The sequence below is a fragment of the Quercus robur genome, chromosome 9, assembly GCF_932294415.1.
Source record: "Quercus robur chromosome 9, dhQueRobu3.1, whole genome shotgun sequence".
NCBI classification, from domain to species: Eukaryota; Viridiplantae; Streptophyta; class Magnoliopsida; order Fagales; family Fagaceae; genus Quercus; species Quercus robur.
In genome coordinates this window covers 9,219,574-9,363,752 of record NC_065542.1, presented here as the reverse complement: position 1 = coordinate 9,363,752, position 144,179 = coordinate 9,219,574, and the positions used below count along the sequence as shown (strand labels likewise).

The 144,179-nt window shown below is 36.3% G+C and overlaps 3 protein-coding genes, 2 long non-coding RNA genes and 3 pseudogenes across 29 annotated transcripts; 3 read left to right on the top strand and 5 right to left on the bottom strand.

The window, feature by feature from the left end:
- Positions 1–7,356: 7,356 nt before the first annotated feature.
- LOC126699461 (uncharacterized) lies at positions 7,357–11,304 on the bottom strand. Of its 2 annotated transcripts, none has more exons than XM_050397295.1 (2): positions 11,127–11,304; positions 7,357–8,078 (listed from the first exon to the last, which is right to left on the bottom strand). In XM_050397295.1, exon 2 carries the CDS (start codon positions 8,055–8,057, stop codon positions 7,674–7,676), a length of 384 nt encoding a protein of 127 aa, XP_050253252.1. In that variant the 5' UTR covers positions 8,058–8,078; positions 11,127–11,304; the 3' UTR covers positions 7,357–7,673. The 2 variants fall into 2 exon arrangements, with proteins under 2 accessions (XP_050253252.1, XP_050253251.1); XM_050397294.1 differs by having other exon boundaries at positions 7,357–8,075; positions 11,127–11,295.
- A 9,120-nt stretch (positions 11,305–20,424) lies between these two features.
- On the bottom strand, positions 20,425–24,045 carry LOC126700680 (protein DEFECTIVE IN MERISTEM SILENCING 3-like; annotated as a pseudogene).
- Positions 24,046–31,939: 7,894 nt separating this feature from the next.
- Positions 31,940–127,729, top strand: LOC126700320 (kinesin-like protein KIN-14C). Of its 24 annotated transcripts, none has more exons than XR_007647108.1 (15): positions 31,940–32,227; positions 32,307–32,459; positions 32,595–32,618; positions 40,772–40,943; positions 41,115–41,189; positions 41,294–41,326; positions 43,030–43,092; positions 43,166–43,304; positions 43,706–43,816; positions 46,755–46,915; positions 46,998–47,141; positions 47,720–47,840; positions 47,957–48,064; positions 48,278–49,896; positions 50,499–51,087. XR_007647108.1 is itself a non-coding variant. In XM_050398406.1 (11 exons), exons 2-8 carry the CDS (start codon positions 32,333–32,335, stop codon positions 43,744–43,746), a joined length of 534 nt encoding a protein of 177 aa, XP_050254363.1. In that variant the 5' UTR covers positions 31,940–32,227; positions 32,307–32,332; the 3' UTR covers positions 43,747–43,816; positions 123,573–123,733; positions 126,465–126,560; positions 127,163–127,729. The 24 variants fall into 24 exon arrangements, 12 of the variants coding, with proteins under 12 accessions (XP_050254363.1, XP_050254362.1, XP_050254365.1 ...); XR_007647106.1 differs by having other exon boundaries at positions 32,563–32,618; positions 43,176–43,304; XR_007647102.1 differs by having other exon boundaries at positions 32,563–32,618.
- Positions 68,912–69,814, top strand: LOC126700679 (uncharacterized). Its single transcript, XM_050398888.1, has one exon. The coding sequence runs from the start codon at positions 68,912–68,914 to the stop codon at positions 69,812–69,814; it is 903 nt and encodes a 300-aa protein (XP_050254845.1).
- Positions 73,000–75,871, bottom strand: LOC126700322 (uncharacterized). The gene is made up of 3 exons (XR_007647113.1): positions 75,567–75,871; positions 74,432–74,493; positions 73,000–73,220 (listed from the first exon to the last, which is right to left on the bottom strand). It is a non-coding gene; the product is annotated as an uncharacterized LOC126700322 (long non-coding RNA).
- LOC126700318 (pentatricopeptide repeat-containing protein At3g49170, chloroplastic-like) lies at positions 77,476–84,967 on the top strand (annotated as a pseudogene).
- LOC126700678 (protein DEFECTIVE IN MERISTEM SILENCING 3-like) lies at positions 107,622–110,820 on the bottom strand (annotated as a pseudogene).
- On the bottom strand, positions 118,443–119,411 carry LOC126700323 (uncharacterized). The gene is made up of 3 exons (XR_007647114.1): positions 119,167–119,411; positions 118,955–119,093; positions 118,443–118,554 (listed from the first exon to the last, which is right to left on the bottom strand). It is a non-coding gene; the product is annotated as an uncharacterized LOC126700323 (long non-coding RNA).
- Positions 127,730–144,179: the final 16,450 nt, after the last annotated feature.

Here is a 144,179-nt window from a genome sequence, read left to right as displayed (position 1 = left end):
GTCCTCTAATGGTATGGTATTATCTCCAGTAGTAGGGTAATTTCAGGTTAATATGTGTGTTTACATGGTAAAAAATCATATTTTTATTATTATTATTAAGTCAACATGAGGGAGAACTTCAATAGTTTCCAAAACATTATAGCCTTCATCATAATAATAATAAATAAGGATTAAAGACTCCATAGTTACAAATAAAAGAGGAAAAATATAATGGAATGAAGGGAGAGAAAGATCCCCAGCTTAGTGCAACAAGTATTAAACTAAGATTTTGGTGAGTATGTGTGCATAAGGCATGAATGAGGTGAATGTGGGCTGTTTTGAGTGAGTGAGATAAGATTAATACTGAGATTGAATCTTTTTGTGAGTAATGGGCTGTTTGTGACTAATTGGAGGACATTTTTAAGCTGTGATTGTGTAAAGAGGGGGAGAAGAATATCTGAGATTAGATGAGTGTAGGTTAAAGATGATGAGTGGTGAGCTTAAGGAGAGCTAAACCACCAGCAAAAATAGCAAACGAACCCCAAAATCTCAGAAGGGGGTAGCTGTTCCTTTGTGGGCTGAGGTCCTTATGCTTTTATAATGGAGTTTAGAGAAGCATTAATTAATAAGCATCCAAAAAAACGTAGGTCTGATTCAGGGGAGCAGGTCAGCTGAATTAATAACCTGGATTTGCCCTAAAAGTTGGAGATTTGCTTTTGGGGCTATTTTGCTTCTTTGGGGAAGGTAGTATTTTGAGTAATCTTGCATTAAATGCTAAGATTGCTAAGATTATGTTTAGCCAATGAGATTAAGGCAAGTATTAAAGAAAAATCCTAATACTGCAACTAAGATTTGGATCGTAGGAAGTAGGATTAAACACCCTAAGTCAGGTGTCAAAGTTTAAGCCCACTTGAGAGGGTTCCGCTGGAAATCCCTTTATGCTTTCCAAACCATATGTTCCCAATTTTTTCCCCTTTAAGATTCATGGGCTTGGCATATGAATCACGTCTTGAACGTTTTTTAACATTTATAGCATCAATTTGTTGAAGTTTGGATAATTTGGTTTTAGCTCCCCTTTCGCTAGAGGTGCAGTCCTGAGGAAGATGATGGAATCCCTTCATCCTTTTGACTTTAGCTGATATGACAGCCATTGGGTACTGTTCACGTTAGGTAGAGGGTGGCAGAAAACTGATGGGACAGCCCCTAGTTCATCCTCAAAGGCTTGGTCCTCTTGTAAGGGGCTCTATTTGTTTCTTTGGTTAGGGATGAACAAGGGTTGGTTGCCCACTTTCAACCCTCTTGCTGGGACCTTTTTGGGCTGGAACTTTGCTTCATTTCAACACCTTTAGTTGGGCCTACAAAATGGACATTAAAGACATGCTTTGCAATGAGTTTTTTACTCCTCATGGGCTTTAAATAACTTCTCATAATTTTTACTATGGATTATTTTGTAAATGATATTTTCCTAGAGGCTTTTTTAAATAATGGCCTCCAATATTTTTCTTGAGAATAATATTTATCATGGGTTTTAAATAAATATGGTAACAATCACTATAATGGAATAATGTGATGTTTTCATGAGTTTCTCTATAGATAATCATAATGGACATGTAGGATAAATATTATGAATGTTGTGATGTAAGATGGATATTGAACATGAGTTTATAATATGAAATAAATAAATGTCATGGGTCTAATAATCATATCTTTCCATGGACTTTTATAAGATGATCGCCATGAGTTTTGAGAGTAGATAATTCATAAATTCCATGAGCTTGTAATATTATGGTAATAGGTTTAAGGATCTAAAGTATTGTTCATTATTGGACTTTTAAGTGAAATAATTATGATATAGTATTTTGCCAAGTATTGATGACCTTGGGCTTTTGATAAATAGTGCCGATAAGAATTGAGTTTTGATGTTGCCAATGTGAATTGGGTTTTGATGTTGCCAATGTGAATTGGGTTTTGGATAAATAAATCGCCATGGGTTCAAACCATGGGATTTGATCAGGGATTTGAATCCCATTGATAAAATTGTTTTGCCATGGATTTGAATCATGGGCTCTTCAAATATTGTCAAGTATAAGTATTATTAGGCTTTAAATAGAATAAGATGTGTGTATTGGATTCATAAGACCGGTTTTGGGCTTAGCTAAATAATGATAATAGATTTGGATAAAATAGGAGTTTTTTGAGTTTTTTGTGATAGTTTATATCATGACCCAATTTAGATAATGAGATATGAAATATTTGTGATTAACATAATAATAGAGCCAAAAAGTTATTGGGAAAACCCAATAACTTATAGTGATATAAATAGGTGATACTCAAATAAAGTTAGGTGTAAAAAAAGTACCTTAACACCTATATATATAGGGTTGGGTTCAAATTACACATGATGTAACTCTAAGCAATATTACATCACCTATTAACTTATTATTGAATTTGTTTAAAATCTCACTATTGGATTACATATTCTATATATATTCTTAACATGCATGCCAATTTTCATGCTAATCAGATATAATTTACAATTTGATCCATAAACTCATATTTTATGTATTATTTTAAACTACAAAAGTTTGAATTTAAATAATTGAATGATGTCATAACTATTGATCTTTGACTACCTTAAAATTTTGCAAGCATGTAGAATATACGAAGATAATGTAATCCTTTTACCCAAAAAAAAGATAATGTAATCCAACAGTGAATTTGTCAATATTCCAATTCAATTAAAAAATATTGAATGGTATAATATTACGTATCATTCTTTGAATTTATTTATTAACTTTTTTTAAAAAAATTAAACACCAAAATCACATTGGGTTTTTTAGATACTTAATGGCAACCTACCTAATGAAAGTAGAAGGAATGACTGAATCGAGAACAAATGAAAAAGATTTATTTATTTATTTTTTTTTTTTAAGAAAAAGAGAAGAAGAAGTAAAGTTTGGGGGAAAAGAAAAAGACCAAAATTAGAGAGCATCAAAATTAATATATAATTTAGCCTTAATATATACACACATATATATATATATATATATATATATGTATATATATATATATATATATATATTTTTTTTTTTCATCAAAAAAGAAGAAGTCAAACGATCAAATAAATATAACCCATAATCCGTATAAACTCTCTCTCAACCTAACAGTCAACAAGAAGGAAAGAGGGGATGATGAAGAACGGTTTGGGTGAGAAGTAATAGTTTTTTTGGTGTATAGAATTTAATCTATCAACAAATAAAAATTATTAAGTGTTAGTATTATTATTATTATTTTTTTGAGGGGGATTAATTAGTATTATTTTTTATGAGCTTCTTCTTTTTGTTTATTATGAACGCATGGTATGATCACCTTATTATTGTTAATGCTACATACAAAATTAATAATTTCCCTAGAAAAATATGGATCCACACTTAAGGAACAACCTAACATGAATTTCACTCTAATTAATCAAGTCAATTGAACTTTTCAATGGTTTAACCAATATAATATCTAAGATCTTCGGTACTCACAATATATTAACAAGAGTCCTTAATCAATTTAATTATATATAAATAAATTATTAATTGAATTTGATCTAAACAAATTATGAGATGAAAAATATTTTGAATTTAACTATTATAATATTTAATATAAATATCCCAGTCAATACACACTACAAACATGTACTCATTTTTTGTCAAACAATGAAATAAATAAATATAGCCTTCTCTCTCTCTCTCTCTCTCTCTCTCAACCTTACAACAAGGGATGGGAAAAGAGAAGAAGATAGATGGAAAGGAATTTGGATAATAGTAATATAGAAAGTGGTATTTTGTTTTGGAGACCACAATTAAGAGTAGCAAATAATTAAAAAAATGTTTTTTTTTTATTATAAATTTATTAAGATTTCTGGACCACATACAGAAAATGCATACTCTTTATATGGTAACTTATCCAATGAAATAACATAGTATTAGCGAATTATTTAATGCTATAAAAATAATCAATAATACCTTCAAAATATGGATCCATACTCCCCTTCTTGAAATGATAATGTGAATTTTACACTATAACAAAGTCAACTAAGTAACCTTATCAATAATTAATCAATATAACATCTAAAGGAAAATTCTTAGGTAGTCATTCCTCTTACATTCATGGTAGACCCCACCATAAATTTACATAGAAATTATTATTTTTACATTTTTATATATTTTAGATCAATTTATTTTTGACCTTTTTTGTACCAACTTAATTTAAAAAAAAAAACAAATATAGGCTTGTTTGCAAGATTGAGCTTAACTTGTTTTGAGCCAGTATTTAGGTTAAATTTGGCTTGATTAAAAACATAATCCGAGCTCAAAATTACTTGAATTTTTAATACATTTGAGTTCAAAAAACTATAATTAAGCTAGAAATAGGCCCAAGTCAAGCTTGATCATTGTATTAATCTTGCCTAACTGAATTCAAACCTTCAATATTCAACTTGACTAAGTTAATTAAAACTATGCATTGATTTTAGAGAGAGAGAGAGAGAGAGAGAGAGAGAGAGAGAGAGAGTTATAATTTTGAAAAATAAATAATATTTCAATAAAATGTAGTGTAAAATAGATAATCTGATATTAGTGTTTTTGAAAAATGATTATGTAAAATAGAAAAAAATAGGTTCTTAGGTTAGAATAAATTTGACGACAAATTTTGTTGAAACTTAAATTATAACTCTACTCGATATATATATATATATATATATATATATATATATATTATTGGATTTGAATTTTGACAAATCCACCATTGGATTACATTTTCTTTTTATATCCTCAATACTTACAAAATTTCCATAATATCAAAAGTTAATAACTATGTTATCAATCAAATATTTAAATTTCAAATTTTTGTAGTTTAAAATTATGCATAAAAAATAATTTTATAAATCAAATAGTAAATAATATCCAATCAGCACAAAATTTAATATACATGTTAAAAATCTAAAGAACATGTAATTTGATGGTTTAATTCTCTTTGGCTTGTTCTTTAAATCCAATAATGAGGAAATGGTCGTAACACCCTAGCCTTCTGCCACTAAATATCGATCGACCTTCTTTTTAGATTCTCATGTAGATATGATGATCAGGTATGTTTATACATCTTTCTGCTATAACAACAATCTACATTGGCTAGTATATTATTGACTATGGTTGAATCGAATTCTTGTTGAATATAATTTAATTGATAGTTGTACCCAAGGTTATCGATTATGTACCGTACCGGCCGGTATGGCCGAAATATACCGTATCGACCAGCAATCTGGTACGCTCAACCCCCTTGTTTCGTACCGGAAAAAATACCGGCCGTACCAGCCAATTTCGGGCAATACCGGTCGGTACCGGGCATACCGGCCAGTACAGAAAAAAGTTTTTTTATTTATTTTTTTTATTTTAAGTTTTGTAATTTTTGAATTTTTGTTAAGACAGAATGGTAACTTATTAGTATTATTTGTTTTCTTAGTATGCAATGGTAACTTTTAAGCTTTCTATTTTATTTTTTTATATTTTTTTTCCCTTTTAATTGATATTAAAATCTAAAACCATGAATAATTAGTTATTAATTAAGGAAATGTTTTATGATAAACTTTTATATTTATTATAATATATATATATATACACAGACACATACATATATATATATATATATTTATTTATTTATTTATAAATATAAAAAATAGCGGTAAACCTGAAACGGTACATCGGTATTGACCGGTATCCGAAATATATCGTACCGGTGGCCAAACCGGTACGGCCTCCGGTACGGTATTGACATCCTTGGTTGTACCATGCCTTGTTTTTCTTTTTAGTTTCTATGCTTCTTGATGAATATCTTGTGAATCTTATGACTTTGAAATTCTCAATGTGGGTATACTTGGGAGCATGTTGGCCAGTTCAACACATTTTATGTCCTTAGGCAACAACTTAAAGTGAGGCCTTTTATGAAGAGTTATTAGTTTTTTCCAATATCCCAATAATGTTACTTATTGAACTCTTTTTGCAAAAAGTTATCAGTTTGATTTTTTTTTTTTAAACAACTTCATACTCGATTGAATTGGTTTCTTTGTACTAATACAACTATGATCATGCCAAAATCATGAAATATTAACTATGTTATTAGCATGTTAAATGTCTTTCATGTAAAATATAGCCACATTTTTATGAAGATTTTTTATATGTGTAAATTATTTTAAATATAAAATAAAAGTTTTAAAACCTGCAAATTTTAAATGGCGTCGTTTATATTGAATACCTCAATTAAACTTTAAATAGATTCTTTTCATCCCTCAAATTTATGGTCTAGAAAAATATGTCTAGTCTAGGGTGTCTAAATACATTTTATACTTCCTTCATATATAAATGAATTAATCAATTAACATCTAAAAGAAATTCGCAGGTGCTCTCTCCTCTCATATCCATTGTGGATCCCACCATGAATTTAATAAGTTGATTCATCATGAATATGAGAGGAGAGAACATCATTCATTATACTTCAGTATACTTAAGAATTACTCACATCTATGATCATTGTTATTCAAAAAATATTTATAAAATTCCTTTGTAAGTTTCAAAGTTCTAAAATATATTATTAATTGAAATTGAACACCATGGAAGACAAACTTTAGATCATTAAATCGAGGTTTGGGGATATCAAAAACCCTCCCTCTCTTATTAGAAAAATACTTTGGACTTGGCAAAGCAGAACATATCGAGAGGTGAAGTATTTGGGCTCGACAGGGCACACAACTAGGAGTAGGAGTAAGCCCAAAAATAGACCAGATGGTTATGAATAGTACAACCTCCTTTTAAGTAATTGGTACATATAATTTCATCCTTTTAAGGTCTTAAAGCAATCTCAAGTAGAGCTTGATTTTATGATTTCATCCCTCTAAAAGCGCGACCCCTAAAGTTGTGATGGTTGAGAGTAATACCTTATCATGAGGCCACTGTGACTGATCAACAAAACATGTTGGGTGGCGGAAAAATGCTGGGCTTTCAAGTGGGGGAGCTTTTGTTAAGGCAAGGCAGTCTTTGATACGATGGATGAAGGCAGGTGTGGCTACTGCTTCCCAGAGTTTTGGGTTTGGATTAACGTTTTGTTGATTTGCTAATTTGCTGATTTTTTTGAAAAATCAGTAAAAGTACAATTGTACTTAAAAAAAAATAGTAAGGCTTAAAAAGTTATACATAAACAAACTAAAAGAAAAAGGAAAAAAAAGAGTGAGCCACTGATCCATTTGCATGACTCAGTCAGGTGTACAGTGTACTGACGCAAGCTTTGATTTACCAAGGTCCTTTAGCTTATCTCTTTGATATTTTGCAAGATTCAATATTAAAAAAACACAGAAAAAGAGTATCCCATGACATTTTGAATTTCTTGAGGAATAACAATTTCAAGCAGCTAATCAATTTTCTGGAGGAAACATAATGTGCATTTGTGCACTCTAGTGCATAAGATATTTCTCCAGGAAATTCTTTCAAGAACATACACAAAAATGATGTAGAGTGTATGCATATTAAGCCAAGTCCATTAAGCTTTAATAAGAAGAAATTTCTACCGTTTATTCATGAAAAAGAATAAGGAAAAAAGAAGAAAGACCTTATCAAAAAGAAACGTCATAAGAAAAGGAAAGATCAAGAGGGAACCATTCACTTGCTCTTGTCTTCTTCCTTCATCTTCTTCTCCCACTTGCGCTTCTTGTAATCCAGCAACATTTGTGGCATCTCTTGCATCAACCTTGCAGTGTTTGCCCGTTTTTCTGCAGCAATCCTATCACATTTGTGCCCTTTCCTCTTGGTTCTCATCTCTTTCCTCTCTGGATCATATGACCAGTCTTCCCCAGCAAGTAGGACTTCTTTGCGAAGTCTAGCTCTATGACGAGCACTAATGCCAAGGGGTTTCCAGGCCCCTAGCTCCCAGTAACCCCATACACCCTTGGATAGCTCATTCTTGTACTTAACCAACTTCTCCCGCCATGGGTACTGGTAGTCCCCAACTGCCTTCACCACAGATTTTGCCGCCTTGCCTGCCATCAACCTCCCAAAGGTTCTCTGCTAGACAACAGACCAACAAAGTGACAAGGTGCACAACATGTTAATAAATCTAAGTAAGAAAAATGGGGAAGTGGAAAAGAAGAACAAGTGGTCTGAAAAGAAAACTTGATTGAGAAACAATTAAGGCAACATCCATAACAGAATAGAAGTCACTCTTTTTCCATAAATCAATAATAATAAAAATTGATATTACTTCTTCAGCATTCCAGGAGCCTATAATGGATTGCATTAAGCTTTCCATAAGCATTCAACAAATTAGATTGAGGCAACAATAATTTTTTTTTTTTTTTTAAATCACATGGGCTCAGATGAGAAATTTGGCATTGTTTATAGTATCACTGTCATCACACTGCAGATTAGAGAAGCATAAAATTAAGATGGACTGCATAAACTAGTTTAAAGCAGGTATTTGACTCAACTTAAAAAGGAACAACTTAAAAACAAATACCATGTTCAATATGTGTAAACTATAAGCGATTAAATGATACCCATTTAATAAAAAAATTCACCGAAACTTATAAACACTTTTCCATATGTATCCTTTAAAAAGTATACTATGGTTTCCATCAAACCTTGTTCTATTTCATTTTCAAACAGAGCAAATAGGGATCAGTGTCACAATACACCATATATTTTGATATGTTTAACGCCATTGAATAAGAAAGCACCAGATACGTTATATGGGTCAGATAAAGTTCCAAATGTTGACATGGTAGATCAAGAAAAATGAGGGCACAAATATAATTATATTTATTTTATAATACCTTTATATGTAAATGAATTACACATATAGCCCAAATTCCAAAAAAGTATGTAAAACAAACAGAGATAAAGTCATACTTTACATTTAAATCATAAATCAATATAAAAGATTAACTAAATGACTCACACAAGATTTCTAAGTAAAAAAGTTACAAAAGTGCTAAATTACACATGACTTGGGGTCCATAACTTGAAATCTGATCAAACAAATACAAAGTTTAGCATAATTCAGCAGATATTATTCTTTTAAAAGAAGTTTTTTGGAGGAGTGCAACTGCTCTGTCTGTGTCTGTGGGGTGTTTCTGTCTCTCTGATTCTAGGATGAGCACGGGTCCTCTCACTCGTCTTAAAATTTAGGAAATCCATTTTTTATTAACACAGAAAACATTTTTTTTGGTCACCACACAGCACTTTTAAGATTAGGAAATGTACACGTTCAGAATATCAAAAAGTACACTTAAACAAACACATTTGGAGCATTTCCTACCAACTTGGAAAGGAAAAATAACATTGATTCTTTTTTTTTTTTTTTGACATAAATGAAAAATAACATTGATTCTTGACATAAATGAAATGTGTCTGCTGCACATCAGATGCGTCTTGCAGGGATTTCAGTTCCTCAAGCTGTCTGACACTGTTAGGTGTCAGTGCATAAAACTTGTTGAGTTACTGGCATTTATAGGTTTCGAAATGTGGATTGGAAGTGGATATTTTGAATTGGAATATTAATACGAAATTTCGATGAATATAAGCAATGTAGGTGAGCACAATAATTTGATAATAAAATAAACAAAAATTATTGAAGTGCTTCACTTTTGTTGGGCTTATGCATACAGAAGAACTAACTTTAGATGATGGCAATATTAGATAGCAAAAGCAACAACTACAATTATAAAATTCCTCCACCCATGTTGTACACATTATACTATTATAGTGAAGTACCGACTACCATTTAATAGAAACTTTCCCCTGAGGGAATCATGGACATATTATGGGAAATTAAGTCATGAATTGGCTTTTATATTGTAAGCTAAACCCTAGGGAAGACTAGAAGAGAAATTTCAGCTAGGAGATGATGTTTTTACTAAGTAAAAGAGCTTCACATCTTCCATCTAGGGTTCTGAATTATAGTACTGAATATCAAATAATAATAATAATAATAATAAAAAAGACACTGTTCCAATGCAATTGCTGAGATAAGTATCATTGCAGAGATACACAATTGAATGCCCAATGGTAGGAGTAAATGAAGCACACCCATTTCAAGTGCAAGCAAACAAAGCCAACTGAAGTTTTGTAAGATACAAACTAACACCCGATAATCTTCAATTTGGATTATATCCGAATAGAGAAAGGTAGCTTTGTAAGGTTGGAAAGGATGCAATTTCTAAGCAGCACATTTTTGAATATCAACAATGTTATGCACAACAAATTTGAAAGGCCAAACAGACATTCTATATACCATATTCAGTTTAAAAGTTAGAACTATAACATTGTCAAAAAAGCGTAGAAAGTCAAAAAATACTAAAGTATAAGCAGAAATGAGTATTTTGAATCCAAATCATCCAACAAACATCATCAATACCATTTCCAATTCATGCAAGGAACACCCGTATGAGATCTTTTGTATCATGTATGTAAAACTAGACAACCTTGCCAATGAGCTATAGCTCAGCTTGGCACTTTCTCCTCCCATAATAACGGAGTAAAGGGCGAGATTGTGGGTTCAAGACCCATTGGGTGCGAGTGAAAGTTCCCCACCCCCCCCCCCCCCCCCCCAAAAAAAAAAAGATAATCCAGTTCATACCCCAGTTAAGTAATCAAACTGAATGTAAGCTTATTGGGTTCAAGATCAACAAAATGTAGTTAATAATACAGCATACAACTCTGAATCTCAGCAATACCAATTCTAAATATAAAAAATTTGGACTATTAAGTAATTTTATTCATTACCAATTCAAGTAACAGTTCAGAAATCAATTGGGTATTAGTCATTTCAGGTACTTAACTAAATAAACCCTAACTGATACACAAGCAAAGCAATCACACTGATTCTGTAACCTAATCAAAAACCCAATTTTCTTAAGGGTATATCTTATCTTCAAAGATTAAGATTCCATCGGGCAGAGATTTTTCATGGGGGAAGTAGCAAGAGTATGGAAAACTTATAGAACTACGAACTTTGAAACCATAAACCCTAAACCTCCCTTTAGGTTTATGAGAAAGTAAAAAGCTTTCCACATTTTCTCGGCAACCAAACAATTACGAGAGAGAGAGAGATTATACCTAAATCAGCTTCACCGTCGGGACTCGCCACCGCCGGTCTTCACCTTCAGGCGTCACTGCCGTTCCTTCCTCACTCACCCAACTCTGTCCACTGAAATCAGCTCAGTACTCACTTATGAGGTTTTGTTTTTGAAAAATGTTAAACTTTTACCGCGACTGTCACATACGGACTTTTAGCGGTAGATATTTGATGGTAGGTCTATGTACGAATCTCCATGCAGTCACGACTAGTTTCGTGCAAAAAAATATATATCAACATTTTTTTATCTATTACTTTAGGCCATTTTGATATTATACTAAAAGATTTAAACGCTAATTTGACACATTTATAATGTTAAAGATTAAATTAATATACAAGATTACAAAATTACAGACTAAATATGTAATTTATCCTTAGGTTAATTATCATTTTTTAGGGAGAACCTATTAATTCTTAATTGTCAATTATCAATTGGTTCCTTCATGAGTATTATTAATTTTCAAACATAAAACAAATAAATAAATAAATAGTGTAAGGACACAAAATCTTTAACGGCCCAACAACGATGTTGGGCTCGCACATGGAAAGTCCCTCACAATAATATTTGTAGAGAGTGGGGTTGAAAGGCCAGCGTTGGATTTCAGGGCGACATTTCGGGCCGGACTATAGATGAACTAATATGAGAAAGAGCTTTGGGCCGGATATTCAGGCCCTTCAATCTTGTATCCAGGAGGATTTGGCTCCTCGGATCATGTCCGAGGAGAGGTGGTGCTATCCCCGGTTACCCGTCGGTGGGTTTTTATGCGGTGTCCGGCGTATATTATCCAGGCATTCTCTTTCATCAAGTCTTTCGCCAGAAGCCAAATGGAGAGCCCCCTTTTTGGTCACATAACACTCTCTTTTATACTAGCCTCCGTTCGTTGTCCTTCGTCCACGTGTAGGGTCGATCTTCCCGGGACAGATATCTGTCCCATCAGTCTAATCCCAAAAATTGCTGGAGATGATCCATAAAGCCTAAGATCCCGGCTCTGTTAGGGGCAGTGTCATGTCAGGGAAGGGTATTAAAGACAACTTCCCCAGGATATTTTCTGATCTTTCTAATTTACTCGTGTTCCGTTTCTATCCATGAGGTTTTGGACCTGCCGAGGACGAAATCGTCCTCGGCTGTGTTTTCGGGCCACTTTTTATGTTTCCTAGTTTCGAACTTGGGCCTTGGCCTCCTTCAGTTTAGGACCGGTGGGCTTCCCATAAGCGCGTGGGCCGGACCCATAAACTATTGGACCCCACAAATAGTTTTACGTATTAGATTATAACTTTGTCCCCCTCGGAAAAAAAAAAAAAAAAAAAAGACAGAAAAAGATTATAACTTTGTAAGTTTTTTTTTTAATTAATTTTTTAAAGTAAAATTGTTAATAGTCTTTACGTTTTCCTTAAACAATATTTTGTAATAAAATATTCTCAAAAAAAAAAATGGTAATATAGCTAATAGTTATTCTTTAGAAGTTGTATGTATTTTTTTTTTTTTTTTTTTTTTTTGAGAAAGTATTAATTTAAATATAGATAGCTTTCCTTTATGAGAAGAATCAAAATTCAAACTCATAATCTAGTAATATTACTAGCTTTCCTTTATGAGAAGAATTCAAATTCAAACCCCTCCATGGACTTATTATAACTACATTAAAATAAGTAACACAATTGATTGTTGCCAAGGTTTCAAATTAAAAAAAAATAATAATACAAATACAAATCCAATTATAATTTTACTATTAAAATTTTTTAGAAATTTTAAAAGTTATTTTAATAATATTTAATTCTTATTTCTTAATACTAATAGAAGTTTTATTGTAAATAGTACTTGCACTGTGTGACTTACTAACTATTACAAATTGTACCACATAATTTCACTACTCCAATTAAAACTCAATTATCAAACACCTCAACCCCCCACACCAATGAAGAACGAGATATCACCAGCTTTAAACCTATTTAGATGTTTAACGTTTGGAAAATAAGGAATTTGGTTCAATTTGAAACTGATCAATTCAACTTTGAACTGTTAGATTTATATGCAATTATGCTAAACAATAATCTTGTTTAGGTGGTTGACAAACAAAAAAATTGGATATCAAACTAGCAACTGATTTACAATTGACTCAGCTTTTGTGGTTCATCAGATATCAAATTATACTTATGTTTGATTCTTAATAGGGACGTGCATTCTAAATAGAAACAACATTCATCCAAGAAAATAAAAAATATAAAGCAAAATTAATGAATTAACAAAATTATTCATGTGGGTTCTAGTTAGCTTAATTGGTAATATCTTTAATGGTTGAATAAGAGATCTGAGATTCAATCCCCGTCTATACCAAAAATCGATTGATGTCTTGGTCTGGTAATAAAGAGCTATCATTAACAGTGGACGCCATAGTTTGAAACTCTAAAAAAACAAAAAAACAAAACTATTCACGTTACATCAGTTATAAAACCCAAGTCATTTCTGAACCCATCCAAGATGGTAGCCTTTTGCTTTCTATGCCCACATAGAACCAACATCACTCCTTGTCTACTCACGTAAGTTGACTTGACTTGATCCCCATTGGCATCGCAAAGAGTAGTTCATATAATTATCAATTGAGAAAACAAAATTTTAAGCATCCAACATAAAACTTAATGGGAGTTTAAAAAATTACTAAATATTATTAAAAATAAATTATTAGAGAGCCAGCAATATTAAGAAAACCTTGGATCATTATGAAAACAATCTTAACAACCTCTAATTATGCATGAAGACACTAATTATGCAAATTGACATAATGCATGAATATATCCAGTGATGATTACATTTTAATGCAAGATTAGATTATTGAAGATGCAACTTCATTTCCTTCTCATCTACCTCTGGATATATTCATGCATTATGTGGACCATTGTGCATAATCTGGTCAATTTGCATAATTATGCATGAAGACACTAGAGGCTGTTAATATTGCATAGTAGTGTCTTCATGCATAATTCAAACTAGATAACCTTGCCAATGAGCTATAGTTCAGTTGGCACTTCCTCCTCCCATAATAACGGGATAAAGGGCTAGATTGCGGGTTCAAGACCCATTGGGTGCGTGTGTAAGTTTCCCTAAAAAATAAACAAGATAACCTCAATCCAGTTCATACCCCAATTAAGTAATCAAATTGAATGTAAGTTAATTGGGTTCAAGATCAACAAAATGTAGTTAATAATACAGCACACAACTTTGAATCTCAGCAATACCAATTTTAAACCTTAAAAAGAATTGGACTAAAAGTGCAATCAGTGGCTCCAATCCAAAGGGCCAATAAACAAATAATAAAATAAAATAAAATAATTTTATGCATTTCCAATTCAAGTAACAGTTCAGAATTCAATTGGGTATTAGTCATTTCAAGTACTTAACTAGATAAACCCAAACTAATACACAAGTAAAGCAATCACACTAAATCTGTAGCCTCAAAATCCAATTTTCTTTAGGGTATAGCTTCAAAGATTAAGAATTAATAGGGCAGGGATTTTGATGGGGGAACTATCAAGAGTATGCAGGTTTTATAATACAAAAAAAAACTTAGAACCATAAACCCTAAACTTCCCTTTGGTTGATGAGAAAGTAATGCAAGAGAAGGGGAATAAAAACAAGCTTTCGTAAAGATTAGTTAAATTAGGGTTATGTAATCCTTTTCCATATTTTCTCAGGAACAAAACAGTTACGAGAGAGAGAGAGAGAGAGAGAGAGAGAGAGAGAGAGAGAGAGAGAGAGGCTTATTGTGTTGGAATGCGCAGTGGAAGTGGCTCGAAGCTTAACCACGCAGTACTGTGAAGGAGAGGTCAGAGGAGAACCAAAATGTCTTCGAGACGCACCATTTTTTCTTCTTTTTTTTAACTTAAATCAAATAAATAATTAAATAGTTTTATGTATTAAATTCCTTAGGTGAGTGGGTCACTGAGGATGAGGAAGTAAAGAACCTTATCCTTTTGGGGTTCAAAGAGCTACTCCAGACAAATCTCTTGTTCTCCACCCGTTCCTTTGATATTGAGAATTTCTCCTGCTGCTTTCTATCTAAAGAAGAAAAGGAAAATCTCTCTGTCCAAGTTATGGAGGAAGAAATTAAACAGGGGCTCTTGGCCTTGGAGCTGTTCAAAGCACCAGGAGTAGATAGGCTTCACACAGGCTTCTTCCAATACTGCTGGGCTGATGTTAAGGATTTGGTATGCCAAGAGGTCAAAAAAATATCTTTGAAACAAGGGCCATGCCAAAATACTTAAATGAAACTTTGATTTCACTGATTCCAAATTGCCAAAGCCCTGAAAGCCTTAGTAATTATAGGCCTATTATTCTTTGTAATTCCATTTATAAAGTGGTTACCAAGATCATAGTAGGTCGTATCAGACCTCTCCTTGATAGACTTATCTCTCATGTCCAGTCTGCATCTGTCCCGGGGAGGAGAGGATTGGATAATATTATCATTGCCTAAGAACTAATTCATTCCTTGGACAGTAAAAAAGGGAGAGACGGATTCTTGGTGATTAAAGTGGATCTTGCGAAGGCCTATGATTGTCTTGAATGGAACTTCATCCATAAAGTTCTAAAAACTTTTCCCTTTCCTCAAATGATGATTGATTTGATCATGAGCTGTGTCTCCACCACAAGTGTATCTATTCTTTTCAATGGGGGCAAGATGAATTCTTTTAAGCCTTTGAGAGGAATCCGCCAAGGGGACCCCCTTTCCCCGTACCTATTCATCCTCTATATGGAATATCTTGGGTCCCTCATTAAGAAAGAATGCATCGACAAAGGGTGGACCCCAATGAAAGCTTCTAGAGAGAATGTTGAAATCTCACAATTATTTTTTGCAGATGACTTAATGCTATTTGCCAAAGTGAGTAAGGAAGGTAGTGAAGCCATCAAAGATGTATTGGACCTTTTTTGTGAGGAATTGGGGCAAAAGGTTAGCTATGAGAAATCTCGCATTTATTTTTCTTCGAATGTTCCAACCTCTCTTAAAGAAAAAGTTTGTGAAAACCTAGGTATTCAAGCAACAACCAACCTGGGAAAATACTTGGGATTCCCTATAAGGCATAGAGGGGCACCTAGAAACCAATTCAAATTTGTTGTGGAAAGAGTAATCTCCAAACTAGTTGGCTGGAAAGCCAAGTTTTTGTCTTTTGCTGGAAGAACTGTCCTAGTTAAATCGGTGATGGCTGCTATTCCAAATTATGTGATGTAAGGGGCAGCACTCCCTACACACTTATGTGAAAAACTAGATAAAATTAAGAGGGACTTTCTTTAGGGCTCATTTCTGGAAAAAAGGAAGATGCATCTGGTGAGGTGGAGCAAAATTGTTAAATCTAAGGAGGAGGGATGCTTGGGTATACAAGTAGCAAGAGTAAAGAATATTGCTCTCCTAGCAAAACTTAATTGGAGGCTCTACCAAGAAAAAGACTCCTTATGGACGAAAGTGATCTTGAAGAAATACTGCTCCCAATCGCAGAGGAACTCCAAAGATCTAGATAAATTGTCGTGCTCCCCTTGCTGGACTGCTATAAAAAAGGGATTTCCTATTTTTGCTAAAGGGGTGTGTTGGAGTGTGGGAAAAAACTCAAGTCTCAAATTCTAAGAGGACAATTAAGTTAAGGAAAACTCGTTGAGAGGCACGATTGAAGGTCCTATCCTCCTAAGAGAGGCAAATCTCACAATTGGTGAAATATTCCAAAATGGGAACTGGAACTGGGACACCATTTCCTTTGACCTCCCAAGACAAATCAAAGATAAGGTTTGTGCAAAACCCATGCAACTGTATGGTGAGGAAAAGGACTCCCTGATGTGGAAATTTTCCCATGATGGAAAATTTAACGTGGCCTCGGCTTCTTATGCTTTGATAAATTTTGAAGAACTTAATCCTCAAGCTTTTATGGGAAGCTGGGTTTGGAAACTTGACATATGGCCTAAGGTTAGTTCCTTTCTTTGGCTATGTCACCACAATAATGTTGGGTGCACTACACCATGAGTCCAGCCCACATGTTTTTTGTCAAGAGCTCATTTAATGAGCATGTCTTTAATGTTTCTTATCTATTCTTCATCATGGAAAATTATTAGGTACTCCCAAAATACTATAAATGTGTACTCCCTCCTCTCACATGAATGATGGGTCCCATCATGAATTTAATTAGTGGGACCCATCATTCATGTGAGAGGAGGGAGTACGCATTTATAGTACTCCGGGAATATATAATAATTTCCCCTTCATCATGTACAAAAGTCAGCATTAGTAATTGGGTTGGTTGGCTTAGGCGTGTCTAACATGCTGAAGAAAGAAAAGAAAGAAGCAAAAGCAAGAGTTATTCTGCTATGGCAGAGCTGAAAGGAAAAAGGAAAGAAACAAGCAAGGCCATTCGGCCAATGAGAGCTAAAGAAAGAGATTTTGGTTGAAGCAAAGTCAAAATAAGTGGCTTGCACTTATTGTGACTTGATGCGAAGAGTGTGAAAGGGAGAAAAGAAGAAAAGGTGAAAGAAATAAAAGGGTAGAGGCCATTCAGCCATTTGGGCAGAGGAAGAAAAGAAGTGAAGTCCCAAGAGTGTGGTGAGGACTAGTGCGGTCTTGAAGAACTGCATGAGTGAGAGCAAGCAAGAGAGAAGAGAAAAATAGAGAGAGTAAGAGAAAATACATAGTGAGGAAGAGAGCAGTGAGTGAAAAGAAAAAGAGAGTTTTTTTTTTTACTCAAGTTGTACCTCTAAGTGTTGTAATCTCTATTTTATATAGTGAAATTATTCGGAGTTTGTCCCGTGGTTTTTCCCTTCAAGGAGAAAGGGTTTCCACGTAAATCTTTGTGTTTTTGTGTGGTTGTGCTTCCGTTGTGCTTGCTAAAATTTATTCACAGTAATATAGAATTTTTCCCAACAAATAATGTCAAGTTAGACAAGTCATTGCAGCAAGAGGAATTAATTGTAACACAACATGCCCACTATGTAAAAATCAAGAGGAATCAATCCTCCATCTGCTAAGAGACTGTCCATTTGCTGTCACCATTTGGAGATCAATCAAAATTCCTCAACCTCTTTCCAATCTTGGCTATTTGGACCTACCTGACCGGCTGAAACAGAAATACTTGTGCAACAGCCAATTTCAAGCCTACAGGCTCCCTTGGAATACTCAATTCCTCTTTGTTGTGTGGGGACTTTGAAAGCATAGGAATAGAGTGGTGTTTGAAAACACCCCCCTAAATCCTAACCTCCACAAATCCTACATCCAACAAGCTACGGAATATTTCTTTTGTATTGGGAAGCCACACCGAACCAAGCAATATTCAGCTACCCCAGTACGTTGGCATAAACCGGCAGAAGGATGGTTCAAACTAAATTCAAATGGTGCTTCTCTAGGAAACCCGGGGAGGGCAGGAGGCGGTGGATTGATCCATGACTGTAATGGAAACTGGTTGATAGGTTATGTGAGGAATATTGGGGTGGCTACTAGCATCATTGCTGAATTTTGGGTTCTAAGAGATGGCCTCCTTTTGGCTTCTCAATTGGGTATTACCTAACTAATTGTGGAACTTGATGCTAAAGTTATTGTTGATCTTGTTCCCTCCATAAATGCCTCTAACAAAGCTTATGCTTCACTCCTAAATGATTGTAGGTTCCTACTCAGCCACTTCCAGCGTGTCAATGTCAACCATGTATACTGGGAGGCAAATAGATGCGCGGATTTGCTAGCAAAGGAAGCTTGTTCATGTTCAGTTGATTTTGTTGTGTTAGATAATCCACTTTCTGCTGATTTATGTATTATTTTGGACTTAGATGCTTCTGGTCTATACTCCTTAAGGCTATTGGCCACTATTTTGCCTGTTTTGGCTAGTTAGTTTCAATGCATTTTCTTCCTTTGACCCAAAAAAAAAAAGTTTTATGTATTAGATATTAATTTTTTTTTTAAATAAAATTGTTAATAGTCTTTAGATTTCCCTCAAACAATAGTAAATAATAAAATAAGGGAAAAGTTAATAAATGCCCTATAAGCATTTGTTAGTAAACCATTTTAAGAAAGTTTTTATGGGAAAAAAAAATTAATGTTCTTACAGCTTTTTTAATTTTTCATAAAAGTGGTATAAAATCTTTTCTAAAATGGTTTTTTAACAATTGCCTTAAAGGCGCCCGTTAACATGATCCATAAAATAAAATAAAACTTTTAGAAGTTGTGTGCGTGTGTTTTAATTGGTTACTCTTAATTAAAAAATTGGGTGTCATGAGCTTTCCTTTACGAGAAGAATCAAAATTCAAATGGCTTTCCTTTACGAGAAGAATCAAATTTCAAATTCCCATCTTTTTTTTTTTTTTTTTTGATTGATACCTAGTGTCCAGGACTTTCTCTTGACTAATCTTGGGTGTGCACAGGCTCTCGACAAGGAGTTTCCCGTAAGTGCACCTCAAGTAATTCAAGGGACAATTAAATTCCTCCAGTTCGATGGCCCCAAGGAAGTGAATGCATGTATAGTTGCTTGAACCCAAGACATCAGAGTTTTACTGCTCGTCCCAAAGTTTCAAATTAAAAAAAAAAAAAAATATCTAGCCATAATTTTACTATTAAGAATTTTTAGAAATTTAAAAAGTAATTTTAATAATCTATCATACTTTTTTTTGTTAATAATATAAGTTTGATTGTAAATCGTACTTGCACTAGATATCAAGTTAGCAACTATTTTTACAATTGATTCAACTTTTGTGGTTCATCAGATATCGCTATATAGCCCGCACACCCGACTATAGAATTATGCTCATGTTTATTTCTTAATAGGGATATGCATGCAATATAGAAACAACAATCATCTAAGAAATATAGTAAATATAAAGCAAAATTTATGAATAACAAAATTATTCATGTTACATCAGTTATAAAACCCGAGTCATTTCTTTAACCCATCCAAGATGGTATCTATTTGCTTTTGATGCCTATATAGAACCAACATCGCTCCTTGTCTACTCGGGTAAGCTGACTTGACTCGACTCAATCCATTGGCACCACAAGGAGTAGTTCATATAATTATCAATTTTGAGATAACAAAATTTTAAGCATTGAACATAATACTCAATGGGAGTTTAAAAAATTACAAAGTATTAAATATAATTAAAAATAAATTATTAGAGAGCCAGCAATATTAAGAAAACCTTGGATCATTATGAAAACAATCAAATGCATGAAGACACTACTATGCAATATTAACAGCCCTTAATTACGCAAATTGACCAGATTATGCACAATGGTAAACATTATGCATGAATATATCCAGAGACAGATGAGAAGGAAATGAAGTTGCATCTTCAATAATCTAATCTTGCATTACAATGTAATCATGAGCATACTGAGTACCAAGGGATTCCTAATTTTTTCTCAAAAAAAAAAAAAAAAAAAAAAAAGATTCCTAATTTAATGCCGCTTCTGTGGCTTCAGAATTTGAAGGGAAAAAATCCTGTCACTAGACCCAAAACCTATGCCTTTCCCTCACCACCACCTTTTTCTTGCATCCACAACTGGAAACGAAGCATGGATCTCAGCCATAGCTCATGCTGACAAGCAGACTGTAATGGTTCCTCCATTCCCTCCAACTGTACTAATTGTAGGCTTGGTTTGTTCAACATAAACATCATCTTGGGGTCACTGGTGCTGCCTGTAAAGTTGCATTTATAAAATTTATAAGTCATCCACAAACGTAGAATATATGAGAAAACTAGAGAGAGGATTGAAAGAAAGGGATAACACCAAAATGCTCTGCATTTCTGGCTTTTCATCACAAGGCTTGGAAAACAAATAAGATTTGATCCTAGAGAGTAAATCCATCATATACAATATCAACATTGTTGAAATATTGCTGCTTTCATAGATGGGTTCACATACTTTGGCAGTCATAAAAGCATCATTATCATTGATCAAAACTATTGCTGATCAGTAAGTCTCCAACACAGCACTTAATTGACATCATAATTTAAAAAAGGACATAAGAATTTATCTTTTTCAATAAAATATTTTCTGGTCATGCTCAAAACAGAGGGAATTTCAATACATTGTTCACAAAGATCAAGTTAATTGCCAACCCCCTCACCCAAAAAACAAGTAAATAGCATACAACATCTGTCAATTTAAAAGTTTAATTTCTACTTCATGTCTACGAATTAAACTTACAAAAGTTGCTTCCATAAGCAAACCACAAATTGCTGTTAGTTAGGGATCAGTTCAAGGCATTACCTGAGTTGCGTATGATGAGCTTTCAGCAAGGAACTTCAGAAACTCTTGCTTCTTTCTATCAAAATTGAACTTTGCATGATTCAATAATGCTTGTTCTCTTTGAATATCGTCCTGCATTTTTTCTTTTTTCCATCTCACCTCCTTGACCTGCCTCTCAGCCTCAATGTGTTTTTCAGGCTAGGTAGCACGGGTGCGTTTCGGGACTCGGGTGCGGGTGCGGGACTCGGCAATTTTTTAAAAAGTAGGGTGCGGGTGTGGGCGATTAAAAAATTATTAAAAAATTTATTATTTATATTTTCTATATATTTTTACTATTAAAATATTTTTAAAAAACACATTATTATGCTTTGATTCACAAAACAAAGAAAGAAGAAGGCAAGAAACACATTAATATGCCTCTGAGGTGAGAATTTCGGATTTTCTGGCCAGATTCAAGGTAGATTTCGGCCTTTTCCGGCATGTTTCGACCGTATCGGTCGCCGGCCAATACGAACCAATATGGCCGATACGGCCCGATTCTGGCCGAATTAGCCCGGTTCGGAGCAAATCGAAGTCGATTCGGCGTGAATCGAGCCACGTCGACGCGAATCGAGTCGAGTCGGCCTGAATCTGAGGAAAAAAAAAAAAAAAAAAACTCAGACGCGGCACCGACGCGTGGGCAACCGCGTCGGACGCAGGTGCGGCACCCTCCCAGCCGCGTCCGTGCTTTCTAGTTTTCAGGTAGGGTTGATGTCACCAAGGGTTTTGGGAATTTCACATCTACATCTTCCCTAACATCATCAAGAGGTTCCAAAACTAAGATGAAGCAACAATTAAAATTCCAATTCTATTAAACAATGAAATTGAAATCCACAAGGTTCAATTTTTTTTTGGATAGGTACAGGGTTCAAATTTTTATCTTCTAATGTTTGACTTAGAGCAACAGCATGTCAATAAAACGAATTAGAGTAGAAATTCAGGATCCATAATTTATAATGATTTAAAACCCTAATAAGCTAATAAGTATAGACATATCAAATATAACTAATGCCTAGGAATCATAAAGTATAATGAGAACACTTCTAATTTTGACAAAGTACCCCACGTAGTTGGAGGAGTTTTCAGAAAGAGGGGATTAATGCTTTCCAACCTAAAAAGCCACTGTACTTCAGGATTTTACAATTTGTAGACTGGTGACTGAACAAGAAGCAGGAACACTACAGTGCTTTTAACAATCATGATTTTACTTTCGAAAGGGCAGAGGAGTGGCAGAAAGTCCATGGGCCGAGCATCCATATGGCAATTTAATTAACAGAAGTTCAACCACAATTAGGAGAAGAACATTATTTAGGCATTTGTGTTACAAAAATACTGTAGGCATCAGTTTTTTTTTTTGGTTTAAATAAGTAAAAATACTGCAGGCATCTTACTAAGTGCAAACACAAGATTAAGTTTTGAAGAAGAGAAAAGAAGTTAACAAAATATGTATATGGAAATAATGTGAAATTCATTTGTGATAGCAGAGCTTCTTACCGATCCCCTAGGGAAAACACACTGGTACTCCTAATCATCCCTCCATCCAAAGAAACGGCTCCATCACTTATACAAGGAAGAGCACTTACCATGTCTTGCCTTGTTCTATATACTTGAAGACGAGAGAAGAGATTGTAAAATCGAGTCTCCCTGAGGCCATGTCCACTAGCTGTGACACAAAATAAGTTTGCGTTGTCCACATTGATCATATTCACAGCAAACCCAAGAAAGCCAGGAGGACACTCCCCATTAGGTAATTTTGGCTTTACAAGATCAAGCCTCCTTTGAGGGTCATCTGCTACAAACTCACCTGCATATGGTCTGTGAAAGGGGGAAAAGAATTCTTTTAGAAGGTTTACAAACTACAAGTCCAAATTGTCAAACAAAGACAAAATATGAGACTCATGCATTATATTTTCAAGACAAATGACGAGAAATCTGCCATCCATATTCCTTCCCATAGTAGCACCAAGTGCGTGAAGACCAGAACTTTTATTTATGCAGCCTTGCTTGTCATATGTTTCTAGGGCTTTAACACCTCATAAGTCTTACAGACAATGGCCAGCATAGTCTCCAACCCTAAATACTCTGAAAAAAGCCTGCATTCCAAATAAATAAAAGGACGATTATATTAAGCATAGCATAGGATTGTTAATAGTCATTAGTCACAATGTCCCTCACCAAAATATCCCATCCCCAGCCCAGTAAGTAAACAGGCCCGCTCATTCATTTGAACCTCCTTATCAATGAGCCATTTTGGAAATATTTTGTAGCACCAGTCATTCTAACCCATTCTAAAGTAGGCACGCTAAACCCCAACAAAGAAGCTTTGATGATGAAGCTACTAAAATGTCATAGTCTATTTTTATCCAAAAGAGAACCATAAATGATCAAATGCAGTTGATGATAGATTGAAGATTTTAGACTACAAGTTGAAATAACCATAATTAAGTAGCAACATTAGAAAGTACTTTTGGTTACAAAAAACAAAAAAAAGCATCACAAACACATAAAAAAACAAAACAAAGTAATACTTTTGGTTACAAAAAATAAAACAAAGCATCACAAGATTAAAGTTCACCTTTTCCAGGATACGTTTCTCACCTTCCCTCTTCACACTACCCCCCACTCCCTCTTTGTATACCCCTGTAACCTTTTTCCCCATGGATTCCGAGGTCATCGAGAGACTCCAAAGTATCTCACTCACTGAGACAGAGGGCAAGGCGATTGCTCTGAATCCCAGCCGCAGAACACAGACACTGGACGACTGCTCTCTCAGCCTTGTTGGTCGCTTTCTTACGACGAGAGACGTCAACCATAGGGCGGCGAAGAACCTGCTGCGCTCCGCATGGAAACTCGGTAACGATCTCCGGATTGTTGACGTGGGTGAGCGATTATACCTATTCCGTTTTAAACTTCAAAGCCAACTCCAGTGGGTGCAGGATAGCGGCCCTTGGAGTTTCGATAATCACCTTCTGGTGACGCGGAGATGGGAAATCGGTATGGCGGCGCACAACATTGCTTTCACGCATGTCCCACTATGGGTCCAAGTCTGGGGTTTACCCTTCGATCTCATGACAGAAGAAACTGCTAGGGACATCGGGTCAGTACTTGGGACTGTGCTTATGGTGGATAGCAAGCCGTTTGAGTCTGATCAAGCAAGGTTCCTACGCATTCGTATCAGCATTCCCCTCAACCAACCACTCCGGCGAGGAAGTCCGGTCACTAACCCAGAAGGTGACAGATTTGTGGTGGCATTCAAATACGAAAGATTGGTGGGCCTTTGTTACGCATGTGGTCACTTGGGCCATGAGAAGAAAAACTGCACCTTGCATGACCCCAACCCGGAACAACAACCCAACCCGTATGGTGAGTGGATGAAGGCCGGTGCAAGACGTCGTGGGGACCCCGCTGATAACAAGACGGCTAGTCCACCATACCGACGGGATGACTCAGCAAGTGAACCTGAACCATCACAGGTCACGTCGCCAACTTTGGAACCTGTGTACCCACAGGTCACATCGCTGACTTCGGAGCATGTGTACCCACAGGTCACTTCGCCGTCTTCGGAACCTGTGTACCCACTTGGAAAGGTGAACCTGACAGCAAAACAAGATCGTATGGAGAATATGGTAGCCAAAAAATACGAGGTTCCTACCAAGTCTACGTCCACGATCCCGGAGCCTGTCCCTATCACTCCACAGTTATGTATGAAACATCCCGCTACACATCAAGTGTCTGAGCACCTCACTGACCCATTACCCATTACCGAAGCACCAACGGACATGCATGGTGGGGAAGGAAGCATGAGTTGTGAACATGCGGGTCACGTGGGTACTAAGCCACAATTCTTAAAGAACCATGAAACTCACGTGGAGGGGAGTATTATTAGTGAACATGCAAGTCACGTGGTTTCTAAGCCACACTCTCAAACAAAGCAAACAACGTGGACTAGACTTGCACGAGGACCGTATCGGGAAGTCTTGGAACATGAAAGTGAGACGCTAATGAAGGTGGGCCTCAAGAGAGAGTGGGCCGAGAGTGGAGTGGAGATCAACGATGCAACTCAGGGAAAAGAAAAGAAAACCAGACTGGATGTGGGCTCTCCATATCCAACCTTACCAACGGTGGAGGCTGCGAAGCAGCCCCGCCGATCACAATGATTATTATAAGCTGGAACTGCCGGGGGCTTGGGAACCAACGTGCAGTGGATGTACTCACTAATATGGTGAGAAGTAAAGGACCCAACGTTTTGTTCCTTATGGAAACAAAGCGGTCTATCGCTGAAATGCGTAAACTCTGCTATGACCTGAATTTTCAAGCAGTCATGGCTGTTCCGAGTGATGGCCAAAGTGGTGGTTTGGGCTTATTTTGGAAGGCTGAGTGTGACCTTCATATTCAGACGTTCTCTCCTAACCATATCGATGCACATATCAGGTCTACCGATAAACCACCTTGGAGGATAACGGGCTTCTATGGGCGACCAGAAGGGCACCGAAAGCATGAATCATGGAGAATCCTTAGACACCTTCATGCAAGAGCTTCCTTGCCATGGGTTTGCATAGGTGACTTCAACGAAATACTTCACTCTTTTGAGAAGAACGGAGGTTCCCCAAAACCCTTAGCGCCTATGTTGGCTTTCAAAGAAACATTGTTGCACTGTGGGCTGGAAGACCTAGGGTACCTTGGGTACCCTTTCACTTGGCGTAATGGTAGACCCGGTGACGCCTTTGTTGAAGTAAGATTGGATCGAGCATGCGCATCGTCTGAGTGGCGAGGCGCGTTCCCATCGGCAAAGGTGGCTCACCTGCAGGTATCTTACTCTGATCATGACCCTCTGTTGCTAAATACTCAATGCTTTGCTCAACAGGGGCAAACCAGGCGTAAGCGCCTCCATCGTTTTGAGGAACATTGGGTGACACACGAGGGATGTGAGGAGGTGATCAGGGATGCATGGAGCTACCAACCACCCAATGGAAGCCCTATGTTCAAGCTCTTCGAGAAGATTAAGCATTGCAGAATGAAACTGGTGGCTTGGAGCCGTGGGGTGTTTGGCAATGCTAAAATTCGGATTGAGGAAAAACAAGATGCACTCACGGCTATGGCCAACACCGGATACGGAAACAACCTGGCACAAATTAATAGACTACGGGAGGAAATAAATACTTTGCTACACCAGGAAGAAGTGTTTTGGAGGCAGCGTTCCAGAGCAATATGGCTCCCTGCAGGCGACAAGAATACAAAGTTTTTCCATAAACGGGCTAGCCAACGCCGAAGAAAAAACCAGATAGAGGGGTTGATGGATAGAGAAGGGGTTTGGAGGACGGGTGAGCAGAACGTGGGTGAGATAGCTGAGGAGTATTTCAAAAATATCTTTGCTACGTCAAACCCAAGTAATGTCGATAGAGTTCTGGACGTGGTTGACGGGGTAGTGACGGAAGAGATGAACCAATCCCTTCTCAGACTGTTTGTGGGTGAAGAGGTTCGGCTGGCCCTGTTCCAAATGCACCCGTCGAAGTCGTCGGGACCAGACGGCATGTCGCCTTTTTTCTTTCAGAAATATTGGCATGTGGTTGGAGGGGATGTCACAGAGGCAGTTCTTTCTGTCTTAAACTCAGGCCATATCTTAACCAAGATGAACTTCACCCATATTTTACTCATACCAAAGAAAAAGGACCCCCAATCTATGTCGGACTATCGCCCTATTAGCCTGAGCAATGTGGTTAGTAGGGTGGTATCCAAAGTATTGGCAAATAGAGTAAAATGCATCCTACCGTACATCATCTCAGATGCTCAGAGCGCTTTTGTCCCAGACAGGCTCATCACTGACAATACGGCGGTGGCTTATGAGATGCTTCACAGACTGAGAAACAGAAGAAAAGGAAGGGTGGGGCATATGGCGGTTAAACTGGATATTAGTAAAGCTTATGATCGCGTGGAGTGGGAGTTTTTAAGGAAGATCATGTTGAAAATGGGTTTTTCAGCTAGGTGGGTGGGCCTGACTATGCAATGTGTGTCATCAGCAAGCTATACGGTGTTGATCAATGGCGAACCACGAGGATTCATCTCTCCAACCAGGGGATTAAAACAGGGCGACCCTCTGTCACCTTACCTATTCCTTTTCTGTGTGGAGGGCCTTTCTGCCTTTCTTCGGAAAGCTATAGAGACTCAGCAGCTTCAGGGGATCAAATCTTGCCGCAACGGGGTAAATGTTTCTCACCTTCTTTTCGCTGACGATAGCCTATTATTTTGCCCAGCCACCCCAATCGAGTGTACTCGCCTTCTAAACATTCTGGCAACATATGAGCAAGCCTCCGGACAGGCGATCAATCGGCAAAAAACGGCTCTATTCTTCAGCCCTAATACCGAGCCAGGATTGAGGGAGGATATTCGAGCCATGTTTGATGCCCAAGTCGTGACAGAATTTGAGAAGTACCTGGGGTTGCCGATGGTGGGGGGTAAAAACAAAGTGAGCACCTTTAAAGACCTCCGGGAAAGGATAGCTAAGCGAGTCACAGGATGGAAGGAAAAGTTTATTTCAAAAGCAGGGAGAGAGGTCTTGCTTAAAACTGTGGCACAGGCGATTCCGACATACTCGATGAGTTTGTTCCAACTGCCGAAAGCTCTCTGTAATGATATTAACTCAATCATGGCAAGGTACTGGTGGGGACAGACGAGTAACGAGAAGAAAATACACTGGATTAATTGGAAACGTCTGTGTGATCCAAAGAAAACTGGTGGTATGGGCTTTCGAGATATTCATGCCTTCAACCTGGCAATGTTGGCGAAACAGGCGTGGAGGTTGCTCAACCACCAAAACTCCCTCTTCTTCAGAGTGTATAAGGCTCGGTATTTCCCTAGTGCCTCCTTCGTGGAAGCTGAGCTAGGAAGTAATCCGTCGTATGTGTGGAGGAGTTTGCTGAAGGCTAGGGATATCATTTTGGCAGGGTCTATATGGAAGGTGGGAAGTGGAGCCCTAATAAATATTTCTGGTCACCAATGGCTACCAAGACCCCCGTGCCTTTGCAGGGATGGACCAGGGCCGAGGAAAGTAAGGGAGTTGGTGGACTTGGATACGGGTCAGTGGGACAGAGCTAAGTTGGCGTACTGGTTTGAGCCCCATACTTGCGCCGATATCTTAAGCATACCCATGCCAAACAGGCAGCCGAACGATACACTAGTATGGAAGGAGAATAAAGCCAATGTTTTCTCTGTTAAATCGACGTACCTGGTGGCTTTGCGGGTGCTACACCCCTCATTTGGTGACCACTCAAATGCTTTAGCTGATGGAAATCTGTGGAAGGCAGTGTGGTCCCTCAATGCTCCTCCAAAAGTGCGTACGTTCCTCTGGCGGGCTTGCTCTAACATACTACCTACCCGTGACAACCTTCACATGAAGAGAGTGCACGTGGCTTCGACATGCAGCGTGTGTAACCAGCAAGCCGAAACAGGTGTGCACATCCTTTGGGAATGCCCATTTGCTCGCAATGTCTGGGCGTTGGTCAAGGGCAAAATACAGAAGAGCTCGGCTGTGGTCCCTGATTTTTTCCTGTTGACTCGTAGCATGATGCAGCGGCTGACTCGGGATGAGTTGACAGAGTGGGCGATGATAACTTGGGCTATATGGAACGCTAGGAACAAGTTCTGTTTTGAGGATAGCCAAGCTCACCCAACGGCTATTTTACGTAATGCAAGGTCTCTCATGCATGAGTATCAAACGTTGGTAGCCAACCAGAGAACTTGATTTGGCCTAAGGCAGCTTTTTCAATTTTTTATTCTTTACTTTAGTCATTGTCTTGGCCTGCTGCCCCTTTTTTAATTTTTTATTCATTTCCTTTGGTCTGTCTTCTGTTTGTGGCGTGTATGGCCTGCTTCTTGTCCTGTGGCCTAGGCGGATAGGCCTGTTGTGGCTCAGGACCCTTTTTCTTATACTTTTGTAATCTTGCCATTTTTTAATTATCAATTCTACCTTCTTCAGTAAAAAAAGTTCACCTTTTCCAAATACTTTTGGTTGATTTATAAGCAAACTCCAATGATTGAAAACTTGGTGAAATTAGAAAATTCGAAACTTTACAACCATCTCAAACACATGATTTTTATTTTATTTTATTTTATTTTTTTAATTACCAACAAAATTACCTCCAATGTCTGCTTCATTTCAAGAGCTTGCTCCTCGAGCTCCGCTATCTGCATTGCGTGTGAAAAATGAACGTTAGTGTAAGATTAACATTATCATGTATGTGTGTGTGACATTTCAATATTACCTTTATCTTCGCAAAATTAACTAGTTCCCGTGCCAAATTAGTTGCTTCTCACAGATTCGACATGCACACACACACATACACATATTTATCAAGATGAAAAATGAACTTTGACGCAACACACGCATATATAATACCAAACTATCAACCAACTGAGTGTACTTGATCGGCGTTGGAGTCTATGGCGGTTGAATGGATCTTACGAACTTGTTTGAACAGCGTTCGAAGAGGAAGGTGCTCCATTTTTGTTTGCATTCACTCACCGGTAAGATTGGCGAAACCCTAGAAATAGAAAAAGATTGAGATTGAGATCGACAACTTTTTCAAATTCTCATAATTTTTTTTTTAAAAAAAAATTGATAATTAATATATGCTTTTAGAGTATACATTAATTGGACTTTTATATGTTTTGAAACTTTTAGTAGAATTTAATTTCAATGTGATTTACCTTAATACCAGATATTGCAGTCTGTAACACACCATCCCAATTCCTTTTTCGGGACAAGCACATTATTGATATAGAACTTGAAACTAGAATATAACCATAGTTCTTATTGAACAAGATATATATATATATATATATATATATATATTATCCATGCTTTTCAAATAAGTGTCAGTCCTACAAGGGCCTACACACGTGGGGTAAGGACTAAAAGAATACAAAGTCCAACATGAAGGCTACGTTTATTAGAGTTCATTCGGTAAGAGATTTTTAGTAATGTTGTTATTTTGCGTTTTTTAGAGTTCGTTTGGTAAGAGATTTTTAGTAACGTTATTATTTTGTGGAAATATGTATATGAAAAAATGTGTAAAAATATGAGTAATATTGGTTAAATATTAAAAATTGTTATTTAAACAATAGTACCAAACACCCCTTACTTTTTATAACTTTGCAAGCTATAAAGTTTCTTTCTTAAAGGTCTGTTTGGTAATGTTGTTACAGTAACTTTGTTTGTATTTTTAAAAAATATGTGTGAATAAAAAAATGTGTAAAAATACATATAACGTTATTTAAAAACTAAAAATATGTGTTTAAACACATGTACCAAATGTCCCTAAGGCTCCGTTTGGGAGTTCATAAGAGAATGAAATGGAATTGAATAAAATGATCATAAGGGAATGGAATGTATTTAAGGGAAATGAATGAAAAAAAAAATGGAATGGAATGGAATTAAGTAACCTTGATTGGATGTTTTAAAATAAATGAGTGGAAATGAATGAAAATGAATGGAATGTAAGTAATCTTATTTGGGAGCAACATGGAGGGAATGTAATGGAATCATTTTATGACAACATTACTATTAGATCCTTATTTTAAAATAAAGGGTTGAATATATAGGGGTATTTTGGGAGTTTTAGTAAAAAACCTATTAAATTTAATTCAATTTCCTCCCATTTCTCCCAATTTTGGGGGAAATGAAAATTTTAGGTTTTAAGGAAATAGAGAGGAATGAGTGTTCACTCCCACCCATTTCATTTCCTTCCACTTAAACTCCAAAATAAAGGAATGAATTTTCTATTCCCTCCATTTAAAAAATGAGGGGGAGTAGAGTAGAGGGAGGGAGAATAATTCAATTACCTTATTTGGAAATTTTTGAAGGAAGGAGGGGGAGGAGTTTGGAGGGGTTTCAACCACCTCTAACCCCTCATTTTTAATTCTCCCAAATTGGAGAGATTTGGAGGGAGAGTAGAGTAGATAAATTATTGACTAGATAAATTTCCCAATTTACCTTTTCTTAATTAATAATAGATCAATGTTGTAAGTCCATTTTCAAATAGGGGTAAATTTGTTTATTTTAATCATTTATTCTCATCTCCATCCTCTCCAATAAGGCTAATTTTAAAAACATTTAAACAAGATGGAGGAGAACCATTCCCCTTTACTCTTCTCCCCACTACTCTCCTTCCCTCTACTCTTCCCCCTCTCTAAACTTTCAAACAGGCCATAAATGTCTGAGCATATAAGAGAGGCTAAAATTAGCTTTAAATTTACGCACAAGAAGGAGAAAGGAAAGAAAAATCCATCAACTAGGGTATTGCACATGTGCAATAGCACAAATCTCAGCCTTTCATTATTTTGACACCTCACTAATCCAGCTGGCAATTCGTGTGCTCACTTCTAAAACCGGAAATAAACTAAAAAGTGCTAAATAGTAAAAACCGGCCGGTTCAACTGGAGAACTGGGAACCGGTGCAGTCAAACCGGTTACTGACCTGTTTGTCTTTTCCCACCTAAAACTACGTCGTTTAAGTGGAGGAGTCCTAAAACCTAACCCTAACAGCTAACACTCTCATCTGAACTCACTTCTCTCAGTCTCAGTGTTCTCACTTCTCACTTCTCTCTTCTCTCAAGTCTCACGCCTCTCAACTCTCAAGACTCACCGTCAAGCGGCCTCACCGTCTCACACTCTCACCCACTCTGCGAGTCACGCGGCACGCCTCTCTGCCTCGCCCACTCTGCCTCGCCCTCTCACGCCTCTCTGCCCGCTCACTCTCTCTGCCTCCACGCTCGCCGCCACGCCCACGATCACGCCCTCAAGCATAACGGCGCCACGCCCACGATCTTCTCTTCGCCCGATCAAGGTATGGTTCAATTTCATTTTTCATTTTTCCCTTTCTTTTCATTTTTCTTTTCTTTTTTCACTTCAATTCTCGTTTGCAGGAGAAATTTCTGGACCTTAGAGACAAATGTTGCAATTTACTTGGTATGGTTGTGATCGTGGACCTCTGAAGTGCTGGGTTTTTTTTATATTATTTTTTCCTTCTCGTTCTCGCCCTCTGAAGTGCTCTGCTCTCTGCTTCTCGGCTTCGTCAGGTAACATTCTTTTCTTTTGATTTTGATTTTGATCATTTTCTTTTATCGGTTCTGGTTTTTTTTTTTTTTTTTTTTTTTTTCATTTCTCTCGGCTTCATCTCAGATTCTCCATTCATGTTCCTGGCTTCATCTCAGGTTCTCTGTTCCGTGACTTCACTGGTAAGTGGTAACTTCTATCTTTCAATTATTCGTTTACAGAGTATGTTGTGGATTTTGTGGATGTTGTGGATTTGATTTACAGAGCATTATTATTTGTGAAGTATAGTTTGCAGAGTATTTTACAGAGTATGTTGTGGATGTTGTGGATTTGATTTACAGTGCATTATTATTTGTGAAATATAATTTACAGAGTATTTTACAGAGTATGTTGTGGATTTTGTGTATGTTGTGGATTTGATTTACAGAGCATTATTGTTTGTGAAATATTGTTTACAGAGTATTGTACGATTGTTTGTGTATGTTGTGTTGATGAAAGGAAACATATTTATTACTATTGGTTTGATAGTTTTAGTATATTAAAAAATTATTAATTATTTATATAATTTAAATAAATAATAATTAAATTATTTATGATGCCACCGGTTCGACCATTGGTCGGACCCCGGTCCGACCTTAAAACCGGTAATTAGCCCATTTTTCGGTTTTTTCACCATACCGGTTTTTAAAACCATGCTTCTATTTTCATTTCAGCTTCCCAAATTTGAATTTCACTATCTCGCTCTCCGCTCTCAACCTTGACTGCGCCTCCACCATTCTCTCAACCTCCACGCTTGCTCTTTGCCTCTCCCTCAACCCCGTCATCATCACTTCCCGCATACCAAACTCAGACCCATAAGCAAAAACAAAGAAAAAACAGTAAACAGTAACTCACCATCTTAGATCCCAACCCCCAAACACTCGCACCCTTTTCAGACCCAGATTAGAGAGAATAAGGGTTGGGGTTTGGAGAGAATCGGGTGTTTAAGTGAGAATTTAAAGCTTTTCAGACCCAGATCAGAGAAAGTAAGGGTTAGGGTTTGGAGAGAATCGGGTAAGAGAGAAGTTGATGCTCGATCTCCATGGCTACAGCTAGCAGCCACTGTGTTCCGCTCCACCAATTGGGGTGGTGGTTCGGTAAAGTTCCTCTGTCTCTCTCTTTGATTTTTTGTTCTTTTAATTTTCTCAACAAAAAAAAAAAAATTGTTCTTTAAAGCTCACACTTGGCCGAGCTTCTTCTTGCACTGCCAATACCCTTTTTTCTCTTTATTGTCTCTTCTCTTTTTATTTGCTTTTAAGAAATGACCGAAACCTCCATTTTGTTTCAGTTTTATTAGTGACTAGGTTTCCTTGCGCATAAAACTTGATGATTTGTTTGGGTTTGAAAAAATGGAGGTTTTTGAGTACAGCCGAATGTGCTGCGATTGAAGGGAAAGTGGCCTGCTTGTAGTTGTTGTGTGATGTTGTCTTTGACATCAGTAAAGTAAATCTGTTGCTTGGTCTATGCTAAAAAACTCATTATGAAATTTTACCTATTATTTTCCTAAATTGCAGATGGGTATTTTGCTTGTTATGGTTCATTTTAAAGGTATAAACTGTGGCTCTTGATAGGCTAACTTGAGGGGAAAATTTTTGCTTGCTTGAATTGTTACCAACCATACTTAACAAGTTTAGCCCAAATTTTAAGTAGTCAATTTAGATTTTTATATGTTAAGGCCTTCCTCAAATATTCACATCAGAAACTTTAGGAAGTGTCTGGTTTGAAGGTAAATTTAGGTAAGTCTGGTCTGATTCTTTGTATGGTGCTCATTTGGTTTGAGGTTGTGTCTGGTCTGAAGGTAAATTTAGGTAAGTCTGAGCTGGTGGCTGTGGGAGCAGTTCATAACATGGATCTTTTGGTGGCTGTCTTAGGCTACAAGCAAGGATTTCTCCCAATGAAATATTTGGGCTCCCTTTGGGGGCAAAATTTAAGGACAAGTCAATTTGGAACCCAATTCTAGAGAAGATGGAAAGAAAATTAGCAGGTTGGAAAAAATTATGTTTATCCAAGGGAGGTAGAGTCACTTTAATTAAAAGCACTCTCTCTAATCTTCCTACCTACTTTCTTTCTTTATTCCCTATTCCTGCTTCGGTGGCCAACCGAATTGCTAGACTCTAGCGAGATTTTCTGTGGGGTGGCCTTGGAGATGAGCCTAAATTTCATTTGGTTGATTGGTTTACGGTGTGTACTCCGCTTGCTTCAGGTAGGTTGGGGATTAGGAACTTGAGAACTTTCAATGTAGCTTTATTAGGGAAGTGGTTATGGAGATTTGGGCATGAAAGGGATACTCTTAGGCGTCAAGTGATAGAGGTGAAGTATGGTTGTGATTGGGGTGGTTGGTGTTCTAGCTCTTCCTCTGGTCCATATGGAGTCAGTTTGTGGAAAAATATTAGAAGGGGGTGGCACTCTTTATCTTGGTTTTTTCTATTTGAAATTGGAGATGGTTCAAAAGTGCAGTTTTGGCTAGATAGTTGGTGTGGTTCTTTCTTCTCTCACTGACTGCTATCCTGACTTATTTAGGATTTGTTGTAGCAAAAAGGCAAGTGTGGCGGATCTAATGAGGTTCACCAATGGTGTCCTCCACTAGGAGATTCATTTTTGTAGGGATGTGCATAATCAGGAATTGGAAGCTTTCAGGAGCTTCATCAATACCATTTATTGCACTCCTGTAAGGGGGTTCTAGGAGGATAAGAGATGTTGGTTGCCTTGTAAGAGTAAGGGGTTCACGGTTAGTGCATACTATTATCTTCTAGTTGGTCATAGTGATCAGTTTTTCCCTTGGAAATGCATTTGGAAGCAGAAGATTCCCTCTAGAGTGGCTTTCTTTGTTTGGACCGCTGCCTTGGGGAAATGTCTGATAATTGACAATTTAAGGAAAAGAAAATGTGCAAATGTGATTGTGAAACTGTTGACCATCTTTGCCTTCATTGCCCAGTTGCTTTGGAGTTGTGGGATATGGTGTTTGGTTTATTTGGAGTTTATTGGGTTATGCCAATGTCTGTTGTAGGGCTATTTGCTTGCTGGCAAGGTCGTTTTGGTCACCATCGTAATGGAGATATTTGGATGGTTGTTCCTCATTGTTTGATGTGGTACATTTGGAAGGAGAGAAATAGTAGGTGTTTTGAAGACATTGAGCGTTCCATGCCTGACATCAAGCTTCTATTTTTCAGAACTTTATTGGACTGGTTCTCTGTGTGGAGGAACCATCATTTTTCTTCTATTTTGGATTTACTTGATTTTTGTAATGTTTGTTCTTGATTTGTTCCCCCTGTATTCCCCCTGTGTACTTGGGTGTCTTTCTCTTTTTTTTATCAACGAATCTTTATTACTTATCAAAAAAAAAAAAAAAACTTTAGGAAAGAAATATTAAAGGCTAACTAAATGGTCAAAACTAGCATTTGTAATAGGATTGAGAAGTTCAGTTACAGTGCGAGCATATAGAAACCTTACAAAACATATTTATAAAGGCAAAAACTGCCAAACAATTAAAAGTTATACAAGCTAGCTTTTCAAAATTAAGTCAAAGAAAAGAAATATAGACTAAGAAGAGTTTATTCCTCGAATTGAAAATTATCTAACATATTGCGAATCAGTGATCAGTTATTTCTAATTTTCTTTTCAGTAAAAATAATTCAATAGTCAGGTTCTTCATTTCTAGAAAGAGACTCAGACTGTCTTCACACTTCTTCATTCTGTTGGAGTAGTCCATCCACAAAAGCCTTAGCCTCATTCTTTTTATGAACACATCTATTGACTTTGGCTTGAGCGTCGCAAAGTTCTTGCTTTGCCTGCATCAATTCATTTGATGAAGTGGTCAAATCTTGCATAGCATCAGCTACTTGAATTTTGAATGCTACTCTAGGATCTAGAGTGTGAGAGATGATATGATTAAGAGCTTCAATTCTGTCTCTTTTATCTCTGATATGAGAAAGGTCTTTGACAGAGTTCTCATATTGGTCCATGAACATAGAAAGAATTGGACCTTCAATCCTATCTTCTTTATGCATGTAAGGGAGTATGGATTGACAGAGTTCATAGAATCGACCTTGAGCAACATCATCTGGGAGAACTTCATCTACAAAATTGACCAAATAAGAGCGAATGCATAGTAAGGTCTCATTCAGCTTGATGAAATTCATATTTGATGTTGCGTATGCTTATTTCAAGATTATCAAGTACAGCACGAGCCTTGGCAAATATGTCTTCATCATCCCCTTGTTCTTCAGTTTCTTGCACTCTTTTCCTTCCTCTTTTTTTGTCAGATTTATTGAGAGCAAATTTGTAGCTGTTTAGGAGGTTATTGGGTTCGGGTATTAGACTATTAGTGCTTGTGAACTATGAGAATGGAAATTCTCAATCTCTTTGTTTCTTTGGGTCACTTGCTCCTTCTAAGTTGTATTTGCAAATTGTAGAAGTGTATGCGCCTCACAAGAAAACACCACCAAGACCAATGCAACTTCAGCTTGAGACAAACCCGAGCACAACATAATCTATATCAATATTTAAAGTATTTGTTGATAAAAGGTAGTAATTAGATGAACCAAGTGACACAATAAGTTTATACTTGGCCAAAAAAGTAGCAACACAAACACCTAAATAAATGGCGATAGTATGAAAGGTTTAAAAAGTCAACAACTGAAAACAAAATTTACCTTGGAGCCATCATGTGCAGTCTGCACCAGCGGGGATATTTCTTTGTTAATGTCTTCTTGAGGAGCATCCTCAGAAAATCTCTCATCAACTGTGAAATGATATACTTTTCCTGTTGACGTTCAGTAGCATTACATTAGCATATTCAATAACAAATAAAAAATACTTGTAGATTATAAATACTAGCATTTCTTATACGTATTCATGGATTTGATGAGGGACTCTGTATTAAGAAGTGTTTAGCAAAACACTTATACTTAATATTTGTAATCAATTTGAATTACTAAATTGATCTTCACGTTGACAACGGCAGTACGAACAAAGAAAATGACATACAATAAGTTGTGTAAAGAAGCATTGATCAGAATTAATAGAAGTCCTATAAACTAATAAAAAAAGTAGCTGCAGAAAAAATTAATACAGATAAACTGACAAAATACTAAAATCAAAACATCAATTATAGGGGGGAAAAGAACTAATCAAGCATCTTTATATAGTATTAGATTTCTACCTTTAAAATGCAAGTCAACGCCCTGGCCACCAGCTTTGAATGCTTTAGAGAAGGTAATCAAATTTTTAACTCTTTTTGCAGCCTCATCAGGGGGCAAAGGGCGCACTCGAACAAAAACGTGAACTTTGCCTTTTAATTCCTACCAAAAAAAAATTTAGTACAAGCGAAACCTCATTATATTGTTGGACATGGAAAGATGAAAACAAAATTACCATAATTAATTGTAGTTCTTCTTTCTTAATTTTCTCCTGCACCACCCTCTCAGCTTTTAAAAGCTATATAAAAAAGAAATAAACATTAATGTGGGATTAGAAGTCAGGTGTTTTAACATCCAATCACAAAATAAATAATAAAAATACAAACAAACAAGAAAACAATATAGAAGAAACCAAAAATACAAAAGAAAATCAAAACGAAGTCCAAATCTGCATAAAGAAAAAAGTAATTGATAAACTACTTAAGCTAGGGATATAGTGGTTTTGTGTGTCTATGGAAGAAGTTGTTGCGTTACCATCAGAACAGAACATGGTTAAGACTTTTTGAGAGGCAGGTAGGGTGATGGTATTTAATGGGCATGGGAAATATATGGGTGTAAGGACTGATGGTTTTGAGGAGGCAATTATGGAGCTGATGAGTGCTACGGAAATTAATTTGGAAGATGATCATGAAGGTTTCACTCCAAAAAAAAAAAAGGTAGCTCAGAAGCTAGAGGGCAGCTGGAGTTGAAGAATTTGATTACTAATATCAACTACAAGGTAGGGAGTTCTAAAAGAAGAACAAACAACAGTGGGAGGGTGAGATTAGAATTATGAAAAAAAATAATTTTTTCCAACAACCTCGTCCTACATAATAATAACCCCACTTGCTGTGTTATCAGCATCAAGAACAACCCAATCCACAACCATCCATATTTCCCAACACAACCCTCTCCTCCACAGACACCATCAAACAATAGGAACAACTATCCATATCCAAATGTGACCTATGTATATCATGATGCAATAGCTTGTAAAGTGTAAACATGCTTATGTGTTTCAGGTTTTATAAGAAATGCTAAGCTTGTCAAATGCTACTTGTGCTTAAGAGTGAGATATTACCTCAAAATCCAGTGGCACGTGCTCCTCTTGCATCTGAATAGGTGTAAGCACGCACACAAATATTTCTTTAATAAATAATAAAGATTTATCCAAGTACACAAGGAGTATGCTACTTGTGCCTAAAAGCGAGATATTACCTTCAAATTCTGTAGCATGTGTAGCACGTGCCGCTGCTCTTGCACTTGAGTAGGTTTAATGTGCTGCTCTTGCGTCTGAGTAGGTGTAAACATGCACACACATATTTCTTTGATAAGTAATTAAGATTTATTGACATAAAAAATAAAAAATAAAGACACCCAGGTAAGTATACCATACAAGTGTATACAATCAATTACAAAAATTACATAAATCTAACTAAATCAAAAGTGAAAATAAAGACTGGTTTCTCACCCTTCTCAAGTATCTTTCTTGTCTCTCCTTTTTTTGTTCCTCTATTTTATTTTTTCCTTCTCTTTTTCCTTTTCCATCTTTTCCCGCTTCTTTGCGTTCCTTTCATTGGTTCGCTGCTTCAGCTCAGACCAAGAAAGTCCAGGAATGGCAACCTCCTTCCCCTTGGCCCTCGACATGGTGCAAGAGATTGTAAAGACGTTGTTGAGAACAGTTAAATGGGGAAGATAATTGATTATTCATTAAAGTGGATTGGAAGTGGATATGTTGAATTGGAATATTAATACGAAATTTTGATGAATATAAGCAAGGTAGGTGAGCACAATAATTTGATAATAAAAGAAACAAAAATTATTGAAGTGCTTCACTTTTGTTGGGCTTATGCATACAGAATAACTAACTTTAGATGATGGCAATATTAGATAACAAAAGCAACAACTACAATTATAAAATTGCTCCACCCATGTTGTACACATTATACTATTATAGTGAAGTACAAAACAACAAAGAACATCGAAGAAGTAAAAATAAGGCTTTTTTTTTCTTCAAAATAACACTAAAACTCAAACAATTTCGTTAGTTAGCACATTTTTCAAACTATTTAGCAATCTAACAACTCGAAGTAAAAAACTCGATTTTGTTCTGCAAAATCGAGTATAATGAACTCGATTCCTACGTCACGGCAGCAACTAAGGTGGAAATCTCGTCCACAGAGGTATGCAAATCAAGTCCTTAAGGCTCGAGTTCTGTTGGACTTGATTTTGTTTAAATGAAAATCGAGGCTTACGAACTCAATTTCTATGCTTGGTGAACAGCCCTCCACATGTTTAATGTGGGTTCCAACGTTGCCTTTTTCCTTAAATTTCGTCCACATGCATACATACTGAACTCGAGCCCGTTAGACACAATTTTGTTTAAGGAAAAGCAAGGCTTATGAACTCGATTTCTATGCTTGGTAAACAGCCCTCCACATGTTTAATGTGGGACCCACATTAAACATGTGGAGGGCTGTTTACCAAGCATAGAAATCGAGTTCATAAGCCTTGCTTTTCATTTAAACAAAATCAAGTCCAACAGACTCGAGTTCAATATAACAGAACTCGAGCCTTAAGGACTCGATTTGCATGCCTATGTGGACGAGATTTCCACCTTAGCTGCTGCTGTGACGTAGGAATCGAGTATAATGAACTCGATTTTGTTGCAAAATCGAGTTTTTTACTTTGAGTTGTTAGATTGCTAAATAGTTTGGAAAATGTGCTAACTAACGAAATTGTTTGAGTTTTAGTATTATTTTGAAGAAAAAAAAGGCCTTACTTTTACTTCTTCGATGTTCTTTGTTGTTTTGTACTTCACTATAATAGTATAATGTGTACAACATGGGTGGAGCAATTTTATAATTGTAGTTGTTGCTTTTGCTATCTAATATTGCCATCATCTAAAGTTAGTTATTTTGTATGCATAGGCCCAACAAAAGTGAAGCACTTCAATAATTTTTGTTTCTTTTATTATCAAATTATTGTGCTCACCTACCTTGCTTATATTCCTCGAAATTTTGTATTAATATTCCAATTCAACATATCCACTTCCAATCCACTTTAATGAATAATCAATTATCTTTCCCATTTAACTATTCTCAACAATGTCTTTACAGTCTCTTGCACCAAGTCGAAGGCGAAGGGGAAGGAGGTCGCCATTCTTGGACTTTCTTGGTCTGAGCTGAAGCAGCGAACCAATGAAAGGAACGCAAAGAAGTGGGAAAAGATGGAGAAGGAAAAAATAGAGGAACAAAAAAAAAGGAGAGACAAGAAAGATACTTGAGAAGGGTGAGAAACCAATCTTTATTTTCACTTTTGATTTAGTTAGATTTATGTAATTTTTGTAATTGATTGTATACACTCGTATAGTATACTTACTTGGGTGTCTTTATTTTTTATGTCAATAAATCTTAATTACTTATTAAAGAAATATGTGTGTGCATGTTTACACCCATTCAGACGCAAGAGCAGCACATTAAACCTACTCAACCGCAAGAGCAGCAGCACGTGCTACACATGCTACAGAAATTGAAGGTAATATCTCGCTTTTAGGCACAAGTAGCATACTCCTTGTGTACTTGGATAAATCTTTATTACTTATCAAAGAAATATTTGTGTGCGTGCTTACACCTATTCAGATGCAAGAGGAGCATGTGCCACTGGATTTGGAGGTAATATCTCGCTCTTAAGCACAAGTAGCATTTGACAAGCTTAGCATTTCTTATAAAACCTGAAACACATCAGCATGTTTACACTTTATAAGCTATTGCATCATGATATATATAGGTCACATTTGGATGTGGATAATTGTTCCCATTGTTTGATGGTGTCTGTGGAGGAGAGGGTTGTGTTGGGAAATATGGATGGTTGTGGATTGGGTTGTTCTTGATGCTGATAACACAGTAGGTGGGGTTATTATTATGTAGGACAAGAGGGTGTTGGAATTTTTTTTTTTTTTCATAATTCTGATCTCACCCTCCCACTGTTGTTCGTTCTTCTTTTAGAACTCCCTACCTTGTAGTTGATATTAGTAATCAAATTTTTCAACTCCGGTTGCCCTCTAGCTTCTGAGCTACCTTTTTTTTTTTGGAGTGAAACCTTCATGATCATCTTCCAAATTAATTTCCGTAGCACTCATCAGCTCCATAATTGCCTCCTCAAAACCATCAGTCCTTACACCCATATATTTCCCATGCCCATTAAATCTTTTCGTCACCCAAGTAGATTGGTGCTTCAAGTGTGATCTGCTTGTATTCCCATCAGAAAAAGATACTTCCCCCTCCCCAGTTTCTGGTATAGACACCATCAGTGGTTTAACCCATATTGGTTCTTCATCCTTTAGTCCAGTTAAAGCCAAATCAGTGTTTGGCATAGTAGCCAAAACATTCTCACAGAGACTTGGGACAGAGGAGTTGTCATCGGTATCATAAGCACTACCCTCATCCATGTCATACCATCCATCACCAAATTCCGTTGCCGCTTTCATTGCTATCAAAGCTTTTTCTCTCTCATAATCATCCCAATCGTCACTCAAAGGTGGTAACTAGAAATCCGGTGATGATGATAGCCTCCCTGAAAAATTACAAGAAGTACAAGTCGCCTACCATCACTAAATTGCCGCATCCAACTGTTAGTCGTCGGAACAGCGACGTACATTAACCGCAGTCAATGGATGAAGGCGACAGATTGCTGATGACGTTGGATTGGTGGTTGGCTCTCTCGGTTTATTTCCTGATCTTTTGCTTGAAGCATATCTCTACTATTTCGCTCCATAATTTTAGCACTTTCCCTTTTCATAGTCATTGGAGTAATTACGTTATTAATCACTATGTTTTTGAAAGACTGTGAATTGCGCGACCTTTGATCCTCTATCACGACTGGTATTTTCTAACCAGTGTCAACCACTATGTTTCTAGTTTTCCCTTTGTTGTTCGTTGCTAACATACTTTGGATTTTTTGGTATATTCCCCTCCATCCCCAACTATTGTTGTTGCCCTCTGGTATGACCACCGATTCCTTGCTATATTTAGCCCCATATTCCAATATCGATAAATATTGTCCCATTTCATTCTTATGCTTCTAAAATACCATCACCCTACCTGCCTCTCAAAAAGTCTTAACAATGTTCTGTTCTGATGGTAACGCAACAACTTCTTCCATTGATGCACAAAACCACTGTATCCCTAGCTTAATTAGTTTATCAATTACTTTTTTCTTTATGCAGATTTGGACTTCGTTTTGATTTTCTTTTGTATTTTTGGTTTCTTCTATATTGTTTTCTTGTTTGTTTGTATTTTTATTATTTATTTTGTTATTGGATGTTAAAACACCTGACTTCTAATCCCACATTAATGTTTATTTATTTTTTATATAGCTTTTAAAAGCTGAGAGGGTGGTGCAGGAGAAAATTAAGAAGGAAGAACTACAATTAATTATGGTAATTTTGTTTTCATCTTTCCATGTCCAACAATATAATGAGGTTTCGCTTGTACCAAATTTTTTTTTGGTAGGAATTAAAAGGCAAAGTTCGCGTTTTTGTTCGAGTGCGCCCTTTGCCTCCTGATGAGGCTGCAAAAAGAGTTAAAAATTTGATTACCTTCTCTAAAGCAATCAAAGCTGGTGGCCAGGGCGTTGACTTGCATTTTAAAGGTAGAAATCTAATACTATATAAGTATGCTTGATTAGTTCTTTTTCCCCCCTATAATTGATATTTTGATTTTAGTCTTTTGTCTGTTTATCTGTATTAATTTTTTCTGCAGCTACTTTTTCTATTAGTTTATAGGACTTCTATTAATTCTGATCAATGCTTCTTTACACAATTTATTGTGTGTCATTTTCTTTGTTTGTATTGCCGTTGTCAACGTGAAGATCAATTTAGTAATTCAAATTGATTACAAATATTAAGTATAAGTGTTTTGCTAAACACTTCTTAATACAGAGTCCCTCATCAAATCCATGAATTCGTATAAGAAATGCTAGTATTTATAATCTACAAGTATTTTTTTATTTGTTATTGAATATGCTAATGTAATGCTATTGAATGTCAACAGGAAAAGTATATCATTTCCCAGTTGATGAGAGATTTTTCTAAGGATGCTTCTCAAGAAGACATTTACAAAGAAATATCCCCGCTGGTGCAGACTGCACATGATGGCTCCAAGGTAAATTTTGTTTTCAGTTGTTGACTTTTTAAACCTTTCATACTGTCGCCATTTATTTAGGTGTTTGTGTTGCTATTTTTTTGGCCAAGTATAAACTTATTGTGTCACTTGGTTCATCCAATTCCTACCTTTTATTAACAAATACTTTAAATATTGATATAGATTATGTTGTGCTCGGGTTTGTCTCAAGTTGAAGTTGCATTGGTCTTGGTGGTGTTTTCTTGTGATTTTTGGATAGGTAATTGCAACTTATTAAATCAGCAAAGCAAAACAAGAATTGAAAATAAAATGCACTAAACCAGCTGTATATTCAACAGTACAAAAGTGGAGTATCTAGGAAATCCATCAGAGAAAACATGGAGAAAGTGGAGGACTTCCATTCCCATTCACAAAGAGCCTTCAGAAATAAAAACTTGAGGTTTGGTACAATGGACTCTTTGTCCTTGAAAATGTGGCAATTCCTTTCACCCCAAATGCACCACATCAAACATGCGCCCCCCAACCCCTCGTCCCATATCTATGAGAACCCAACATACCATTCAAAGATACTAGCATTGAAACAATAGAGTTTGGCATAACCCAAGAAATCCCAACTAGGGAGAGGAGAAATACCACAGATCAGATGCAATTGGGCAAGGCAGCAACAAGTGACTTAACACTTTCTCCAGCTGATCTACACAGCACCATCCCACTATAAGAATACCCTTCCTACACAGATTATCAGTTGTCAAATTTTTACCAGGGCTACCTCCCACACAAAGAAAGAGACTCTAGGTGGAGAAGGACTTTTCCAAATGAATTTCCAGGGAAACTTGGGCGTACGATCACCTCTTTGTTGAAGCATTCTATAGAAACTTGTATGTTTGAAATCCTTTCTTAGGAGTCATCCAAACCAACTTATCACTAGAAATAGGATTAAGCTGCACTGCATTCAAATTATCCAAAAATTGAGCCATAGACTCCAATTCCCAATCTTGTGCCTATCGAATAAAAACAGATTTTCAAATCACCTTACTGTGTAAACACTCCATGTAATTAGCAACCTGAGCATCCTTATCTCTGGCAAAGCTGAATAATTCTGGATATTTGGCTTGAAAAGTGCCACTACCATCCCAATGGTCTTTCCAAAACAACATTTGAGTACCATTTCCCACCTCAAAACAGATATATGATGCAAAAGTATCTCATTCCTTTTGGATAACTTTCCATAATCCCACTCCATAAGGCCCTCTAACCTCACTTGGGATTAAATCACAACTACCTGTTCCATCTCTGCTGCCAATGACCTTCCTCCACAAAGAATCTTGTTCTAAACCATATCTCCACAACCACTTTCCCAATAAAGCTTGATTGAAATTGACCAATTTCTAATACCCAATCCTCCTAGTCGAATTGGGTTGCCAATAGTGGACCAATTAACCAAATAAATCTTCTATTCCCCCTGATTGCCACCCCACAGTAAATCTCTTTGAATCTACTCCAATTTATTGGCTACACTGGCTAGAATGGGGAAGGGAGACGTAAAATAAGTGGGAAGACTAGAAAGTGTACTCTTAATTAGAGTAGAAGACTCCTCTTTGAGAGATAGAGTTTCTTCCCCCTTGCTAGCCGCTTCTCCATCTTTCTATAATTCCATCCCAAATCGTGCAGGCTTTATGTGGAGCCCCTAAAGGAAGACCTAGGTATTTCAGTGGGAGGGCAGAAATCTTACAGCCCAAAGTACCAGCCAGCACCCCTATATCATCCACCGCCCCTATGGGAACCATTTCATATTTTGATGAATTGATCCGAAGACCATAAACCGCCTCAAGACACAGCAAAGTACTCAAATGGCAGATTTGGTTCACATCTGCACCACATAGGGCCTGTGTATTGTCTGCGAACAGCAATTGGGATATGACCATTAGATTTTCCACTGTGGGGGAAGCCAAGATTTTTGTACGCCAAGAATTTGGTTCAGATCTGCACCACAAGAATTTTGTACACATTCTTGATACTAATAGGCCTGAAATCTTTTAGCTCCACTGCCCCCACTATTTTAGGAATGGGTGAGACAAAAGTGGTATTAAGACTTTTCTCATACATTCCTCTATTATGGAAGCTGTGAAAAAAATTCATAACATCTCCCTTCACCACCAGACCAACAATGCTAGAAGAAATCTATAGTAAAGCCTTTGGGGATTAGGATCATCCTTTCTTGCTACCTTTGTCAAATTCTGTTAGCATTAATTGTTGTCCCTTTGCATTAGCCATTAGTTGTAGGATGAAAGCAGTTTCCCCCTCCCTGAATGTCTTTAAAAAATCCTTCTCACAATTTCATAAATCTGGTAAAGCCAATGAGTCCTGCAACCATCCTGCTCCATGTCTTCCTAAGAGCAAGAAAACCGATCTTAAGAAGTATCTCCCTCTCTCATAAATGTGTAAACGAAATCTTGAATCACCTTCTGAAATTGGCACTTCAAACATTTTGGATTCAATGTTGAACAGTCTTGAACCCTCCATTACTATGTCAAAACAAAAAATTCTCTAAAAACTACCACTTCTACACTGCAGGCACCTCCTTGTTTTGCCTTCAGGGGAAGACGTGGGATGTCTGGTGTATCTGTTGGTGGCCTCTTGGGTGGGTAGATGTTTGTAGAGAGGTTTTTCCCAATTTTCCACACTACTTGACTAGATGAATTTTGATTACCATGTCTAAACTAACTTGCAGTATACATTTAGTTTCATATCATTACATTTGGCTGTCATTGAGTTGAAATGCAATTGTAGTGTTAGAAACTTAGATTCTGCATTATATTATTGTGAAAAACATTGGAAATGTAATTGTAGTGTTAGATATTTAAGTTTTGTGTGCTTGCGAATCTGCTGTCAGAGAGGTTTGCTTAGCCTTTTTTATATAACTTGCATTAATATAATGCTGGTGTGATGTTTTGGCAAGTTTCCATCTTCGCTTATGACCAGATGGGGTTTAGTAAAACGCATACCATGGTGGGCAGCCAAGAAGACTTTGAGAAGAGGGGGCTTATACCACGTTCATTAGAACAGATTTTTGACACCGGTCAATTCCACAAAAAGAGTGGTTGGACATACAAAGTGGAGGTAAACTGTTTGAAATTTTTTGTTTTTGATCTACTTATATTTTCTAGTAAAACATTTAACAAATTCTTCTAAATATGTGTAGGTTTCAATGGTTGAACTATCCAGACATGGGTACTTCGATTTGTCATCAAAAAAGGACAAAATTGAAACTCCAAATCTTTCGAAAAAAGTTAATTTCGTGTTTGAAAGATGCTTTACAGCATTTCCGGATGGCTATAGCAAGAAGGTAATTGGGTTGTACGAGGATTTGATTAAATTCTCCATATCCTAATAACTTAAGTTTTTGGAACAAACGTAATTTATCAGTTGAATTTGTGGTCACGTCTACAACATTGACTTCCAAGTTTACGGAATGGCTTCAAATCTTCACAAATCACGAGGATGGCTGCAAATCTGCCCCAATCACGACTAATTAGTGGATTGGAGCGTAGTTCCTCTCATAAGCCTAGAGATTATGTATTCTAGACATAAACTTGAAGATAGTTAATGTATTCCTTCCGTTTTAGGTTTTGGGAGCAATTGATCATTTTTGTGGCTGCTTGGCAAAAGAAATATTTGACTATTAAGTTGCTTTTACTGCACACTAGGAATGCACGAATAGGGTTTACCTTAATTGCTTAATTTGGTGTGTGTACTGTGAAGTTAGCGCGAGACATGGATATGTGGTCATCTTGAATTGACTTAATCTTTTACATTTGAGTAAATTATCCTGTTTCACAACAATTTTCTTGTATTGTTTTATTTGTGCTACTTTTTCTCTCTTTTGCCAATTTTATATGTTGAAATATTTTCTTGCTTTTCTAGGATCCCATGCTTACATCCGAGGGAGTGTTACACTATTGATCTGGCTGGGAGTGAGCCAATGGACAGCACTTACCATTCGCAACTGGACAATCCTAATGTTGATTCGTATGAAGAATCTAAGGTCTCTATCGAATTTTATTAACCATTCACTTCAATTTGTTAATAGTATTCTTCTTTTTTATTTGTTGCATTTAGTACATTAAAAGTTGCCTTTTTCGGATTATTTGTTGCATTTAGTTTATCAAGGGTTCCCTTTTCAATTTGGGTCAAGTGTTGAGAGACGAGGTGGCAAAGCCGGCTGGTGCACAAGTTTTCTATAAGCAGCGGCTATTTAAATATTTGTAGGTACAACTATTGGTTTTAACTTCTCTTGCATTTTTTTTTTTTTTAGAAACAAACTAACTGTTAAACACACACACACTTAATTACACTCTCTCACCATGCCCAAACACATTACTTAACCCAAAGTACCACTACAAAATGGTCTTAACTTCTCAAACATTTAAATGAAAGTTTTAGTTTCTATGCTGTTGATGCTTTTCCTATTTATGCATACAGTATTACCTCGAAGGGCCAAAGATCGTGATGTTTGCTAACGTCTCCTCCTCCGCTTCTTCTATTATAAGATCAAAGGATATACGGTGGCCTGAGCTTATTTGTCAAATTCAGTGTATCCTTTGATCTTATAATAGAAGAAGCGGAGGAGGAGACGTTAGCAAACATCACGATCTTTGGCCCTTCGAGGTAATACTGTATGCATAAATAGGAAAAGCATCAACTACATAGAAACTAAAACTTTCATTTAAATGTTTGAGAAGTTAAGACCATTTTGTAGTGGTACTTTGGGTTAAGTAATGTGTTTGGGCATGGTGAGAGAGTGTAATTAAGTGTGTGTGTGTGTTTAACAGTTAGTTTGTTTCTAAAAAAAAAAAAATGTAAGATAAGTTAAAACCAATAGTTGTACCTACAAATATTTAAATAGCCGCTGCTTATAGAAAACTTGTGCACCAGCCAGCTTTGCCACCACGTCTCTCAACACTTGACCCAAATTGAAAAGGGAACCCTTGATAAACTAAATGCAACACATAATCCGAAAAAGGGAACTTTTAATGTACTAAATGCAACAAATGAAAAAGAAGAATACTATTAACAAATTGAAGTGAATGGTTAATAAAATTCGATAGAGACCTTAGATTCTTCATACGAATCAACATTAGGATTGTCCAGTTGCGAATGGTAAGTGCTGTCCATTGGCTAACTCCCAGCCAGATCAATAGTGTAACACTCCCTCGGATGTAAGCATGGGATCCTAGAAAAGCAAGAAAATATTTCAACATATAAAATTGGCAAAAGAGAGAAAAAGTAGCACAAATAAAACAATACAAGAAAATTGTTGTGAAACAGGATAATTTACTCAAATGTAAAAGATTAAGTCAATTCAAGATGACCACATATCCATGTCTTGCGCTAACTTCACAGTACACACACCAAATTAAGCAATTAAGGTAAACCCTATTCGTGCATTCCTAGTGTGCAGTAAAAGCAACTTAATAGTCAAATATTTCTTTTGCCAAGCAGCCACAAAAATGATCAATTGCTCCCAAAACCTAAAACGGAAGGAATACATTAACTATCTTCAAGTTTATGTCTAGAATACATAATCTCTAGGCTTATGAGAGGAACTACGCTCCAATCCACTAATTAGTCGTGATTGGGGCAGATTTGCAGCCATCCACAAATTAGTCGTGATTTGTGAAGATTTGAAGCCATTCCGTAAACTTGGAAGTCAATGTTGTAGACGTGACCACAAATTCAACTGATAAATTACGTTTGTTCCAAAAACTTAAGTTATTAGGATATGGAGAATTTAATCAAATCCTCGTACAATCCAATTACCTTCTTGCTATAGCCATCCGGAAATGCTGTAAAGCATCTTTCAAACACGAAACATCAACTTTTTTCGAAAGATTTGGAGTTTCAATTTTGTACTTTTTTGATGACAAATCGAAGTATCCATGTCTGGATAGTTCAACCATTGAAACCTACACATATTTAGAAGAATTTGTTAAATGTTTTACTAGAAAATATAAGTAGATCAAAAACAAAAAGGGTCCCTTTTGTCCAATAGGCAGGTAGCTTTGGAGTGTTTGGTCTCCATTTCATCATACGCAACTCAGGTAATGCCTTGAACTGATCCCTAACTAACAGCAATTTGTGGTTTGCTTATGGAAGCAACTTTTGTTAGTTTAGTTAGTAGACATGAAGTAGAAATTAAACTTTTGTATTTAATCTAGAAAGTCTGACATTAAAACTAGACCACAAATCTTGATTCGTTTGGTATTTAATCTTGTTTTTCCTTGAACTCTTTCTTGTCCACATCACAAGCTCAATTGAGAGGAACCTTTGTTTGCCTTCAGGCATCCCGAAATTAACAATGTACTGAAATTTATTTCAGCATATTTTTTGATAGGTAACTGTAAAAATTTTACTAGAAAGAGAAAGAAGAATACGATGAAACACAACGTATACTTTCTTAGTAGGTTCCAACTTAATAGGAAGCTTTGTACAATATATCATGTCACAACTCACCTATATTTCCCATTGCAATTTTGAATGCTTTCTTTACTGGGAATGTTCTCATGTTGTTGGAGATCAATTATCTAAAAAACATTTAGGACATATGGACACCTAAGGAATGTGCAAGATTACTATAAGTACTTATTCAGCCTACAGGCATATTGATAATATGTGACCAAGATTTTTTATTTTTCCTCTTTAGGTATCCTCGTATATGTTTCCCAGTTGTCACACCAGACAGTGAGAGTGAGTCCTCGGCAGGAACTGTGGAGGTCATGAAGTTAATTGAAGAAAAAAAGGAGTTGGAAGTGATCACCAGTTCTATTGGGAAGATGACTAAATCCCAAGAAAAATGTTTGAAGAAGTTCAAGAAGAAGAAAGAAAAGTTTGACAAGTTCATGGATAATATGGAAACTGTGTTAAAAGACTACTATCTGGAATATAATTCCAAGAGCAAGTCAGATAACTCACCTTGCTGGTGTACATTGTCCTAGTTACTTTTGTAGTGCAGTAAATCTCTAGAATGCTTGTAAATATCCATAGAACAGGTTTTTGCTTAAAAGGAAATTTTATATTTGTAGATGTCACTTGGAAGACTACCAGAACCCTGAGAATTTTACTGCTAGCACAGCTCCAAAATTCATAGGATCAACATAGCAGTCCATTTACTTTTATATTCAATGTTTGAAGAAGACCTCTTAAGTTAGGGTTATAATTCAATGTGTAGCACTTTATTTATGGTCTGGTATTAATTTACATAATTACATCTATATATTACACTGGTTTCTCAATTTGGTTGCATCTTTGATGATTATGGCCTGTGAATCTGTGATTAACAAATATTCTTTATTTAGGTAAAATGCATTAAGATCCTCTGAACTTTTATGTTGCAGTAAGATTGCATGACTTTTTTTTCTTTGCCAATTCAGTTCATAAATCCCCTATGTCCATTTCCGTCCCCCCCCCCCACAACACCAAAAAGAAAAACAGAAGAAAGGAAGGATTTTACTGCTAACGCTTAAAAGTTCAAGGGTCTTTTTTTTTTTTTTTTTTTTTTTTTTTTTTTTTTTTTTTTTTTTTTTTCGCGCATTTGGGTAATTAGAAATAGAGATATTATGTTTGTATTTTTTTAGAATAAACAACAATTATAATTTTTGTGGTTATGAATTAGAGATCTTTGTTGCACTTGTCATTTATGATGAAAAATAATGTTTTCTCGTTTAATTACTATTATTGTTATATTTTTCTTATACTGACGTATAATTTTAGCCTTCCAGTTTCATTTATGTTAAATGAGTAATATATCCTATTTCTATTAAATAGTAGTCAGTCATTCTCTATAATAGTATAATGTGCACAACATGGGTGGAGCAATTTTATAATTGTAATTGTTGCTTTTGCTATTGAATATTGCCATCATCTAAAGTTAGTTCTTCTGTATGTATAAGCCCAACAAAAGTGAAGCACTTCAATGATTTTTGTTTCTTTTATTATCAATTATTGTGCTCACCGACCTTGCTTGTATTCATCGAAATTTCGTAGAAATATTCCAATTCAAAATATCCACTTCTAATCCACATTTCGAAACCTATAAATGCCAGTAGCTCAGCAAGTTTTATGCACTGACACCTAACAGTGTCAGACAGCTTGAGGAACTGACACCCCTGCAAGACGCATCTGATGCGCAGCAGACACATTTCATTTATGTCAAGAATCAATGTTATTTTTCTTGTCCAGCAGGAAATGCTCCAAATGTGTTGGTTTAAGTGTACTTTTTGGTATTCTGAACGTGTACATTTCCTAATCTTAAAAGTGCTGTGTGGTGGCCAAAAAATTGTTTTCTGTGTTAAATTTTAAGACGAGTGAGAGGACCCGTGCTCATCTTAGAATCAGAGAGACAGAAACACCCCACAGACACAGAGCAGTTGCACTCCTCCAAAAAAACTTCTTTTTAAAAGAATAATATCTGCTGAATCAGGCTAAACTTTGTATATGTTTGATCAGATTTCAAGTTATGGCCCCCAATTCATGTGCAATTTAGAGCTTTTGTAACTTTGTTACTTGAAATCTTGTGTGAGTCATTGATTTATGATTTAAATATAAAGTACGACTTTATCTCTGTTTGTTTTACGTACTTTTTTGGAATTTGGGCTATATGAGTAATTCATTTACATATAAAGGTATTATAAAATAAATATAATTATAGTTGTGCCCTCATTTTTCTTGATCTACCATGTCAACATGCTGGAACTGTATCTGACCCATATAACGTATCTGGTGCTTTCTTATTCAATGGCGTTAAACATATCAAACTATATGGTGCATTGTGACACTGATCCCTATTTGCTATGTTTGAAAATTAAATAGAACAAGGTTTGATGGAAACCATAGTATACTTTTTAAATATACATATGGAAAAGTGTTTTTAAGTTTTTGTCAATATTTTTATTAAATGGGTGTGGGGGGCAAGGGCCAATGTTAAAGTCTTTAAGAGTGAGTTTCACACACATATATACTTAGATTAGGTTAGAGTAGAATTTCTATCTTGTAAAAACAAGAATGAATCTTGTTGCAAATTTGCAATCAATTCTTGTGGATGAAACAAATATTCGTTCTACCAAAAAAGAAACAAATTTTGGAATATTGTTGCACTCAATTTATATTTTTCGTTACGAAGTTTTAATTTTTATTTCACTAGAAGTCGTCGAGCACATCCCATAACTTCTTAGACACCACTGGCACAAGAAGTCTTATGCCATTGAGTGAAAATTACTCACAAATATAACTATTTTCCACTTTGGTTTACACATAAGAACTTCTTAGACATAAACTGGGCCTAACAGCTCATTATAGAAGATATAAAGCCCATGCTGAAAAGTTTTTTGTCATGGACCTCTTTTTGTAAGGTTGGTGGGAAGCGATCGTTTCATGGATTAATTTGAGCTACGAGTTTCTTAATATTCTTAAGGTTAAATAACGAAGACTTTGATAAACTTTTCTTACGCAGTGTATGACCCATTGTATTTTTCATTAATGTTTTAGTAGTGAGATATTTAATTTAATTGAATGTGTTGAACTTTTCAGTGAGCTATTTAATTTTACGTGTAGGACCTCAAGTTGTATTTTTAATTGATTTTTTAGTGAGAAAGCAACAAAGAAAGATAGGGTGATTGCTTATCTATTCCTGTTTTTTAGTTTTTAATATATATTGTAGTCTATCAAAAAAAAAAAAAAAAAAGAAGTAAAAAAAGATAGGGATGACATGACACAACTTGCAAAAAGTCGTTTTCTAGTTTTTATGAATGGAAGTGATTTTCCCCGTTGGTCCACACGAAACTTGTCCATAGAGCTTCTTACCATCCAATAAGCTTTTTACCTTATAGTTAATAAATTCACAAAAAACTTATAATGTAATTGATATTTTTTTGTGTTTCCAATAAAAATGTCTTTATATTTTTATTGTCGAGTTGGAAGGATTTGAATTAGAAACATCTTCATTAAAAACTTCAAAACACCAAGCGATATCAATTGAGATACATAACCTCTTAAACCCTATTATCAAAAGAAATAAACAGTTAATAAATTCATGAATTCCAATTGACTCAATTGTTAAAAAAAAAAAAAAAATCATTCTCAAATAAAAGACTTAAATTCAAATACTACTTACACCAAAACAAATTGGTGTCTTTTTTATGAACTTATAGTATCCACATTGAAAAAAAAAAATTATAGTTAATAAATTTATCTTTAAATTCGGTTCATATGAAGTTTGGGACTATGGAAAAAGATAAGGAAGCTTCATTTTTTCAATAATGATACTGTTGTTTCAAGGAAAACCAAGAGCTAGTATGAAATTCCACAAGGAGGGAAAAAAAGAATAGAGAAAAAACAAGAGTTGGTATGAAATTGATTGAACTTGAACACGACAAGGTGGCCAAAATGTTTCTCTTTTCTTCGACATACTTTAAATTATCATGGACTCCATAATGTTATAGTCAATGCCATGCACATAATGGGATTTAGTGAGATTTTAAGTTACAACGTATTTGTAGTTCTAGTTTGTTGAGGTCTAAAAAATCACAGTAAAATAAGCCCAAGAAAGAGTGAGTTAAGCCCAAAAAAAAAGAAAACTCAGATCAAGTCCAAAGGGATTATACGAAAGGCCCTGAGGATCCCGAAGCCCAGAAAAGGAAAAGCAACCAAAGAAAAAAGAGAGAGAACATCACAGCAAAGTATAAGACGCAAGGATCCTCAGGCATCATCAATAAGCGCAAAGAAAAAGAAGACCAGGACAGATCGATAGAAAGAAGACAGAAAAAGAAAACAAGAAAAACAAAAGAACGCAAGCGACCCTTCATGGCACAGACAGAAAAGGCGTCGGGGAACCAAGACAAGGAAGAAGAATGATAACAAAACGATTTCAAAAGAGCAGAACAGGATTCCGCCCAAATAGGAAAGAAACAGAAAGGTAAAAGACGCCAGAAGTGAGGATGCCGAGAAGGGCATACCTCAGCACATCCCAAAGAGGATGGCCAACCAGAAGCTTTCGAAGGAATCAGAATCAAGAGAAGGAAAGAATGAGAGAAAACGGAAAAGGGGACTTACCGAGATGATGAGAACAGAACATACTCTGTTTGCAAAAGACCAAAACAGGGGAACCAACGGTTCCCCAAGACGCCCAGAAAAACTCCACTATAAAAGGAGAGGATGGGTTGTGAAGAAAGCAGCGAGAAAAAAAGAAAGGAACAATAGAAAGAAGAGATTCCCTAGAAAAAATTATCAGAAAGTCCAGGCAGAAAGAGAATACTAAGGGAAAACAAATACTGCTTCCCGATATCCTGTAAAAGCAACTATGGCACATACTCGGATCCAACGAGAATCAAACTTCGCAAGTTTTGAAGGCTGAAATAGCCATTCAAGGCTGCAATTTTTGAGCTCGATTGGACCTTGTATCACGTCCTAGTAAGCTTGCTGTAATCAAACAGATAATGCTTTAATGAAATACTGTTTCATAATTCCCAGGATCCCCACAATACTTTTTTTTATCGTCTTGCTAATCCTGCTTTTCTTTTCTTTCTGAGCTTACGTTGTTAATTTCTGGCACTCCTCGATATCCTTGTTTGTCATTTTTTTGTATGTTGTCAGGAGTATTCTCTGCATTCACTTGATTCTTAAACAGCCATTTAGCTGCGGTGAGTCAAGGCCCAGTCCACCAAATCCTTTCTTTTTCATTCAGGCTCGGGATCCTTGGGCCTGAGTATCCCGAAAAAAGCACTCTCACATAGTTCAAAGCCAGTTTTTTCTTTGCAAATTAGTGTAACTGGGAATATAGCTCATAGTATTGTTAAGAAAATTTGTTGAGATGACAGAATAGCAGAGCTACAGTTGATTGAGTTGCAGTATTTATTCTACTGTCTAAGCTACTTGTAGTTTATGGTTGAAGTAGCTAAACGACATGTGTTTTACTTAAGCTTATAACGTGGAGTTAGTTCTTTCTTATTTTTCCAATCTCCTCTGGTTCTGTATATAAACACAGAGGCTATGTATTTTCCAATTATATGCATAAAAAAAACAAAAAAAAACCTGATTTTCTTAGGAAAACTTGCTCGATCGAGTGTTAGAAGAATTTCAAGGAAATTGTTTTGTGTAACTAAAACCCAAATTTGGTTGTCTCACTCATAATTTCGCCTAACACGATGAATCGTGCTCGATCGAGATTTCTTCTGTAGCACTAGTACTCTTTCTCCTGAAATTGAACTTCAATGACTCAATGCAATTACGATTTAAATGAAATTAAAATGCATAGAAACTTGCAATTACACTGAAACCTTTTTTATTTTTGACATGAAAATTTGCCAACATTACAAATAGTTGAATGTAAGAACTATTGCCAAGATTACAATTAGTTGAATCTAATAGACGAAGTTAAGTGTGAGAATTTCTTCCATAGGGTTAAGGTCAAGAGCTTGGAAGAAGAACTAGTTGAATGTAATGTCAAATTGAAAAAAAGTATCTAGTGCCAAGATTGATGCTAGATTAGGGGTCTAAATAGCAAATTTTATCAGAGCATAGGTTCATTTTTTCAAAGATTAATATGGAAGCATCTCTTATAACGTGATTTTCAATTGGTATTAGAGCATAGGTTTACTGTTGTAGGATTAATATGGAGGCATCTCCTCTAAAAAACGATTTTGCAACAAATTTTATTATTATTTCTCATTAAATTCCATTACTTAAATACATTCCATTTTATTCCTTTTTTTTTCCGTTCTTTTATGATTTACTCATTCCATTTTATTTCACTCTTTTAAAAACTCCCAAAACAAAGTGTTAATGGAATTTTGTGAATTTGTGATGCAAGTGTAGTTTCGTGGAATTTAGCTACTAAACAGAGACACCGCTTGTGTCCTGTTTTTGTGTGCATAACACACAAGCTAAATCAAGTGAAGAGGTGTCATATAATTATAATGAGACTTCCATGAAAATTCCAAGGACCATAACTTTGTTTCATTTAGGCTGGTGACGTTGAGTCTTGTTGACAAGTACCCTCTCAGTTTAACAAGTTCATAGAAGTTTCATTATTATTTCTCCTTAGATTCTATATTGTAACGTCGAGAAGCTTTTTGTAAAAGCAATAGTACTGTGTCAAAATAATTGAGTAATTCTCGGTTTAGGAGGTGAGGTAAAACATGAATCTCCATCGCATAATTAAATTAAAAAATACAAATAGAATCTCAAATGTAAAAACAACAAAGTTTGGAATGACACAAATTGCAAAAGTCGAATTTGTTTACTTATGGCTTCAATTTGATATGAAGGTGAATGAAATATCATACAAAATTACAAATATCGGTGAGACTTTTTTAGCACAATTTTCGGGGAATATCACAATGCCCACTTTATCATACAATACAAGTAGAGCTTTTCAAATAGTGAACAAATTTGTATTGAAAAAGAGCTGGTATGAAATTGATTGAAAATGACAAGTGGCCAATACAGATTTTTTACTCTTAACAAATAATCATTCTCCCACGGTTGGACTGTGGTCCTTTCTATTCAATCAGTCTTTCTGTGTGTGCGAGTAACTTAATTATTGGATACATGATTGATTATAAGATAGGATTTTTTTTTTGGTGTTTTTGTCATTGCCGTCACTAAGGACCATATCTTCTTCAGTGAACTAGCAAGTGAAACTTCTCATCATCTTCGCAGTTGGACATACAACTAAGGCCAGTTTACAGAGATCATTTATTCAATGAAAATAAACCTTACCACTTCTTCTTCTTCTTCTTGATTTATTTAATATAGAAAAAGGGGACAAATTGACAATCACTGACTCCATTAATTTGAGCTATTGCTTCCTAACATTTCTTGACCTATGGTTCACAGGAAATTACTAGTACTGCAAGGAGGACTGTTAATTTGGTCCTCCTAGTTTTCACAAAAAATAAAATGTTGTCATTTATGTAAGTATGACATCACTTGGTAGTTTTTTATTTTATTTTTCTTGTGATGATTAGGAAATTGAATCACACACCTATATAGTTGACAACGTTTCATTGGTTGGAAGACCATTTCATCTGTACTTTGGTGGACCTAATAATTTGTCGTGGTTCATGAACAAAGAATTTGATCATCTTTTCTTACACAGTATGACTGTACAAAGCTTTTCTTACACTTGTATATGTTCCATGCACCTTCATATTAAATTAAAGCCATGACTCATGAGTTATGAGTCAACAACTAGCTTCCATGCATCTGTGTTTCATATACAAACTTGAAAATGGCTTTTGCAAGTAGAGTTATTCCTATTTTTTATTCTTTGCTGCTTTCTCACTTGAAAATGACTTTTGCAAGTATGATCATCACTATTTTTTATTCTTTTTTACTTTCACTTGAAAAATTATTTGTTGACTAGAAAAATCAGTACCGCATTGTAACTAGCAAGTTATTACTCTATTTAGTTTCACACATGGTATATTTAATTTTGTTTTTTTAATTGGTGGTATAATTTTATTAGTATGAATTATGAGTTGAAGTGATAATTCAATAATAATTAATGGCATCTTTTGTGATGTTCAATATTTGTGCTTCCAACCCCAACTCTTATGATCCCCAGTATATAGTAGTAGTAATAATGTAAAACTTCAATGAAAATAGGATTTTACATTTGCTATTCCAATTGCACTCATTCATTGATCTTTGGACCGCTCATCCACTTTAGTTTTTGGTTTGGTCCAACCTTTCTCTTCATATAGCCAAACTCTCTCGTCTAATTATTTAAGGCATGTTCTCATTCAATCCTTCCAATGTATATAATTGTTCCCTCAAAATGAGGGGAACAGTGAATGACCGTGATTTATCCACAACAAGAGACAATGATCAAATTTTGGAAAATATTTCTAAATAAGTATACTTATGCTCTAATACTAATGAAAAAAATCAATTTAATAATAGACTAATTGAGTTAATTTATAATTTATTCCAACAGAAACAGTTATTTCAACCGCTAGAAATATCATCTTAAAAGCAACAAGAAGTAATATAAACAATAAAAACTCACACAAATTTTAGTAACGAAGTGAAGTGGAAAAACCAATAAATAAATAAAAGTAAAAAAAAAAAAAAAAAACCATTCTAGGGACCCAACCTCTTAGAAAAGCCACTAAAGAAAAAGAAGTTACAAATAGTATACTAATTAACAACACCTTTGTTTAACTAGACTCTTTGTGATAACTTAAGTTTCAGGTGCCCCTTTTGCCTTCCTACTGTAGTGACTCCAAAACCTCTGTGATATTGCTATGCAAATCTCCTCCACTAATAAAACCTTGTTTGCAAATTTTGGGAGAGAATTCGGTTACATTTGCCTTCACGTTTTTTTCTCACCGCTACATGTGCAATTAATTTGTTCTTACTCATTACTAGCATTTTTTTTACCACTAATAAAACTTAGGAGTAATTAATAACTGGCATGCTAGTGCGTGATTAAATTTTTTTTTTTATGAAACATTTAGTGGTAAAAAGATTAATTTAACTAAATGTTTATAACTCTTTCCCTTGTGTGTTTGTTTCTATAAAAAAATAAAAATAAATAAATGTTTATAAGAATTTAAAAAAAAAAAAATTAGTAACGGTCAAATAATTAAACAAGATGACGAATGTGCTGACGTCAGATATTGTCGGTGCATGTGATATTGACGTTGACATTGTTCCACTACCACAAACTTGCGCTTCCTCTTTCTTTCTTTTAGTTGAAACTCTGCCTTTTACTTCATTGTTGAAGATGCTGTGGAAATATTCCTCTCTCTCTCTCTCTACCTACCTCAATGGCAAGAGGATTGACGTTCACTGTAAGACTCACTGCCCTTATTACTCTTACTTGCTGTGCTACTCAGGGGCGTAGCCAGAAATTTTTGGTTGGGGGGGCCGAGGTAATATTATCATATTGATTTGCAATTCAAGAAAAATACAAAGTATGACATATATACATATATACATATCTTCCTGCATTAGTTGTAGAAAAAAAAACATAAAATCTAACCAAAATTAGACTACATTTACAAGAAATAATATTTATAGAAATTAAATATAACAAAGTCACTATAAGCAACTATAGAATACATAGCAGTTAAACTCAACCAAATTAGACTACTATGGTCAAAAATAAATTCAAAATCAATTTCATTCATCTCAACTAAATTCAAAATCAATTTCATTCCTACTAATATTCTAATACTGTATCCTCTCTCTACTCTCTAATGATAATTCCCACACCACACCAGGACTTTGAATAGCTATGGGACATAGCCTCACTCAAGAAAAAAAAATGTGGGATATGGCTGACATGTCTTAGAGAATGAAACGAAAAGTCAAACAGATGAAAAGTAGGAATTTGGGATGGGGCATTTTTATGGCTACGTATTGGAGGAGGGGCCAAGTTTTTCTCATAGGGGGGCCAGCTCTTAAATGAGAAAGTGTGAGACCTATTTCTTCCTATTATTATAAGGGTTTTAAAAAATTTTGGGGACGTGCCTCCGCCCCTGGTGCTACTGCTATGGTTAATCATAACTGAACCGCTTCTTCTTGTGGGAATATCCACAACATAAGCTTTCCTTTTCGATTGAAGACCGACCCACAAAACTGCGGGTACTTCAGTTATGAACTTTGGTGTGAGAACAATCGTACGGTGGTATACTTAAATGGAGAAAAAAACTACGTAGAGGAAATCAGTTACAACAACTACACAATCCGGATTGTGGACTCGAGTATACACAAAGACAATTACTTCTCCTTCTCCACCCCGACTTTTTCTTTATCTCGATATGATCTCAGATATGACTATCCATATAACACTTATCTGCAAAAGGGGACAAAGGCGAATTACTGGCATCTCGAGCTAGCACGGAGTTTGGTTTGGATGAGCTGTGAAAAACCAGTGAATTCTCCATTGTATTTGGACACTTCTACTTGCAATTATAATGACAACTCTTCTTCTATATCTGATTCCAAGAGGTATAGATATGTTAAAGTTGGTAGAACCAACGCATCCGAAGTGGAGGACTCGTTCCAAGTAGAGAAGATGTTTCTGACATCGTGGCCAATAAATGACGATGACCCAATTATATACACAATTCAATATACTGTACAATTTAAATCCTTTAATTGTTTCATATGTGCGACAAAAAAAAAAAAGTGTAATTAACTATCAGCTGTTTCTCAAAACTGTGTGTGTATATATATATATATATATAGTTAGATATGTCCAAAAACAAGTAATAATATCAAAAGTTAAATATTTTTACTCAAAAAAAGTTAACTTCTGTTTTTTAAGAGGGATAAAATAATAAATTATTGAATTAAGTTCTTAGCAATTTTCATTTTCAATATAAACAGTATGATGACTAAGAATATTAAAACAAATACTCATTGAATGAGTGCTGTGGGGCCAGAGAATTCGTGGCCCAGGCCCACTCTACATTAGGGTCCAAGGCCTAAGCCGAGGAGAGCTATTGCCGAGAACGTATAATGAAGGCCCAAAAAAGGCACAAGGATATGGTCGAGGACGATCTTATGCTCAGCACCTCACAAAACGCTTAAAGAAAAGGACAAACTCAGTACAGGGGTAGGACAAAGGAGAAAGCTGCCAACATCGTGATACAGAATCCTGCATCTGACAGGCCCATACTCCAAACCATGCTATTTAACTTTTCCAACCGCCCCCAACCACTCTAGGTATGGATTGACAGGACAGGTCTGCACCCCAGAAAGCAAAACTTACACGTGGACACTAAAAGTGGAAATGAACACTAGTATAAAGGGGAAGAAGGCGAAGGAAAAGGAGGGAGGCCCGGGGGGGGGGGGGGGGGGGGAAGGAGAAAAAGATCCTGCAAAAGGGAGAAATCCTACAACCCATACCAATGGAATGCTCAGCTAGTCAAGCCAAAGTCCTCCCATGTAAAAGCTTCCATAAAAATCATGATTGAACTGCTGACTTGTGACCAAGGTCCTGCCTTTCTAGCCCACTCTCTACAAATTACATTGTTAGGGCCCTTTACCCACGAGCCCAACGTCATTCTTGGGCCGTTAAATAATCGTGTCCTTACAATTGGCGCTATCTGTGGGAAGGCTTGCGCGTTGGCACAGGTGGCGGTGGAGTTAAGCCTCTGTCAAGCAAAGGTCTGCGAAGGTTCCTCCATTTCCAGCGACATGCTGTTGTTGCTTCGACATAAATTTCCGCTAGGGGCTACGCCTCGCAGTGCCAATGGCACGGACAGCTTTAGGGGCTTCCAACATCAAGCTAACTCTCCCCACCTTGGTCGAGGAGCTAATCTTCGAAAAATAAATAAATAAATAAATGAACACAAGTTTTGGACAGAACCAAGGCTTTGTACGGTCCTCGAACTCAAACCTCTGGGGAAACCAACTATTTAAGAGAAAAAATACAAGTTTTGAACAGAACCAAGGCCTTGTATGGTCCTCGGACTCAAGCCTCTGGGGAAACCAACTACTTAGAAGAAACAACACAAGTTTTGGACAGAACCAAGGTCTTGTATAGTTCTCGGACTCAAGCCTCTGGGGAAACCAACTACTTAGAAGAAACAATACAAGTTTTGGACAGAATCAAGGTCTTGTATAGTCCTCGGACTTAAGCCTCTGGGAAAACCAACTATTTAAGAGAAAAAATACAAGTTTTGGACAGAACCAAGGCCTTGTATGGTCCTCGGACTCAAGCCTCTGGGGAAACCAACTACTTAGAAGAAACAACACAAGTTTTGGACAGAACCAAGGTCTTGTATAGTTCTCGGACTCAAGCCTCTGGGGAAACTAACTACTTAGAAGAAACAACACAAGTTTTGGACAGAACCAAGGTCTTGTATAGTTCTCGGACTCAAGCCTCTGGGGAAACCAACTATTTAAGAGAAAAAATACAAGTTTTGGACAGAACCAAGGCCTTGTATGGTCCTCGGACTCAAGCCTCTGGGGAAACCAACTACTTAGAAGAAACAACACAAGTTTTGGACAGAACCAAGGTCTTCTATAGTTCTCGGACTCAAGTCTCTGGGGAAACCAACTATTTAAGAGAAAAAATACAAGTTTTGGACAGAATCAAGGTCTTATATGGTCCTCGGACTCAAGCCTCTAGGGAAACCAACTACTTAGAAGAAACAACACAAGTTTTGGACAGAACCAAGGCCTTGTATGGTCTTCGGATTCAAGCCTCTGGGGAAACCAACTACTTAGAAGAAACAATACAAGTTTTGGACAGAACCAAGGTCTTGTATGGTCCTCGGACTCAAGCCTCTGGGGAAACCAACTACTTAGAAGAAACAACACAAGTTTTGGACAGAACCAAGGACTTGTATGGTCCTCGGACTCAAGCCTATGGGAAAACCGACTACTTAAGAGAAAAAATGCAAGTTATGGACACAACCTGGGCATTATATGGCCCTTAGACTCTACCCCGTAGAGGAGTTACCCATTAATAGTTGGGTTAGTCCCTAGACTGAATGGAATCTCTAGTCTACCCTCGGATCCTCAATACCAGGAGAACTGATGCGGTTGTGATAGGGCCAGGTGTTATCAAAAACATGGCCAAAGTCCCTCACTACTCGGCAACCCTCTCAGATGGTTTATTTTGAGTTTATCATTCTCGGACGGCTGCCTCACACGCATTACGGAGCGCTCAGCTGTTATCTCGGTTAGTCTCATAAGTTTAATATGCTGTAGGTTAGCATTATTATATTCGATAATGTCGATAAGTTCAAGTTAATAGCTTTTTGTTTCAAGGTTTCTTGCCCTAAGTATCATTAAAGGAAAATATACATGTAGTACACCCATTCACAAAGTAATTGTTGCAGAATAGAAAAGTACATAGAAGGAAACAGATTCATCTTTTATTAAGATAAAGAAAGAGTACAACGTACAATGAAAGAGCTTGAATAAGCTTATGCTAGAAACTAACTACATAAACAAAAAGAAAAGATACAAGTAAGTGAACAAAAACCAGAAGAGAGATGCACCAGTTCTAAAACGGTGTCTACGAAAGCCATTCCTCAATACTTTTACATGCCCATAACTCGGGCAGCAAAAAAACCCAACTTGGGGCTAGCACCGTTGAAGAAAAGGTGCAGGGAGCCGGAGGTTGATGAGCCTCCATGTTAGCCATGCCTGCGATAGAGCAGACGGCGCTGATGGCGGAAAACCTAACTTCTAACGTACCAAGAATCTGATGCGACCAGTACCTGCTTCGGATTTTGACTGAAAGAGGCAGAGATACCATCCCCACCTTATCAAAACGGATGATCATCTTGAGTCTGTGTCTCCCCTGTCCAAACGGCATCATCTTGAGTCTCGGAGGGGTCCGGTGCCTCTGTGGCGGGTGTAGTTCCTTCACCCCCACCCGTGCCTCAAACATATTGCACTAAGGGTGGATAGCACTGGATATGGAGACTGTGATTATGGCTGAAGGATTATGATTTTGAAGGGAACCGAAGGGTTTAGGTGTAAGGGGAATAACCTCCTATCCTACTTATATAAAGGGCAGGGTGTTGGCATTTAATTTATGCTGGTTTCCAAGGAACGCTAAGGACAAGACGGTTTTGGCTCGATTTCCAACACCATCTGCAACCATAAGATTTGAAGATCCTCATGAAGGCGCGCCTCGAACACTGAAACGTCAAAGGACACCGCGTGAGTAAAAACTAAAGGGATGCCTCTTAATTCGGCACATCTCCCATGCAAATGGAAAAACACAAACATCAGTAAAGTACAGAATTTAAGCGAGCCATGATGTGGGCCCAACATCACCAAAACCCTCCTCCCCAACTAAAAAGTCGGGCAGCAGGATTTTGAGGGGCTATTATGGGGTCAGAGAATTCGTAGCCCAGGCCCACTCTCCATTAGGGCCCAAGGCCTAAGCCGAGGAAAGCTATTGCCAAGGACACATAATGAAGGCCCAAAAAAGGCACAAGGATATGGCCGAGAACGATCTTATGCTCAGCACCTCACAAAACGCTTGAAGAAAAGGACAAACTCAGTACAGGGGCAGGACAAGGGAGAAAGCTGCCAACATCATGATACAGAATCCTGCATCTGACAGGCTCATACTCCAAACCATGCTATTTAACTTTTCCAACCGCCCCCAACCACTCTAGGTATGGATTGACAGGACAGGTCTGCACCCCAGAAAGCAAAATTTACACGTGGACACTAAAAGTGGAAATGAACACTAGTATAAAGGGGAAGAAGGCGAAGGAAAAGGAGGGAGGCCCGGGGGGGGGGGGGATGGAGAAAAAGATCCTGCAAAAGGGAGAATGGGAAGGATACTGTGCTCCTCGGACGCAATCCGAGGACTTAAATCCTACAACCCATACCAATGGAATGCTTAGCTAGTCAAGCCAAAGTCCTCCCATGTAAAAGCTTCCATAAAAACCATGATTGAACTGCTGACCTGTGACCAAGGTCCTGCCTTTTTAGCCCACTCTCTACAAATTACATTGTTAGGGTCCTTTATCCACGAGCCTAACGTCATTCTTGGGCCGTTAAATAATCGTGTCCTTACAAGTGCAAATTAAAAAAAATTAATAATCAAATAACCAATTATACCTTAGATTTTGTTATTTATATGATATATTATATATTTGTATAAGTTTTAATATAAGTTTATTATATTTATATGTTATATAATATGTTTATCAATTTAATAATGAGTAATTTTCCGTTCACCACATTTTTATAATAATTTTACAAAAAAATTAGATGACAAGTTATTCCTTGTAGCAAAATATAATGTCAATTGTGAACTTAGATTATTACTAGTAAACACTCACCACTTAAAGATATATAGTGAAAATGATGTAAAATTATTATGTAATTGGCATTAGTATTTAATGACAATAACAGAAAGAAAAGTCGAACCGGGTCCCGTGTATATGACTTGAAGCAAACTGTAGGCTGTAGTAGTTTTGCTTTTGTTTTTGCTTTTAAAGACAACTTAAAATCTAACCCACCACGTGTAGGACTTAGAGCATACTATAATCTCAAATCAGTAAAGACGTGTTTGGTTTGTGTTTTCAAACAACAATTTTTAGTTTTTAAACAACATTACACGTATTTCGACACACTTTTTCAAGCACGCATATTTCTACAAATATTTTCAAATAACAATTTTCAATTTTTAAACACATATACCAAACGGCTCAAAATCTCTTGATCAGTGAAACATGACGAGCAATTGGCGGTCTAAACGAAGAGGTAAGAAGAAAAAATAAAAAGCAAACCACCTAGACAGTTTTGAGGCTGGAAGTCGTAGATTAATAAATCAGAGAAAGAGAAAAACAGATGGATATAAAAGAGTGGAGGCGAGGGTGCCATGCCAAAAGCATGTATGGTCTGTATTGGCTCTCCAGTGTCTCTGCCTAGATGCTGGTCTGCGGAGCTTGAGGGGGCCAAAAGTATGTATGTTCTTTAAAAAGTCAAACTGTTCGAATCACCCATGAAAGAATACCTCCACTATATTTTTTTTGGGGGGAAGGCCCCTCTTGGCCCCAACGTGGCTCCGCCACTGGTACAGACGTCCACAATGAATTGGTATGTGGTTTTGAGCTTTCATGGCTCTCTGGTATTTGTGAAGTCATTGTGGAAGAGACCGTGATTGCTACGTTGATGACTTGAACCATCTTCAATGCAACGACGACATGTACAGTCCTGGTGGGTAAATAAAGCTAGAAAGGCCATAACACTTTCCATTCTCTAATTTACATGTTGTGCATTATTTTCCCTTTGCAAGATTCTTTCTTTTCTGAACTCTTGCATTTTTCCACTGTCACTATTCATGTATTTATTCTATTAAACTTCTGTAAGAACAAACTTCTTGGTGCGTACACCATCCATAATTCCATACCAATGTAATAGACATACTAGTATATTTTAATTCAAGTCTCAGTCTAATGACTAGATTTAACTTTAAGTTTTCCAAAAGCTGATTTATTCTTTTATTTGTCAAAACAGGATTGCTTGACCGTATCCGAGGTGAGGTTTCTATCTCAAAACTTGTTTGAAGGGTCGTATAGAATGGACAATAAAATAAACTGTATGAGTAATTGTTCCTCACGTAATAATGACACAAGCAGAGGAATAATCATGTACTTGGGCAATTGGTTAATCTCAAAATTTTATGCTTGAGGAAATTAAAAGTAAAAAAGTATCGAATTTTTTAAGGCCATAACACTTTCCATTCTCTAATTAAATACTACCTTACATGCATGCTGACCATTTTTCTCCCTTTGCAAGTTTCTTTCTTTTCTGAACCCTTGCATTTTTCCACCGTCGCTATTCGTGTATTTATTCTATTAAACTTCTATAAGGCCAAACTTCTTGGTGCATACACCATCCATAATTCCTTACCTATATAATAGACATGCTAGGATATTTTTATTCAAGTCATAATGACTAGATTTAATTTTAAGGTTTCCAATCGCTGATATGTTTTTCTTTTATTTGCCATTGCAGGAGTGCTTGACCTGATCCTAAATATACTCAAAGGTGAGGTTTCCATCTCAAAAAGTTGTTTGAAGAATGGACAATTAAATAGAATTGTATGATTAATGGTTCCTGATGTGATGATGACACTAGTAGAGGAATAAGTATGCATTACAAAAAATTGGACCTATAGTGGCGTTTGTGAAACACCACTATTAGGAATGGCAATGGGTTGAGTTCGGGCTGGGTTTTACTATACCTGGACCCAACCCACGGGTTGAAACCCGTGACCCGAACCCGGCCTGTTCAATAAACGGATTTTTTATCCGGGCTCCAAATCCGCCCTGCCGGGCCCTGTCCAGCTAGGCCAGATTTGGGCCTAATTCTCGGCCCAAATCATGGCCCAATCACAATCTATTTCTTTTAATGCCCAGATGCTAAAAATAGGCCCAATTAGCTTAAAATATTAAGAAGAGGAAAAATCTTACACTATGGCATAATTAAGAACCCATGATGCATATACTTATATTGGACTGTCTAAACATATATAGACACATATATCAGCTTCTTTTTTTTTTTTTTTTTTTTTTTTTGTTAATACAGTTTTTTCACTCATCCAAAAAAAAAAAAAAAAAAATACAAATCACAATCCCAAACACTAAACAGAAACACTACTCAAAAAAAAAAAAAACACACACACACACACACAAATCACAAACAGAAAACACAATCCCGTCCTCCGATCATCTCATCTCTCTCAGATCTAATCTAACAATCTCGTGCTCCTCCGTGACAAATAGCAGCCACCACGAGATCTGTGCTCCTCCGTGACTGGGTGAGGGTCGATTGAATCAAAATTCCAAAACCAATTTGATTCAACCATTACCATCTCTCTGATGCACAAAAATGAGTCAAAATTCCTTTAAACAAGGAGGGTGACGTTGGATTAAAAAAGACTGAGTCAGGAAATAAGGGAGAGGCAAGAACTGATCTAGGCAAACCTATTAACATCTCTACCCTAGGTGTGTACAACAAGCGTGACTTATCAAACTTGCATGAGATTGAAATCCAGTAGGCAAAGGAGTGCAAGGAGGAGACTCAAAATTCTCAAACCCGAAAAAAAGGTCATACTTGGACTCGTCTTCAGAAGCCTAGGTCTGATCATACTGTTTCGTTAGGTGTGGTGGTAGTACAAAAGAGGAGTAAGCAAACAACTTGTTATGATTCAGAAACTCAACCAAAGAAGAGGATAGTCACTGGAGGTGAGAAAAATCAGAACAATGAAGTGGTGGAGGCTGGTGTCCAACCCTGCCAAGGACAATGAGTATTTTATGTTGGAACTGTCGGGAGCTTGGGGACTTGGTCTGGGCACAAGTTCCTGCGGTTGTGTTTTTAGTCGAGACATGGCTACTAAATGCAAGGCTAGGAGGAATAAAAGAAAATTTGCGAATAGGGGATTTTTTTGGAGTTTCAAGAGTTTCTTTGGGGGGTGGTCTAGCCCTTTTTTGGAAAAAGGATGTTATGGTGGATGTAGAATCTTCTTTGTTAAATCACATCGATGTTCTAATAAATAAAGGGAAGGATGATGAGTAGAGATTTACTGGATTTTATGGTGCTCTGGAGACTCAAAGGAGGATGGAAATATGGGATTTGTTAAGAAGCTTACATAATCGGTTCTCGGTTCCATGGCTTGTTACAGGTGATTTCAATGAGATTACAAAGTCTTCGGAAAAGAAAGGTGGCAAGTTACATCCATACCTTCAAATGCAAACCTTCCGTGATGTTTTGGATGAATGTGGGTTGATGGACTTGGGTTTTGTGGGTAATAGATATACATGGTTTAAGAAGTGTGCAAGGGATGTTTATGTGTGGGAAAGGTTTGATAGAGGGGTGGCAACCACGGATTGGTTAGATAAGTACCCGGCTGCACAAGTTAAGGTGTTGGAGTGTGGTTCATCAGATCACAAACCACTTCTCATCCATCCAAATAGGGTACCTGCAAAATTAAAGAAGCCATGGCGATTCGAGCAAGTTTGGCTTGAGGATGATGGGTGTCATGATACGGTGGCAGCGGCATGGAGTGAGGGTAGGAGGGATTTGCCAATGGGTAAGGTGGTAAAGAAGGTAGAGAGGTGCCAAGAAAAATTAAAAAAGTGGAGACGATGTTGTTTTAGCAATATCACATGGGAAATAGCGGAAAAAAAGAAGCAGATGGTGCAAGTAGAGAGAGCTGTGATAAATGGAGGTGATGGGGCTGCCTTGGTTCAATTGAAACAAGAATTAGCAAGACTATTCATAAAGGAAGAAAAATTGTGGCAACAACGCTCTAAAATGCATTTGATGAAAGAGGGAGATAAAAACTCAAAGTATTTCCATCATAGAGGCTCCCAGATGTATAGGAGGAATCGGATTTTGGGTTTGAAAAATTTGAGGGGTGTCATGTATATGGGTGATGATAATGTGGCGAGCTTGTTGGAAGATTTTTACAAGGAGCTTTTTAAAACCTCAAATCCGTGCAACATGGAGGAGGTATTGTAGCACACGAGGGTGGTAGTAACGGAGGAGATGAATAGGGAGTTGGTGGGAGAGTTTACACGTGCTGAGGTTGATTTGGCCCTTAATCAAATGGCACCATTGAAATCACCGGGACCGGATGGGATGCCACCACTCTTTTGTCAGCACTATTGGCAAAGCATTGGAGATGAAGTATCTAAGGCAGTATTGGATTGTCTGAATGCCGGAAAAATACCATCAGGTTTGAACCACTCATTCCTTACTCTTATTTCAAAAGTGAAGAGTCCTAAAAAAGTTTCTGATTTTAGACCTATAGCTCTTTGTAATATTTTGTATAAATTAATATCCAAAGTGCTAGCAATAGGTTAAAAAAAATCTTTTTGCCATTCATTATTTTTGAGTCTCAAAGTGCCATTAAGGCAGATAAAGCTATCTCAGATAATATATTAGTGGCTTTTGAAACTTTACATCACATGCAAACCAAGAAATCCGGAAAACATGGTTATATGGAAATGAAATTGGATATGAGTAAAGCCTACGATAGGGTTGAGTGGAACTTTTTGATAAAAATTATGGAAAGGATGGGGTTTCATCAAAAATGGGTTGGCTGGATTTATGAATGTGTGAGTACTGTTTCTTTCTCAATCATGGTGAATGGGGAACCTAGGGGGCATATTGTTCCATCTAGGGGTTTGAGACAAAGGGACCCTTTATCACCATATCTTTTCCTGTTATGTTCTGAGGGGCTCAATGGGTTGATAAATAATGCGATGCATGAAGGAAAAATTCAAGGTTACTCTCTATGTAGGACTGGTCCAAAGATATCTCACTTGTTTTTTGCATATGACAACTTGCTATTTTGTAGAGCGAGTTTGGGGGATGTCACAACCATCCAAAATATTTTGGAGGTGTATGAAACTGCATCTGGGCAACAAATAAACAAGGAGAAAACTAATCTCTTCTTTGGCAAGTCAGTTAGTGAGGAAGTAAAAAATTCCGTGAAAGAGCTCCTTAGGGTATCGGGGATAAAACGTTATGAAAAATATTTGGGCTTACCGGCAATTGTTGGGAAAAATAGAAGTACAAGTTTGAATTACATAAAAGATCGGGTTTGGAATAAATTGGAAGGGTGGAAGGAAAAACTCCTATCTCAAGCTGGAAAAGAAGTGTTGTTAAAAGCGGTGGTTCAAACCATACCTACATTTGCAATGGGATGTTTCAAGCTTCCAGTGGAGTTATGTAGGGATATTGAGATGCTTATCCAGAAATTTTGGTGGGGACAACGGGGATATAGAAGGAAAATTCACTGGAAAAATTGGGAAACACTTTGTAAACCAAAGAAAGAATGAGGGTTGGGTTTTAAGAAGTTAGCAAAGTTCAATGATGCTATGTTGGCAAAACAGGTATGGAGACTTATTCATGATAAAAACTCCTTATTTTATCGTGTGTTTAAGTCAAAATACTTCCCAAATGGCACCATTTTTTATGCAAAACAGTCCTCGGGGTCGTTTGTTTGGAAAAGCATCTTGAAGTCTAGAAGAGTAATTTCCATGGGTGCAAAGTGGAGAGTGGGGGGTGGTGTGTCTATAAGTGTATTCAAAGATAATTGGCTTCCTTATGCCTTAGGTGGGAGAGTGATAGCTTTGGTCCCAGGTGTGGATTTAAATATGAAAGTGGCTAATTTGATTGATGCTAGAGTGGGAGGTTGGAATAATCAAGTAATTGACTCATGCCTGCTGCCTTTTGATGCTTCACGGATTAAGGCAGTGCCTTTGTCTGATTTACCACAAGCTGATGTTATGTACTGGGCTCTTGAAAGGAATGGCATTTACTCGGTGAAGTCTGGGTATCGTGCACTATGTGATGAAGAAAGGAGAGAAGAAGCTTCAAGTTCAAATTCGGGGCTGGTTGCTAGGTTTTGGACAAAAATTTGGAAGTTGGGGTGCCGGGGAAAGTTAAGCATTTCCTTTGGAGGGCTTGTACAAATAGTTTGCCAACTAAACTTAATTTGGTGAAGCAAAAAATTATGAATGAGGTGGTCTGTCATCTGTGAGGTCGAGCTGATGAGGATATGCTCCATGGGGATGTGAGGCTGTCAAGCAGGTATGAGACCGTGAGTTCAATTGGGTGAAACAATTTGAAGCGGCTCAAGGATCATTTTAGGATGTTAGAGATATATTAGCCCATTAGCATAGACCTAAGCCTAATTCTACTTTGTGTGCAAACCAAGTCTCTTACTTGTACTAGAAGTCTATTAGTGTAGGGTTTAGTCTACTATATATACACATGTTATGATTTATTGTAACACAAGTTTTGTACTACACTATAATATATTATTGATGTAGTCCTTTAGGGTTTCCTCCATGGATGTAGACCGTTAGGCTGAACCACGTAACCCTCGTGTCTTATTGTGTTTTATACTTTATACTTTCGATTTCGCATCCATATTAGCATATTCAACATGGTTAATTAATGCTAATATTTAACACAGGACTTGGTGGCGAAGGTCCTGACAAAACCGAGAATGCGAGCTTGGTTTTTATGGACACACAGAAACAAGTCGAGATTGAATGAAAAAACTTTGCCACTCAGCGGCATTAGAGATGCAGTAAGTAATTTTCTGCACTTGTATCGTCTTGCCGTGAACCACCTGCTAGAATCAAGATGGTGAGGCGACACAGATGGAAACCTCCAAACCCAGGTGAGTACAAAGTTAACTTTGATGGCGCCATGTTCAATGAAAGTGCTGAAGCGGGAGTGGGTGTGGTGGTACGTGATTCAAGAGGTTTGGTGGTGGCGGCAATGTTGAAAAATATCATCAAACCGCATTCTATGGAGTGTTTGGAGTTGCTGGCAACAAGGCATGCGATGATCTTTGCAAAAGAAATTGGGTTACAACAGTCCCACTTTGAAGGTGATTCCGAAATAGTCATTAAAGGGCTGCTGGAAGGTGGTATGCATTTCTCATCTCTTGGGCACTTGTTTAGAGACATTTTATTTCATGTAAGCTGTCACGCCCCAAACCCGATACCCGGATTTGTGACCATGACCGGCATGCTAATATCAAGCCTAAACCTGATATTAACAAGAACCAACTTAACTTTTACAAAACTTTTCCAAAAGCTTCTCTTTTTGATTTTAGAATAATTTTCTTTTTTCTATACTTAAATGATATAACCTTTCACTTGACATTCAGAGCATCTACAATGTACTCCAAAGAATAACCTAATTCACCAATTGTTCAAATTCGGAATTTCACATAATACATCTCTTAATACTTTAAGGTATACACTTTCATTAGATCCTAAAATACACAATACTACAAAGCTAAACATCAATTTGCTAATTTAGGATCTATACATATAAACTAAAACCAGCTCCTTCCAAAACTCGACTAAGGCTCCCTCTGCTCCAAAATAAAACCTGCTAACTGAAAGAGTGGAAGGGGTGAGCTACACAGCTCAGTAAAGGTAAGATATATGAGAATTCAATAAGGATGCATGTAACCAAATCATTTCATTCTATGAATATTCGAACAGGATAACATCTTTTCATGTATAGTATTTTATACTATTCATAAATAGCTTATACGCTCATCATAGAAAATAATTGTTCTCCTTTTTCTTATCGGTTTAATATTACTAAAACCTTTCGGATTAAACTTCTTTCACTTCCTACAAAGTCGCCATACATATATTCTCATTACAAAATAATTATTTTAACTTAAATCAGATAATCGGCAACTTTGTATTAAAATAGAAACGTCTCGGCTAATAAGAAAACTTTTCTTTATAAACTTCTTCTCATAAGATATTATAACTTTCATGATCATAAAACTTAACGTTTCATAAAAACAGATATCTGATAACTTTTAAACATAAACTTGCACTTTCATCAGAAACTTTATCTTTATAGCACAACAGAACTTTAGAAACTCTTATCTTTAATGAACAGCTTTTCTTTTCATTAGAAACTTCTTCTTGCCATGAGAGCTTTTACTTTTCACAATGCATTTTAACAAAATAATTCTCTCATGATTAATAACATAACATAGCTGTTCATAAATAACTTATTGGTTAGCCCGTATCTGATAAGTCTGTACTTATTTGGGAGGCTTCTAGCACCACGGTGCTAGGCATCCAGCATTCCCCACAATGCCAGGTATTCCCGGGATCACATCATCATAATACATATCTTCCAACCATGGGGGTAGGTTGGCTTCCCCCACAAGTTGGCCGTAACCAACAAGGGGCGGGTACAGCAGAGCCAGTCCCACTTAATGGCCAAATCATATAATATTTTCCATGGAAAGCTAGTAATTAACCCCTACTAGCAGAGTTCAGATCACCAGAGGACATAACCCGAAAACATTTTATACTTTACATCATACTGCAATTTCTTATTTTGCATAACATTTCATAATAATAGCATTTCCATTCTTTTCTTTAAACATCATGTTCGTGGAATCAGTAATAGCATCAATATGCTTAAATCATATACATAGAGTTTCAAAAGCTCACGAACATATCTTTGTCAGAATAATGATTATATGCCATATCTCTATTCAAAAACATTTTAATGTATAATATACTTTAAAATAACCTCATGACTTACCAAATGCTCATATAACTTATCCCTTACCTGAAAGCAGAGGAACCGAGAGCCTAAAGTCGAAGGAGCTTAGACTTGGATACTGGTAACACCTAAACCATAATTCAAAGCTTATTACTATCCATAATTCCTTGTCATAGACGTACACATTCATCTCAAAGCCTATCTCTTAGAATCAAGGAAATCCTAATTCCCATAACATAAAGTTCCCCAAAACATATGATACAATCATCAAACACATTTGCAGCCAAACCATAGAGAAACCAATCCATAAAATTTATATATGCTTCAAACATACCAAAAGATGAGCTTATTAAATTATAGCTCAAAATATACACCCTAACTCGAGAATTAAATCCACAAAGTCAGGTGTAGCATATGTTGTTCACTGCTCATTCCAGCAGCATATGCTCTGTTTTTAAAATACAAACGGGCTGTCCAAAGACATCCAATTGCCATGAAATTTTACAGAACTACTCCCCTGTATGTTCAGTATATACCATAAAAATTTCGGAGTCAAAGAATAAAACCATGATTTACTAAAAATCACACAATACGGCATACTCAAATCTGTCCTGTCAAAAATTCATGCAACTTGGAAATTAAACCATTATTTTTGTATTAATCCAAATGCTGTGAGACCAATTCAATAACAACCATAAGTGTCTTAGGTTTCATAGGAATTATCCCTAGCATCCAAATTCACTATATACAATTTAATACATAATTTAACATACACAAACACAGAATCTGTCACAGTGACAGCTTTGCAACGTTTTTCTCGTAAATTCACAAACAATTATCAAAGAATGGTATTTTCATATGGGGATTTTTATACACTCATAAGACACGTTATAAAACACTTAAACGCAGTCATTTAACCATTTAGAGCAAAATAAGCACAACCAAAAATCCCAGCAGCAGCATCAACAATACTCATCCTAACTTTTTCTTACTTCCTTAATCATACAAAATCATTAATTAATAAAAACCCTAATCTACCTTCAACAAATCATCAACACAACTTCAAAGCTTCTTAAAACAGCATATATATATATATATATATAGACTTACAAGCTTTCCAATTTTACAAACCACAAAACCAACTTCTTAAGATTCCATGAAGAAATTATGGATTCTAAGGTGAGAGTAGCTAGACCCTTACCAAATTTCTGATTCCAAGGAGGAATAGAATCACTCTTGCATGGAAGAATTTCCCCATTTCCTAGTGGCTGGACCCAGAATTATGAGAGGTGGAGAGCTTGAGAGAATTTTCTTTCTTTTGGTTTAGGACCCGTGGGAATGAAAGGGAGAGAAGAGTTGAGAGAATTTTCTTTCTTTTGGTGTGTGAACCCTTGGACTCAAGAGAAAGACTCAAGGGAGCTTCCTAGCACTTTCCTTAAGAGAAAAAGAGAGCAAAATGAGGTGAGAGTTTCAGATTTATGTGTGGACCCGTGGAGAAATGAGAGCATGGGAGTTTCATGGAAATTCTAGTTACATTGAAAAGTCAAAGAAGAGATAAGATGAAGACTTATCTTTCTTTTGATATATGATCCGTGGATTTGAGGGAGGGAGAGTGAGAGCTTTTTAAGTCTTCTCTTTTCTTTGAGAAAGTCAAAGAAGAGATGAGGTGGAGTTTGTTCATTGCATGGTACTTGGGCATGATGTGTTGTATTTCCATTGGTTGCATGTGTAAGTGAAATTACAACCATAATATCTCATGCATCATACATAGTTAAAACACCACAACTATATATATATATATCTATATATATATATATATATATATATCTGATAACTTAACCACTTAATATAGTTTTGTACATAATTAGTGTGTGTGTTTATATATATAATACAAATAGTCATTTCAATTATTTATAATCTTTACAATTTCTTATTCAATGACATTATAAAATAATATGTTTATTAAATGCTTTTATATTAATTTTTGCAAGTAAGTGGCTTAAAATACTAATAATACTTAACCACTTAAACACATAGTTTAATTATAAAAATTGGGTCGGGGTGTTACATAAGCTCCATGTGGAGTTTTTCTTTCGCTCATGTTGTAAGGCAAAATAATGCGGTAGCACATGTTTTAGCCCAAAGGGCAAGGTTATCTATTCCTTTTTCTGCTTGGATGGAGTTTGTTCCATCCGACATTGACGATTTTGTAGGTGCTGACATCTATATTATGGACAATTAATAATATCAGTACATATTGTCTTTTCTCTCAAAAAAAACAAAAACAATAATAGTGCCAATCAGTGGCTGACCTGGCTCCTACAGAGAAGGAATCCTTCCCAAATATTGTTGTGTAGAATCGTTTGAGATTAGTGTGTGGGAATTAAAATTGTCTATGATTATACAACCTCTGCTTTATGAATCCCGCCTAACTTGGAGTCTCGGACTCTGCATACCATATTGAAATCAAATTGTCTCAATCTTTTACTTGCCCTGGATGACTAAAGTATATAAACCAAATGAAGAAATACTCTATATGTTTAAACTTTTCTTGCAATATTGAGCATCCTCCTGCATCCTATAAATGTACAAACAAATCGAAGAGAAAGCTTGAGCTAGTCCTATCTACTTTCTCAAACCATGACATCTCTAAAAGTTGCTATTCCAACCATATATGGTCGTTGTGGCATTATATATATTGTTTATACAAAAAATAATAAAGTGATTATAAAAAAAAAAGTTTCATAAAACCTCCAAAAAAAGTTATTGGTATATAGCACAAACATTCATAGATATAGCTATAGACAATTTATCTACTCTATAGATGAATAAGTCAAACTGATCGGAACAGGTTTTGTGTGTATTTGACTCAAATTAACTAGTTTATTAAAAAGGTCAATTTATGTCAACTTAAATCTAACACAAAACCAATAAAACTCAACTCTAACCTACTAATTTCGTGTTTTGCCCATAGTGGATATTTTCATACTAAGATATATGATATTCACAATTTTCCATTATTAAATTAAATAAATAAACCAACCAAACCTATAAAAGGCTAAAAGCAACGTTCTTAGCCTCTTTTATAATTGTAGCCCGTTTGAAGCAACATGCTAGGCCTCTCTCTTCCTTCTGCTTCCAAACTACCTTTATTACCTTCTATCAAACCCTCAATTCGTTCCCGCCAAAACCTTCCATCATCATCACTACAAAATCGAAACCTTGAGCCCCTTCACCACCGTCTGATCCACCACCTCAATGTGGGCCACCTCCACTGTTAAATGTATTATTAGCAATGCGATGTGTTATACCATGTTGTATATGTTAGAGTGGATGCGGAAGGAGAAGCATAGAATAGGATCAACAAGAACACGAGGATTACGTAGTTCAGCCTTGTTAGCCTACATCCACAGAGGAATCCTTTAAGGGTTACATCTTTATTGTATAAGAGTGTAGTACAATAACCTGTGTTACAATGAACCCTAACATGAGTATATATAGGCGACTAAACTCTAGATTACTAGTACAAGTAGGACTGGGCTTGGGCCTATTACATTGGGCTAATATGTCTGATATATCTCTAATACCCTCCCTTAAATTCAAGACGGAAGTTCGATGAAAGCTTGAGGTTGGATAAACATGAGAAGATCACTTGGAGATACCTTGAAGAATGCCTTTAAAGAAACCACAATGAAGAATGTGCCAATTGACCAATTTTGGAGCTTCAAACGAAGAAACGGAGTCCAAAATCGGAATCTACGCAAAAAATTGAGCAAGATAGGCCCTTTTGGAAATTTTAACTTTTGGTCAAAGGTCAACGCAAAAGTCAAAGTCAACAGATACTGGTCCGGGTCGGGTCACGTATCGGGCAGCAGAGCCACTGACATCATTTTATGACGTGTCGCTGACGTGGACTAGGGCTAATGTGGACGTGCTTGCGTGGCTGTTGACGTGGATCGATGACGTCATCAAATGATGTCATAATGACATCAGCACCAGTTTGTTGGCACGTACAGCGCGTGAAAGTAGGTAACCGGCGCGTGGAGGCGCGTGTAACATCCGATGAGCTCCAAATTTCTTCGGTTTGCAGATCGGCGGGCTACAAGTCCATTAGGGCAACGCGTGTAACCATAGGAGGATCTGACCCTGTGAAATCCGTGACGGTGCATGAAGTTGGTAGAAACTGTGTTAGCGCGTGGGGGCATGTGCAAGGTTCAGTGGAGACCAGACTTTTAGGTTTTTCTCGCGGGAGGCGATAGGGCATGTCTGTGTGGTTGGTTTCATCAGGCGAAGCTTGGATTTGCACAGATTTGAGATTGATGTCACGGGTTTGCTTAAGTTTGTGGATCTTGGACACAGCACTGAGCCACAGTGGCTGCGAGATGCCGTGGAGTCTGAAAGTTCAAAAACGTGTATAAACACCCTTGAACGTTTAGACCCCCAAATACAAAATAACCAATTCAAGCTTTATGACAAACAACTAGTGTGCGGAAAATGAACATAAGCTATAAACAGAATTGGAAATCAATCTAAGCCAATTATAAATCACATCCACAGCAGAAAATAAAAGGCAAAGATAAAGGGAAGAGAGATGCAAACACAAGGACTAGGGGTGTGCAAAAAACCGACGAATCGAAAAAACCGAAAATTTCGGTTCGGTTTTCGGTTGCAATTTCTAATAGGCCGAACCGACCGAACCGAACCGAAATATATTAAATAATAATTTGTACAAAATATTTTAACAAAGTACCTGGTATCCTAGCGGCAAGGACACGTGCTTGTCTCCAGTCAGCCCAGGTTCGATCCTTAGTAATGCCTTTTTATTTTTCCTCTCCTTATTACCAAAACTACGTCGTTTTGGGGTTTGCTTTATAACCCTATTAATCCTATTTTCAGCATTTGTCTCTCACGTTTGGGTTTTGTTCTCTCTGACTTCCGTTTTCAACATCAAGAGAGAACATCAAGAAGCAAGAAATGAAAAACCCACACCAAGAACAACATTCAGAGAGAATCAAGAAACCCACCCAAAGATCCAGAGAGAAAACATCAACAAACCCCGTTGTCGCCGCTGCCTGGAATCTTCGCCACCTGGGTTCAATCGCCGCCGCCTCCTTCGCTGTCACCGCCTCTCTGGTTTGATTTTTCTGTCTTCGTGGTTTGGGTTTTGTTCTTTGTGGGTTTCTGTTTAGGTTTCAAGGTTTCTGGGTTCGTGGTTTGGGTTTTGTTCTTCGTGTTTGGGTTTCAAGGTTTCTGGGTGTTTGGGTTTTGTTCTTCGTGATTTCTGGGTTTCAAGGTAGAAGGTTGTGAGTTTGGTTTCGCCGGTACGCTTCTTCGCCGTTCTCTCTCTTTTTTTTTTTTTTTTTTTTTTGGGTTTTGTTTTTGCTACTTTGCTTGGTGCTTGGTGTTTGTTGGTGTTTGGGTGGTGAGAAAACGTGGGAAAGCAAAGGGATTTTCTGGGTTTGTTTATTTTTTTTGGGTTTGTTAATATTTTCTGGGTTTCTGCTTTCTGGGTTTGTTAATTTTTTTTCTTTGTTTGCTTTCTTAGAAAATAAATGATGAGGAAACCGAAAAACCGACCGAAACCGACCGAAACCGAAATCCAACCGAAACCGACGGATTTCCAATTATTTCGGTCGGTTTCGGTTGAGAATTTCACAAACCGAAAATTTCGGTTTCGGTTGGCCAACACTTAGAAAACCGACCGAAACCGAACCGACACACCCCTAACAAGGACAACACACGATGTGTTATCGAAGAGGAAACCGAAGCCCTCGGCGTAAAACCTCTCCGCCGCCCTCCAAGCGGTCAATAATCCACTAGAAAATGTAGTTGGGATACATGAACAGCAATAGACCCTCCAAGCCTAATCTACCCGATGTACCTAAGCCCTCCAAGGTTCTTGCTCCAACGAGGTTGCGCCGAACCTTTTTCTTTTCTAGCTTACCGGATTCCGCTACTAGACCATAGCATCCGCCATCCTTGGCATCTTCCAATGCTTCCCAAAACTCCAAAAACACTCAACACTCTGAATGGGTGTGGGTAGTGTTTGGATAGAAATCTCCTCTCAATAGGTATGACAATGAGAGAGGGAATGAGAAGAGACTACAAAGATTTCTCTCTAAGAATGAGTAGCTCTCTCTAATTGGGTGGGTGTTTTGAAGAAACCTCTCTTAGGGTTTTTCTTTCTGAATAGCCACACTTATCTTGTGGGAATGAAGGGTATTTATACTGGTGTGAGAATGGAATACGAAGAGTCAGTTTTTCCAAAAACAGGGCTGGCTGGCGACTTGACCTCGTGACTTGACTTCGTGACTTGACTTAGTCGCGAGTTCAAGTCGCGAGCTAACTTAATGGCCAGTCTGGATTTTTGTCGTGTAGTGCTCCAGGTGGCGTGACTGTTCAGCTCCCCTGCATGCTCTGCACGTGAGCAACTTTTGGCGGCTTGCAAGCCGCGAGCCACCCGCAAGTCCTAGTCGCGAGTCTCTGCTTCACTGCACTGTCTTGAGCATTTCTTCACGCTCTCTCACACACTACCCTTACATGATTCCCACCTAAATACAAGGTTTCTAAGTGTTATATTACAAGCAAATTTGTCATGGAATAAAGCCAACACATGGTTGATTAAATTCAACCTTACAGAGTCTAAATCCAACAGGCAAGCATGTATGACTTCTGACGGTGGTGTGCACGTGAGAATTTTCTTTGCATGCTAGAGATGTTTGTTTAATGCCAAGAACGAAATTTAGCTCTAATACCATGTTGTATATGTTAGAGTGGATGCGGAAGGAGAAGCATAGAATAGGATCAACAAGAACACGAGGATTACGTGGTTCAGCCTTGTCGGCCTACATCCACGGAGACTGGTCTAGGGTCGGAGATTCTGAGGAAGAGGACACAGGAAACTGCTGAAGACTCGTGAAAGGACGATATTCCCAAAACTCAACATGAGGGAGACACGAAGACGATGAGAAATGAGATCATAGCAGCGAAACCCCTTTTGAGATACACCATAACCAAGGAAACAATAGAAACAAGTACGAGGCTGGAGCTTTGTTCGTTCATGAGGAGGAAGAGAGACAAAGCAAGCACAACCAAAAATCCGAAGAGAGGAGTAGTTAGGAGTTTGACCATAAAGAAGCTCAAATGGTGATTTGTTATGTGTAGTTGGTGAAAGAATACGATTAATGGTGTACACAGCAGTGAGTGTGGCCTCACCCCAAAAGCGCTTAGGAAGAGAGGCAGAAATGAGAAGGGTGCAGACAACATCAAGAATGTGACGATGTTTTCGTTCTGCACGACCATTTTGTTGAGAGGTGTAAGGACAAGACCGTTGAGGAAGGGTACCATGACTGTCTAAAAAGGATATGAAAGATTTATCATTATATTCTTGAGCATTATCTGATCGAAAGACTTTAACGATGCAATTGAACTGTGTTTCAATCATTTTATGAAATGTTTGGTAAATAGACACAAGTTCAGACCTATGGTGAAGCAGATAAATCCAAGTATATCGAGAAAAATCATCCACAAATATGACAAAATATTTAGATCCCCCCTCAGTGGGAACAGGTGCAGGAACCCAAATATCAGAATGTATAAGATCAAAAGGGGTAGAAGAAAAGGAATCACTTTTATTAAAGGACGATTTTGTTTGTTTGCCAAAATGACAGAAAGTATAATCAAATTTTTGAAACTGAACTGAACCTAAATGATCTTGAGAAGCTAACAACTGAAGATGAGATAAGAATGGATGACCAAGACGAGCATGCCATAGATCAGGTGAGGAGGTGGGTTTGGGCCTATCACATTGGGCTAATATGTCTGATATATCTCTAACATCCACAAAGCAATCTCCACTCTTGATCTCATGGCCCAAAAGGGTACCCAACCAGACCTCATCAGTCATCACCTACTCCCTCTTCCTCAAGTCCTGTATAAGGTCCCGGAACTTCCAACTCGGCAAACTCGTTCACACCCATTACTTGGCTCACTCCTAACTCCACCTTAACTCTCTCATTCTCAACTCTCTAATCACCTTGTACTCAAAAAGTGGGGATTGGGCTAAAGCAAAATCCGTTTTTTGCAAATAATGATATAGGAACTGAAGCCATTGTCACGTTTCTTCAAATGCGTGAAAATGGGTTCTGCCCAAATGAGTATTGCTTTTCCGCAGTGATTCAGGCGTGTTTGAATGTGGAAAATGTACCCATTGGGAAAATGATTTAGGGGTTTGTTATAAAAAGTGGATATTTTGAGTTTGATGTGTTTGTTGGGTGTGCATTGATTGATATGTTTGTGAAGGGTGGTTGTGATGTGGATTTAGCATATAAGGTGTTGGAGAAAATGCCTGAGAAGAATGCTGTTACTTGGACTTTGATGATAACTAGGTTTATGCAATTTGGGTTCCCAATGGAGGCTGTAAATTTATTTTTGGATATGGTTTTGAGTGAGTATGTACTAGATCAATTTACCTTTGGCGGAGTTATTTCAACTTGTGCAGAGCTAGAATTGTTAAATCTTGGGCAGCAATTGCATTCTTGGGTCATACAACTATGAAGCACAGGTGCGTTTCTAGATTTAGGTGCGGGACTTGGTAATTTTTGAAAAAGTAGGTTGCATGTGCGGCGATTAAGAAATTATTAAAAATATTTTTATTTATATTTTTTTTATATTGCTAAGCATACTTTTTCATATAATTGTAAATATATACCAATTTAAGAGTAATAGTAGATAATAACTAAAACATGATAATCATATATTAGAATACAACCCACAAGTTTATTTTATTTTATTTTTTTAACATGTATTTCGGCCGGAATTGGCCGAAATTGGCGCCGTATTGGTGTGAATCGGTGCAAATAAATATTTATAAAAAAAAAAAAAGAAAAAAAAAAAAGGCTGAATCGGCACGTTAGAGGAGCGTTGCCGTGTTGCCGCGAGTCTAGTGCGGGTGCGGCAGCCCTGGAGCCGCACCCATGCTTTCTAGTCATACAGACTGGGTTGGCTTTAGATTTTGTGTAGCGTGCTGTTTGGTAGACATGTATGCTAAGTGTGCAGCGGATGGATCGGTGGATGATGCAAGGAAAGTTTTTGACCTGATGGTAGATCGTAATGTCATGTCTCGGACAGCAATTATCACTGGATACGTGCAAAGTGGAGGGTGTAATAAGGAAGCTGTTGAACTTTTTTGTGAAATGATCAAGGGTCATGCTTCACCAAATCATTTCACCTTTTCTAGTGTCCTTAAGGCATGTGCAAATTTACACGCATGCTGTGAAACTTGGTCTTGCATCGGTTAATTGTGTGGGAAATTCTCTTATTAGCATGTATGCAAGGTCTGGCATGATGGAAGATGCTCGTTAAGCTATTGATATGCTGTTTGAGAAGAATTTAATTTCTTACAACACGATTGTTGATGCGTATGCCAAAAATTTGGATTCTGAAAAAGCCTATGAACTTTTTAATGAAATCGAGGATATAGGAATTGGGGCTAGTGCTTTCACATTTGCTAGCCTCTTGAGTGGAGCTGCTAGTATCAGTGCAGTTGGTAAGGGTGAGCAAATTCATGCACGGGTACTAAAATCAGGGTCTGCGTCAAATCAAAGCATCTGTAATGCTTTGATCTCCATGTATTCTAGGTGTGGAAATATAGAAGCTGCATTTCAAGTTTTTAATGATATGGGAGGTTGAAATGTTATATCTTGGACTTCAATGATTACTGGTTTTGCAAAACATGGATTTGCCTCTAAAGCTATGGAAATGTTCCACAAAATGCTTGAGGATGGTGTTAGACCAAATGAGATCACCTATATTGCTGTTTTATCAGCTTGTAGCCATGTGGGGCTAGTTTCTGAGGGATGGAAAGTCTTCAACTCAATGTACAGAGAACATGGGATTGTTCCGAGAGTGGAACATTACGCATGTATGGTTGATTTATTGGGCCGAGAGTAGAAGCATTTGAATTCATTAATTCAATGCCTTTCAAGGCTGATGCGCTAGTCTGGCGTACATTTCTTGCTGCCTGTCGGGTTCATGGCAACAAAGAACTTGGGGAACATGCTGCAAAGATGATTCTTGAGCAAGACCCATGTGATCCAGCAGCATATATCTTACTATCAAACTTGTATGCTTCCTCAGGTCAATGGGACAATGTGGCAATAATTAGAAAAAATTTGAAAGAGAGAAACTTGATCAAAGAAGCTGGTTGTAGCTGGATAGAGGTGGAAAATATGGTGCACAAGTTCCACGTTGGGGACACTTCACACCCCCTAGCACAAGATATTTATTATGAACTGAACCAATTGGCTTCAAAAATAAAGGAATTGGGCTATGTACCCGATACAGATTTTGTTCTTCATGATGTAGAGGATGAACTAAAGGAGCAATATTTGTTTCAGCACAGTGAGAAAATAGCTGTTTGGTCTTATAAGCGTATCCCAACCAAAGCCTATTAGAGTATTTTAGAATCTTCGTGTTTGTGGAGACTGTCACACTGCAATCAAATTTATTTCAATGGCTAGAGGTAGAGAAATAGTGGTGAGAGACTCAAACCGGTTTCATCACTTCAAAAATGGGACATGTTCTTGCAATGATTTCTGGTGATGTTGAAATATTTTTATTTTCTTTCTTCTTCTTCCTTTCTATTTTTTTGTATGACTGGCAGCAGCTTGCTTTCGATACAGATCCTACAAATGGAAAGCTTTAAAACGCACGACTGCCAGCTGCAAATAATCTTAAGTTGCCATGCACATTTGTCTTTAATTCTTTCAGCTTTGATGCATAACTTGTTCTGCTAGCTGTAACCTTTCTAATTCATATTTTCAGATTTGTGTAGTTTTTATCTGTATAGTTCATATTTGCAGCTCTTTGTACAACTAGGAATTTGTAACATCACTTAATTTACAAAAACTATATGCATTTTCTCCCTTTGCACATATTGCCTGTTCTTTAAAATTCTCCCACATATTCTGAAGTCTGTGTGGCCAGGGACACTTCTGCTTGTGCGTCCCCATTAAGTGGGGTTGAAAAAAAATTTATTGAAAAATAATTCCTTTAATTATATATATAAATATATATATATATATATATTTATTGAAAACTTATAAACAAACATAAAATATTCCGATAAATAAATAAAATATACTTAAAAATAAAAATTAATTAATTTTTGTACTTCCACCACGTTGTCTTGTCTCGTGTCATACTCATGTCCATAACTCCATAATTTATAAAAACCCACACAAGCCAAACTCTAGCTCATCCCTTTTGCCAAAGCCCATTTGATCAACCCAAAACCTCAACCCATCCGATTTTTACTAATATTGTCGAACTCATTGTCAACTTCCAGTCTCCCACTCAATCAAAACTGTTTACAACCCTTCGGGTCAGGCTGGACTGGTTATGTGTTGGGCTTTTAAGTTTTAAGAACTTTTTTCTTTTTTCTTTTTTTGAGAAGAGGGCTTTTAAGAACTTGATCAACCCCAATAAAAATCTCGTAAAAAATAATACGAATGTCCATTATAAATTTGACAATAATAGGACACAATTTTCTAACTCTTCTTCTTTTAGAAAGTTATTTTTGTTTATCATGAATAATTATATTTTCAATTATCTTTTAGTTTTTCGATAGTGGTAATAAGGGAGGAGAATTTGAGCAATAAGGTGTTTGGTACATACATTTAAAAATTGAAAATTGTTGTTTAAAAACATGTGTGGAAATACATGTGGGTAAAAAAATGTGAAAATACATGTAATGTTATTTAAAAACTGAAAATTGTTGTTTGAAAACATGTACCAAACACCCAAATTTGACAACCAAAAGTTATGTACTAAATGAGCAATAAAACTTTTGACTACCATTCTCTTTTAGGTGTATATGAATAGATGATATTTTACATAAGTTAACATTACTTTTACATATTAGTGAACTTTATAACCATTTTAGGAGTAGAATTACCTATATCTAATGATTGTCCACAAATCCATGTCACATGCTAACTTCATAGTATACACACCAAATTAAGCAACTAAGGTAAACCCTATTCATGCATTCCTAGTGTGCAGTAAAAGCAAATTAATATTCAAATATTTCTTTTGCCAAGCAGCCACAAAAATGATCGATCGCTCCCAAAACCTAAAACGGAAGGAAAACATTAACTATCTTCAAGTTTATGTCTAGAACACATAATTTCTAGGCTTATGAGAGGAACTACACTCCAATCCACGAATTAGTCATGATTGGGGTAGATTTGCAGCCATCCACAAATTAGTCGTGATTCGTGAAGATTTGCAGCCATTCTGTAAACTTGAAAGTCAACGTTACCATGGTAGGCAGCCAAGACTTTGAGCAGAGGGGGCTTATACCACAAAAAGAGTGGTTGGACATACTAAGTGGAGGTAAACTGTTTAAAATTTTTGTTTTTGATCTACTTATATTTTCTAGTAAAACATTTAATAAATTATCGTAAATATGTGTAGGTTTCAATGGTTGAACTATCCAGACATGGATACTTTGATCTATCATCAGACAAGTTCTAGCCTGAAGTCGTCCTGAGAATGCCGTGATTGAGAAAAGTTCTAGCCTGAAGTCGTCCTGAGAATGCAAGAACCTGGAAAAGAGGTCGCTGAATGACATGGGCTGCCCAGCTACATCTTGGTGGAACCACTCCAATGAATGCCACACATAAGCAATTTCTTTGCAAAACCAAAGAGCATGCAGTGTGTCCTTTGTTCTATCCTGGAAACCTTCACAGATTTCTGATGTGACAATATGGCGGTGGTGGAGCTTCGCCAAGGTGGGTAGAGCATTATTACACGCCTTCCAAACGAAATGCTTGATTTTGTTTGGGGTCCGGAGTTGCCAAATTCTCTTCCAGAATTGTCTCTGAGCTTCAGGATTTGAAGGACCTGCACTAAGAGCTAAATCACCTGATATAATCAGTTTGTAGGCACTACTAGTAGTGAACATACCCGAAGGAGTGCAAGCCCAAATGATTCGGTCTGGGGGGAGCCTTTCACTCAATGGAATGCCAAGAATTTCTGAGGCTTCTTAGGGCAGAAACAACTGTTGCACAACATCGGTTTTCCATGCTGCATTGTCTTGGTCTATGAGTTCACTCACCTTAGTATCAGGTGGCATCAGAGGGATTGGGGAAACAACAAACCTGCTCAGCTGTGAAGGCAGCCATTTGTCCTGTTTTATGTGGACCTAACCTTTGAGTCTTCTGCCTCTAAGATCGAGCACTCGGGGAAAAATCTAGCTTTGAAAACTCGATAACACAAGGAATCTGGGGTTATTGATCATCCTCCATACTTGCTTGGCTAATAGAGCTTCATTGAACTTCTCAATTTCTTTGAAGCCTAATCCCCCAACTTCTTTAGCTTCGTACAATCTCTTCCACTTCACCCAATGCACCTTTCTACTTCCACTGCTATAACCCCATTAAAACTTATGGATAAAGACTTCCAATTCTTTTATAAGACCCCTAGGGAGCTTGAAACAATTCATCATGTATGTCAGAATTGCTTGAATAACTAATTTGATAAGGACTTCCCTCCCGGCTTGAGATAAAAGCTTTTCTTTCCATCCTTGGAGTTTTTTCCACACCCTTTCCTTCAAGAATACAAAGCTTTGACTTTTAGCACGGCCAACAAGTGCAGGCAGCCCCAAATATTTTTCATATTGTCTAATAGTTGGGACGCCAAGAAATTGTTGAATCTGAACCTGAGCAGCTTGGAGGGTATTTGAGCTGAAAAAAATGTTTGTCTTGTCCCGATTAATTTCTGCACTGAACCTCTCTCATAAATAGCTAGGATATCAAGGATTTTTTGACATTCTTCCTCCTTGGCTCGACAAAATAGCACACTATCATTTGCAAAAAATAGATGTGATACCCTTAGGCCATTTCTACAAATTGACACCCCTTGGATAAGCCCCTCCACTTCAGCTTTGTGAATCAAGCTTTGGAGTCCCATAGCACACATGAGGAAAAATTAAGGAGACAGTGGATCACCTTGTCTCAAACCCCGACTTGGTTTGATGTTTCCTACAGGTTGGCCATTAAGGAGAACAGAATAGGAAACATATTTTAAACAAGACATGATAAGACTTACCATCCTCTCCCCAAGTCCCAAATGTCTCATTACTTTTTCCAAAAAAAACCACTCCACCCGGTCATACGCTTTGCTTATATCCAGCTTGAGAGCCATATATCCCAACTTCCCTTGGGTTTTCCTCTTCAGATAATGCAATGTTTCAAATGCCACTAGGATGTTATCAGTAATTAGACGCCTCGACAAAAAGGCACTTTGAGATTCAGGAATAGCTTGAGCAAGGAATTTCTTCAGCCGATTCACCACAACTTTTGAAATGAGTTTATAAATAACATTGCATAGGCTTATAGGCCGGAAATGAGCCACCTTTTTTGGATGTTTGATTTTTGGGATCAAAGTAATAAAGGTGGTATTAAGGGATTCATGCACAACACTTGTGTTAAGTGCATTAAGAACTATTGTAGTTACGTCATTACCTACAATATGCCAAAAAGATTTATAAAAAATGGGAGACATTCCATCGGGGCCCAAGGCAATAAGTGGAGCCATTTGTTTGAGTGCAAGCCTCACCTCTTCTGCCTAGAAGTCACGGACTAAATAGCTTGCGGCTTCGTCGATCATGGCAAGTTGGATGCCATCCAAGATCTCTTCAAAGCCCGATGGATCAGAAGAAGTAAATAGGGAGTCAAAGTATTGTTCAAGCACACTTCCCATCTGTTGTTCGTCGTCCACCCACACTCCAGCATCATTTTCCAATCCCTCAATAAAGTTGCGGCGATTGCGTTGGGTAGCTCGACAGTGAAAGAATCTGGTGTTGCTGTCACCTTCCTTGAGCCAGTCATTGCAAGATCTTTGCTTCCACATAGCCTCCTCTTTGTTTTTGAGGCTTTGAATGTCCCCCCTCAATTTATAAATCAATTCCGGGTTGGTTATGTAGCTACCATTCTCCTTTGCCTCCTTAAGATCCTGCATTTTCTTCGGTAAAGAAGTTTGGACATGACCGAAAGTCTTCCTATTCAACTCCTTTAAATTATCTTGGCAGTTATGTATTTTTTCATTAAACCTCCAAATTGAATTCATACCAGTAGGCACTCCCCAAGCATTTTGCACCACCTCTTCGCAGGATCTTTCTTTCAACCACATGGATTCGAAGCGACCTTCTATAAAAACGTTTTAGCTCAGAGTTAGCAGCAAGCAACAACGGCTTGTGGTTTGAATGGAAAGCATGACGATGGTGAATACAGGTGGTTGGAAATCGGAGAATCCACTCAATGGATGCCACACCTCTATCCAGTCGAACCCAAACATTTTGGTCACCCGGACGACAATTACACCAAGCTGGTGAGATCTTATTCTTCATTGGTGTGGGGGGTTGAGGTGTTTGATAATTGAGTTTTAATTGGAGTAGTGAAATTTTGTGGTACAATTTGTAATACTAGGGTGTGCAAAAAACCGATGAACCGAACAAATCGGTCGAAACCGACCCAACCGTTGCCAAATTTTTGGTTCGGTTTCAGTTTTGAATTTTTAAAACCGAAAATATTCGGTTCGGTTTTCGATGGCAAGTTTGAATGCACCAAACCAAACCGAATCATATTATAATATATTTTATATATAATATAAATTTTATAAATATTTGGGCCTTTCTTTTATAAAAATGATCCAGTCTTTACTTTTCAATGTTTTCAATTTTCATTTTATCATTAGATTAAGTAACTATAATTAAACTAATTACTAATTAGATATCTAATTAAACTATAAAAACAAAAGTTCAAAACCCTATAGCCCACATGTTCTCAGTTCTCACTCTCGCTCTCAACCTCCACTCTAGTCCCTCTTAGCTCTGCCGCTCCTCACGAATCTGCCTCTGCCGCCGCCTTCACACGCTGGCCTCCACATGAATCTGCCTTTGCCGCTGCCTTGATCTACCTCTGCCGCCGTCTCCACACGAATCAGCCTCTATCGCCACCTCCACACGCCGACTTGATCTTTTCATTCTCACGGAGTCACGGTGACCCCCTCTCTCTCTCTTTAATTTCTCCATAATTTCCTCTCTCTTTTTTATATTTTGGGTTTGTTTAATACTGAATCAATGCTATTTTTTCAAATTTTATGTGCAAATAAAGTTAGGGTTTTGAAAAAACCCATGTGCTTGGTTTGGGTTTGTTTATTTTTTCAATTTCCTCTCTCTCTTTTTTATATTCTGGGTTTTTTTTTTTTCTTTGTTTGCTTTCTTAGAAAATTGAAAGTTCAAAAACGTGTACAAAACACCTTTGAACGTTTAGACCCCCAAATTACAACTTAACCAATACAAGCAATATGTCAAACAACTAGTGTGCGGAAACTTAACACATGCTATAATACGAAATTGGTTAAAGACTATCTAAGCCATAACAAAATAAAACCACAGTAGATAATAAAAAGGCAAAGATAGAGAGGAAGGAAGATGCAAACACAAAGACAACACGCGATGTGTTATCGAAGAGGAAACCGAAGTCCTCGGCGAAAAACCTCTCCGCCGCCCTCCAAGCGGTAAACAATCCACTAGAAAATACAGTTGGGATACAAGGACAGCAATAGACCCTCCAAGCCTAATCTACCCAGTGCACCTAAGCCCTCCAAGCTTCTTGCTCCAACGAGGTTGCGCCGAACCTTTTTCTTTTCTAGCTTCCCGGATTCCGCTACTAGACCGTAGCATCAACCAATGAAGATTGGTTCCTTCCTAACTGCTTCCCAGAAATCCAAACAACTGTCTCACAGTGATGATGATGGTGAGAACCAGGTTTGGTATAATGCCTCTCAAGGATTTGACAATGGAGAGGAAGAGAGTAGAGGAATTTGAAGAGACTCTAAGGTATAGATTGTGGGTGAAACAATCTTGTTTTTCTTTAGGGTTTCTCTCTCAAAATTCTCTCTGGAAGCCCCCTTTCAATCGTGGGTAAAAGGGGTATTTATACTGGAGTGGGAGAGGAATGTGAAACGTCAGGTTTTACAAAACAGGGGTGGCTCGCGGCTTGACCTCGCGGCTTGACTAAGTCGCGAGATCCAGTCGCGAGTTAACCGTATGGCCAGTTGTCCTGTTTTGTCCCGTAGTGCTCCAGCTAGCATGACTGTTCATCTTCCAGCATGCTTGGCACGTGTGCTGCTTCTGGCGGCTTGCAGCCGCGAGTCACCCGCGAGTCCCAGCCGCGAGTCTCTATTTTCTTGCACACTCTTGAGCAATCTTCACTCTATCTCACTCACTACCCTTACAACAAACCCACCTAAGTACAGGGTTACTAAATGCTGAATTACAAGCAAATTTGGCACGGAATACAGCCAATTAGATGGTTGAATAAATTCAACCTTACAAAAATAAATGATAAGGAAACCGAAAAAACCGATCGAAACCAATTGATTTCCAATTACTTAGGTCGGTTTCGGTTGACCAACACTTAGAAAACCGATCGAAACCGAACCGACACACCCCTACTTTTTATAATTGTTAACATTCAATTTCTTAAACAACTATGAGATGAAGGGACATCAACCACTCTGTACAAGAAGATCCATTTCCCTAGTAAACAAGCATAGGGGTGTGCAAAAAACCAATGAACCAAAAAAACCGCTTCAAACCGACCAAACTGTTGCAAAAATTTCTTTTCAGTTTTAGTTTTATTATATAAAAAATCGAAAATTTCGGTTCGATTTTCAGTGGCAGATTTGAATGCACCGAGCCGACTGAACCGAACCGAACCGAAATATATTATTATATTATATTTTATATTAAATATATAATATAAAGTTTGTAAACTTGGGCTTGGCCTTGCCAAAATTACTCAAGCCCATTGCGCATTAGATAAGTTAGATTAACTAACTAAAATTAAACTGATTAAGTTAAACAGAAACTAATTGAAAATAAAGAAAATAAAAACTCATCTCCCTCACGCCTCCATCACTCTCTCTCACAGACTCACACAAAACCTCCATCACTCCCTCTCACACACACCAGCCTCCATCAGTCGACATCTGCCACCGGCCTCCACACGCTAGCATCCACAGCTACTCCACATACCCCACAGCCCACATGTATTCACTGTCACGCCTCATAGCCTCCACTCCACACGAATCTGCCTCTGCTACCGCCTCCACATGCCGGCCTCCCCACGCAGCTTGATCTTTTCATTCTCACAGTGACCACCTCTCTTTTCTATATTTTGGGTTTTGTTTAATACTGAATCAATGCTATTTTTTGTGAATCTGTGACTGTGATGTTAAGTTGTTATTTTCTTATTGAAAAATCGATAAACCAATGTGATGTTGAGTTGTTATTTCTGTTGAGTTGTTATTTTCTTTTTGTGACTGTGATGTTGACTTAGAGTTTTGGAAAAATCAATAGCCCCATGTGCTTAACCGAAATACCACCGAAACTGATTGATTTCCAATTATTTCAAGTCGGTTTCAGTTGGCAAAAACTAAAAAAAAACGACCAAACCGAACCGATTACACCCCTAGTAGGGTTTTTATTTTCTTTATTTTCAATTAGTTTCTGTTTAACTTAATTAGTTTAATTTTAGTTAGTTAATCTAACTTATCTAATGGGCAGTGGGCTTAAGTAATTTTGGCAAGGCCAAGCCCACGTTTACAAACTTTATATTATATATTTAATATAATAATATATTTCAGTTCAGTTCGGTGCATTCAAATCTACTACCAAAAACCGAACCAAAATTTTTGGTTTTTTATATAATAAAACTGAAACTGAAAAGAAATTTTTGCAACGATTCGGTCGGTTTGAAGCGGTTTTTTCAGTTCGTCAGTTTTTTGCACACCCCTATGCTTGTTTATTAGGGAAATGGATCTTCTTGAACAGAGTGGTTGATGTCCCTTCATCTCACAATTGTTTAAGAAATTGAATGTTAACAATTATAAAAAGAGACATAACTTGTTTAGTTAAAAATATTTCTATTCCCAACAGAACCAGGAGCTTGGAATGAAAAATGTGGATTTATCACCAAGGAAGTAAAAGGGTAGATTTTGGAAATGAGAAGAATTACTCAGGAAAATTATTTTATATGTATGATATGAACCCTAATGGACCTTCAAATTTCTAATAGAGAACAGTCAACAAAATTCGACGTCAAGGGTCATGTTATGATATTGACATCTGAATATAATGAGCACTTTTTATGAATAGAAGTTGCTGCAAATCATTTCTACAATTCTCTTTGACAGAGTGAGTACTTATTTTTAAACTCAATGTATGCCCCTTCATCCCTTGCCCACCAAAAGAAAAGATAACACTGAATTTATTTTAGGTGGCAACAAACTTTAGTTTAAGTTTCATGGGGGCAGGGTGAAGTTTTACAGTTTCTAGTGTGGGTATGAGTGGGCATGTGTGTATTATATAGTGGAAGTTGAAAGGAAGTTTCAAAGTAATTCAATCATGTTTGTGTTTCTATACAATCATAATGGGAGTGTTTTTTTGTTGAGTTTCTCTCTGCTAGTGAAGGGTGGGTTCCCATCTCCTCCTAGAGTGTAGAATAGTTGTCCCTCCTCTTAAAGGTGTCTCTATCCCTCAAGGTAACAGGTTTACCTTGAGGCTTTGTTGGTTTTTTTATTCGGGGTTCTTAGGGAAACAGATATTAGTATGGGATGGAGGAGCTTACAAAAACTTGGAACAGTCTAACCCTCTCGGAATGTGAAGGTTCAAATTTTCGCATCAAGGAGGACCAGGCGAAGAATGAGTTTATTATAGTAGCTAAGTTCTTGACTAAGCGAGCTCTTAACATAGACTCTATTGCAAGAACTTTCACACCCATTTGGAGATCAAGAAATGGCTTCAAAATTCAAAAGGAAAGCAGTCACGTGGTACTGTTTACATTTGATGATAAGAATGAGATGGAGAAAGTCATGGCAACTGAACCTTAGAGCTTTGACAAGCGTCTAATGGTTTTGCAACGATTTGGGAAGGAAATGGACTTGAAAGATATGGAGTTCAATAAAATAACATTTTGGGTGCAAGTACATGACCTCCCAATTAGATTTCGGACAAGGAAGATAGCCGAACAGCTGTGTGAAGCAATTGGGACGATGAATGTCGGAACTGATGAAGCTGAAACAGAGGGAGACAACTTCTTGAGAGTCCAAGTTACCATTGATATCTCCCAACCACTATGCAGGGGGCGAGTTATCTCGCTTGACAGTGGAAAAGAAATGTGGGTGCCTTTCAAATATGAAAGGCTTCCAAGTCTATGTTTCTGGTGCGGATGCCTAACGCACGATGATCGTGATTGTGAACTTTGGGCTGAAAGTGAAGGTAGCCTCACACTGGAGTCCCAAGAATTCAGTCCATGGCTTAAGGCTGCTCCGTTTATGCCGTCACGACGCTATATGGTTAAAGTTCCTGGATTTTTTACCGGGAAGAAAGCTGGAACGACATCGGAAAAACCCAGTGCAGTGAAGAAGGCACCGGTGGTGGTGGTGCGCTCCGTGAATCAAGTACCAGAGATATTTAGGACTGAAATGGAAAGCTTAGAAACCCACATAGAAAGCAATATGGAACCGGTCCTTCAGGATGTAATTCTGCAAAAGCCAAAGCTGCCAACTGATGAAGGAAGTAAGGAGGATGGGATGTTACACCAAGCTGAAACATCAAAGAAAAAAGTGTTAGGTGAAGCTTTTGAGGAGGAAATTAGGGAGATTGATAAGGAAATAAAGAAATATGATAAAGCTCCCATAGTGCCACCTGGTCTTGGAGTTTACATGGGAAAGGAAAATATTGAGAGTCAACCTTGCATTAATGAGCCAAAGATGTTGTGTCCCACAGCCCATGCAGCAAACGTGCTATGCCCAGCAGTCCATGCAGCCCACTTGTCTCCATCAACACGCATGCCACTAGCTGAGATACAAAGTTCCCTTGTCAATCACGTGCATGCTTAAAGGACTTGGAAAAAGGTTCACTAGAATAGGTGTGGCATCAGATGTGGGGATGGCCGAAATATTGGGAGAAAAAAGAAGTGCAGAAAATACAATTAACCAAACTGAGTTACCAAAAAAAAGAAGGGTTTCTCAGGGAGGTGCAACAAAAAATAAGATATTGGCGGAGGCTGGTTACCAGCCCTGCCAGAAGCAATGAGTCTACTATTCTGGAACTGTCGTGGACTTGGGAACCCACATACAGAGAATGAGCTTGTTAGATTGATACAGGCAAAAGATCCCTCTGTCGTGTTTATAGCCGAAACATGGACAGATGAAGCAAAGCTAGATCGAACTTTGAGCAAGATTAATTTTGATCAGAAGTGGGTGGTTCCAAGATTGAATAGAGGTGGTGGTCTAGTATTATTTTGGAAAAATTCTATTAACATTGAGGTTGTGGATTCACACAGGTATTTTATTGATACGATCATCAATGGGAATACTGAGGATGCATGGCAATTCACTGGTTTTTATGGAGAGCCCGAAACTCATCGGAAGAGTGAAGCATGGAGTAAATTGAGAAGCTTAAATTCTAGGATGAATATTCCTTGGATTTGTGGTGGAGATTTTAATGAAATCGTTCGTCAAGAGGAAAAATGGGGTGGAGCACCTAGAGATCATAATCAAATGCAATTATTCCGAGATGTGATCAATGAATGTAGTTTCATGGATTTGGGATATGTGGGTCCGAGGTTCACGTGGGCAAAACATTATGTTGATGGGCATTCCATAAGAATAAAGTTGGATCGGTGCATGGCTACAAACTCTTGGTTTCAAAAATTTCCAAGAACTAGGGTACATCACCTTAGTTGTATGTCATCGGATCATTCTCCTCTATTGATTAATTTGTCGGGATTGCCTGAACTTAGGAGGAAGAGGTGTTTCAGATTTGAAGAAATGTGGTTATCGGATCCATCTTGTGGTGAAACGGTAGAGGAAGTGTGGAATAGTACAAGGGAACTAAATCCAAGTCTAGCCATTATGGAAAAAGTGGCTAAATGTGAAAAAGAATTAACTTGGTGGAGCAAGCACAAATTTGAGCACGTGAGGAGGGAATTAGAGATTAAAAAGGGTCAACTTGCATTGGCCGAGAGTATGGCTATGGTGAGTGGGGACAATACTCGGATTAGGAGCTTACAAATGGAAATTAATTTGTTATAAGATCAGGAATCAAGGATGTGGTGTCAAAGATCTAGGGTGTTGTGGCTAAGTAAAGGTGACAATAATACAGCTTTCTTCCACAGTAAGGCTACAAGGAGACTTTGGAAGAATTTGATCCGAGGAATAAGAGATGAGAATGGAGCTTAGTTGACTGATCAAGATGATATTGGGCATGTGATGGAGAATTACTACAAGGAACTATTCTCCTCCGCCAACCCGAATTTAGAAGTTAATTCTCTTGAGAAAATACCACGCATGGTGACCAATGAGATGAATGTTGATTTGGTGAAGGAATTTACCGAATCGAAAGTAAAGGAAGCCTTGAATCAGATGGCACCTCTAAAAGCGTCGGGTCCAGATGGCATGCCACCCTTGTTCTACCAACACTTTTGGGCGACGATGCAGCATGATGTTACTTCAGCCATACTCTCATGGTTGAATTCAGGTATTCTACCCGAACCCATCAACCATACACTCATTACTCTTATTCCGAAAATAGATAATCCTGTATTGGTGTCTGATTTTCGACCTATTAGTCTTTGTAATGTCCTATATAAGATCTACTCTAAGGTTTTAGCTAATGTAAAAAATGTGCTCCCCCCTCTAGATCGAGGGTTTTACATGGAGTCGCCACTTATTTAATTTAAAAGGAAAAACAAGAAAACCTTTAATGAAAAATGCTTCTGTTGTATTAATGTATATGACAATTTACATCAAATTTTGTAACAAAAATTTACAATGCTTTTTGTCCTAGATACAATCTAAAAAAAGTAAATTACATTACTTTATTTCCTAGTTACATTCTAAAAAAAAGTAAAATTGTAAACACAAGAGCATTGTCTAGAACCTTTGATCTTGGTTCGGAGGCTAATTTACGAGATGGGAAGGGATTAAGCACCCATCTAGCCCGGTAAAACCGGTCTCCTAGGTTAAGGTGGCCAATGTCATGTCATGTCAAACAAATACAAAGACTATGTCATATAAATATGTATTAGAGGAATTTGATATAAAGAGAAACAAAAAAATAAAAAATAAAACTTGCTAGATAACAATTTTAAAAAAATGAAGGTAATGGCATGTTCATCCAAGAGATCAATATAAATAAAGAATTCCTAGCCTAGACATGTTCATCTAAGCATGTGAAGGAAAAACAAAATTGTCATGTTATTTGTCATCAACATAATTGCAAAGAGAAACAAATAAAAATAAAACCTTTAAGCATATTTGATCATCCAAGCAATTATGAAGAGAAGTAAAGGAAAAACCCTAGACTTGTTTTATCTAGACAAAATCAAAATACTTTGACATGTTTGTTCAAGCATTTAAAAAAAGTAAAACAACTACCTAGACATGTTCATCTAAGTATTAAAGAGAAAGTTGTGTTTTAGCCTAGAAGTGCTCATCTAAGCATTCAAAAGAAAATTGTGTATTAGCCTAGAAGTGTTCATCTAAGCATTCAAGAGAAAATTGTGTATCACCTAGAAATGTTCATCTAAGCATGTAAGAGAAAATTAATAAGACATATAGGCATGTTCATCCAAGCATAGCATAAAAGAAGTGAATAATGATTTGTAAGCATTTATTCTAGCATGTATAAAGAATTAAAAAAACACAATTAACTACTTACCAGCATAAATTAAAAGGGGAAAGTGATCACTTAAAGGGCTAGGGAGAAAGCAAGGAAGTACTAAACTACAACCAAAGTAAGAACAATGGTTGCTCAATAGCTTTTCTTTTCTGCTTTCTCACTGGCTCTTTAGAGGGAATTTGGGGTCCAGAAGATGGAAGAGGTCTTCTCTCTTTATAGGGGGAGGGATGGCTTAGCTTTAAAGCTAAGTTATTAGCTTTCTTCTGAAGCTAAGGAAGGAGATAACCTGTTTAAATGAGCTGGGGACGGATTTAGTGTTGATCTCCATTCAAATTTTGAAATGATGCTGCACCTGCTTCGTATTTTGGCTCTAATTTTCCGCTCAAAATTCCAATTGATTCAAAATGGGTTTTTTTTAAAGGAAATTCAATTATCTACAACTTTTTCAGAAATAGAGAAAGCCAAATTTCGACGTTATCCATGCCAAAAATGTGTTTCAAATTGCTGCTGAAAATAGTAACGTCTTTTGAGCATTTTTGAATTTTTTCATAGGCTGTATCTGTTTCTTTACCCAATTTATTTTTCAAAAATATTTCTTCTGAAGCAGAGGGAAATGATAAGTCTATTAGATAGGCTTGAACAGATTTGATGTTGAACTCATTTGAAATTTTGAGAGAAAATTGAAGATAATGCTGAATTTGTGTTATCTTCTGCACCTGTTTCGTATTTTGGCCATAACTCGCTGCTCAAAATTCCAATCGATTCGGGATTGATGTTTTTTGAAAGGAAATTTAATTCTCTACAACTTTTATAGAAATAGAGAAATCCAAATTTCAACGTTTTTCTGACCAAAAATGCGATTCAAGTTACTGCTGAAGATAATGACGTTTTTTGAGCATTTTTCTGTTTTTTTTGAATTTTTCATGGATCATATCTCCAGAATTTAAAAAAAAAAAAAAAAAAAAAAAAAAAAAAAAAAAAGAAAGAAAGAAAGAAAAAAAGATAAGATGCCATAAAGAAAAACATTTTTTTATTATTTCTTTTAAAAAAATGAAATAAAATGAAATCCAATAAAAAATCACACTTAATTAATTTCAAATTAATTCTTGTGAGAACCAATCAAAATTAAGTGTTTAGAATAGAATGTGATCAGGACCATCGTATAGGCGAGCCATGATCATTGAAAATTGTTTGTATGATAACTTTTGATCAGGTGGTCCGATCAAAACCCATGACATACCATTATGATCGTTAGAATATCAAAATTTGTTTTGTATCACAAATTTGAAGATCTATCGGTTGGTTAAATGCAAGTTGTAAAATGGAGTGTCTACAGCTAATAAGTTGAAGAAATTTTTACCCTCCTTAATTACGGAACATCAATCTGCCTTTGCGAAGGAAAGACTGATTTCTGATAATATTATGGTTGCATTTGAGACCCTTCATCATATGAAACAACATAACTTAGGAAAACATGGTTTTATGGCTATCAAATTAGACATGAGTAAAGCCTACGATCGGGTGGAATGGGTGTATTTGGAGAAGCTCATGGAAATAATGGGATTTTGTGCAAGATGGGTTGCTCTTATGGTGAGTTGTGTGAAAACGGTGTCATACTCTATAATGGTGAATGGGGAGCCCATTGGAATGATCCATCCTAAAAGAGGAATTAGACAAGGAGATCCCCTATCTCCTTTCCTTTTCCTTTTATGCACAGAAGGCCTTCATGCTCTCATTAAGCACTCGGCGAGGAATGGGGATATTAAGGGTTTTTCCTTGTGCAAACGAGGCCCTAAACTAACTCACTTGTTTTTTGCAGATGATAGCTTACTTTTCTGTAAGTCAATCACTGATGACTGCAATAATGTCTTGAAGATGTTGGGTGAATATGAATCTTGGTCAGGGCAAAAGATCAACAAAGATAAGACTGCAATCTTCTTTAGCAAGTCCACCTCGGATGAAGCAAAATCATGCATAAAGAATCTCTTCCAAGTTCAAGAAGTGAAGTCTTATGAGAAATATTTGGGGCTTCCCTCCCTTGTGGGTAGGGGGAAAAAGGCTAGCTTCAACTATATAAAAGAAAGAGTTTGGCGAAAACTTTAAGGCTAGGAGGGAAAATTGCTTTCACAAGCCGGGAGAGAGGTCCTAATCAAATCCGTCATCCAAGCTATCCCTACATATGCTATGGGCTGCTTTAAATTACCATTGGGACTCTGTGATGACATTGAGGCAATAATAAAGAAGTTTTGGTGGGGGCAAAGGGGCAATAAAAGGAAAATTCATTGGATCTGATGGGGTGAATTGACTAAGTCCAAATTGGTTGGTGGTATGGGTTTTCATGATTTGACTCATTTTAATGATGCTCTTTTAGCGAAACAAGCTTGGCGGCTCTTGCAAAATAAGGAAACTCTCTTCTATAAAGTCTTTAAGGCGAAGTTTTTCCCAAACCACTCTATCCTAAAAGCTAAGGATTCTAGTTCTGGGTCTTATGCTTGGAAGAGTATTTTACAAGGCCGTGATGTCATCCTAGATGGGGCGTGTTGAAGGGTAGGGGATGGAAAATCAATAAAAATTTGGCAATATCATTGGCTGCCCCGAAAACATCCAACTAAGGTACTTTCCCCAATGGTGGAAACAATGAAAGAAGCCACAGTTGATTGCTTAATTGACAAGGGTACTCGAACATGGAATGCAACAATGGTGGATGGGATTTTTGCTCCACAAGAAGCTGAAGAAATAAAAAATATTCCGTTGGCTAGAAAAGAAACAGAGGACACGCTATATTGGCCATTGGAGCAAGATGGGAGATATAGTTGCAAAACGGGTTATCGGTTCTTGAAGGAGGAAGAAGTGGGCTTTCAGGTAACAAAGCATCAAGACCATGAGAAAGAGATGTGGAAGAAGATTTGGGCTCTTGAATGCCCTAATAAAGTAAGAAATCTAATTTGGAGGGCTTGCCGTAATTCACCCCCCTCAAAGTGCAACTTTATGCGTCGAAAAATTATTACCGAGCAGAGGTGTGAGCGTTGCAAGGAAGAAAATGAAGACATTGTGCATGCGGTATGGAGTTGCAAGGGGCTAGATGGAGTGTGGGGAATGGATAATATTTGGAGTGTTAGGAACCAAAGAAGCTTCTCTAGTTTTAGTGAGCTACTGAGCTGGGTATTTGAGTTCCATAAGAAACCGGTACTGTTTGCCTTTACTGTGTGGTCCATTTGGCACCAAAGGAACCTAATTTGTACCCAGCAAAGTCACCGACCAGTAAATCAGCTTTTCTAGTGGGCTCAAGACAGCTATTTGGAGTACAAAGCACAGGAAATAGTACCGGTTCTTAGCAGGACAATGAGGAGAATGAGGTGGAAGCCACCTGAACCGGGTTCATACAAAGTTAACTTCGACGGAGCTACGTTTGCTGAAGAAAAATGCTCCGGCTTGGGTGTCATAGTTCGAGACAAGGAGGGCTTGGTTATTGCAACCATGGCTACTCAAGTTCCTCAACTTCTACAGGCGATAGAGATTGAAGCTTTGGCTGCCAACAAAGCTCTTGAGTTTGCACAAGAGATGGACTTAACAAACGTGGTGCTGGAGGGTGATTCGTCTTTGGTGATGGCAGCTTTGAACTCTAAGAATCCTGGTTTGGCTCCTTATGGTTTGTTGATTCAGGACTCTTTATCTTTATCCTCAGCTTTTCCCAAATTGTCCTACTCTCACACTAAGAGAGAGGGCAACACGGTTGCACACAACTTGGCTCAGTTAGCTATTAATTTACCAACTTGTGTAATATGGATGGAAGATGTTCCATCTGATGTACTGTCCTCTTACCAAGCTGATTTAGATGGTATTCCCTAATTAATTCGAATCACTATGCTGTTTCTCAAAAAAAAAAAAAAATGTGTTTCTATGATTTATCACAAATAAATACAAAAAAAGTTTTAGAAATTTATCGTTGGGACAGAGCTTTTCATCCATAAACTTCTAATGGATTCAAGAAGTTTATGGATGAAAAGCCCACCCATTTGGCAAAGAGCTCACAACAACATAATAACAAGGCCCATTCATTATGACCGTACACAATTTTGGAGTATTCAATTTAAAGTTTTATATAAAAATCACAACCTTAATCAAACACGAAGACATTCATGCTTTCCCAAACAAAAAACAAATGAAAAGTGAAAACACGACTACAAACACCTATCCAATATCCAACAGGACCAACACGAAGACAAATACCAATCCAACATGAATACAAATATGAAATACCTATCCAACCTGAGAGGCTTATTGTTGTTTTGCCGTGACTGGTGAGCGACGGCGAGAGCTCAGGTGAGGCGCCGCTGTGTCAGGCGAGAGGCAAGAGCAAGAGAGAGAGTTAAACGATTCTGATTTCTGAGAGAAAATATTGAATTTATACCCTAAGAATCTGAAAATCTAGCCTAAAATGCACCGTTTTGGTTTCTTCTTCTTTTTAATAACACCCATACCATACGACGTAGTTTTACTAAAAAGAAATTTTAAAATCAGAACCTGGTATCGGTTCGGTTCGGCTTAGTGGTTTCGGATTTCTCAATCTGGTGATTGCACTACCCCTGCAATGAAATGGGCTTTGCCCTCCGAACACCGGTCTTGGCTCAGTCGGTCGGTGCTAGTGTCGGGACGGTGTCGTCGGTGCCAGTCGGTTGGGTCGGCTACGATAACGTTTTGCTCACCCCTATCCATGGGACCTAGTTTTAAAGTTGCTTTTTTTTAAAAGTACTTTGTGGGTCTGTGAACAGTGCACGGGATCCATTAAAAACAAAAACGCTGAGTCTGGGAAACGCAAAACGCACTTCCCAAACCCAGCCTAAGTTTCTTTGTGATAATCCTCAAGACTTCTCAAAATCAAATGTAACTATGCTTATAGATGTATCTTCATTGATGATAATAAAATTACTTTTTTCATATACCAGAAAAAACAAACATGACCTAAAAGTGTCGTGTAGAACATATATATGTTTGATTAATCATAATTTTATGTAGTCAAGGACAACTGTCTCAAATACAACTACACTGAGAAATTTTGACACCATAAATCAAATCACAAATGAAACCCTATCCCACAAACAAAATAATAATAATAATAACAATAATAATAAAATAGTAAAAATCAAATCCAACATGAAACCCTATCCCACAGATACAAACCAAATCACAATCAAAACCCTAAATCAATCAAATACTATGGAGAGAGAGAGAGAGCCATACTTGTGATAGACGTGGAGCCATTAAGAACTGCATTTGAGGAGGGAGAAAGCGACTAGTGACAGAGAGAGTGAGTGAGAGAGACGGAGAACTAGGGGAACTGGGACCCACATTACACGTGGAGGGTGTCCACCAGGAACTTTTCCATTTAAACTAATTAGAGATGGACGGCTACGATCGGTGTGGAGTTCTTTAGTAGTTTACGAAAATGTCCCTCAATGAGTTTGTTATTTACTATTCTCTTTTAGAGCCGTTTGGATAAGCGTTTTGTTGATAATCATAATCAAAACGTGCGTTTATGTATGAAATTGCTAGAAGTTGGCATTGCGTTTATAAAGAAATCAATGTTTTCAGAATTGCCAACAACCAGAGTTTTCAAAACACAATGAGCGCGATTATGGGTTTACCATCAATGTTCTTTTAAAGTGTGAAATTCTTAAAATATCCTCACAACATTGCATAATGACCAAAATACTAAAGAAAAATTTATTGCCTTCACACTATCAATCTCCTCAGTGCTTTTGCCCAGTTGCCTATGTCTATCTCCTTTTTGCCTCCAGTTGTTCACTTTTTGATCCCTTGTCTCTCTTAGCTTGTTGCTTCGTTTTCATTGCAAGGATTAGTTGTCCTCATTGTTTTACTTGACTAGAATCTTATGGGCAAGGGTGAAAATTGGAGCTAAAGAAGATTAATGGGTGGCGGTGCTGTAGGGATGAGAAAAGGAAGACAAGCAAGTAGGCAAAAATTGTGGTAGGAGTCTAAGGGATTGATTCTTTTGCCCAAAAAAAAAAATACAATTAAATATAAAACATTAAAGTGGGTGTCCTTTTCTTTTCTTTTTCTTTTTTAATAAATTTTTTAATTTTTAAGAAAACTTTTTCTTATTTTATAACAAGTCATTAACCTATAAAAAATTTATTCTGTTATTATATGTCTTACAAGTTACAAGATGAGAAAGGAGCCTTAACAACATAGTTGTCCATTTTGGTAAATTACACCTACCACATACATTTTACACCAATTTTATCCAAATGTTCAGTTTATAGAAACCACACTTTTTCATGGTTTTACCAATCAGTTAAGTGTGATTTGATAAATAGTGTTTTCAAGACGCGCGTTTTAAAAACGCTATTTTTAGAAAATGAACTTTTTAAAACAGTTTATCCAACACAGACCGTTAAATAGAATCCACTCAGCAAACTCGAGTCCAAAGAACTTGAGTTCTGTGCCTATGTGGACGAAATGTCCACCTCAACTACTACCACGATGGGAAAATCAAGTTAATTATACTTGATTTATGACTCCAAAATCGAGTCTCTTACTCTCAAGTTGTTGGATTGCTAAATAGTTTTGAAAACGTGCTAACTAACGAAATTGTTTGAGTTTTAGTGTTATTTTGAAAAAAAAATCCTCAAAAAATAACATCGAACCCGGAGAACCCAAAAATAACGACAAATGAGTTGCTATAACAAACCCATTTCCAAAAACTCTTCTTCTCCGACAATCAAACACAACAACCCATTTCCAAAAACTCTTCTTCTCCAACAATCAAACACAACAACCAGTGAGAAATAACGAAATCAACAAACCCAAGCAAACCCAGAGACCCACCTGGGGTTATGCTCAGATCGGATCGGACCTAGGTTTTGCTGAAGTTGCTTGGTTCGAACCTGGGTTTTGCTGGAGTTGCTTAGATTGGATCGAACTTGTTCCGATTTTGCTGGAGTTTGTTAAAGGTAACAACTGAAGTTGAATTCTGAAATTTAAATAAAATTGAGTCCTAATTTTTATACGACAGAACTCGAGTCCAATAGGCTTGAGTTCCATGACGGTCCAAGCGAGTTTATTGCACTTGAGATATAAGTTTCCTAAATAGTTTTGAAAACGTGCTAACTAACAAAATTGTTTGAAAGTCAGTGTTATCTTGAAAAAAAATCCGCACTAGGGGTTGTATAAAAGTTGATATTTTACAACCTAAAAAGTTACTTTATCTATTATACCATCCCACTTTACAATACACCTAACATCCTAGCTTTTATTTTTCCATACAACACAATAAATTAATATAAGTCAACACAATGAAATAATATAACTACACCATCAAATATTATAAAATAATGCTTTATTAGCAACCAGAAGACAGAGAGCTGAGTGAATTAAATAATGTCTTTTAAGTTTACATTCAAGTGAATAGTAGGTTGTAAATTAAGCAACTACCTGTAGCTAGATTGTATATTTTTTAGATATACAACCCCGGATGTGGCATGTTTTGAGGCAAAAAGGATGTAAAATAGCCACCTGGGGGGTTTTACACCCCAAATGCTAATGTGCTCTTATGATCCTAAGTCAACTCAATAGGTATTTTTTTGAAAAATGTTCAATTTTTACCACGATATGCGGTGGTGGGTCCATCTATGCCCATCTCTTTATCACTTACAACTCGCCACGTGCTGAGTTATAATAAAAGTTATGAAACTCATTTTAAGAGCTGCTATGTCTACAATATTTTCACAACAAATTATAGATGGTTAGTTGTTGTATCAACATTTTTTATCTATTACTTAACTATGTTGACCATTTTGATACTGTACTAAATGGTTTAAGCGCCATTTTGACACATTCAAAATGTCAAGGATCAAACTGATACACAAGATTACGGACTAAATACATAATTTATCCTTATGTTAATTATCATTTTTTAGGGAGAATCTATTAATTCTTAATTATCAATTTGTTCTTATTAATTTTCAAACATGAAACAAATAAAATAATTAAATAGTTTAATGCATTAGATTATAACTTTGTCCCCCTCAAAAAAAAAAAAAAAAAAAAAAAAACTTTGTAAGTTTTTTTTATTAATTTTTTAAAGTAAAATTGTTAATAGTCTTTATGTTTTCCTTAAAAAATATTGTGTAATAAAATCTTCTCAAAAAAAACAAGTGTAATATAACTAAGGGTCATGCTAACGAGTGCCCTTAGGGCATTGGTTAACAATTCAGTTAAAAAAAGTTTTTATGCGAAAAGAAAAAAAACAATTAATGTTTTGACAGCTCTTTTTATTTTCCATAAAAATAATGTCAAAACTTTCCTAAAATGTATTATTTACCAATGCCCTAAGGGCACTCGTTAGCATTTCCCTATTGGTAGCTTTCCCTTATGAGAAGAATCAAAATCCAAACTCATAATCCAGTAATATTACTAGCTTTCCTTTATTAGAAAAATCAAAATTCAGACCCCTCCATGGACGTATTATAACTACATTAGAATAAGTAACACAATTGACTGTTGCCAAGGTTTCAAAAAAAAAAAAAAAATCCAATTATAATTTTACTATTAAAATTTTTTAAAAGTTATTTTAATAATCTATCATTCTTTTTTCTTAATAATAGAAGTTTGATTGTAAATCGTAGTGCACTGTGTGACTTAGCATAACTATTACAAATTGTACCACATAATTTCACTACTCCAATTAAAACTCAATTATCAAACCTCAACCCCCCACACCAATGAAGAATGAGATCTCACCAGCTTTAAACCTATTTAGATGTTTAACGTTTGGAAAATAAGGAATTTGGTTCAGTTTGAAACTGATCAATTCAACTTTGAACCGTTAGATTTATATGCAATTAGGCTAAACAATAATCTTGTTTAGGTGGATGACAAACAAAAAATTGGATATCAAATTAGCAACTGATTTACAATTGACTCAGCTTTTGTGGTTCTTCAGATATCAAATTATACTTATGTTTAATTCTTAATAGGGACATGCATTCCATATAGAAATAACATTCATCCTAGAAAATAGAAAATATAAAGCAAAATTTACGAATTAACAAAATTATTCATGTTACATCAGTTATAAAACCCGAGTCATTTCTTGAACCCATCCAAGATGGAAGCTGTTTGCTTTTGATGCCTATATAGAACCAACATCACTCCTTGTCTACTCGCGTAAGCTGACTTGACTCGATCCCATTGGCATCGCAAGGAGTAGTTCATAAAATATCAATTTAGAGATAAAATTTTAAGCATCCAACATAATACTTAATGGGAAGTTTAAAAAATTACTAAATATTATTAAAAATAAATTATTAGAGAGCCAGCAATATTAAGAAAACCTTGGATCATTATGAAAACAATCTTAACAGCCTCTAATTATGCATGAAGACGCTATGCAATATTAACAGCCTCTAATTATGCAAATTGACCAGATTATGCACAATGGTCCACATAATGCATGAATATATCCAGAGACAGATGAGAAGGAAATGAAGTTGCATCTTCAATAATCTAATCTTGCATTACAGTGTAATCATGAGCATACTGAGTACCAAGGGATTCCTAATTTAATGCCACTTCTGCGGCTTCAGAATTTGAAGGGAAAAAATTCCTGTCACTGGACCCAAAACCTATGCCTTTCCCTCAACGCCACCTTTTTCTTGCATCCACAACTGGAAACGAAGCATGGATCTCAGCCATAGCTCATGCTGACAAACACCGACTGTAATGGCTCCTCCATCCCCTCCAACTGTACTAATTTTAGGCTTGGTTTGTTCAACATAAACATCATCTTGGGGTCACTGGTGATGCCTGTAAAGTTGCATTTATAAAATTTATATGTCATCCAAAAACGTAGAATATATAAGAAAACTAGAGAGAGGATTGAAAGAAAGGGATAACACCAAAATGCTTTGCATTTCTGGCTTTTCCAAACGTGGGGTCATCACAAGGCTTGGAAAACAAATAAGATTTGATCCTAGAGAGTAAATCCATCATATACAATATCAACATGGTTGAAATATCGCTGCTTTCATAGATGGGTTCACATACTTTGGCTGTCATAACAGCATCATTATCATTAATCAAAACTATTGCTGATCAGTAAGTCTCCAACACAGCACTTAATTGACATCATAATTTAAAAGAGGACATAAGAATTTATCTTTTTCAATAAAATATTTTCTGGTCATGCTCAAAACAGAGGGAATTTCAATACATTGTTCACAAAGATCAAGTTAATTGCCAACCCCCTCACCCAAAAAACAAGTAAATAGCATACAACATCTGTCAATTTAAAAGTTTAATTTCTACTTCATGTCTACTAATTAAACTCACAAAAGTTGCTTCCATAAGCAAACCACAAATTGCTGTTAGTTAGGGATCAGTTCAAGGCATTACCTGAGTTACGTATGATGAGCTTTCAGCAAGGAACTTCAGAAACTCTTGCTTCTTTCTATCAAAATTGAACTTTGCATGATTCAATAATGCTTGTTCTCTTTGAATATCGTCCTGCATTTTTTCTTTTTTCCATCTCACCTCCTTGACCTGCCTCTCAGCCTCAATGTGTTTTTCAGGTAGGGTTGATGTCACCAAGGATTTTGGGAATTTCACATCTACATCTTCCCTAACATCATCAAGAGGTTCCAAAACTAAGATGAGGCAACAATTAAAATTCCAATTCTATTAAACAATGAAATTGAAATCGACAAGGTTCAATTTTTTTTTTTGGATGGGTACAGGGTTCAAATTTTTATCTTCTAATGTTTGACTTTGAGCAACAGAAATGCCAATAAAATGAATTAGAGTAGAAATTCAGGATCCATAATTTATAATGATTTAAAACCCTAATAAGCTAATAAGTTTAGACATATCAAATATAACTAATGCCTAGGAATCATAAAGTATAATGAGAACACTTCTAATTTTGACAAAATACCCTACATATTTGGAAAAGAGTTTTCAGAAAGAGGGGATTAATGCTTTCCAACCTAAAAAGCCACTGTACTTCAGGATTTTACAATTTGTGGACTGGTCGCTGAACAAGAAGCAGGAACACTACAGTGCTTTTAACAATCATGATTTTACTTTTGAAAGGGCAGAGGAGTGGCAGGAAGTCCATGGGTCGAGCATCTCATATATCAATTTAATTAACAGAAATTCAACCACAATTAGGAGAAGAACATTATTTAGGCATTTGTGTTACAAAAATACTGTCAGCATCAGGTTTTTTTTTTTTTTTTTTTTTTTTTTTTTTTTTTTTAAATAAGTAAAAATACTGCAGGCATCTTACTAAGTGCAAACACAAGATTAAGTTTTGAAGAAGAGAAAAGAAGTTAACAAAATATGTATATGGAAATAATGTGAAATTCATTTGTGATAGCAGAGCTTCTTACCGATCCCCTAGGGAAAACACACTGGTACTCCTAATCATCCCTCCATCCAAAGAAACAGCTCCATCACTTATACAAGGAAAAGCACTTACCATGTCTTGCCTTGTTCTATATACTTGAAGACGAGAGAAGAGATTGTAAAATAGAGTCTCCCTGAGGCCATGTCCACTAGCTGTGACACAAAATAAGTTTGCGTTGTCCACATTGATCATATTCACAGCAAACCCAAGAAAGCCAGGAGGACACTCCCCATTAGGTAATTTTTGGCTTTACAAGATCAAGCCTCCTTTGAGGGTCATCTGCTACAAACTCACCTGCATATGGTCAGTGAAAGGGGGAAAAGAATTCTTTTAGAAGGTTTAGTGGTTTACAAACTACAAGTCCAAATTGTCAAACAAAGACAAAATATGAGACTCATGCATTATATTTTCAAGACAAATGACGAGAAATCTGCCATTCATATTCCTTCCAATAGTAGCACCAAGTGCGTGAAGACCAGAACTTTTATTTATGCAGCCTTGCTTGTCATATGTTTCTAGGGCTTTAACACCTCATAAGTCTTACAGACAATGGCCAGCATAGTCTCCAACCCTAAATACTCTGAAAAAAGCCTGCATTCCAAATAAATAAAAGGACGATTATATTAAGCATAGCATAGGATTGTTAATAGTCATTAGTCACAATGTCCCTCACCAAAATATCCCATCCCCAGCCCAGTAAGTAAACAGGGCCCACTCATTCATTTGAACCTCCTTATCAATGAGCCATTATGGCAATATTTTGTAGCACCTAAATTCATTCTAACCCATTCTAAAGTAGGCACACTAAACCCCAACAAAGAAGCTTTGATGATGAAGCTACTAAAATGTCATAGTCTATTTTTATCCAAAAGAGAACCATAAATGATCAAATGCAGTTGATGATAGATTGAAGATTTTAGACTACAAGTTGAAATAACCATAATTAAGTAGCAACATTAGAAAATACTTTTGGTTACAAAAAACAAAACAAAGCATCACAAACACATAAAAAAACAAAACAAAGTAATACTTTTTGGTTACAAAAAATAAAACAAAGCCTCACAAGATTAAAGTTCACCTTTTCCAAATACTTTTGGTTGATTTATAAGCAAACTCCAATGATTGAAAACTTGGTGAAATTAGAAAATTCGAAACTCTACGACCATCTCAAACACATGATTTTTTTTTTTTTTTTTTAATTACCAACAAAATTACCTCCAATGTCTGCTTCATTTCAAGAGCTTGCTCCTCGAGCTCCGCTATTTGCATTGCGTGTGAAAAATGAACGTTAGTGTAAGATTAAAATTATCATGTATGTGTGTGTGACATTTCAATATTACCTTTATCTTCGCAAAATTAACTAGTTCCTGTGCCAAATTAGTTGCTTCTCACAGATTCTACATGCGCACACACACATACACATATTTATCAAGATGAAAAATGAACTTTGACGCAACACACGCATATATAATACCAAACTATCAACCAACTGAGTGTACTTGATCGGCATTGGAGTCTATGGCGGTTGAATGAATCTTACGAACTTGTTCGAACAGCATTCGAAGAGGAAGGTGCTCCATTTTTGTTTGCATTCACTCACCGGTAAGATTGGCGAAACCCTAGAAATAGAAAGAGATTGAGATTGAGATCGACAACTTTTTCAAATTCTCATAATTTTTTTTTTTTAAAAACTGATAATTAATATATGCTTTTAGAGTATACATTAATTGGACTTTTATATGTTTTGAAACTTTTAGTAGAATTTAATTTCAATGTGATTTACCTTAATACCAGATATTGCAGTCTGTAACACACCATCCCAATTCCTTTTTCGGGATAAGCACATTACTGATATAAAACTTGAAACTAGAATATAACCACAGTTCTTATTGAACAAGATATATATATATATCATCCATGCTTTTCAAATAAGTGTCAGTCCTACGAGGGCCTACACACGTGGGGTAAGGACTAAAAGAATACAAAGTCCAACATGAAGGCTACGTTTATTAGAGTTCGTTCAGTAAGAGATTTTTAGTAACGTTGTTATTTTGCGTTTTTTAGAGTTCGTTTGGTAAGAGATTTTTAGTAACGTTATTATTTTGTGGAAATTCGTGTATGAAAAAGTGTGTAAAATATGTGTAATATTGGTTAAATACTAAAAATTGTTATTTAAACAATAATACCAAACACCCCTTACTTTTTATAACTTTGCAAGCTATAAAGTTTCTTTCTTGAAGGCCTGTTTGGTAATGTTGTTACAGTAACTTTGTTTGTATTTTTAAAAAATATGTGTGAATAAAAAAATGTGTAAAAATACATATAACGTTGTTTAAAAACTAAAAATATGTGTTTAAACACATGTATCAAATGTCCCTAAGGCTCTGTTTAGGAGTTCATAAGAGAATGAAATGGAATTGAATAAAATTATCATAAGGGAATGGAAAGGAATGGAATGAAATGTATTTAAGAGAAAGGAATGAAAAAGAATTGAATGGAATTAAGTAACCTTGATTGGATGTTTTAAAATAAAGGAGTGGAAATGAATGAAAATGAATGGAATGTAAGTAATCTTGTTTGGGAGTAACATAGAGGGAATGTAATGAAATCATTTTATGACAACATTACTATTAGACCCTTATTTTAAAATAAAGGGTTGAATATATAAGGATATTTTAGGAGTTTTAGTAAAAAACTTATTAAATTTAATTCTATTTCCTCCCATTTCTCCTAATTTTGGGGGAAATGAAAATTTGAGATTTTAAGGAAATAGAGAGGAATGAGTGTTCACTCCCACCCATTTCATTCCCTCCCACTTAAACTCCAAAATAAATGAATGAACTTTCTATTCTCTCCATTAAAACTCCTAAACAAGGAAAGGGAATAATATTCTAAAATTATTATTTTCATTCTTTTCCATTCCATTCCATTCATTTTTCTCAAACAAGACCTAATGGCTTGTTTGGAAGTTTAAAAAATGAGGGGAGTAGAGTAGAGGGAGGGAGAATAATTCAATTACCTTATTTGGAAGTTTTTTAAGGAAGGAGGAAGAGGAGTTTGGAGGGGTTTCAACCACCTCTAACCCCTCATTTTTAATTCTCCCAAATTGGAGAGATTTGGAGGGAGAGTAGAGTAGATAAATTATTGATTAAATAAATTTCTCAATTTATCATTTCTAAATTAATAATAGACCAATGTTGTAAGTCCATTTTCAAATATGGGTAAATTTGTCTATTTGAATAATTTATTCTCATCTCCATCCTCTCAAATAGGGCTAATTTTAAAAACATTTAAATAAGATGGAGGAGAACTATTCCCCTTTACTTTTCTCCCTACTACTCTCATCCTCTCAACTCTCCTCTCTCTCTAAACTTCCAAACAGGCCATAAATGTCTGGGCGTATAAGAGAGGCTAAAATTAGCTTTAAATTTACGCATAAGAAGGAGAGAGGAAAGAAAAATCCATCAACTAGGGTATTCCACATGTGCAATAGCACAAATCTCAGCCTTTCATTATTTTGACACCTCACTAATCCAGCTGGTAATTCGTGTGCTCACTTCTATTCATAGTTTACAAAACTGGATCGGATTGGCTGGTTTGGCTAGTTCAATCGGGAACCGGCCCTCAATCTGGTCCGGTTATGTCATAAAACCGGAAATAAACTAAAAAATGCTAAATAGTAAAAACCTGCCGGTTCAACCGGAGAACCGGGAACCGGCGCGGTCAAACCGGTTACTGACCTGTTTGTCTTTTCTCACATAAAACTACGTCGTTTAAGTGGAGTCGTCCTAAAACCTAACCCTAACAGCTAACACTCTCATCTGAACTCACTTCTCTCACTCTCAGTGTTCTCACTTCTCACTTCTCACAAGTCTCACGCCTCTCAACTCTCAAGACTCACCGTCAAGCGGCCTCACCGTCTTACACTCTCACCCACTCTGCGAGTCACGCGGCACGCCTCTCTGCCTCGCCCTCTCACGCCTCTCTGCCTGCTCACTCTCTCTGCCTCCACGTTCGCCGCCACGCCCACGATCTTCTCTTCGCCCGATCAAGGTATGGCTTAATTTCATTTTTCATTTTTCCCTTTCTTTTCATTTTTCTTTTCTTTTTTCACTTCAATTCTCGTTTGCAGGAGAAATTTCTGGACCTTAGAGACAAATGTTGCAATTTACTTGGTATGGTTGTGATCGTGGACCTCTGAAGTGCTCTGCTCTCTGCTTCTCAGCTTCGTCAGGTAACATTCTTTTCTTTTGATTTTGATTTTGATCATTTTCTTTTATCGGTTCTGGTTATTTTATTTTTTATTTTTTCATTTCTCTCGGCTTCATCTCAGATTCTCCATTCATGTTCATGGCTTCATCTCAGGTTCTCTGTTCCGTGACTTCACTGGTAAGTGGTAACTTCTATCTTTCAATTATTCGTTTACAGAGTATGTTGTGGATTTGATTTACAGAGCATTATTATTTGTGAAGTATAGTTTACAGAGTATTTTACAGAGTATGTTGTGGATGTTGTGGATTTGATTTACAGAGCATTATTATGTGTGAAATATAGTCTACAGAGTATTTTACAGAGTATGTTGTGGATTTTGTGTATGTTGTGGATTTGATTTACAGAGCATTATTGTTTGTGAAATATTGTTTACAGTATTGTACGATTGTTTGTATATGTTGTGTTGATGAAAGGAAACATATTTATTACTATTGGTTTGATAGTTTTAGTATATTAAAAAATTATTAATTATTTATATAATTTAAATAAATAATAATTAAATTATTTATGATGCCACCGGTTCGACCATCGGTCGGACCCCGGTCTGACCTTAAAACCGGTAATTAGCTCCTTTTTCGGTTTTTTCACCATACCGGTTTTTAAAACCATGCTTCTATTTTCATTTCAGCTTCCCAAATTTGAATTTCACTATCTTGCTCTCCGCTCTCAACCTCGACTGCACCTCCACCATTTTCTCAACCTCCATGCTTGCTCTCTGCCTCTCCCTCAACCCCGTCGTCATCACTTCCCGCATACCAAACTCAGACCCATAAGCAAAAACAAAGAAAAAACAGTAAACAGTAACTCACCATCTTAGATCCCAACCCCCAAACACTCGCACCCTTTTCAGACCCAGATTAGAGAGAATAAGGGTTGGGGTTTGGAGAGAATCGGGTGTTTAAGTGAGAATTTAAAGCTTTTCAGACCCAGATCAGAGAAAGTAAGGGTTAGGGTTTGGAGAGAATCGGGTAAGAGAGAAGTTGATGCTCGATCTCCATGGCTACAGCTAGCAGCCACTGTGTTCCGCTCCACCAATTGGGGTGGTGGTTCGGTAAAGTTCCTCTGTCTCTCTCTTTGATTTTTCGTTCTTTTAATTTTCTCAAAAAAAAAAAAAAAAATTGTTCTTTAAAGCTCACACTTGGCCGAGCTTCTTCTTGCACTGCCGATACCCTTTTTTCTCTTTATTGTCTCTTCTCTTTTTATTTGCTTTTAAGAAATGACCGAAACCTCCATTTTGTTTCAGTTTTTATTAGTGACTAGGTTTCCTTGCGCATAAAACTTGATGATTTGTTTGGGTTTGAAAAAATGGAGGTTTTTGAGTACAGCCGAATGTGCTGCGATTGAAGGGAAAGTGGCCTGCTTGTAGTTGTTGTGTGTTGTTGTCTTTGACATCAGTAAAGTAATTCTGTTGCTTGGTCTATGCTAAAAAACTCATTATGAAATTTTACCTATTATTTTCCAAAATTGCAGATGGGTATTTTGCTTGTTGTAGTTCATTTTAAAGGTATAAACTGTGGCTCTTGATAGGGTAACTTGAGGGGAAAATTTTTGCTTGCTTGAATTGTTACCAACCATACTTAACAAGTTTTGCCCAAATATTAAGTAGTCAATTTAGATTTTTATATGTTAAGGCCTTCCTCAAATATTCACATCAGAAACTTTAGGAAGTGTCTGGTCTGAAGGTAAATTTAGGTAAGTCCGGTCTGATTCTCTGTATGGTGCTCATTTGGTTTGAGGTTGTATCTGGTCTGAAGGTAAATTTAGGTAAGTCTGAGCTGGTGGCTGTGGGAGCAGTTCATAACATGGATCTTTTGGTGGCTGTCTTAGGCTGCAAGCAAGGATTTCTCCCAATGAAATATTTGGGCTCCCTTTGGGGGCAAAATTTAAGGACAAGTCAATTTGGAACCCAATTCTAGAGAAGATGGAAAGAAAATTAGCAGGTTGGAAAAAATTATGTTTATCATAGGGAGGTAGAGTCACTTTAATTAAAAGCACTCTCTCTAATCTTCCTACCTACTTTCTTTCTTTATTCCCTATTCCTGCTTCGGTGGCCAACCGAATTGCTAGACTCCAGCGAGATTTTCTGTGGGGTGGCCTTGGAGATGAGCCTAAATTTCATTTGGATGATTGGTTTACAGTGTGTACTCCGCTTGCTTCAGGTGGGTTGGGGATTCGGAACTTGAGAACTTTCAATGTAGCTTTATTAGGGAAGTGGTTATGGAGATTTGGGCATGAAAGGGATGCTCTTAGGCGTCAAGTGATAGAGGTGAAGTATGGTTGTGATTGGGGTGGTTGGTGTTCTAGCTCTTCCTCTGGTCCATATTGAGTCCGTTTGTGGAAAAATATTAGAAGGGGGTGGCACTCTTTATCTTGGTTTTTTCTGTTTGAAATTGGAGATGGTTCAAAAGTGCAGTTTTGGCTAGATAGTTGGTGTGGTTCTTCTTCTCTCACTGACTGCTATCCTGAATTATTTAGGATTTGTCATAGCAAAAAGGCAAGTGTGGCGGATCTAATGAGGTTCACCAATGGTGTCATCCATTGGGAGATTCATTTTTGTAGGGATGTGCATAATCGGGAATTGGAAGCTTATAGGAGCTTCATCAATACCATTTATTGCACTCCTGTAAGGGGGTTCTAGGAGGATAAGAGATGTTGGTTGCCTTGTAAGAGTAAGGGGTTCACGGTTAGTGCATACTATCATCTTCTAGTTGGTCATAGTGAGCAGTTTTCCCCTTGGAAATGCATTTGGAAGCAGAAGATTCCCTCTAGAGTGGCTTTCTTTGTTTGGATCGCTGCCTTGGGGAAATGTCTGATAATTGACAATTTAAGGAAAAGAAAATGTGCAAATGTGATTGTGAAACTGTTGACCATCTTTTCCTTCATTGCCCAGTTGCTTTGGAGTTGTGGGATATGGTGTTTGGTTTATTTGGAGTTTATTGGGTTATGCCAATGTCTGTTGTTGGGCTATTTGCTTGCTGGCAAGGTTGTTTTGGTCACCATCGTAATGGAGATATTTGGATGGTTGTTCCTCATTGTTTGATGTGGTACATTTGGGAGGAGAGAAATAGTAGGTGTTTTGAAGACATTGAGCGTTCCATGCCTGACATCAAGCTTCTATTTTTTAGAACTTTATTGGACTGGTTCTCTGTGTGGAGGAACCATCATTTTTCCTCTATTTTGGATTTACTTGATTTTTGTAATGTTCGTTCTTGATTTGTTCCCCCTGTATACCCCCTGTGTACTTGGGTGTCTTTCTCTTTTTTTTTATCAATGAATCTTTATTACTTATCAAAAAAAAAAAAAAAAAACACTTTAGGAAAGAAATATTAAAGGCTAACTAAATGGTCAAAACTAGCATTTGTAATAGGATTGAGAAGTTTAGTTACAGTGCGAGCATATAGAAACCTTACAAAACATATTTATAAAGGCAAAAACTGCCAAACAATTAAAAGTTATACAAGTTAGCTTTTCAAAATTACGTCAAAGAAAAGAAATACAGACTAAGAAGAGTTTATTCCTCGAATTGAAAATTATCTAACATATTGCGAATCAGTGACCGGTTATTTCTAATTTTCTCTTAAGTAAAAACTAATTCAATAGTCAGGTTCTTCATTTCTAGAAAGAGACTCAGACTGTCTTCACACTTCTTCATTCTTTTGGAGTAGTCCATCCACAAAAGCCTTAGCCTCATTCTTTTTATGAACACATCTATTGACTTTGGCTTGAGCGTTGCAAAGTTCTTGTTCTGCCTGCATCAATTCATTTGATGCAGTGGTCAAATCTTGCATAGCATCAGCTACTTGAATTTTGAATGCTGCTCTAGGATCTAGAGTGTGAGAGATGATATGATTAAGAGCTTCAATTCTGTCTCTTTTATCTTTGATATGAGAAAGGTCTTTGACAGAGTTCTCATATTGGTCCATGAACATAGAAAGAATTGGACCTTCAATCCTATCTTCTTTATGCATGTAAGGGAGTATGGATTGACAGAGTTCATAGAATCGACCTTGAGCAACATCATCTAGGAGAACTTCATCTACAAAATTGACCAAATAAGAGTGAATGCATAGTAAGGTCTTATTCAGCTTGATGAAATTCATATTTGATGTTGCGTATGCTTATTTCAAGATTATCAAGTACAGCATGAGCCTTGGCAAATATGTCTTCATCATCCCCTTGTTCTTCAGTTTCTTGCACTCTTTTCCTTCCTCTTTTTTTGTCAGATTCATTGAGAGCAAATTTGTAGCTGTTTAGGAGGTTATTGGGTTCGGGTATTTGGGTATTAGACTATTAGTGCTTGTGAACTATGAGAATGGCAATTCTCAATCTCTTTGTTTCTTTGTGTCACTTGCTCCTTCTAAGTTGTATCTGCAAATTGTAGAAGTGTATGTGCCTCACAAGAAAACACCACCAAGACCAATGCAACTTCAGCTTGAGACAAACCCGAGCACAACATAATCTATATCAATATTTAAAGTATTTGTTGATAAAAGGTAGTAATTACATGAACCAAGTGACACAATAAGTTTATACTTGGCCAAAAAAGTAGCAACACAAACACCTAAATAAATGGCGACAGTATGAAAGGTTTAAAAAGTCAACAACTGAAAACAAAATTTACCTTGGAGCCATCATGTGCAGTCTGCACCAGCGGGGATATTTCTTTGTAAATGTCTTCTTGAGAAGCATCCTCAGAAAATCTCTCATCAACTGCGAAATGATATACTTTTCCTGTTGATGTTCAGTAGCATTACATTAGCATATTCAATAACAAATAAAAAATACTTGTAGATTATAAATACTAGCATTTCTTATACGTATTCATGGATTTGATGAGGGACTCTGTATTAAGAAGTGTTTAGCAAAACACTTATACTTAATATTTGTAATCAATTTGAATTACTAAATTGATCTTCACGTTGACAACGGCAATACGAACAAAGAAAATGACATACAATAAGTTGTGTAAAGAAGCATTGATCAGAATTAATAGAAGTCCTATAAACTAATAAAAAAAGTAGTTGCAGAAAAAATTAATACAGATAAACAGACAAAAGACTAAAATCAAAACATCAATTATAGGGGGGAAAAAGAACTAATCAAGCATATTTATATAGTATTAGATTTCTACCTTTAAAATGCAAGTCAACGCCCTGGCCACCAGCTTTGATTGCTTTAGAGAAGGTAATCAAAATTTTAACTCTTTTGGCAGCCTCATCAGGGGGCAAAGGGCGCACTCGAACAAAAACGTGAACTTTGCCTTTTAATTCCTACCAAAAAAAATTTTAGTACAAGTGAAACCTCATTATATTGTTGGACATGGAAAGATGAAAACAAAATTACCATAATTAATTGTAGTTCTTCCTTCTTAATTTTCTCCTGCACCACCCTCTCAGCTTTTAAAAGCTATATAAAAAAGAAATAAACATTAATGTGGGATTAGAATTCAGGTGTTTTAACATCCAATCACAAAATAAATAATAAAAATACAAACAAACAAGAAAACAATATAGAAGAAACCAAAAATACAAAAGAAAATCAAAACGAAGTCCAAATCTGCATAAAGAAAAAAGTAATTGATAAACTACTTAAGCTAGGGATACAGTGGTTTTGTGTGTCTATGGAAGAAGTTGTTGCGTTACCATCAGAACAAAACATGGTTAAGACTTTTTGAGAGGCAGGTAGGGTGATGGTATTTCAGAAGCATAAGAATGAAATGGGACAATATTTATCGATATTGGAATATGGGGCTAAACATAGCAAGGGAATATGACGCACAAAACCATTGTATCCCTAGCTTAAGTAGTTTATCAATTACTTTTTTCTTTATGCAGATTTGGACTTCGTTTTGATTTTCTTTTGTATTTTTGGTTTCTTCTATATTGTTTTCTTGTTTGTTTGTATTTTTATTATTTATTTTGTGATTGGATGTTAAAACACCTGACTTCTAATCCCACATTAATGTTTATTTCTTTTTTATATAGCTTTTAAAAGCTGAGAGGGTGGTGCAGGAGAAAATTAAGAAGGAAGAACTACAATTAATTATGGTAATTTTGTTTTCATCTTTCCATGTCCAACAATATAATGAGGTTTCGCTTGTACTAATTTTTTTTTTGGTAGGAATTATAAGGCAAAGTTTGCGTTTTTGTTCGAGTGCGCTCTTTGCCTCCCGATGAGGCTGCAAAAAGAGTTAAAAATTTGATTACCTTCTCTAAAGCAATCAAAGCTGGTGGCCAGGGCGTTGACTTGCATTTTAAAGGTAGAAATCTAATACTATATAAATATGCTTGATTAGTTCTTTTTCCCCTCTATAATTGATCTTTTGATTTTAGTCTTTTGTCTGTTTATCTGTATTAATTTTTTCTGCAGCTACTTTTTCTATTAGTTTATAGGACTTCTATTAATTCTGATCAATCCTTCTTTACACAACTTATTGTATGTCATTTTCTTTGTTTGTATTGCCGTTGTCAACGTGAAGATCAATTTAGTAATTCAAATTGATTACAAATATTAAGTATTAGTGTTTTGCTAAACACTTCTTAATAGAGTCTCTCATCAAATCCATGAATACGTATAAGAAATGCTAGTATTTATAATCTACAAGTATTTTTTATTTGTTATTGAATGTGCTAATGTAATGCTACTGAATGTCAACAGGAAAAGTATATCATTTCCCAGTTGATGAGAGATTTTTCTGAGGATGCTTCTCAAGAAGACATTTACAAAGAAATATCCCCGCTGGTGCAGACTGCACATGATGGCTCCAAGGTAAATTTTGTTTTTAGTTGTTGACTTTTTAAACCTTTCATACTGTCGCCATTTATTTAGGTGTCTGTGTTGCTATTTTTTTGGCCAAGTATAAACTTATTGTGTCACTTGGTTCATCCAATTCCTTCCTTTTATTAACAAATACTTTAAATATTGATATAGATTGTGTTGTGCTCGGGTTTGTCTCAAGTTGAAGTTGCATTGGTCTTGGTGGTGTTTTCTTGTGATTTTTGGATAGGTAATTGCAACTTATTAAATCAAAAAGTGTATACAAGGAGTATTCAAAACAAAGAGAAAACAGCAAAGCAAAACAAGACTTGGAAATAAAATGCACGAAACCAGCTGTATATTCAACAGTACAAAAGTGGAGTATCTAGGAAATCCATCAGAGAAAACATGGAGAAAGTGGAGGACTTCCATTCCCATTCATAAAGAGCCTTCAGAAATAAAAACTTGACGTTTGGTACAATGGACTCTTTGTCCTTGAAAATGTGGCAATTCCTTTCACCCCAAATGCACCACATCAAACATGCGCCCCCCACCCCCTGGTCCCATATCTATGAGAACCCAACATACCATTCAAAGATACTAGCATTGAAACAATAGAGTTTGGCATAACCCAAGAAATCCCAACTAGGGAGAGGAGAAATACCACAGATCAGATGCAATTGGGCAAGGCAGCAACAAGTGACTTAACACTTTCTCCAGCTGATCTACACAGCACCATCCCACTATAAGAATACCCTTCCTACACAGATTATCAATTGTCAAATTTTTACCAGGGCTACCTCCCACACAAAGAAAGAGACTCTAGGTGGAGAAGGACTTTTCCAAATGAATTTCCAAGGAAACTTGGGCGTACGATCACCTCTTTGTTGAAGCATTCTATAGAAACTTGTATGATTTGAAATCCTTTCTTAGGAGTCATCCAAACCAACTTATCACTAGAAATAGGATTAAGCTGCACTGCATACAAATTATCCAAAAATCGAGCCATAGACTCCAATTCCCAATCTTGTGCCTATCGAATAAAAACAGATTTTCAAATCACCTTACTGTGTAAACACTCCATGTAATTAGCAACCTGAGCATCCTTATCTCTGGCAAAGCTGAATAATTCTGGATATTTGGCTTGAAAAGTGCCACTACCATCCCAATGGTCTTTCCAAAACAACACTTGAGTACCATTTCCCACCTCAAAATGGATATATGATGCAAAAGTATCTCATTCCTTTTGGATAACTTTCCATAATCCCACTCCATAACGCCCTCTAACCTCACTTGGGATTAAATCACAACTACCTGTTCCATCTCTGCTGCCAATGACCTTCCTCCACAAAGAATCTTGTTCTAAACCTTATCTCCACAACCACTTTCCCAATAAAGCTTGATTGAAATTGACCAATTTTCTACTACCCAATCCTCCTAGTCGAATTGGGTTGCCGATAGTGGACCAATTAACCAAATAAATCTTCTATTCCCCCTGATTGCCACCCCACAGTAAATCTCTTTGAATCTACTCCAATTTATTGGCTACACTGGCTAGAATGGGGAAGGGAGACGTAAAATAAGTGGGAAGACTAGAAAGTGTACTCTTAATTAGAGTAGAAGACTCCTCTTTGAGAGATAGAGTTTCTTCCCCCCTGCTAGCCGCTTCTCCATCTTTTCTATAATTCCATCCCAAATCGTGCAGGCTTTATGTGGAGCCCCTAAAGGAAGACCTAGGTATTTCAGTGGGAGGGCAGAAATCTTATAGCCCAAAGTACCAGCCAGCACCCCTATATCATCCACCGCCCCTATGGGAACCATTTCATATTTTGATGAATTGATCCGAAGACCATAAACCGCCTCAAGACACAACAAAATACTCAAATGGCAGATTTGGTTCACATCTGCACCACATAGGGCCTGTGTATTGTCTGCGAACAGCAATTGGGATATGACCATTAGATTTTCCACTGTGGGGGAAGCCAAGATTTTTGTACGCCAAGAATTTGGTTCAGATCTGCACCACAAGAATTTTGTACACATTCTTGATACTAATAGGCCTGAAATCTTTTAGCTCCGCTGCCCCCACTATTTTAGGAATGGGTGAGACAAAAGTGGTATTAAGACTTTTCTCAAACATTCCTTTATTATGGAAGCTGTGAAAAAAATTCATAACATCTCCCTTCACCACCAGACCAACAATGCTAGAAGAAATCTATAGTAAAGCCTTTGGGGATTAGGATCATCCTTTCTTGCTACCTTTGTCAAATTTTGTTAGCATTAATTGTTGTCCCTTTGCATTAGCCATTAGTTGTAGGATGAAAGTAGTTTCCCCCTCCTTGAATGTCTTTAAAAAATCCTTCTCACAATTTCGTAAATCTGGTAAAGCCAATGAGTCCTGCAACCATCCTGCTCCATGTCTTCCTAAGAGCAAGAAAACCGATCTTAAGAAGTATCTCCCTCTCTCATAAATGTGCAAACGAAATCTTGAATCACCTTCTGACATTGCCACTTCGAACATTTTGGATTCAATGTTGAACAGTCTTGAACCCTCCATTACTATGTCAAAACAAAAAATTCTCTAAAAACTACCACTTCTACACTGTAGGCACCTCCTTGTTTTGCCTTCACGGGAAGACGTGGGATGTCTGGTGTATCTGTTGGTGGCCTCTTGGGTGGGTAGATGATTGTAGAGAGGTTTTTCCCAATTTTCCACACTACTTGACTAGATGAATTTTGATTACCATGTCTAAACTAACTTGCAGTATGCATTTAGTTTCATATCATTACATTTGGCTGTCATTGAGTTGAAATGCAATTATAGTGTTAGAAACTTAGATTCTGCATTATATTATTGTGAAAAACATTGGAAATGCAATTGTAGTGTTAGATATTTAAGTTTTGTGTGCTTGCGAATCTGCTGTCAGAGAGGTTTGCTTAGCCTTTTTTATATAACTTGCATTAATATAATGCTGGTGTGATGTTTTGGCAAGTTTCCATCTTCGCTTATGACCAGATGGGGTCTGGTAAAACGCATACCATGGTGGGCAGCCAAGAAGACTTTGAGAAGAGGGGGCTTATACCACGTTCATTAGAACAGATTTTTGACACCGGTCAATTCCACAAAAAGAGTGGTTGGACATACAAAGTGGAGGTAAACTGTTTGAAATTTTTTGTTTTTGATCTACTTATATTTTCTAGTAAAACATTTAACAAATTCTTCTAAATATGTGTAGGTTTCAATGGTTGAACTATCCAGACATGGATACTTCGATTTGTCTTAAAAAAAGGACAAAATTGAAACTCCAAATCTTTTGAAAAAAGTTGATGTTTCGTGTTTGAAAGATGCTTTACAGCATTTCCGGATGGCTATAGCAAGAAGGTAATTGGGTTGTACGAGGATTTGATTAAATTATCCATATCCTAATAACTTAAGTTTTTGGAACAAACGTAATTTATCAGTTGAATTTGTGGTCACGTCTGCAACATTGACTTCCAAGTTTACGGAATGGCTTCAAATCTTCACAAATCACGACTAATTTGTGGATGGCTGCAAATCTGCCCCAATCTTGACTAATTAGTGGATTGGAGCATAGTTCCTCTCATAAGCCTAGAGATTATGTCTATTTCTTGACTAATTAGTGGCTGTAAATGCATTAATGAGAAAACTAACCAAAAATGTCTATTTCTTTTCTCAAGTTTAGGAGAGTGGTCATCTTGAATTGACTTAATCTTTTACATTGAGTAAATTATCCTGTTTCACAACAGTTTTCTTGTATTGTTTTATTTGTGCTACTTTTTCTCTCTTTTGCCAATTTTATATGTTGAAATATTTTCTTGCTTTTCTAGGATCCCATGCTTACATCCGAGGGAGTGTTACACTATTGATCTGGCTGGGAGTGAGCCAATGGACAGCACTTACCATTCGCAACTGGACAATCCTAATGTTGATTCGTATGAAGAATCTAAGGTCTCTATCCAATTTTATTAACCATTCACTTCAATTTGTTAATAGTATTCTTCTTTTTCATTTGTTGCATTTAGTACATTAAAAGTTCCTTTTTTCGGATTATTTGTTGCATTTAGTTTATCAAGGGTTCCCTTTTCAATTTGGGTCAAGTGTTGAGAGACGTGTTGGCAAAGAGCTGGCTGGTGCACAAGTTTTCTATAAGCAGCGGCTATTTAAATATTTGCAGGTACAACTATTGGTTTTAACTTCTCTTACATTTTTATTTTTTGAGAAACAAACTAACTGTTAAACACACACACTTAATTACACTCTCTCACCATTCCTAGACACATTACTTAACCCAAAGTACCACTACAAAATGGTCTTAACTTCTCAAACATTTAAATGAAAGTTTTAGTTTCTATGTAGTTGATGCTTTTCCTATTTATGCATACAGTATTACCTCCAAGGGCCAAAGATCGCGATGTTTGCTAACATCTCCTCCTCCGCTTCTTCTATTATAAGATCAAAGGATACACTGAATTTGACAAATAAGCTCAAGCCACAGTGTATCCTTTGATCTTATAATAGAAGAAGCGGAGGAGGAGACGTTAGCAAACATCACGATCTTTGGCCCTTCGAGGTAATACTGTATGCATAAATAGGAAAAGCATCAACTACATAGAAACTAAAACTTTCATTTAAATGTTTGAGAAGTTAAGACCATTTTGTAGTGGTACTTTGGGTTAAGTAATGTGTTTGGGCATGGTGAGAGAGTGTAATTAAGTGTGTGTGTGTTTAACAGTTAGTTTGTTTCTAAAAAAAAAAATGTTAGAGAAGTTAAAACCAATAGTTGTACATGCAAATATTTAAATAGCCGCTGCTTATAGAAAACTTGTGCACCAGCCAGCTTTGCCACCACGTCTCTCAACACTTGACCCAAATTGAAAAGGGAACCCTTGATAAACTAAATGCAACAAATAATCCGAAAAAGGGAACTTTTAATGTACTAAATGCAACAAATGAAAAAGAAGAATACTATTAACAAATTGAAGTGAATGGTTAATAAAATTCGATAGAGACCTTAGATTCTTCATACGAATCAACATTAGGATTGTCCAATTGCGAATGGTAAGTGCTGTCCATTGGCTCACTCCCAGCTAGATCAATAGTGTAACACTCCCTCGGATGTAAGCATGGGATCCTAGAAAAGCAAGAAAATATTTCAACATATAAAATTGGCAAAAGAGAGAAGAAGTAGCACAAATAAAACAATACAAGAAAACTGTTGTGAAACGGGATAATTTACTCGATGTAAAAGATTAAGTCAATTCAAGATGACCACATATCCATGTCTCACGCTAACTTCACAGTACACACACCAAATTAAGCAATTAAGGTAAACCCTATTCGTGCATTCCTAGTGTGCAGTAAAAGCAACTTAATAGTCAAATATTTCTTTTGCCAAGCAGCCACAAAAATGATCAATTGCTCCCAAAACGGAATGAATACATAATCTCTAGGCTTATGAGAGGAACTACGCTCCAATCCACTAATTAGTTGTGATTGGGGCAGATTTGCAGCCATCCACAAATTAGTCGTGATTTGTGAAGATTTGAAGCCATTCCGTAAACTTGGAAGTCAATGTTGCAGACGTGACCACAAATTCAACTGATAAATTACGTTTGTTCCAAAAACTTAAGTTATTAGGATATGGAGAATTTAATCAAATCCTCTTACAACTCAATTACCTTCTTGCTATAGTCATCCGGAAATGCTGTAAAGCATTTTTCAAACACAAAACATCAACTTTTTTCGAAAGATTTGGAGTTTCAATTTTGTCCTTTTTTGATGACAAATCGAAGTATCCATGTCTGGATAGTTCAACCATTGAAACCTACACATATTTAGAAGAATTTGTTAAATGTTTTACTAGAAAATATAAGTAGATCAAAAACAAAAAGGGTCCCTTTTGTCCAATAGGCAGGTAGCTTTGGAGTGTTTGGTCTCCATTTCATCATACGCAACTCAGGTAATGCCTTGAACTGATCCCTAACTAACAGCAATTTGTGGTTTGCTTATGGAAGCAACTTTTGTTAGTTTAGTTAGTAGACATGAAGTAGAAATTAAACTTTTGTATTTAATCTAGAAAGTCTGACATTAAAACTAGACCACAAATCTTGAGTCTTTTGGTATTTAATCTTGTTTTTCCTTGAACTCTTTCTTGTCCACATCACAAGCTCAATTGAGAGGAACCTTTGTTTGCCTTCAGGTATCCCGAAATTAACAATGTACTGAAATTTATTTCAGCATATTTTTTGATAGGTAACTGTAAAAATTTTACTAGAAAGAGAAAGAAGAATACGATGAAACACAACGTATACTTTCTTAGTAGGTTCCAACTTAATAGGAAGCTTTGTACAATATATCATGTCACAACTCACCTATATTTCCCATTGCAATTTTGAATGCTTTCTTTACTGGGAATGTTCTCATGTTGTTGGAGATCAATTATCTAAAAAACATTTAGGACATATGGACACCTAAGGAATGTGCAAGATTACTATAAGTACTTATTCAGCCTACAGGCATATTGATAATATGTGACCAAGATTTTTTATTTTTCCTCTTCAGGTATCCTCGTATATGTTTCCCAGTTGTCACACCAGACAGTGAGAGTGAGTCCTCGGCAGGAAATGTGGAGGTCATGAAGTTAATTGAAGAAAAAAGGAGTTGGAAGTGATCACCAGTTCTATTGGGAAGATGACTAAATCCCAAGAAAAATGTTTGAAGAAGTTCAAGAAGAAGAAAGAAAAGTTTGACAAGTTCATGGATAATATGGAAACTGTGTTAAAAGACTACTATCTGGAATATAATTCCAAGAGCAAGCCAGATAACTCACCTTGCTGGTGTACATTGTCCTAGTTACTTTTGTAGTGCAGTAAATATCTAGAATGCTTGTAAATATCCATAGAACAGGTTTTTGCTTAAAAGGAAATTTTATATTTGTAGATGTCACTTGGAAGACTACCAGAACCCTGAGAATTTTACTGCTAGCACAGCTCCAAAATTCATAGGATCAACATAGCAGTCCATTTACTTTTATATTCAATGTTTGAAGAAGACCTCTTAAGTTAGGGTTATAATTCAATGTGTAGCACTTTATTTATGGCCTGGTATTAATTTACATAATTACATCTATATATTACACTGGTTTCTCACTTTGGTTGCATCTTTGATGATTATGGCCTGTGAATCTGTGATTAACAAATATTCTTTATTTAGGTAAAATGCATTAAGATCCTCTGAACTTTTATGTTGCAGTAAGATTGCATGACTTTTTTTTCTTTGCCAATTCAGTTAATAAACTTTGGCTCTATAGTTCATAAATCCCCTCATGTCCATTTCCGTCCCCCCCCACCCCAACCCCCACCCCCAAAAAAAAAAAACAGAAGAAAGGAAGGATTTTACTGCTAACGCGTAAAAGTTCAAGGGTCTTAAGGCATTTTTTTTCCCAGGATTTGATGCAAAAAAAAAAAAAAAAAAAAAAGGGGGGGGGGGGTAAAATAGATAGAGGGAAGGAGTGCCATGGCTCACAGTCCCGACTTTTGAAATTCTGCACCTTCTCTTCCGATATTTAAAAAAAAAAAATTATATATTAAATTTAATCAATGGCCTCTTCTTAAATTTCTTCTTATTATCCGTAGTATATGAGTATATCTAACAAAACAACCCTTTTTTTTTTTTTTTTTTTTTTTTTTTTCTTTTTTTTTTCTCGCATTTGGGTAATTAGAAATAGAGATATTATGTTTGTATTTTTTTAGAATAAACAACAATTATAATTTTTGTGGTTATGAATTAGAGATCTTTGTTGCACTTGTCATTTATGATGAAAAATAATGTTTTCTCGTTTAATTACTATTATTGTTATATTTTTCTTATATTGACGTATAATTTTAGCCTTCCAGTTTCATTTATGTTAAATGAGTAATATATCCTATTTCTATTAAATAGTAGTCAGTCATTCTCTATAATAGTATAATGTGTACAACATGGGTGGAGCAATTTTATAATTGTAATTGTTGCTTTTGCTATCGAATATTGCCATCATCTAAAGTTAGTTCTTCTGTATGCATAAGCCCAACAAAAGTGAAGCACTTCAATGATTTTTGTTTCTTTTATTATCAATTTATTGTGCTCACCTACCTTACTTGTATTCATCGAAATTTCGTAGAAATATTCCAATTCAAAATATCCACTTCTAATCCACATTTCGAAACCTATAAATGCCAGTATCTCAGCAAGTTTTATGCACTGACACCTAACAGTGTCAGACAGCTTGAGGAACTGACATCCCTGCAAGACGCATCTGATGCACAGCAGAAACATTTCATTTATGTCAAGAATCAATGTTATTTTTCCTGTCCAGCAGGAAATGCTCCAAATGTGTTGGTTTAAGTGTACTTTTTGGTATTCTGAACGTGTACATTTCCTAATCTTAAAAGTGCTATGTGGTGGCCAAAAAATTGTTTTCTGTGTTAAATTTTAAGACGAGTGAGAGGACCCGAGCTCATCTTAGAATCAGAGAGACAAAAACACCCCACAGACACAGAGCAGTTGCACTCCTCCAAAAAACTTCTTTTTAAAAGAATAATATCTGTTGAATTAGGCTAAACTTTGTATATGTTTGATCAGATTTCAAGTTATGGCCCCCAATTCATGTGCAATTTAGAGCTTTTGTAACTTTGTTACTTAGAAATCTTGTGTGAGTCATTGATTTATGATTTAAATATAAAGTACGACTTTATCTCTGTTTGTTTTACGTACTTTTTTGGAATTTGGGCTATATGAGTAATTCATTTACATATAAAGGTATTATAAAATAAATATAATTATAGTTGTGCCCTCATTTTTCTTGATCTACCATGTCAACATGCTGGAACTGTATCTGACCCATATAACGTATCTGGTGCTTTCTTATTCAATGGCGTTAAACATATCAAACTATATGGTGCATTGTGACACTGATCCCTATTTGCTCTGTTTGAAAATTAAATAGAACAAGGTTTGATGGAAACCATAGTATACTTTTTAAATATACATATGGAAAAGTGTTTTTAAGTTTTTGTCAATATTTTTATTAAATGGGTGTGGGGGGCAAGTGCCAATGTTAAAGTCTCTAAGAGTGAGTTTCACACACATATATATTTAGACTATGTTAGAGTAGAATTTCTATCTTGTAAAAAAAAAAAAAAAATCTTGTTGCAAATTTGCAATCAATTCTTGTGGATGAAACAAATATTCGTTCTACCAAAAAAGAAACAAATTTTGGAATATTGTTGCACTCAATTTATATTTTTCGTTACAAAGTTTTAATTTTTATTTCGCTAGAAGTTGTCGAGCACATCCCATAGGAAGAGTGAGTTAATAGTCAAACATAAACTTCTTAGACAGCACTGGCACAAGAAGTCTTATGCCATTGAGTGAAAATTACTCACATATATAGGTGGCTTAAGAAGCCTTTTGCCATTGAGTGAAAATTACTCACAAATATAACTATTTTCCACTTTGGTTTACACATAAGAACTTCTTAGACATAAACTGGGCCTAACAGCTCATTATAGAAGATATAAAGCCCATGCTGAAAAGTTTTTTGTCATGGACCTCTTTTTGTAAGGCTGGTGGGAAGCGATCATTTCATGGATTAATTTGAGCTATGAGTTTCTTAATATTCTTATGGTTAAATAACGAAGACTTTGATAAACTTTTCTTACGCAGTGTATGACCCATTGTAATTTTCATTAATGTTTTAGTAGTGAGATATTTAATTTAATTGAATGTGTTGAACTTTTCAGTGAGCTATTTAATTTAACGTGTAGGACCTCAAGTTGTATTTTTAATGGATTTTTTAGTGAGAAAGCAAGTATTTTTAATTGATTTTTTAGTGAGAAAGCAACAAAGAAAGATAGGGTGATTGCTTATCTATTCCTGTTTTTTAGTTTTTAATATATATTGTAGTTTATCAAAAAAAAAAAAAAAAAGAAGAAAAGAAAGATAGGGATGACATGACACAACTTGCAAAAAGTCGTTTTCTAGTTTTTATGAATGGAAGTGATTTTCCCCGTTGGTCCACACCAAACTTGTCCATAGAGCTTCTTACCATCCAATAAGCTTTTTACCTTATAGTTAATAAATTCACAAAAAACTTATAATGTAATTGATATTTTTTTGTGTTTCCAATAAAAATGTCTTTATATTTTTATAGTCAAGTTGGAAGGATTTGAATCATAAACATCTTCATTAAAAACTTCAAAACACCATGCGGTATCAATTGAGATACATAACCTCTTAAACCCTATTATCAAAAGAAATAAACAGTTAATAAATTCATGAATTCCAATTGACTCAATTGTTAAAAAAAAAAAAAAAAAAAATCATTCTCAAATAAAAGACTTAAATTCAAATCCTACTTACACCAAAACAAATTGGTGTCTTTTTTATGAACTTATAGTATCCACATTGAAAAAAAAAATTATAGTTAATAAATTTATCTTTAAATTCGGTTCATATGAAGTTTGGGACTATGGAAAAAGATAAGGAAGCTTCATTTATTCAATAATGATACTGTTGTTTCAAGGAAAACCAAGAGCTAGTATGAAATTCCACAAGGAGGGAAAAAAAGAATAGAGAAAAAACAAGAGTTGGTATGAAATTGATTGAACTTGAACACGACAAGGTGGCCAAAATGTTTCTCTTCACTTCGACATACTTTAAATTATCATGGACTCCATAATGTTATAGTCAATGCCATGCGCATAATGGGATTTAGTGACATTTTAAGTTACAACGTATTTGTAGTTCTGGTTCAAAGCCAGTTTTTTCTTTGCAAATTAGTGTAACTGGGAATATAGCTCACAGTATTGTTAAGAAAATTTGTTGAGATGACAGAATAGCAGAGCTACAGTTGATTGAGTTGCAGTATTTATTCTACTGTCTAAGCTACTTGTAGTTTATGGTTGAAGTAGCTAAACGACATGTGTTTTACTTAAGCTTATAATGTGGAGTTGGTTAGTTCTTTTCTTATTTTTCCTATCTCCTCTGGTTCTGTATATAAACACAGAGGCTATGTATTTTCCAATTATATGCATAAAAAAAATAAAAAAAACCTGATTTTCTTAGAAAAACTTGCTCGATCGAGTGTTAGAAGAATTTCAAGGAAATTGTTTTGTGTAACTAAAACCCAAATTTGGTTGTCTCACTCATAAGTGTGAGAATTTCTTCCATAGGGTTAAGGTCAAGAGCTTGGAAGAAGAACTAGTTGAATGTAATGTCAAATTGAAAAAAAGTATCTAGTGCCAAGATTGATGCCAGATTAGGGGTCTAAATAGCAAATTTTATCAAAGCATAGGTTCATTTTTTCAAAGATTAATATGGAAGCATCTCTTATAACATGATTTTCAATTGGTATTAGAGCATATGTTTACTGTTGTAGGATTAATATGGAGGCATCTCCTCTAAAAAACGATTTTGCAACAAATTATATTATTATTTCTCATTAAATTCCATTACTTAAATACATTCCATTTTATTCCTTTTTTTCCGTTCTTTTATGATTTACTCATTCCATTTTATTTCACTCTTTTAAAAACTCCCAAAACGAAGTGTTAATGGATTTTTGTGAATTTGTGATGCAAGTGTAGTTTCGTGGAATTTAGCTACTAAACAGAGACACCGCTTGTGTCCTGTTTTTGTGTGCATAACACACAAGCTAAATCAAGTGAAGAGGTGTCATATAATTATAATGAGACTTCCATGAAAATTCCAAGGACCATAACTCTGTTTCGTTTAGGCTGGTGACGTTGAGTCTTGTTGACAAGTACCCTTTCAGTTTAACAAGTTCATAGAAGTTTCATTATTATTTCTCCTTAGATTCTATATTGTAACGTAGAGAAGCTTTTTGTAAAAGCAATAGTACTGTGTCAAAATAATTGAGTAATTCTTGGTTTAGGAGGTGAGGTAAAACATGAATCTCCATCGCATAATTAAATTAAAAAAATACAAATAGAATCTCAAATGTAAAAACAACAAAGTTTAGAATGACACAAATTGCAAAAGTCGAATTTGTTTACTCATGGTTTCAATTTGATATGAAGGTGAATGAAATATCATACAAAATTACAAATATCGGTGAGACTTTTTTAGCACAATTTTCGGGGAATAGCACAGTGCCCACTTTATCATACAATACAAGTAGAGCTTTTCAAATAGTGAACAAATTTGTCTTGAAAAAGAGCTGGTATGAAATTGATTGAAAATGACAAGTGGCCAATACAGATTTTTTACTCTTAACAAATAATCATTCTCCCCCGCTTGGACTGTGGTCCTTTCTATTCAATCAGTCTTTGTGTGTGTGTGAGTAACTTAATTATTGGATACATGATTGATTATAAGATAGGATTTTTTTTTTTTTTTGGTGTTTTTGTCATTGCCGTCACTAAGGACCATATCTTCTTCAATGAACTAGCAAGTGAAACTTCTCATCATCTTCGCAGTTGGACATACAACTAAGGCCAGTTTATAGAGATCATTTATTCAATGAAAATAAACCTTACCACTTCTTCTTCTTCTTCTTCTTCTTGATTTATTTAATATGGAAAAAGGGGACAAATTGACAATCACTAACTCCATTAATTTGAGCTATTGCTTCCTAACATTTCTTGACCTATGGTTCACAGGAAATTACTAGTATTGCAAGGAGGACTGTTAATTTGGACCTCCTAGTTTTCACAAAAAATAAAATGTTGTCATTTATGTAAGTATGACATCACTTGGTAGTTTTTTATTTTATTTTTCTTGTGATGATTAGGAAATTGAATCACACACCTATATAGTTGACAGCGTTTCATTGGTTGGAAGACCATTTCATCTGTACTTTGGTGGACCTAATAATTTGTCGTGGTTCACGAACAAAGAATTTGATCATCTTTTCTTACACAGTATGACCGTACAAAGCTTTTCTTACACTTGTATATGTTCCATGCACCTTCATATTAAATTAAAGCCATGACTCATGAGTTATGAGTCAACAACTAGCTTCCATGCATATGTGTTTCATATACAAACTTGAAAATGGTTTTTGCAAGTAGAGTTATTCCTATTTTTTATTCTTTGCTGCTTTCTCACTTGAAAATGACTTTTGCAAGTATAGTCATCCCTATTTTTTATTCTTTTTTACTTTCACTTGAAAAATTATTTGTTGACTAGAAAAATCAGTACCGCATTGTAACTAGCAAGTTATTACTCTATTTAATTTCACACATGGTATATTTAATTTTGTTTTTTTAATTGGTGGTATAATTTTATTAGTATGAATTATGAGTTGAAGTGATAATTCAATAATAATTAATGGCATCTTTTGTGATGTTCAATATTTGTGCTTCCAACCCCAACTCTTATCCCCAGTATATAGTAGCAGTAATAATGTAAAACTTCAATGAAAATAGGATTTTACATTTGCTGTTCCAATTGCACTCGTTCATTGATCTTTGGACCGCTCATCCACTTTAGTTTTTGGTTTGGTCCAACCTTTCTCTTCATATAGCCAAACTCTCTTGTCTAATTATTTAAGGCATGTTCTCATTCAATCCTTCCAATGTATATAATTGTTCCCTCAAAATGAGGGGAACAGTGAATGACCGTGATTTATCCACTACAACAGGAGACAATGATCAAATTTAGGAAAATATTTCTAAATAAGTATACTTATGCTCTAATACTAATGAAAAAAAATCAATTTAATAATAGACTAATTGAGTTAATTTATAATTTATTCCAACAGAAACAGTTATTTCAACCGCTAGAAATATCATCTTAAAAGCAACAAGTAATATAAACAATACAAATTTTAGTAACGAAGTGAAGTGGAAAAACCAATAAATAAATAAAAGTAAAAAAAAAACCATTCTAGGGACCCAACCTCTTAGAAAAGCCACTAAAGAAAAAGAAGTTACAAATAGTATACTAATTAACAACACCTTTGTTTAACTAGACTCTTTATGATAACTTAAGTTTTAGGTGCCCCATTTGCCTTCCTACTGTAGTGACTCCAAAACCTCTGTGATATTGCTATGCAAATCTCCTCCACCAATAAAACCTAGTTTGCAAATTTTGGGAGAGAATTCGGTTACATTTGCCTTCACATTTTTTTCTCACCGCTACATGTGCAATTAATTTGTTCTTACTCATTACTAGCATTTTTTTTACCACTAATAAAACTTAGGAGTAATTAATAACAGGCATGCTTGTGCGTGATTAATTTTTTTTTTTTTTATGAAACATTTAGTGGTAAAAAGATTAATTTAACTAAATGTTTATAACTCTTTCCCTTGTGTGTTTGTTTCTATAAAAAAAAAAAAAATGTTTATAAGAATTAAAAAAAAAAAAAAGATTTAGTAACGGTCAAATAATTAAACAAGATGACGAATGTGCTGACGTCAGATATTGTTGGTGCATGTGATATTGACGTTGACATTGTTCCACTACCACAAACTAAGGGTCATCAAATAGCCCATGACCCATGGGCTGGCCCAGTAGCCCGCTAGCCTACCAGGCTAATCGATAGCCCAACCCGATAATATTGAAGCCCGTGGGTAGCCCAGTAGCCTAATGGGATAGGCTATGGGTTGGTTTCTTTACCCATGGGCGCCCAGTGGGCCGGCCCATTAGCCTAGCCCAGTAACCCGACCCGTTAGCCCAGCCCAGTAGCCCGACCCGTTAGCCTGACTTATTACCCAAAATTTAAAACAAAATAATTTGGGGGTTGGGTGGGTGAGGGATTGAACTTTAGACATTATAAAAACTTTATGACCACACACCTAACCACTAAATACTTGGAATGATTGTGATACAATATGCATAATAAATATATATTTTGGTATTAGTCTAATAGCTTTGATTTTTAAAACAAAGTTACTAAGATGACTGTTGCCCTACCTCTGTGCCTTTGGAAAGAAAGTCATTCTTTCCTTTGATAAATTCCAATTCTTTCCTTACAAGTTACAATTATAGAAGAAATTCCTTAAAAAAAAAAAAAAAAAAAAAAAAAAAAGCTTATCGTTGGTTGGAAGAAATTCTTTTCTTAATGAGTTGATATTTGATTCTTCATATATTTCCTTTAAGAATTGATATTTTATTCTTCAAATATTTCCTTTAAGAGTTGATATTTAATTCAATATACTTATTTATTCTTATCAATAAAAGTTAATTAATCTTATTTTAGTACCTTTTTAAGAGGTATGTCTTAGTAATTTTTTTAATAGAATCTTTTTAGTAGATTTAATTGTTCAATTTGATAGTTTGTAATAATATATAATTATAATTTTTTTGGTTAAATTTTTATAACCCCATTGAAGACCTGTTAAAAATGCCCATGGGTAGCCCATTAAACCCACCTCACTAGTCCAGCCCGCTAAAGCCCAAATGGGCATTGCCCATGGGTAGGGCCATGGGCTAGGGTTTTTCCATCCAGCCCGGCCCGACCTAGCCCATTGACTAGTCAACAGCCCGTTAAGCCCAGCCCATTAGACCCATGGGCCAAGTAAAAACGGGTCGGGCCGGCCTGGCCCGGCCCATTGACGAGGCCTACCACAAACTTGCGCTTCCTCTTTCTTTCAGTTGAAACTCTGCCTTTTACTTCATTGTTGAAGATGCTGTGGAAATATTCCTCTCTCTCTCTCTACCTACCTCAATGGCAAGAGGATTGACGTTCACTGTAAGACTCACTGCCCTTATTGCTCTTACTTGCTGTGCTACTGCTATGGTTAATCATAACTGAACCGCTTCTTCTTGTGGGAATATCCACAACATAAGCTTTCCTTTTCGATTGAAGACCGACCCAGAAAACTGCGGGTACTTCAGTTATGAACTTTGGTGTGAGAATAATCGTACGGTGGTATACTTAAATGGAGAAAAAAACTACGTAGAGGAAATCAGTTACAACAACTACACAATCCGGATTGTGGACTCGAGTATACACAAGGACAATTACTTCTCCTTCTCCACCCTGACTTATTCTTTATCTCGATATGATCTCAGATATGACTATCCATATAACACTTATCTGCAAAAGGGGACAAAGGCGAATTACTGGCATCTCGAACTAGCACGGAGTTTGGTTTGGATGAGCTGTGAAAAACCAGTGAATTCTCCATTGTATTTGGACACTTCTACTTGCAATTATAATGACAACTCTTCTTCTATATCTGATTCCAAGAGGTATAGATATATGTTAAAGTTGGTAGAGCCAACGCATCCGAAGTGGAGGACTCGTTCCAAGTAGAGAAGATGTTTCTGACATCGTGGCCAATAAATGATGATGACCCAAATAGTATTATATACACAATTCAATATACTGTACAATTTAAATCCTTTAATTGTTTCATATGTGCTACCAAAAAAAAGTGTAATTAACTATCAGCTGTTTCTCAAAACTATGTGTGTATATATATAGTTAGATATGTCCAAAAACAAGTAATAATATCAAAAGTTAAATATTTTTACTCAAAAAAAGTAACTTATGTTTTTTAAGAGAGATAAAATAATAAATTATTGAATTAAGTTCTTAGCAATTTTCATTTTCAATATAAACAGTATGATGACTAAGAATATTAAAACAAATACTCATTGAATGAGTGCAAATTAAAAAAAAGTAATAATCAAATAACCATTTATATGATATATTATATATTTGTATAAGTTTTAATATAAGTTTATTATATTTATATGTTATATAATATGTTTATCAATTTAATAATGAGTAATTTTCCATTCACCACCATTTTTATAATAATTTTACAAAAAAAATAGACGACAAGTTATTCCTTGTAGCAAAATATAATGTCAATTGTAAACTTAGATTATTACTAGTAAACACTCACCACTTAAAGAGATAAAGTGAAAATGATGTAAAATTATTATGTACCTGGCATTAGTATTTAATGACAATTACAAAACGAAAAGTCGAACCGGTCCCGTGTATATGACTTGAAGCAAACTGTAGGCTGGAGTAGTTTTGCTTTTGTTTTTGTGTTAGAATCTCTTTCTTTCTTCCCTCTGTGTGTGTTTGTTTCTCAAAAAAAAGAATGGATAATTGTCCCACATTACTTAGTATAACTTGATCCACCCTCCTTTAAAAGTTACCATAGCTTTTGAGTGGAGTTGTGGTGTGCCTTTGTGTTAGAACCCCTTTCCCTCTCTCCTATGTGTGTGTTTGTTTCTCAAAAAAAAAAAAATCTAACCCACCACGTGTAAGACTTAGAGCTCACTATAATCTCAAATCAATACAGTAAAATCTCTTGAACAGTGAAACATCATGAGCAATTGATGGTCTAAACGAAGAGGTAAGAAGAAAAAATAAAAAGCAAACCACCTAGACAGTTTTGAGGCTGGAAGTGGTAGATTAATAAATCAGAGAAAGAGAAAAACAGATAGATATAAAAGAGTGGAGGTGAGGGTGCCAAAAGCATGTATGGTCTGTATTGGCTTTCCAGTGTCTCTGCCTAGATGTTGGTCTGCGGAGCTTGAGGGGGAAGCCCCTCTTGGCCCCAACGTGGCTCCGCCACTGGTACAGACATCCACAATGAATTGGTATGTAGTTTTGAGCTTTCATGGCTCTCTGGTATTTGTGAAAGTCATTGTGGAAGAGACCGCGATTGCTGCTTTGATGACTTGAACCATCTTCAATGCAACGACGACATGTACAGTCCTGGTGGGTGAATAAAGATAGAAAGGTTAGAGCATCAACATTGAAGAATGCTACTCTATCCTATTTTACCATCTCAAAAAGCTACTTTATGAATTATACCATATCATTTTACAATACACCCTACATCCAAAAATTCTATTATTTTACTTTTTCATTAAAATATTATTTTTTAATTTTTCTTTATTATTTCTTTCACATCATCACTTTTATTCAGCTAAGGATCTGATTCCAACGGTAACATTTTCCTGGACTTTCCAACTATAATTTTTTTTCCAGACTTAGCCAGTTCACACATTGCTTCTTCTCTGAAGAAATAGAAACCCAACATATGACTAAATAAAATAAATAGCATGTTACTCTCCACGCAAGTAAGAAAATTTTCATAATATAACTTGATCTATGACTTCAAATCGTGTGATCAAGAGATTCACAATCAACATAAGGTTCAATTCACTTTCTTCACCAACTAGCCAAGATGCATTTGATAATTTTCATTGACTACCTGATCTGATTTTATAATACGCTGGAAACTCATGAGGAGACTAGTACATGCTGGTAGAAAACTATTCAGTAAGTCAACTTTCAAATGTTTCCCATGGCAAAGAGAGATGGGTATAACTTAAAATCAATGTACAACCAGATCAAAAGGGGTGAATAAAATATATATATATTTTTTAGAATAGTGCTACAGTACAATTCTAAGTTTAGAATTGTACTGTAACACTATTGCAAAAAAATTTGCAATAGTGAAGTATACCATTTTTTGATGCAAATGTTTTTGGGCTCTGAAATACCAAAAAGGCCTTAGATATGGCATTAGCATTCTTCAATGCTAATGCTCACTTTCCATTCTCTAATTTACATGTTGTGCATTATTTTCCCTCTGCAAGATTCTTTCTTTTCTGAACTCTTGCATTTTTCCACTGTCACTTTTCATGTATTTATTCTATTAAACTTCTGTAAGACCAAACTTCTTGGTGCATACACCATCCATAATTTCATACCAATGTAATAGACATACTAGTATATTTTAATTCAAGTCTCAGTCTAATGACTAGATTTAATTTTAAGTTTTCCAAAAGCTGATTTATTCTTTTATTTTTCAAAACAGGATTGCTTGACCGTATCCGAGGTGAGGTTTCTATCTCAAAACTTGTTTGAAGGGTCGTATAGAATGGACAATAAAATAAACTGTATGAGTAATTGTTCCTCACGTAATAATGACACAAGCAGAGGAATAACCATGTACTTGGGCAATTCTCAAAATTTTATGCTTGAGGAAATTAAAAGTAAATAAGTATCGAATTTTTTAAGGCCATAACACTTTCCATTCTCTAATTAAATACTACCTTACATGCATGCTGACCATTTTTCTCCCTTTGCCAGTTTCTTTCTTTTCTGAACTCTTGCATTTTTCCACCGTCACTATTCGTGTATTTATTCTATTAAATTTCTATAAGGCCAAACTTCTTGGTGCATACACCATCCATGATTCCTTACCTATATAATAGACATGCTAGGATATTTTTATTCAAGTCATAATTACTAGATTTAATTTTAAGGTTTCCAATCGCTGATATGTTTTTCTTTTATTTGCCATTGCGGAGTGCTTGACCTGATCCTAAATATACTCAAAGGTGAGGTTTTCATCTCAAAAAGTTGTTTGAAGAATGGACAATTAAATAGAATTGTATGATTAATGGTTCCTGATGTGATGGTGACACTAGTAGAGGAATAAGTATGCATTACAAAAAACTGAACCTATAGTGGCGTTTGTAAAACACCACTATTAGGAATGGCAATGAGTTGAGTTCGGGCCAGGTTTTACTATACTTGGACCCGACTTACGAGTTGAAACCCGAACTTAGCCCGTTCAATAAACGGATTTTTTTATCTGGGCTCCAAATTCGCCCCGCTGGGCCCCGTCCAGCTGGGCCAGATTTGGGCTTAATTCTCAGCCCAAATCATGGCCCAGATGCCAAAAATAGGCCTAATCAGCTTAAAATATGAAGAAGAGGAAAAATCTTACACTATGGCATAATTAAGAACCCATGATACATATACTTATATTGGATTGTCTAACATATATAGACATATATCAGCTTCTTTTTTTTTTTTTTTTTTTTTTTTTGATCTTCTTTGTTAGTACAGATTTTTCACTCATCAAAAAAAAAAAAAAAAATACAAATGCAAATCACAATCTCAAACATAAACAGAAACACTAATCAGCTTGTGTTTTTGCTCTTCTCTGTTAATACAAATTTTTTACTCAAAAAAAAAAAAAAAAAACACAAATCACAAACAGAAAACACAATCCTGTCCTCTGATCATCTCATCTCTCTCAGCTCTAATCTAACAATCTCGTGCTCCTCCGTGACAAATAGCAGCCACCACAAGATCTGTGCTCCTTCGTGATTGGGTGAGGGTCGATTGAATCAAAATTACAAAACCAATTTGATTCAACCATTACCATCTCTTTGATGCACAAATGAGTCAAAATTCCTTTAAACAAGGAGGGTGACGTTGGATTAAAAAGACTGAGTCAGGAAATAAGGGAGAGGTAGGAACTGATCTATGCAAACCTATTAACATCTCTACCCTAGGTGTGTACAACAAGCATGACTTATCAAACTTGCATGAGATTGAAATCCGGTAGGCAAAGGAGTGCAAGGAGGAGACTCAAAATTCTCAAACCCGAAAAAAAGGTCATACCTGGACTCGTCTTCAGAAGCCTAGGTCTAATCATACTATTTCGTTGGGTGTGGTGGTAGGACAAAAGAGGAGTAAGCAAACAACTTGTTATGATTCAAAAACTCAACCAAAGAAGAGGATAGTCACTCGAGGTGAGAAAAATCAGAACAATGAAGTGGTGGAGGCTGGTGTCCAACCCTGCCAAGGACAATGAGTATTTTATGTTGGAACTGTCGGGAGCTTGGGGACTTGGTTTGGGCACAAGATCTTGCGGTTGTGTTTTTAGTCGAGACATGGCTGCTTAATGCAAGGCTAGGAGGAATAAAAGAAAAATTGCGAATGGGGGATTTTTTTGGAGTTTCAAGAGTTTCTTCGGGGGGTGGTCTAGCCCTTTTTCGGAAAAAGGATTTATGGTGGATGTAGAATCTTCTTCGTTAAATCACATCGATGTTCTAATAAATAAAGGGAAGGATGATAAGTGGAGATTTACTAGATTTTATGGTGCTCTAGAGACTTAAAGGAGGATGGAAATATGGGATTTGTTAAGAAGCTTACATAATCAATTCTCGGTTCCATGGCTTGTTACAGGTGATTTCAATGAGATTACAAAGTCTTCGAAAAAGAAAGGTGGCAAGTCACGTCCAAACCTTCCGTGATGTTTTGGATGAATGTGGGCTGATGGACTTGGGCTTTTTGGGTAGTAGATATACATGGTTTAAGAAGTGTGCAAGGGATGTTTATGTGTGGGAAAGGTTAGATAGAGGGGTGGCAACCACAGATTGGTTAGATAAGTACCCGGCTGCACAAGTTAAGGTGTTGGAGTGTGGTTCATCAAATCACAAACCACTTCTCATCCATCCGAATAGGGTACCTGCAAAATTAAAGAAGCCATGGCGATTCGAGCAAGTTTGGCTTGAGGATGATGGGTGTCATGATACGGTGGCAGTGGCATGGAGTGAGGGTAGGGGGGATTTGCCGATGGGTAAGGTGGTAAAGAAGGTAGAGAGGTGCCAAGAAAAATTTAAAAAGTGGAGTCGATGTTGTTTTAGCAATATCACATGGGAAATAGTGGAAAAAAGAAGAAGCAGATGGTGCAAGTAGAGAGAGTTGTGATAAATGGAGGTGATGGGGCTGCCTTGGTTCAATTGAAACAAGAATTAGCAAGACTATTGGTAAAGGAAGAAAAATTGTGGCAACAATGCTCTAAAACGCATTGGATGAAAGAGGGAGATAAAAACTCAAAGTATTTCCATCATAGAGCTTCCCAAATGTATAGGAGGAATCAGATTTTGGGTTCGAAAAATTTGAGGGGTGTCATGTGGGGGAATCTGGTTAAGTAATTTTGTTTTCCTAACTATCTAGTTAGTAGTCCACTTTTATAAACTAAATAACTTAGTAGCATCTCGAGCCTCAAAGGCTCGGTTTTTATGTTTTGAGCCACCCTAACGTGGAACCTTTTCCACGTGGAAATCAAGTCTTATAGACTTGATTTTCATATCGAGCCTCAGAACCTCGATTTCTGTGGTCTAATATTACATGTAGATGCCACATGGAAATCGAGTCTTAGAGACTCGGTTTCAAAAGTGAAACCGAGTCTCAGAAACTCGACTTTCAAATTGTGGTCAAAATGTAGGACACATGGCTGATCATGTCTGGGGGTCCCTATAGATCTGGTTTTTTTTTTTTACTGGGTCTCTCGAGCCTGACTGAAACGTAGAGCATGTTCATCCCTTGCCCACCAAAAGAAAAGATAACACTGAATTTATTTTAGGTGGCAACAAACTTTAGTTTAAGTTTCAAGGGGGTAGGCTGAATTTTTACAGTTTCTGGTGTGGGTATGAGTGGGCATGTGTGTATTATATAGTGGAAGTTGAAAGGAAGTTTCAAAGTAATTCAATCATGTTTGTGTTTCTTTGATTTATCACAAATAAATACAAAAAAAATTTTAGAAATTTATCGTTGGGACAAAGCTTTTCATCCATAAACTTCTAATGGATTCAAGAAGTTTATGGATGAAAAGCCCACCCATTTGGCAAAGAGCTCACAACAGCATAATAACAAGGCCCATTCATTATGACTGTACACAATTTTGGAGTATTCAATTTAAAGTTTTATATAAAAATCACAACCTCAATAAAAAACGAAGACATTCATGCTTTCCCAAACAAAAAACAAATGAAAAGGAAAACAAAACTGAAAAGTGAAAACACGACTACAAACACCAATCCAACACGAAGACAAAAATGAAATACCTATCCAACCCGAGAGGCTTACTGTTGTTTTGCCGTGACTAGTAAGCGACGGCGAGAGCTCAGGCGAGAGAGAGAGAGAGAGAGAGAGAGAGAGAGAGAGAGAGAGAGAGAGAGAGAGAGAGAGAGAGAGAGAGAGAGAGAGTTAAACAATTTTGATTTCTGAGAGAAAATATTGAATTTATACCCTGAGAATCTAAAAATCTAGCCTAAAATGCACCGTTTTGGTTTTTCTTTTTTTTAATAACACCCAAACCATATGACGTAGTTTTACTATAAAAAAAAATAAATAAAATTTTAAATCAGAACCTAGTATCAGTTTGGTTCGGCTTAGTGGTTTCGGATTTCTCAATCTGGTGATTGCACCGCACCGGCAACGAAATGGGCTTTGCCCTCTGAACACCGGTCTTGGCTCAGTCGGTCGGTGCTAGTGTCGAGATGGTGCCGATCGGTTGGGTCAGCTACAATAACATTTTGCTCACCCCTATCTGTGGGACCAAGTTTTAAAGTTGTTTTTTTTTAAGAAGTACTTTGTGGGTCCGAGAACAGTGCACGAGATACATTAAAAACAAAAACGCTGAGTCTGGGAAACGCAAAACGCACTTCCTAAACCCAACCTAAGTTTCTTTGTGATAATCCTCAAGACTTCTCAAAATCAAATGTAACCATGCTTATAGATGTATCTTCATTGATGATAATAAAATTACTTTTTTCATATACCAGAAAAAACAAACATGACCTGAAAGTGTTGTGTAGAACATATATATATGTTGGATTAATCATAATTTTATGTAGTCAAGGACAACTGTCTCAAATACAACTACACTGAGAAATTTTGACACCCTAAATCAAACCACAAATGAAACCCTATCCCACAGACCAAAAAAAAAAAAAAAAAAGACAGATACAAATCAAGTCCAACATGAAACCCTATCCCACAGATACAAAT

Coding starts and splice junctions, on each gene's coding strand:
- LOC126700679 (XM_050398888.1), top strand. CDS start 68,912: ATGGAAATATGGGATTTGTTAAGAAGCTTACATAATCGGTTCTCGGTT.
- LOC126699461 (XM_050397295.1), bottom strand. CDS start 8,057: ATGGCAGGCAAGGCGGCAAAATCTGTGGTGAAGGCAGTTGGGGACTAC.
- LOC126700320 (XM_050398403.1), top strand. CDS start 47,023: ATGGGTACTTCGATTTGTCATCAAAAAAGGACAAAATTGAAACTCCAA. Junction 47,142..47,719: donor CGGATGGCTATAGCAAGAAG/GTAATTGGGTTG, acceptor TTGCTTTTCTAG/GATCCCATGCTTACATCCGA. Junction 48,061..50,498: donor CAGCGGCTATTTAAATATTT/GTAGGTACAACT, acceptor TTTCCTCTTTAG/GTATCCTCGTATATGTTTCC.